Consider the following 120163-nt stretch of genomic DNA (forward strand, 5'->3'; position numbering starts at 1 on the left):
GAACCGCTACATCGATCACTACGGCCGTCTTCTTCTGTTTGTCTACCACCACTATGTCCAGTTGGTTAGCCACCACCATTTTTTCCGTCTGTATCTGGAAGTCCCACAGGATCTTAGCTCGGTCATTCTCCACCACCCTTGGGGGCATCACCCATTTTGACCTCGGGACTTCCAGGTTATACTCGGCACAGATGTTCCTGTACACTATGGCGGCCACCTGGTTATGGCGTTCCATGTATGCCTTGCCTGCTAGCATCTTGCACCCTGCTGTTATGTGCTGGATTGTCTCTGGGGCATCTTTACACAGCCTGCACCTGGGGTCTTGCCTGGTGTGATAGACCCCAGCCTCTATGGATCTTGTACTCAGAGCTTGTTCTTGTGCTGCCATGATTAGTGCCTCTGTGCTGTCTTTCAGTCCAGCTTTGTCCAGCCACTGGTAGGATTTCTGGATATCAGTCACCTCCTCTATCTGCCGGTGGTACATACCGTGCAGGGGCCTGTCCTTCCATGATGGTTCCTCGTCTCCCTCCTCTTTCTTGGGTTTCTGCTGCCTGAGGTATTCACTGAGCACTCGGTCAGTTGGGGCCATCTTCCCAATGTATTCTTGGATGTTCGTTGTCTCATCCTGGACTGTGGTGCTGACACTCACCAGTCCCCGGCCCCCTTCCTTCCGCTTAGCGTACAGCCTCAGGGTGCTGCCTTGGGGTGAAACCCTCCATGCATGGTAAGGAGCTTTCTTGTCTTTATGTCAGTGGCTTCTATTTCCTCCTTTGGCCAGCCTATTACCCCAGCAGGGTACCTGATCACGGGCAGTGTGTACGTGTTGATGGACCGGATCTTGTTCTTACCATTCAGCTGACTCCTCAGGACTTGCCTGACCCTCTGCAGGTACTTGGTGGTTGCAGCCTTTCTAGCGGCCTCTTCATGGTTCCCAGATGCCTGCGGGATCCCCAGGTACTTGTAACTGTCCTCTATGTCTGCAATGTTGCCTTCTGGTAGTTCAATCCCCTCAGTTCTGACTACCTTCCCTCTCTTTGTTACCATCCGACTACACTTCTCCAGTCCGAACGACATTCCAATGTCATTGCTGTATAGCCTGGTAGTGTGGATCAGTGAATCAATGTCTCGTTCACTCTTGGCATACAGCTTGATGTCATCCATGTACAGGAGGTGGCTGACAACTGCTCCGTTCCGTAGTCAGTATCCGTAGCCAGTCTTGTTAATGATCTCACTGAGGGGGTTCAGGCCTATGCAGAACAGCAGTGGGGACAGAGCATCTCCTTGGTAGATCCCGCACTTGATGGTGACTTGTGCTATGGGCTTGGAGTTGGCCTCTAGTGTTGTACGCCACATCCCCATTGAGTTCCTGATGAAGGCTCTTAGGGTCCCATTGATCTTGTACAATTCTAGGCATTCCAGTATCCAGCTGTGGGACATTGAGTCATAGGCCTTCTTGTAATCAATCCAGGCAGTGCACAGGTTGGTCAGTCTGGTCTTGCAGTCTCGGCTGACTGTTCTGTCTACCAGTAACTGGTGTTTTGCGCCTGTGGTATTTTTGCCAATTCCTTTCTGTGTCCCGCTCATGTATTGACCCATGTGCCTGTTCATCTTAGCCGATATGATGCCTGACAGGAGCTTCCATGTAGTACTGAGGCAGGTTATTGGTCGGTAGTTGGAGGGGACCGGTCCCTTCTTGGGGTCCTTGGGGATCAGGACCGTCCGACCTTCGGTTAGCCATTCCGGGTGTCTCTCGTTAACTAGCAGCTGGTTCATTTGTGCTGCCAGACGCTCGTGGAGTGCAGTCAGCTTCTTTAGCCAGTAGGCGTGAACCATGTCGGGCCCTGGTGCTGTCCAACTCTTCATACTGGAGACCCTTTCTTGGATATCTGCCACTGTGATGGTTACTGGACCCTGTTCAGGGAGGTCGCTGTGGTCTGCCCTCAGATCCACTAGCCGCTGATCATTGCCGTTATGGGTTGCGTCCTTCTCCCATATGCTCTTCCAGTATTGCTCCGTCTCCAGCCTTGGTGGTGCTGTTCTCTTATTATTATTGTTCCCTTGCCACTGAGAGTACACCTTTGCTGGTTCTGTGGAGAACAGCTGGTTTATTCCCCTGCCTTCTATCTCCCTGGTGTACCTCCTCAAGCGGCTGGCCAAGGCTGTGAGTCTTTGCTTGGCAGTTTCCAAGGCCTCAGGTATGGACAGCTTGCTGTATTTCTTATGCACCTTCTTTGTCGCACCTCTCTGCAACTCCGTTAGTTGGCTAACCTCCCTCCGTGCTACTTTGATCTTGCCCTCTAGCCTCCTTCTCCATGGAGGGTACTGCCCCTTGTGGCTGTTCAACTTGTACCCAAGCATCTCACTGATCACTGCTGCCGTATTGTAGATCAGCTTGTTAGTGTCGGTAATCGTGGTTGTAGGTATTGTCCGTAGTGCTGCACTAACAGATTGGGTACATAGCCCCAAGTGCGATAGGAGAAAGATCGTTGAGTGCGAGAGGAACTGACCTGAAATAGGATATATATATATATATATATATATATATATATATATTAGGGGTGCAACGATACTCGTATCGATATTGAACCGTTCGATACAGTGCTTTCGGTTCGGTACGCATATGTATCAAACAATACAAAATTTTTAATTTATTTTATCAACTTTTCTTCTGATGATGCTGTCTGTGTTGAGCGCTCAGTGGATCTACGCTCGACAGTGCAGCCTAGGCGGAGTAGTCGAACGCAGATTCACTGAGCGCAGGGCAAGCTAGCGAGACAGAAGTTAAGCTCTCCTTCCAACATGGCAAATTGAACCTCCCCCACCCTCATTCAGATCTGGCGTTTGGAACTATTTTGGTTTTCATGTGACGTATGACCCTGAAGGTAAGCGGGTCATGGACAAAAGTAAAACAGTATGTTGGATGTGCCACGCAATGCTCAATTACATTGGTGGGAACTACTGCGTTAGCGCAGTTAGCTCATTAACGTGTTGACGCCATCCAGCCCCACGCATGGGGCGATCCGCGGTAGCTCGTTAACAGAGATTTGCCGTGTTGTGGCGTTAACGTCATTTCAACGAGATTAACGCTGACAGCACTAGAGGGAACAAAACGAATATGACTGCACATTTACTCCGACATCATCCTAGTGCAAAGACAAGTGGAAGCAGACAAAAACAACAAGCACGCATGCTACAAACTTTACCCGAGTCATTTAGACAGCCGTTAGCACATGATTCTCCTTATGGGGACCTGATATGTTTAATATGCTGCTGAGAATATAGCCCAGAAGAAGCGTATAGTATAGCTTTTATTTTGGAAAGAGCAATTTCTCTGTAATAAACTCTCTTTTCCAAACATGAGTGATTTCTCGATCAGATAGATTTATTTATTTTTTATTACTTTGTTGTGTCAGCAACATTAAATTTAAAAACTGTACCTTTGAGTTAAAATATATATTTATAATTTTAATAAATGACAAATTAAAAAGGCATGAACATTCTTTTTTGTATCGAAAAAATATCGAACCGTGACACCAAAGTATCGAACCGAACCGTGAATTTTGTGTATCGTTGCACCCCTAAAAAAATATATATATATATATATATATATACATATATATGACTTGTACTATGAGTCTGTGGTCTGGGAGAGATTCCTGTAACTCTCTGTCTGCAAAATACAGTATATAATGACCAATGTTGGGCAATTAATTCTATAGTTACTTCTTCAAAAAAGTAACTGAGTTATGCAAACAAAGTGTTTTGCAGCTGTTTACCTGAAAATGCAGCCAAGGCATTTTTTTAAATAAACATTTCAAACTATTTACAGAACAATCAGGTGTTCTGCATCAAATTTGCTGCCACACAAATTATTTGTGCCACTCCAAAAATAATTTCTGTCCACTATGAGATAAAGGAGAACAACAGCCTGATACCTGCAGGCCTGATAACAGGAGATGCATCACTCCTGTAACACCTGTAACATTCAGCAGTCGCCTCATTGTTCTGACACACACAACAAAACTATTGACTACACTACACACTAACTACACAAGATTTGCGCTAAACGTCGCAAATCTCTCACATCTCAAAACACCGCCGTCACTCCTAAAACTTCCCCCTTCCTAAACAACTAAATGCCATGTTGCCATATCATTTTTTGATTGGTCAACATGGTACATTTTTCCACCAATAGGAAAGGGTCGGGTTTTTTCGGTTTTGTTTTTGCTCACGGGTGGAGAGCGCTTTCGAGCATTTTCCTTATAAAACGCCATTTTTACCGTTTCTTCCTGCAGTAAATATAAACAACGATAGTATTCAGGAAGAAAACAAAACATTGCATATTTTTATCATAACTCTGGTTTTACGTGGTCTATCAACACAATTTAAAAACTGGTATAAAGTCCACAATTTTTCCGTCAATTTCCGTCTGTCCTGCTCACATCTCCAATGGTTGTACACATTGTCATTAACGTGGCTTCACTCCACATCAGCTACACCGCTTTGCTAGCTAAAACACCGGTGTCGGCACATAAGGACGCTGTCATAGCCTGCCAACCACTTGATTAACTGCGTATATACGAATGTGGATCGCATTTCAGGTGCAGCACAGTTAAGTACAAACTGAAACATTAAGTGTAAAAAACATGGGGAAACAAATCAAATGCTTTATTACGCCTCAGTATACACAAACCACAGCTGGAGTATGTAATGTGCTCAGTAAAAATACTCAAAAATACTCAAGATATGCCTGGATTTTCTTTGTGTTATGAATGACTGGATTATTGACATCACAGGAAGTCCAGATTGTGGGCAGTCTGCTACCTCTTTGCATCTCGGCTGGACTCTGCTGTTAATCTCACAGGACCGCTGAGAACTGACCCACAACACCTCCATCCATCCCAGTTGAGACTTTGTCAAGTGCTGACTCGCCACTTCTCTCTCTCTCTCTAATATATAGTCAATCAATCAGGTCAACTGATCTTCCGCCACACCGTATCATTCTTCACTTCAAGTTTCATTCATTTTAGATTTCATTAGTAAATTCACTTTTAATCCAAATACTTTTTCTCTTTAAAACTGTGTTTTTCAATCACAATTTACTCAATACAATCCCGGAAAAACCACATGAACCATCAACCTGTGTTTGACACTCGTTCAAAAGTATAATGATGGGTTGGTGACACAGTTCTTATCTTCTCAGTCCAACAGATGAATACAAAAGGTTGATTATGGCTCATGTCTACACACAAAACTCTAAACATTAGAACAGACATTTCCAAAACTCAAACTGCATTTCTCTGCATATTGATCACTTACATTTGTGATTTGTCTTTGATTACGAATGAAGATGATCAAAAAACTGTAGGAAAAAGTTCTGTTTTAGCACTCTGATCTTTTTTAACACACAAGGCTGAATGTCAAGTCCTTTTACCCCCTCAGCTTTGATGGCAGGGGGCGGCCAGGGGGACCTAAATCTCTCTCATTACGCCACGTTACTCGACAGAGCCAATCATGTTTTGCAGTGTGATGGTGATGAACCAATCAGACCTGTCAGATGTGGCAAAATGTAGGACAAGCTGGCGTTTTTAAATCTGAGAAGTATACTGCTGCTTCATTAAGTGTGGACTGCTGTACTGAAGAAGGAGACAAGATGAAGATGTTCTTTGTGAACGTTTTCCTGATCTGCTCATTATGTAAGTAAAAGAAATTTACTTGTGTAAACTTTTGATCTTCATTTGTGTGAAACTGAGTCTGTCTGAATTATTTCAGGTGCAGCACAGTTAAGTGACGTCTCTCAGCCTGAATCTTTGAAAACAGTGAAGATTGGCGACTCAGCTACTATTAAATGCTTCATAAAGAGCGCATCAAAGAAAACCTTGTGGTACAAGGTGACTACAGGGAGGAAACTACAGCTGGTGGTAAAAACTAATTCTCAGTATAATGTGAGAGAGTTCAGTGAAGAATTTGTTAACCGTTCTTCAGTTAAATTTGACATGACTAACAATCATCTGACCATAAATAAAACATCATGGGAAGATGTTGGAACATACTTCTGTGGAGTCTTACACATAAGTGAGGTTGAGTTTGGGTCAGGAACATTTCTGATGTTGACAGGTATGTTTGGACATGTTTGCATTTCAAATAATTTCAATTGAATGTGAACACAGTGCTAACAATCTCACTCCAAATGGTTTGTTTTCCAAGGTGCAAAGACAATCAGCGACTCTGTCGTCCAGCAGCCAGAATCAAAGTCAGTGAGGTCCGGAGACTCTGTGACTCTCAGCTGTTCTGTTCACTCTGCTCAATGCACAGCAGAACTCACTAGTTTCATGTGGCTGAAAAACTCGGATCGTTCTGCTCCAGAGATGATTTATTGCTCTGATAAGAAGAACAACATCTCCCAGAGAACTGACAGAGGACGAACTACCTGCGAGTACAACTTTGTCGTCAGGAGCCGGGATGATGCTGGGGTCTACTACTGTGCTGTCAATGCATGTGGACAAATACTGCTTGGAAATGGGACAACAGTCAATAATGGTAAGACACACAGTGCTTTTTTCAACTTTTTAAGGCTTCCACTTTAAGGTTCAACAGTTTTTAAATGTGTTTCTTTAAAGTGTAGTTTCCAGTAGATTAGATCCAAAGACAACAAGTCTGTGAAACTTTGCCAGATTTGTCCTTTTTATCAGAATGTCAGATCAAATTAAACCCTTTAAAAATACCAATACCCCCAAACCCCACAAACCGCTCAGTCAAGTGGCAGATCCTCCTCTCCGAGATAAGTGTTTGTCAAAGAAATGTGGTAGCTTTGAAGAGATCAGAGATGAGATAAGGTTTTCACTTGCCAACAGGTTATCACAGAGAACGTTATAAAAGGAATTCTAAATATGGTGTTTACTTTATTTATTTATTCATTTTTATCTGTTTCTCTGCTGTTTGAATTTGGCTCATTTGTGTAGAAAAAGAAATGCCTGTGGTCAGAGTAAGTAGCTAAACTTACAAAAATCCAATTTGTCACAATTAGCTTTCTCTAAATCAAATTTTAAATGTTAAATCATGTATCATGTTTACAGCAGATACTGGAAGCATATCACTGAGTCCGACCGTTATTGCACTGATGCTGTCAAACATGGTTCTTGGAACTGTGACGCTCCTCCTTGTAGTGACATTTTGCAAGACAAGAATGAAAAAATCTGCAGGTGTGTAAACAGTTATGCAGGACGATATCCACATTCTGTTATTCTGCAGTAACTACTAACTATTGGTATCTTTTAATGCTTTTGTTTTTCACAGAAGCGGCCGATGAAGGCGATCAGGTGAGAGTTTGTCTTAATCCATCCATCCACCCCATGATGGCCTATCCCAGTCATCAAACAGCAATAGATTATTTTATTGGAATTTCCTTTGTTCACAGACTGGTGATACAGTCGTCTATACATCTGTGGGTTTGGCTCACAGTAGTATCAGGCCCAGACAACCTACAGTAAAAGCCAATAGAGACACTGTAATTTACTCTACACTCAAACCCTGACAACTGAACATCAAAGTTTCATCATGGGAATACGACCAAGCTATGATAAATAATGGCTAAGGGATGTCTTGCAACGCTCATGGTGGTTGCTGGATTTTGTTTTGTTTGTTTCTTGCGCCTTTAAGAGTTTCTGCAGGTTCTTCCTGATTGGAGATCTTTCTCAGTCACTGAAGCTTAGTACATTTCGGCAACTTCACCTAAACTATATTTTTATATACTTAAGATTCAAAAACCAGCATGATTTCCATGGAATGTCATATTTAAAACCCTGCTTACCACTAACAGAATGTATTTCTCTTCAGTTATTTACTGTACATTGCACTGTAGAAACAAAATCTACTGTTTTAAAATAATGCTACTTTTGGATGAAAGTCTTTCCATTTCACAAATTGTCCTGAAGAATGCTGTGCTACCTTTCTTTTTGTGGGTGACTGAGATGTGAACGTGTGGAATTGTTTGCTGTGACTCTACAAACCACTTTGCTCGCTATAAAAAATAACTTTAATACATACGTGGCAATTATTGCCTGTGTTGGGCAAATGCTCTTCTTTGCACTGTTACATTCAAATACCAATATTACTGAGAGACAGAAATAGGTTGTGAAGCTCAGCTCCTGAAAACACATCTGTATAAACTGCACACTCATTACTGACTTTTCAAATAAAAAGCCACTCATAGGCAGTTATCACACTTATTCTCACGTGATTGATACATTGTCCACAAAAACAAACTATTTTCTATTATTCATTTTACATCTCTCCTCCAAAAGTGTGCTTTAAAATGGGCACTCCAAAAGAGGAGGGTCCACACCTTAGTGTAAAAAATTTGTTTGAAAAGTTGCCATCATAGTTTTAAGAACGTACAGGTCAGACAGCACAGGCTATCATTAGTAATACGACAGATTCTTGGTCACATCTCCCACAGAAGGACAAAAACTTTCAAACCCCACTCAGATGGGATGCTAACACAGTAAACTGTCGTCTTTGTGGGAATCATTGACACAAAGTTGATTTGCAGTCTGTCTGAGGGCTCAAACATTCTGTAAATTTTATCCATCTATTTTACATTTTCAAAACGTAATTTTGATTAAGTTTTTGTATTTCAGGAGATGAAGATACGATAGCTATGAAAAGAATTATAACTTAACTATACAAGTCAGATGTCTTGATGCATGCTCAATCATCCAGGTAACAAAATCCCAAAAAGTTATTTCTGTTCATCTGGACGTAGCCATGAGAGAAATGTTTCATCACTCATCCACTTGACCTCTTCAGTCTCAGCTGACTGCAGATTTTCCCAACCGTAAAAACAGTACATTTGCATAATGACTGAAACTGGCACCACTGACTAACAATGACATCAGTTTCATGATCTGTTTATGAAGTTGGGGAAACCTGCAGTCAGCTGAAACTGAAAAGGTCACTTGGCTAGCTGTCAACAGTCTGGTTAACAGGTAGCTGGCCTGGAGTGCACTTGCAACATATGGTAACATGTTATTATAGCAACCTAATTATTTCCATTATTTCCTTCACGCAAGATCTCACCCCATGGGGTCAAAATAATCACAAGAACAGTGAGCAAAAATCTCAGAACCACATGGGGGGACTTTGTGAATGACGCGCTGAGAGCTGAGGCTAAAGTAACAAAAGCTTCTATCAATAACACGCTACGCCACCAGGGACTCAAATCCTGCAGTGCCAGTTGTGTCCCCCAGCGTAAGCCAGTACATGTCCAGGCCTGTGTGAAGTTTGCTGTAGAGCATTTGGATGATCGAGAAAAGGATGGGGAAAATGTCATATGGTCAGATGAAACCAAAATAGAACTTTTTGGTAAAAACTCTACATGTTTGGAGGAGAAAGAATGCTGAGTTGCATCCAAAGAACACCATACCTACTGTGAAGCATGGGGGTGGAAACATCATGCTTTGGGCTGTTTTTCTGTAAAGGGACCAGGATGACTGATCCATGTAAAGGAAAGAATGAAGGGGGCCATGTATCGTCAGATTTTGATTGAAAACCTCCTTCCAACAGCAAGAGCATTGAAGATGAAACATGGCTGGGTCTTTCAGCATGACAGTGATCCCAAACACAACGCACGGGTAACAAAGGAGTCGCTTCATAAGAAGCATTTTAAGGTCCTGGAGTTGCCTAGTCAGTCTCCAGATCTCAACCCCATAAAAAATCTTTGGAGGGAGTTGAAAGTCTGTCTAGCCCAGTGACAGCCCCAAAACATTACTGCTCTAGAGGAGATCTGCATGGACGAATGGGCCAAAATACCAGCAACAATGTGTGAAAACCTTCTGAAGACTTAAAGAAAACGTTTAAACATTTGAATGGTTTGTAATAAAGTACTGACATTAAGTCTTGTTATTGAGCAAATACTTATTTTCCACCCTGATTTGCAAATAAATTCTTTAAAAATTAGACAATGTGATTTTCTGAGGGTTTTTCTTTCTAATTCTGTCTCTCATAGTTGAGGGATATCTATGATGAAAATTACAGGCCTCGCTCATCTTTTTATGTGGGAGAACTCGCACAATTGATGGCTGACTAAGTACTTTTATGCCCCACTGTAGCTGTGTGGAAGATCTAATGCAATTTTACAAAGTTTTGACCATCTTAAAATATGATGTCTCTTATAGATGCATATCTCAAAACTCCAGGAAGCAAAACCAAAACAGCATGAAATGCAGTGGTGAAAGTATTTTTCAACTACACCTTAAATGTAGTTGGTGAAGTGTGAACAGGAATAAATGTGTGAAAACAGTCGCCCACGACCACAGGAGGCTTTACACTTTGCAAAAGTTATGACACAACACAAAGAAATTAGTGTACAGTTTGTTTACTACGGTTAAAAAAAGCAAAACCAAACAAAACCACTGAGTAGAAACAAGGTAATGTAATGGTGAGAAATAGATGCTGACAAAGACGAACACAAAAAACCCATCTGATCTATTAATACTCCCGTGTAACCAGTGACTTGAGTGGAGGGTGCAACCTTTAAAGTAGCCAGCGCATAGCAGTTGACTTTTGTTTTGAGTCCTGTGGTGAATAAGGTGAGAACAGGTTTCCACTGGTGGAAACTTGAGACGTATCTTGTGTACAGGAAGGCTGGCCTGTGGCTTCTAGGCCACAGTGTGCTCAAGTTCAGACAGAAGAGTCAAGAGAAGCCATTTTGTGTATTGCGTGTTACCTCATTAGTGGCAACAACCCTGTTTAGAAAATGTCTGAACGGAGTAGCACGTTCATGTTTAATGCAGTGGGAGATGCAGTATTGAAGCGAATACCATGTTACATTCAGCTTTCCATGAGCTGAAGCGCTCCTTCATTTACTTTGGCAAACACTTTGCAGTGTTTTAATCACTAAATGTACTTGATACTGTTTAACATAATTTATAGTGAAGTGGTTTATAAAGTGATGAAATAAAACCAAGAGTTGGGCATCACAGACATCATACTGTTGATGTCTATCAACCAGTGAACAGTCTTAGGCGTTCCCTTACCAATGCAATCACTGATGGCAGTTAGTTATAAGTTATATGTTGCTTGAATTGTGCACTGGCTTCTTGAGATTATCCAAATGGGTCAGATGTCAGTTGTCTCATTTCAATCATGTGTACACATAACCAACTCAAATGTGTCCATTGAAAAATGAAGGTGACTAATTTTTTGAAAACAGACATTCATGTCCTAAACTACTTCAGAAATTTGCACTTGAATCATGAACATTTCTGATGCTGCTAAGCTAATCAAACCAACAGTAGTTGCATTGACTCCTACTCCCACCCTCGCTATGGGCCACTGTGATATTGTGGTATATTGTGTGGTATGTGGTACCATATGGAAAAGATATATATAAATCTTATAAAGTTTGTATCTGCCTTGTGTGAAACTTGTATGAAAAGCATACGAGAGTGAAAACAGATATAAGATCCCCTGAAAAATTATATAATGAAACTTGTATGTTTTGGATACTTACTAAAACAATATATGAAAGTAATGACAAAGTGGCCACTTTCATGAGTAAATCATGTAAGTTTTTACTATTTCTTTTCCATATGTGATTCTTATTCTAGTGCAGAGCTGTCAAACATATTCCCTGACCTGAAGGTTTAATCTAATCCACCGAATAACTTTACAAAGTGTAAAAATTTAAGTTACACTGCTAACAATGCCAATTCAGTGAAAACACTGCTTGTCCCGCTGCTGGACTGTACTAATATTACCAAGCAGGGAAGTAAATCCTCATTTCTTCTTCATTTGTGGGTTATAACAAAGTTAAACGCTATAGTTTTGTTTAATTACAAAAACTTACCTTTTGAAGCTTTGATGAAGTTGGATATAACTTTATAAAGTTTTATATTTTATACATGTAATCATAGTTAATTGACTTAATATAAATATTGTTGGAATTTCAAATAGATATTGAATTGTATAAATATATAAACCATGCAATCTATTGCTAAGGAGAGAGTTTATTTTGACTGTTTCCAAAATAGGACCTTCAGACTGACTGGCCAATCAGACACAGTCTTCTCTGTGAAGAGTGGAAAACGTATACAGATTGTGTTCATTCCTCACAGCATTTGAAGCAAGATGACACCTCCAACCTGTGCTTTGTATTTCATCTGTCTGTTCGTGGCAAATATGGGTAAGTTGTGCTTTGTACCTTCTTGTTCATTTTAACCTAAAACCAACATGTTTGCTTGTTGCATTCTTATGGTGGAAGATGCATATTTTGGATATATATTACATTTATTTTCACATTTATGTGATTTGTGTCCTCATTTTCTCCTCAGCTCATACAACGCTCTTGAAAAATACAGCATTACATTTTAAACCAGCCCATGTTGGGGAAACTCTGACTTTTGAATGCCAATGTGAAGACAAATCAGCAGTGATGCTTTACTGGTATAAGCAAACTTTAGGAAATAGACCACAGCTGATGTCTACATACTACAAGCACAGTCGTAATGGTACTTTTCAGGATCCGTTCAACGATCCCCGTTTTTCACTGCTTACTGGAAACTTACTGAAGATATCAGATTTGAGAACTTCAGACTCAGCTACTTACTACTGCGTAATGAGCAATTTATATGACTTTAAATTTTGTGAAGGCACAATTGTCAGTGTAAAGGGTTCGGATCAGAACATCCGAGCTTTAGTCTACCAGTTGTCATCTGAAACCCTACAGCCAGTGCACTCTATGGTTCTGAACTGTATAGTACAACCTGGGACCTGTGATGGAGAACACAGTGTTTACTGGTTCAGAAAGTCTGAAGCAAGTCTTCCAGGAATCATTTACACCAATGGAAGCAGGAACGATCCCTGTGAGAGGAAACCCAACACACAAGGTAGCACCTGTGTGTACAACTTGCTGATGAAGAGCCTGAATCTTTCTCAGCACTATTGCGCTGTGGCCTCATGTGGACACATACTGTATGGAAGTGGGACTGCAGTGAAGGGTAAGTAACTTTGTAGGATTAATTCCTTAAAGCATAAAAGTAGATCTAGATATAATACGTACAACCCATCAAGAATAATGATTTTTCATAAACATATTTTCCAACTCAGGCTGCTGTTAGCCTTTCTTATCTGACCATTAAAAATGAATTGTGTGAGGATGCTGGAGAAACCAAAGGAAAACATACAGGTTCAGGAAGAACATATAAACCTTTCTGTTGCAGACAGAAAGGTTCCTGTTTATCAGCAGGTTTACATTTCTTGCTGTGAGGCATAACTGCTGACCACTTCACCGACTTGCTGCATCCATATTAGCTGGAGATAATTGTAAAATGCATTTTCATGGATACCTTGGAATTCTGTCCTATATCAGCCTAAAGTAAATTTCTTTAATTTGGTGTCTTTTTGTGATAATCATGATTAAGACCAGCAATTTGCAACAACCACTATCAACCAGTAGAAACAGGCATTTTAGTACTGTTTGAACGTAGTCAAAGTCTTTTTTTCCTAAACCAGAAAAAAAAAGGCTAAAAGCACTGTCATATTTGTTGCTCTCTGCAGAAAAAGCAGAATCTCTTCTCTTGGTGCATTTCTTCAGTGGAGCCTTAACATTAACTGCCATCCTCACTGGTTTTCTGGCATTCAAGTTGTACAAACTGAGCAAACAGCACAGGCGGTGCGCAGGTAAGTGTTACACCTTTAAGGCAACATTAAGTTTTGATCATCCTGTTCCATTGAAATCTAAATAATGTTTTAATTTCTTTTGTAACACCTTCAGAAACTTCTACAGCTTGCACAGAGGTAGGAATCGTTTTCTACTATAAAAACTAATAATAGCATAGCATCTTTATTCTTTCTCTCCTGTAAGCTGCTGCAGTTTAGCTCTTTATACAATAATTTCTTATAACGTCTTATACAATAATGGTGGACCATTTTTTCTTTTTTTTTTATCACCAGTTACATCAAGACAGCGAATACAAAGAAAACCTTCATTACGCTGCTTTGCGCAACCACAAGACTAACAGATCAAGAAAAAAAACAGATCAAACCCAGAGTGATTGTGTATACTCCAGTGTGAAGGAACAGAGGTGAAGAAATGGACCAAAACTGTCTTTATTTAAGTTGCTCTGGAGGTTTCAGAAGAATGTACTTTAAATTTGTTTGAAATTGTATAAATGACAGGTTTACCCTTTATTAATAAAAGCTCTTTGAAAATGTATTTGGGGGGTTTGCATGAAGTGACCAATGCTGTTTCAACACAGAATGATGATGATGCATGTCAACAACCAAGCTCAACATTTGAAAGAGAAGATTCACATTCACAGCTGTGCATTCTGCCCCCTCAACACACTGCATGCAGAATTAGCCAACCATCTTTCAGTGCTGCTTAACTGGCATAACATCCACTAAATACCAGGTCAAACTCATTATGAGCAACTCTTGGTGGGTTATTTTTCTGTTTGCTACACAGAGAAGCATCTTTCCTCTTGCTGATGTGTACCATCAAAAAGAAGAGATGCTGTTCTATAGTCTCTTTGGAGTTAACAGTAAAATATACTCTGTGGTTTCACCAGGATGTTGTAGCATCAGTATTTCACAGGTTGATTTGTTGTCTCATGTAAAAACAAAAAAAAAGCACTCTGATGTGTGGTTTATGAGAGCCATGCAAGAAAGCACTTCATCATAATGTTATACTGGCCTAACATTGTATTGTAATGACAAATGAACTCCACAAGGCAGGCGGCAAACATGAGACCTGATTTAAAAATGACCTTTTAAGTAAAGTGTACAAACAACCTGGAAGTACTGAGGATAAGTATCTTCTCTAAGGACACTTCAACATGCAAGAGGAGGTGCAAATTAGTGGTCTATATACAACCACACTTAGACAAGCATCTTGAAATGGCTGGTTTCACAGAGTCTTGGGTAGTAGTGGCTAATGGGCCACAGACCTTATCAGCTAATCATAAAAGATTATATTATGGTACAATTTCATTGGTGAGTTTCCTTGGAATTTTAAGTAACCTGTTACAATTATGAAAGCAGATTAGCAAAAGATGCAGTCCATGTTAAACTTTCTTTGTAAAATAGACCTTAAAAGGGAACCCAAAGAACAAAGCCAGGAAGTAAAAACACAAGAAACAAACCCTCAAAAAAGAAAAGAGGAGGGTGTGTAATAGGGAACCACAGAAGAAGATACAAGGATGGTGACAGCTGTTTGCACAATCTCCATGATTTCTACATGTGCAGAAACATGTGTTTCTACATGTTTATCCAGTTATTGTCAGTGCGCCCCAGGGCAGCTGTGGCTACAATGTAGCTTGCTATCACCAGTGTGTGAATGGGTGAATGACTGAATGTAGTGTAAAGCGCTTTGGGGTCCTATGGACTAGAAAAGCGCTATACAAATGCAGGCCATTTATTGTGTTTTGGGTTCACGTTTAATAATAGGTTTCAGGAGGGTTACTTTTGATATGCAATATGTTACAGATTACTATTTATCCTATTCAGAACTTTTAAAAGACAAGGGTTCCTCAGAGTAATGTAACTCATGACATTTGATTCATTGCTTATTGAAAGAGTTTCTAACAAATGCTAGGTGCAGTGAAGCTCAAATTTAAGCACTTACCACAAATGGGTGGACCTTTTCTAAGAAAAAGAAATCACCTAAACCTCTGTGCGCTGGTGAGGTTAGCCAACAGGTTCTGTCCAGGGGCGGAGCGTGGGGGTGGCTTACTGGGCTTAAGCCCGGGTTGTTTTGTCAGAAGCCCGGGGTCTTTTGGAGTGTAATTTTTTCATAGTTAGATGCCTGGCTGACAACTGTATAAAACAAAAAGTACACACAATATTCGAAGCACATAGTGCACACTGTGGGAATTTACGACTGTGCGTGAATCCCCCCTGATATTGGTATGATCCGAGCTCAGGCACTAAGTGACTGAGCGAGGGGGCGGGGCAGCTGCTGCCTGTGTGCGCTGTTGGAGAAACGGAGCCAGGCATACTAAGGAGAGCTTAAGTTTGACCAGTTACCAAAGAAAATCATTCATACCGTACAAATAATGTAAATATGACGGTGCATCACGAAAGATTGATATCAAACTGATCACTTGACCAATATTACGTTACTCGCTCTTCAAGTGAATCAACAAATGGCGAAATGAAAAGCCGAACAAATGCTATTTTTTTAGAGTCTTAGCTTACGTGTGTTTATTTCATATTTTCAGTTCTTACCCTCCCCGACTAAATCGGTTTCAGTTATGTACTGAAGTATAAGAATGGACATTAGAGGGTTCTTTCAAAGAAAAAACTCAGGTAAATGTTATTTTATATATTATGCTTTGTATGTTGTTCAGTATATTTCTATGCAAAACAAGAGGGATTTCAGTACACAGCAGGATATTCACATTTGTAACCAGATATTTACACTTTAGGGAGAAAACATAAAACATTTTTACTGTACAACATCAATTTAGAGTAAACTTTTGTTTTAGATAAATATTGAAATATCTTTTGAATTAGTTAAATGTCAGAATAAAGAGAGACAGAGCTGTCTATTTTTTATCACTTTGATCAAATTTAGGAGTACATATACATTAAGTTTATTGTTAATTAGTAAGAAACTCCAGACGATTCCATTCTGAGCTGAAGAAGCTTCTGATAGGTTAGTAGAGTCCATGTGAGTAAACTGGTGGCACAGCTGTGGATGCATATAAGGCAAAACACAGAGCCTGTTTTTTTGAAATGGGAAAATCAAGAGATGTCAACCAAAACACCAGGAAAAGAACTGTGGAGCTCCATAAGTGTGGCTCAGTTTGAATACAGTTTGGTGCCATTTGCAATTAAGAAATACAGATAGTTTCTCTCTTTACTCTTAAAGTTAACAAATATGTTTTTTATATTTATCAATCTAAAAAAATAAACATTTAGTCCGATTTGATGTTACAATTAAAAAGTGTTTGTGTTTTGATCTGAACAGTACATAAATATGTGGTTTCAACTGTATATTTGATGATTGTCAGCACAAAGAGGGAGAGAGAGGAACAGAGAGAGAGATGGAGAATGAGGACAGAACAGAGATGAACAAGAGCAGGTGAGACACACATGTTAGTCAAATGGTCATTTGCCAAAAGTATCACCGTATCATAGGTCCTCATGTATCTCGTACCTAGTGTTTCTTTTTAGGTTTGCTATTTTTCAAATTCTATATTTATTAAGTTATGCAGGCTTGTTCGCACAACAAGGATAAATAATTATATAAACTTTTCTCAATCTAAATATTGTACTTTGGTAGAATTAAAAAAATAAGTGTAGTGCAGGTCTATGATGATTTTTAGTGCTACTATCATCTAGTTCTGATTCTGGTTCTGTCTTGGTTAAGTCCTCAGTAGTCCTGATTTTGAACTGTTGTAGTCCTGTTTTAATTCAGGATCAGTTCTGCCTGGTTGAATTGGGGTTTAGTCCACGTGTCTTGATACAGCCCCGACTTTGTTCTGCCTTGCTGCTTAATTAAAAAACTAGTTTAAGATGTCCTGCACATGTGATATATATTTTTCCCTATATGAAGTCATTCTTTTTTGAACAAAACTCAAAACAGAGCCTATTAATCTTTCAGTCATTTCTAACCCCCCCCCAAAAAAAAAAAAAAAAAAAAATACCACATGCATACTACCCTTTAGGGCTAAGCCCCGGGTGTTTCAAATGTCTGGCTCCGCCTCTGGTTCTGTCACACAGTAATTACGTGTAAGGTGTGAACATACATTAGGTCAAGTCTTCTAAATATGTCTTGACATGTTATTTCTACTTGTTGACTCTAACTATAGAAGCAGGATACTTTTATAGACTCTTTGCTGTTAACAGTAAAAATGCCTTGTGGTTTAAGCAGGATGTCTCAGCATCTGTGGCTCTCAGTTTGCTGAGGTTGATTTGTTGTCTGTGCTAAAAGTCAGGTGAATGCAGTATATAGTCAGTAGAGTAAAAAAAGCCTTCACAATTCTGGATTATGAGAACCATGCATTTAAACCATTTACCCATAATGTCATTCTGTTTTCTCCTGGCCTGTTCTGCGGTATCCTAAATGACCTTAGATAGCAACATTATGACAACATTATGACAACATTATGATAACATTATGATAACATTATGGTAAATGGACTGATTCTTATATAGCGCTTTTCTACTCTCCTGGAGTACTCAAAACGCTCTACACAACATGCCTCATTCACGCAATCACACTAAACTCAAGTTCACACACATTCACACTCCGATGAACGCATCGGAGGGCAATTTGGGGTTAGTATCTTGCCCAAAGATATTTGGCATGCAGACTGGAGGAGCCAGGAATCAAACCACCAACCTTCCAATCAGTAGCTGATCTGCTCTACCACCTGAGCCACAGCCACCCCAATTATGACAACATTATGATAACATTATGGCGCATGGCAAACCAGCATTTCATGGATGTAACAAACTAGCTTCTATATAATGTGCAAAACACAAAAATGGAAAAATTCAGTAAAAGTATTTAGATCCATTGTAACATGATGTAATTGGTTAGTTATCAGCGTAATCTGACTTTCCAACCTTTAAGTGTTCTTCAGAGTTGGCTTTGAGGTAGTTCTTCTTACAGTTTGTTTTTTCAGCTGCTTCTCCTTGATAGGAGGTGTACGGTGTGTAAGTTTGGAGTGGACGTTTCTATGTGTACCTAATGGTCCTTTAGTAAGTGGCTTGTTCGTGGTACAGCTCTTCCAGAAATCTGTATTATCTGACAATATTCAAAGAACCGTCTCAGCATTTTTTTTTATTAAAATCTAAAAGCTTCAAGAGTCATCTGACCATATCCAAGACTATACGGGACGACACTGGTGCATACTACTGTGGAGTGTTAACACTAAATAAGTGTGAATTTGGACAAGGAACCTTTCTCCTGATTAAAGGTAAAATGTGTTTACATTTCAAAAGTTTTTATTCATTCATTTATCTTTTTTTCTTTCTCTCAAATTGACTACAAAGCTAATAACTGGGTCAACGGTTTCTTTTCCAAGGTACAAACCTGATCAGTGACTCTGTAATCCATCAGTCAGAGTCCCAGAAAGTGCAGTCAGCAGACTTTGTGACTATCAGCTGTTCAGTTACCTCTGCTCAGTGTGCACCAGAACATACTAGTATCACATGGATAAAAAACTCTGAGAATTCTGCTCCAGAGATGATTTATTCATCTGAAAATGAGAACACATGTCAGAGCCCATATGGAAAAGAAATAGTAAAAACTTATATGTGATTACTCATGAAAGTGGCCACTTTCATGAGTAAATCATATAAGGCTTACATGATTTACTCATGAAATTGGCCACTTTCTCATTACTTTCATATATTGTTTTAGTAAGTATCCGAAACATACTAGTTTCATTATATAATTTTTCAAGGGATCTTATATCTGTTTTCACTCTTATATGCTTTTCATACAAGTTTCACACAAGACAGATACAAACTTTATAAGATTTATATGTATCTTTTCCATATGGGAGGACTGAAATCAGCAAGGTGAGGTTCATATGGAACCTCACCTTGGACGATGCTGGGACCTACTATTGTGCTGTGACTTCATGTGGACATACAATGTTTGCAAATGGAACCACAATCAAAATTCGCAGTAAGACGTGCATGTTTTGTATCAGTAAGTCTAACATACCTAAGCTGATGTAATGTAAATGTAATTATTTATTTCTTCTTTATTCTTCTCGTGTCACCAAATTACATGATATCAGCCCTGCTTTTATTGCATTGATGCTTTCAAATATTATCCTTGGGATAACGACTCTTCTACTTGCATGGGCACATTGGAAGAATCACGGAAAAGACCTGAAAAGTATGTAAAATTATACTTTACACTGAACGCTCTCTCTCTTTATCTATCCAGCTGAAAGGCTAAATGTTACTTTATAGTACATAATGCTTTCATTCTATATGTTGACATTTCAAATATATACAGTAACTACCACTGATTGTCTATATCTTTGTTTACAGTAACATCCGAATCTGATGGATCTCCACAAGACAGCCAAGTATTGCATGAATGTTTTTTGTATCTTTTGTCCTTTGTTTATTCTGCAAGTTTTATACCCTAAAGTTTTTTTTAAAAGGCTCATATTATTCTTTCCACACTAGTTAGATACCTTACAACCTAAATGCAAACCGCATATACCAATGATTAGATCCAAAATATACTATACTCAGTATAAATGTGTTAGTTTTAGCCTTTAAATAAGAGGTCCAAGTGCATTTACCAAAACACTTAACTAAAAACTATAGTTAGTCTCCAAAATCCCTGAAATCACTCAAAATCTTTATTTCAGTGATGATGAATAAATCATCAGCAGTAACAAACATGGTTCCTTGACATTATAGAAACTGGAGTCATCAAAGTTTTTAGAAACTTTCTCAGAATAGTGGACTTTTGTGTGTCTGTTAGGCTTTGTTCTAAATGTCTTTGCAGACTCTGTCAATCAAGTTAATCTCTTGAAATTGAGATTTTAAGAGGGTAAAGCTTTAAATTTCTTGTCAGGAAGACAGGGCTTATATTTCCTGCTTTGTTAGGTGAACGATTATTCCTTAGTACACAGTGTATTACAATCATTGTGATGGTTTATTCTCATACAAAGAAAATTGGCATTTTGAAACATGAATTAAAGGTTGTGAGAGAGCTACACCTCTTTGCACATTTGGTTATCTCAAGATCATCCTGGCACTAGGTGTCTCTCTTTTGTTTTCTTTTGTGCTATATTTTGTCATGCAGGAGTTAACTGAAGATTCATTGGCTGCACGAGCTTCGATGGTTTGGTGTGGGCTTGGTGTGCTCAGCTCCCTCCTTCCTGCGCCTTGTCTCTATGACTCTCAAACACACCTACAGCCTGCTCTTTGGCTTTCTTGATTTTGCTTTCTACATATACTGCCACCTATCTATACATGCATATGCATTACACTGCTGACTTAATTTAATAGTATCGCTGTAAAGAAATTCCTGTTTTCTCCTGTTTGCATGCATCAGCTATTTTGAGAAATGCAACCTCAGAGTTAAGAATTTGAAAAATGTTGTGAGCATTGTGCCAGATTTGTGGTCATAGTTTTCAGCCCTTGTACATAATCAAAAACAACGTAAATACTGGCTTTATAGTGCAATATGTTAGCTATTTGGGAATAAATAGACTTACTGCTATGCTATTACAGACAGGGGATTTCAAGCATAAAAGTGTTGACATTTTATTTGAACTATAACTACATGAGGACCAATGGCCCTTTACCTCATAAAATAAAATATGAGCTGTTGTCTCTCTTTGTCCAAGCAGTCAGAACATGTGTGATGTATCTATATATATTTCATGTTTTTTCAGAGTAGATCTGGAGTCATCTATGCTTCAGTGTCTTCTGCTCCCAGAATTTCCGCCTGCAGATCTCCAGTGAAAAATCATCAGTCTTTGGCTCTCGGAGGAGGCGGACGCACTTTTCTCCTCTCCCTTATCTTCCCTGCTAGTTCTTATGTCCTTGTCTAGTCTCGTGTCTTTTTTGTATTACTTTCCCTGCAACACTCTCTCACAGTCTGTGTCTAAAACCTAAAAGAGAATTATGGATTTGATCAACTGGTCTCTGAATGCTATTGACACCCTTTAACGAGAAGTCTGGGCTCGGGAGAACCCGAGTGCCCTGGAGGGACTTTCCCTGCCGGATACACGATGGACGGGTGGCAGAGGATCGTGTGCCTGGCGGGACTGTCGATCGACGACGCTGAAGATATCTACCTGTTCGGAACCATGATAACAGGGTTCTTGCTGATCGGAGCTGGCTTGGCCCTGGCTTATCGGAGAATTAAGAGAGCGGAACCGGCTGTTCAAACCCCCACAAGGCTGCCCGCTGGGATTGGAACGACAGGTGCGACTTCTCAGAAAGGGCTCACTGAAGGCAGCATGGTTAAGAGCTTGGAGGCGCTTACGACCAGTGTTGGGACTAACGCGTTACAGTAACTACGTTATTATTGTGGTAATGAGCACGGTAACTAGTTATTATGCCAAAACCAGGAACGCGTTACTCGTTACTGGGATTTAGGTAGGCTCGTTATTCGTTACTTCGTGTGGTGGCTATCGCGGAGCTTCCACATTTTCAATAACATTAGCAAGTGGTGGAAGCCAGCAGGTGGATGAAGGAAAAGGGAGGCAAGAGGAGAGACCCGAAGCAGCCGCCGGTCCGAGTATCAGGTGAACTGAACTTCAGGTAAGAAGTTATGACCTGCAGTGTATCTGAGTCACATATAAACCAAGTTTAGGTGGAGTTTATTTTCGTTATGCTGACTTTTTCGTACTGCGTGCTAGCTAGCATGACGGAGTTTCTATACAGCTGGGTGGGTGCTATGATACTGATGTTGAACTTTATTTTGTTCATAAGGTTAATTATTAGAGTTGCCAACCATCCCGTAAAAAACGGAACCGTCTCGTATTCAGAGAAAATATCATGCTTTTCGTATTGAGGTGAAAAGGAACACAGTTTGTCCCGGACTTCAGCTGCAATGAAAAAGACACAAAGCTGGATTTATTCTGTGTTTACGCTGCACAGCTGCCTCTTCTTCTCTCATTCTCCCCCCTCCCTCTCCTGTTTCTACTTCAATCATGAACCTGATCAATGATCAGCTGATCGGCTTTTCTCTCTTGTTTGTTTATTGCCCACTTTGCGCCAGAAAGAGGAAACCAGCAGATGTCGCGGTAAACAACAGCAGCACTTTTAAGCTTGATCAGCTGTTGTTAGAATTTATTTAATATTAATTTCTAGTATCAGCTGATGTTGGCTGGAGTCACAGCTGTAAACCTGCTGGTCATGATATCGGTTTGGTTATGTGATGAGAGGGAAACATGAAGATGAAACCAGGAGATGTCCTTACTGAATCATCAGAGTTGTGATGGAGAAACAGGTTTACCTTTTAGGTGACATGAATGAGTTGAAGGGAAGTTATGAACTGTTTCTGAGAGACAAATAACACCAGGATCCTTTTCTAAGTAGCTGACAGCTGGTAACTGTGCAGGGGCGGATCTAGCAAAGTGTTGCCAGGGGGCCATGTAGGGCATTAAAAGGGAAAGGGGGGCACAAAGAAATACTTTCTTATTCTCATTTAAAATGTCTCACTTTTTAAAAAAATAATTATCTGAGTCTTGCAACAAACAATTGATAGATTGATACATATATACCATCAGAACAGTGTACATCACTGTCACAACAGTGTTTGTTTTCATTCAAAGGCTTTATGATTTTTCCTATAATGGTGGGCCGGTCTCTAGTCAAAATGCCCGGGACGATTTTTTTGTCCCAGTCCAGCCCTGTATGCAGCTCATCTGCAGTCTGGTGTTATCTACATCTTCCTATTCAGAAGACAGAATTTCCGAGTTCTGAGTACAATCGAAAGCACCACGACTGCAGTTTTTGTGTGGGATGTAAAAAGCAGGCTAGGATAGAATCAGGTGTGGGATTTCTCTCGTGGAAATGTGCACATTATTTTTTCCTTTCTATTGGTAGGTGGCACAGTGCACTTGTGGCAAGTAAGCAAGCTAGAAGACCGGCAATCTTGCTGGGTATCCAGTTACGGAAGCAACACATTAACAAGAGAATTCTGAGTAAAACCAAAGTTACTTTCCCTAGTAACTAGTTACTCTGAAAGTAACGAGTAACTTGAAGTAACTGAGTTACTTTTGATAGAAGTAACTAGTAATGTTACTAAGTTACTAATTTAAAGTAACTTACCCAACACTGCTTACGACTGCAGTGAATGCTCAGAATAACACCTTTGAGCGTATGTATGTTGGATTACATCAGGAAAGAATCAACTCAGAACAACATCTCTGGGCGGAGCTCGATTACACCTCGGATCAGTTGGCTGCGGTCGTGAGGTCTCAGAATCTGCTATGTGAGTAAAAAGAGTGACAAGACCACAGAATCGACGGCTAATAACAAGCTCGCAGCTATTAACGGGAGACTGAGAGACCAGTGTCGGAGTGTTAAAAAACAGCTTGAAATTCTCAATTACCATCATAATGCGGCTACCCTTTCAGCGCCAGCTCAAGGCTGGAGCCGAACAACAACTCCCTGATAACGACTGTGTTGAGTCTGTTCCTTCCCATTCCCTACAAGGCCACCTGGGTTGGCTGGAAGACTGTTTACTTAGCCTGGCAGGGCAAAGGACACTGTCTCAGCTGAACTATGGACACGCACACACATACATATACTGATACTGATAAGCACTCACTGACGCATCACCCTCCCTACCCCGGATCCAACGCCACCTCCAACGCTTACCTCCCCCATGATGTGGACATCGGGTCAGTTGGAGGCGCAGTCGAAAGATTGCAGCGGTCCCAGATCAGATGTACACACTGGAACTCTTTCCCGTGTTGCTTGTCTGTGTTTATTGTGTTATGGTGTGTTGATACCTGTGCATTCCTGTATTATCCTTTTGTGTTGCACATTTCAATGTTTTTTTTTCCTCGCTACCTGGCCTGACCTGTCTCCCCAATGTGATGTTTGTATTGTATGTACGGTCGGCAAGGTCTGTCATCTCGGTTGTGGGCAAAAGACCTGCAACTGACAAATAAAGGCTATCTCATCTCGTCATCTCTCAAAAACAGTCAGGACACCGTGGTTTATTCTGATGTCATGGTCAGCCAAAGAGACTGAAAGGCCTGAATTGAAATACACCAGGAAAAAAAAAAGGACCATTGTACCACTGTGACTTGGAAAGCTTCTTACAGAAGTATCAGCAAGATCCTATTTAACATTATGATTGTATCTGAAAATATTGTGTGCTACCGTACTTTATGTTTATGCTTTTACATTATAGATGTATAATGAATTTAGGTATCAGTCTCATTTCTATATGTTATGTCGTCATCAGTTTTTTGTGCGCTACATATCAAAAAATAATGGTAGTAGTGATCTTATCATAGTCCTAAACAAAACGTCATGTGCTTGTTTGAAACTCCACATTCACTTTATTCTTACACATCGGTGGTTTTAAGCATGATATGCAATACAATGACATCTCCCCTTCTCAAACAACGAGTAAAGAAAAGTAAGCTATGTTTTTGCTTAGAAACTTGCTGATTACTAATTAACTATTACTGTTTGCAAAGGATTCTCAGTCTTAAAAATTTGGTTCTTTGCATTATTTTGCTGTGTGTGTGTGTGTGTGTGTGTGTGTGTGTGTGTGTGTGTGTGTGTGTGTGTGTGAGCTTATGGTTTGTGAATTAGGAATGAAGGGGTTAAATTCATTTACTAAAAGAAACAAGTCAAACAAGAAATTTCAAGTTTCTTGATACGTCTTTATTTTTAACAATTATTAAGCAACAAACATATTATCACTCCAGTTACAACTATATGTGTATACACGGGGATGGTCAACAAACTAACTACACACGTTAGGGTACTTATACAGTCATGTAAAAAATTAATATAAATGAAACATGAGCAAACTCTAACACAATGTGAAAATGTAATCAATCATTATGACAACGAATGTATGAAATCTATAATACAGATTTTGAAATGCCCTGTGTCTGGGTGGGTGTTACTAATTGCGTCCAATTTTTTAAAAGTCTTTACAGTAATAAACTTATATTCTAAAAATAAAAATGTACAACGGCAAATATTGCGACTGAGTACATGAACATGTTGACACCCGTTCATCTCTTCATCTATTTTCTTCTTGACCAAATAAACTTGTGTTTAAGTTTTGCGTAACACAAGTTTGCTGAATTAACAGCTCTTTCTGACAAATACACAAATACACGAGGGTAGAAAGATCAAGAGAATCCCGGCTCTAATGATAGAGAGCCACATCAAAATCTTTACCTCAGCATCTCGGTCTTTAACATCATCGCTGATGATGAGCTTGCTTCCATTACCAAACAGTATCTCCCCACAGGAGGACACCGCACAGTAATAGGTCCCAGTATCAACGGAGCTAAGGTTCATTTTCTGCAAATGGTACACACAGCTCTGTGAAGGAGACTTCACAGAGACCGGTTTACTTGTATTTATATATGTGTGAACAATTCCTGGGTGAGATCCGCGTCTAAACCAGTAGACGCTATGTTCTTCGTCACAGGTTCCAGTGTGTACTGTACAGTTGAACATCACTGAGTCACCAACTTGGATGGTCATGGATGCTGGTTCTTGGTCAATTGTCTGGTGATTAGCTGCTGAAAAAAAGTAGAAATTTGAGAAAGTAGCTTTATGTGTCATTTTTTGTAGATCTGGAATGTATATGCATGTATTAATGAACATACTGTTGATGATCTTCCCAATCTACACCAACAAAATATTAACAGGTTTTCAAAGAAAAGGACACTGCAAAATAAACAAAAACCAAAAAAATGCACAATAACGGCAGGTAAAAAAATATACTCGCTAACTGGCTAGATGAAAAAAAATATAAGCTAAATGCACAGTAGGCTACACTGAATAGACAAAGGCTGATAAGGCAAAGGTGAACTAAAAATAATAATAAGTGGAGAGGACAAAAAACAAAGGAGGTAAGTAGAAATATAAAAATCCACATCACGTGTGAAATTTTTATTGTTTACTTGGTTTCCATAGGTCTTTTCCTGTGTGTTATGAATAAATATTGGGGGGGGGGGGGGGGGGGTGGTACTGGTACTGGTTTTATTTTGTTGTATTTATCTGCAACACCTTAAAAGCCAGTCTGTGAAAACATTGTCGGACATAAACTGGTCTGTGCACAAAAAAGGTTGGGGACTGCTGGTTTAAAGCGATTTGAGTGCTCAGTTACAGTAGAAAAGCTCCATTACAGAACCAGTTCATACCAGTTATAATATTTAGACAATAAAACACGAATCTTTTTGGATGGTAAGGATTTTAAAAAAAGAAAATAAGTCAGTTGAGGTCATTCAGACAAGGCAGACAACGACTCAATGGAAAGAGTAAATCTTTTGTCTGGTTTGTGAAGGCCCCAGTGTCCCCTTGGAAGAGCTGGAGGGAGTGACTGGGGGGAAATGGCACATCGGCCCTAGAGTCTAAGCACGGGAACGCTAAAGGAACATGGAATAAAAGGTGTTCATGAAAAATAGAAGCAAAATACCTCGAACACTCAGAAAGATCCCTTCTCCAAATTCCACCATGTTGGAATGTGAGCTCCCGCAGTAGTATGTAGCTGAATCTGAGAGAAGGACACCAGAGATTTGTAGATGATTGGTCCCTTCCTTTCTTTCCACAGAGAAACGAGGGTTCTTCTCCAATGTGTGGAGGACTTCAGATGGCTTATCATATTTGTAAATTGTAGAGAGGCGCTTAGGTTGGCTTCCTAAGAATTGTCGGTACCAGGAGAAGTGCATCGCCACTTGGCTTTCATAAAAGCAACGCAAAGTCACGTTGTCCCCAACAGCAGCAAATCTCACCCCAGTCTCCTGCTTGGCTGTAGCTGACTGGATCACAGCTGACAGATGAACTGTGTCAGAAAAATACACATTGTTAAAGAAGCATAATCAGGTATGAAAATATAACCCTACCTGAATATACATGAATCTTCTACTGAGACACTTACATATCCCACAGAGGATGATACAGAGATGCATCTTTTCAGAGGTCTCGTCAACTGAAGATTTGGAGGAAAAGAGCAGCCAACAGCATAAAAACTGGGTTACTCTTGATTGGTTCTTAAAAGGGTCACCCCGTGTGTTGTTTTAAACTTCCGTCTCAGTGTCATAGAAAAATTAATCTGTTTAACAGCAAAGCCACACATGTCAAATAAATATATTCTACATTTCTCCACTTTTTAAATAGTCATGCAGTTATATTATCTATTTTTAAAATTAAAAAATAAATAAATAAAATAAATACGTGGAAGTCTTTTTTGTAATACCTGACTGTAACTATGTATATGAGACTAAACACTTATATTTGAGAAACAAATTTATATTTAAGTCCTCATGAAGTCATTTGTTTACTAAACATTTAATATTGTTTGTCAGTTATATGTAGTTATATGCAGTTTAATTGAACTTGACACAGAGAGCAAATTCAAAGTTCTTTTCAGACCAAAAAGAATGATGTCCTGGTGAAAAGTTGTTCAAACTGTTTAAAACACCAGTAAAACTGACTCAGGCTAAATATTTACTGCAGTGGAATTCAGATCTTCTTAAGTATACAGAGATCTGGAGTGCCTCCTAGAGCTAACAAGCTGAAATGTGTGGTGAGTCAGGTGGTCGTGTTGCTGAGATTGACTCATAGAGCCAGACTATGATCTCAGAGAATCAGCTGATAAAGAAGACTCTTGGAGGTCTTATAGAGTATTAGAAGCTGCATCCACAAACAGAGCTATTTGTGATATAAACTGTCTGATTTTCTAACAAACCTAAATTTGCATATATTCAACTACGCCTATAAACCCTTTTCCCATTTTCTTCCATGTATATAGCATTATATGTTTGATATGAATGCTCATATCAAACAAATCCAAAGTTTCATAAAATGAGATTATTGAATGTAAAAAATGCTCCTTCCACTCCAGTGTTTTCTACCTGTGAGCAAGAACTCATCTCCCTAAAAGAACAGAAGCCCCACATTCAGGTCAGTTTTCTGTTTAGAAAAGGCAGCAACTCCCAAGAAAATCTGCAGACTCATTTCAGATGGCGGATGAACCAAGGGCCTATCAGACCCAGTATAAGATAAATACAGATTATTTGGTATTAAAGAATAAAATACCAGAGCTAGAAGTGAGCATAACAATTTGTTTTTAATATAAATGATAATGTGGCGGACCACCAGGTGGCTCCACTCACACACAAGTTGAAAGGAAGTGTGGGGGTGGAGATTTTGGCGCTGACTATATGTGAAGTTCTGTCAGTTAATAAAGTTGTTGGAGTGAGACACTGAGACCTCTCCTGTCGTTGTTACATACCTCCACATTGGTGACCCCTGTAGTGAACATGCTAAGGCTCGACGACGAAGCCAGCTCTGGCCTGGAAGCATCGGCGGCCGCCGGACCTTCACCTCCGCCGATGGCTGCGTTTGCTGTGGCGCTTAAATTGCCGGATTTTTGGCTTCACGATCCTCCTTCATGGTTCATGCACGTAGAAGCTCAGTTTGCTCTTCGTGGAGTTTCAGCCGACGACACTAAATACCACCATGTGGTGGCCTCACTTGACCCGCTGTCAACCCGCCGTGTGATGACTCTCCTCCGGGATCCCCCAGCCCAGGGCAAGTACGCCGCCCTCAAGGGGCTGCTGCTGCGGCGTTACTCCCTCTCTGATGCTGAGCGGGCCGAGAAACTCCTTTCCATCGCGGGCCTGGGCGACGGCACCGCCCTCGAGCTCATGGAGAGCATGCTGTCCTTGCTGGGCGCGGAGGACAGAGGATTTCTCTTCACCCACCTCTTTCTTCGACAGCTGCCGGCTCCAGTGCGCGCTGGCCTTGCCAACTCCCCGCTATTGGCCACAAAGGATTACCGCTCCCTTGCGGAAGAGGCGGATCGCATCCTCCTGGCTACCAGGACTTTCGGCGTCCAGACGGTTATTCAGGACCCACCAGCGTTTTCCCCCTCCCCCTCACCGATGCTCCACGGGCCCTCCGACTCGTCCACTGTGGCCGGAATCGCTGCACGGCGGCACCGCGGAAAGGGGCTTTGTTTTTATCACCAGCGTTTTGGAGCGAAGGCACGGCGCTGCCTCCCGCCTTGCAGTTTCCAGACCCAGGGAAACGGGCATGTCAGCGCTCTGTAGCAGCCGCGACCGCTGGCAACAAGGAAAGGCTGCTTTTCTTAGAGGACTCACGCTCGGGGAGGCGTTTCCTGGTGGACTCCGGCTCACAGAAGAGCCTTCTTCCCCCGGCTGGCTCGGACAGGCTAGCTGAGGGTTGCGGGCCATTGCTAACAGCGGCTAATGGCTCTCCCATCAAAACCTTCGGTGAAAGGTTGGTGACTGTTTGCTTTCACGACCGTGACTTTCAGTGGAACTTTGTTGTTGCTGCTAGCTCTGTGCCTATAATAGGCGCTGATTTTCTTTGTGCTCACGGACTACTGGTTGATGTGGCTAACAGACGTTTAATTGATGCTGTGTCCTTTTCCTCATTACCCTGTTTGACTCGGGGTGCTCAGCCCGTGGTGCATGCTAACTCAGTAGATTCGGGTGACGTTTTTCAGTGTTTGCTTTCTGAGTTTCCCTCACTCACTGTCCCCACTTTCTCGAGCACGGTGACGAAGCATGGGGTAGAGCATTACATAACTACAGTAGGGAACCGGTGTTCGCGCGCGCGCGCCGCCTCGACCCCGCCAAACTGGCTGTCGCTAGGGAAGAATTTGCCACCATGGAGCGTCTGGGCATCGTGCAGCGTTCGAACAGTGCCTGGGCTTCTCCGTTACACATGGTGCCTAAATCTGATGGTCGGTGGCGACCTTGTGGGGATTTCCGCCGTCTTAATAATGTCACGGAGAACGATCGTTATCCCATTCCCCACATCCAAGATTTTTCCGCCCATCTTGCGGGGACCTCGGTTTTTTCTAAGATCGATTTGGTACGGGGATATCACCAGGTTCCCGTGCGCGCGGAGGATGTCCCCAAAACCGCCGTAATTACACCTTTCGGCCTTTTCGAGTTTCTGCGCATGCCGTTTGGCCTGAAAGGTGCCGCCCAAACCTTCCAGCGGTTGATGGACTCGGTCTTGCGCGGGCTGCCCTTTGTTTTTGTATATCTTGATGATATACTGGTGGCCAGCAGCTCGAAGGAGCAGCACATGTTCCATCTGCGTCAGGTTTTTCAGCGTTTGGCGGAGCATGGACTGATTATTAATCCGTCTAAATGCCAGTTTGGGTTGCCCGTTCTCGATTTCCTTGGGCACCGTGTTTCCGCCGAGGGCGCGGTTCCGTTGCCTGACAAAGTCCGAGCTGTTTCGGAATTTCCGCGTCCCACGACTGTTAAGGCACTGCAGGAATTTTTGGGGATGGTGAATTTTTACAACCGTTTTCTCCCCAGAGCGGCACATCTGCTGAAGCCCCTTTATGGGGCGTTAAAGGGTAAAAAAGCTAATGACCCCGTTGACTGGTTTCCGGACAGCATCCAAGCGTTTTCTGATGCTAAGTCAGCGTTAGCTAATGCTGCCCTTCTGGCCCACCCATCCCCCTCAGCGCCGATTGCGTTGACCACTGATGCGTCGGACATAGCGGTGGGTGCGGTGCTGGAACAGCGAATCTCGGGTGTCTGGCAACCGCTCGCCTTTTTCAGCCGTACGCTACGTGACAGCGAACGCAATTACAGCGTTTTTGACAGGGAGCTACTGGCGCTCCACCTGGCGTCTCGTCATTTCCGGTTTTTTCTCGAGGGTCGTCACTTTACCGCATACGTGGACCACAAACCCTTGACGTTTGCCATGTCCAAGGTTTCCGATCCATGGAGTGCACGCCAGCAGCGCCAGTTGGCAGCCATTTCTGAGTTTACCACGGACATTCGGCACGTGGCTGGTAAATCCAATCATGTGGCTGACTGTTTGTCCCGTGCGCTGGTTTCTCCCGTCTTTCTCGGCATAGACTACTCCGCCATGGCTGCCGATCAGAGCGGTGACCCTGACATCCTCGCGCTTAAATCCACCCAGACGGGCCTCATACTGGAGGACAGACCCGTGCAGGACGGTGGTCCCCTCCTCGTCTGTGACGTTTCCACCGGCCGCCCTCGCCCTGTGGTTCCCGCTTCCTGGCGTCGTCAAGTTTTTGACTCGGTACATGCTCTCTCTCATCCAGGGGTCCGGGCCTCTGTTAAACTGGTCAGCTCTAAATTTGTTTGGCCAGGCCTTCGCAAATCTGTTAAGGAATGGGCGTCGGCGTGCATTCCCTGCCAGCGCGCGAAGGTTCATAAACACACCAAGGCGCCCCTGGAGCCGTTCTTCATACCCGGCAAACATTTCGATCATGTGCATGTCGATCTGGTGGGTCCCTTGCCGCAGTCACAAGGTTTTACGCACCTTTTGACTGTTGTTGACCGGACCACCAGGTGGCCGGAGGCGGTCCCCCTGGCGTCCACTACCGCAGCAGTGGTGGCCAAGGCGTTTTTGTCGACCTGGGTCTCGCGTTTCGGCCCACCCGCGGACATTACGTCAGACAGAGGCCCCCAGTTCATTTCCGAGCTTTGGTCGGCCATGGCTGATGGACTGGGGGCTAAAGTCCACCGCACAACCGCATACAACCCGCAGGCTAATGGGATGTGTGAACGGTTCCACCGGTCGCTGAAGGCTGCCTTTCGCGCCTCCTTAAAGGATGGCAATTGGGTTGACCGCCTCCCGTGGGTTTTGCTTGGGCTGCGTTCTGCGGTTAAGGAGGTTCTCGGCGCTTCCCCAGCTGAGCTAGTGTTTGGTCAGCCCCTCCGCGTGCCTGGAGAATTCTTGCCTGAAAATCCTCCTCCCTGCTTCGATCCATCGGTGCTCTCTCTCACCCCGCTTTTGCACTCGCTTCGGGTTCCTGGTCCGGTGCACCATTGCGTGCCTGACACCTTTGTTCCAAAGACTTTAGAGACTGCTAAGTTTGTTTTTGTCAGGCACGATGCCCACAGGACACCGCTGCGGCCGCTGTATGACGGCCCGTTCAGGGTTATTGAACCGGGCCAGAAACATTTTGTTTTGGATTTTGGGGGTCGAAGGGAGACTGTGTGTGTTGACAGACTTAAACCAGCACATGTTCTTCCGGACAGTGATGTAGTGCCGGCCCAGGCCCCTCGCCGTGGCCGACCTCCTGCGCTGGGGTTGACAGTCTGTGGTTTTCCCCCCAGGACTACCCCCGGACCACCAACGTTTGAGCCTCCTCCTGCCTTTCCTGCTCACCTTCACCAGCCTCGTTCACAGGATGGACCTTCCTCTGCCTGTCGTTGTTACATACCTCCACAATAATACATTTTTCATTTTTTCATGAAAGCACCTAACGTAACTTACTGGCCTCATTGACATGCAATTCCTGGTCAGTCCCCCATTCAAACACACACATCAGCTAGAGGGTTCAGTGTTGTTATACATCCACTGTTTAGTTAAGTGATATAACCTAGACATGACAAGGAAACAGAGGTTGTGATAACTACATTAAAAAAGAGCTGAAAAAAAGAACATGTTGGAACATGTTGTTCATGAAACACGAGATAGAACAGAATGAACTATTAAAAAGCGTTCTTACTAACAAATATTGAATAAACATTAGTGCCTCAGAGTGTTTGTGGCTGTTCACCTTTGACCCCCTCCATACTGGGCACTGGTATCCCAAAAGGCTACATAGCTGACTGAGTACTATTGACACTATGCTGCTTTGGTAAGTTTGATAATGATTAGCAGCAAACAGAAAGAGGAAGTATCATCATCTACTTGTGTAGCAAAGAATGGATAACCTGAATCTTTATGAGGACAAATAAGACGCTCATGGGCTGCAATAAGAAGCAGAAGTGAATATTTGCAGTTGGACATAAGTGGAATAAGCTGGTTTCTTAGCGCGTGGGGGGAGTACCCAAATAAGAGTCTTACATACCTTCAAAACAACTTCTCTTGCCAATAAAGCACAGCACCAGATTCATGTTTATTGTCTCACTTTCTGGTGTGCTGTTACTTCCACACAAGGCGTCGATAACTCTTCTATAAACCTGCACGAGTGTGAATGAATTGCTGCCTGACATTTTAAACGGTACTGATGAAAATAGGCTGTGTAGATTCAAATCTCCTAGCATGATGTATTCAATACCACACCCCTTTCTAATGAAATGAAACCCCCCTACAGAACATAAAGTTTCCTGACTGTAAGACGGTTACACGCAGAATGAGGAGGTTCACTTTAATAACAGCAGTGGCTTTCTGCAGCCGCAGTAAGTACAGCATATCATTATTCTGATTTAATATTAAACAAATGTAATTCTATCTGTCCATTACATAAATCAGTGTTATGTTGTATCTGTTTTTCTGTTTCAGGCTGGATCTCAGCTTCTGAGTTTCAGACTGTGGAGGTCCAGCACGGGGACGAGGTCACACTGCAGTGTTCCAACATTTCTGCCTATCCAACACAGACAGACTGGTTCAGAGTGGTCAATAAAACTAAGCCCAGCTGTGTTTCTTCTATGTATGGATCTGACAGCGAAGCGTCATTCTGTCATGGATTTATAAACAGAAATTTTAATATGAGTTCCAACGTCTCTTCAATCTTCCTTCAAATCAAGCGAGTGGATTTATCTGATGCCGGGCTGTATTTCTGTGGATTGTACATCAGTGGGCACACAGTCATTTCTAATGCAGTTGAGTTAAGAATTGAAGGTAAGCTTTTGTTCATGATTTAGATATTTTTGTTTCGTTTCTTGATCATGTTTAGCATGAAAACATGTCATGCGATCACAAAATGATATTATAACGATGATTCTTTACAGGCAGTGAACCCAGAGAAGAGGAGGATTTTAATAAGACTGATCGTAAGATTGATTTTTTTGTTTCAAAATATGTTTTTCAGTTTCCATGTAGTTATTTCACTATCATCAATAGTATATCTAAAGTAATCATAAAAATTATGTTTTTATCTAATTATTTTTGTAGAAGAGCCCAGTGGAACGACAAACCTCATAATCATCGCCCTTGGAGGTCTGACAGGTCTGCTCACTTTAGTCGTTGTTATTCTGGTTCTAAAAATCTGGAAATCTCAAAAAGGTGAGGTTACTTACAAATTATTTCACTCATCTTCTAAACTGATTAACCTGTCCAAAACAATGTATTTGGTTGTTCATAACAAGCAATAATTTTTGGTATTTCCATTTAGCTGCTGGAGAGCAAGAAGAAAATAACAAGGTAAACTCACTTTTTGAGTTTTTCTTCTTTTTTTACAACTAACAACTGTTTTCTTTGATTTAAAAGCTTCATTGAAATGCCTAATTACTCTGTGAATAGCCTCAACCTGCTGCTTCATAGAGTAAACCCAAGCAAGCAATTGTAATCTTTTATTTTCTTTGACTTTAAGTAATATCAGAAATGTAGAAAAACTTAATAACTTTAAATTATTTAGTAATAGTTCATCTAGACTAAATAAAAAGTTAATTTTTTTTGTTTGTTTTTTTAAAAACAGGCAAAATCTATAGTTTGCAAAACTCCAATTATAACTCTAAAATGTAATGTGGGTAAAATGCTAGCTGAAGCGTTCACTGTGAAGAGTTTGTCCTTATGACATATTTCCTGTCTGGGAAGCTTTTTAAACACGTTCATTTTTCCAAAAGGACTTTTTTTTAACTTTTTCAATCAAAACAGAAAAAAAAAAGAAAGAAAATAATTTGTACTGTATATGTGGTTTCTCATTTTTATTTATATTTACCTCTAAAAATCTCACTCTGAAACTCACATAACCCACAAATCCACCTTGGTTGTCTCATATAGTGTTTAACTAAATATCCTGATTTTCAGAACATGACTTCAGACAATCTGAACTACGCAGCTCTGAATTTCCAGAAAAAGACCAAAAGAAGCTGCAGGCCTGTGGCGCAGAGAGAGCAGGAGCCTCATGTTGTGTATGCTGCTACAAGATAGACTGAGGAAGCGCCTGCAGCTCAAGCTCTGAACAGGATATACCTTATTCCTGTTAATTTTCTGATGATTTTTTTCTTTTTGTTTGTATGTGTCGTGGTTCACATAAATGTCTTACAAAATAACTAAATAAATGTGCATCCAGTCCATATTTGCATCCTCTGCTTTTTTGTTATTTTCAGATGATTTTTTGTGATAAAAAAATACAATTAAAAAAAAAACTTTAAGTGATTATAGTGAGTGAGTCAGAAATGAGAGTGATGTCTGTTGACTTCCTCGTGGGAGAATCTAATGGTCTGCTGTGGGTGGAGTGACATACATATGTCAGTCTGACGTCTGACAGGAAGAAAGAGCAACATGTGGTCTGGGCGCAACTGAGGTGACAATCATGAGGCTTCGATAGTAAAAAATGCTTTAAAAAAGTATAAAATCAACATTAATATGATCTATTAAAACCAGCGGCTATATTTATACATCTGAAATACTATAAAATAATCACAGAATATGCCAGTGCCCAGAAGTGACTATGTGCGAATACTATGTGAGCCAAAAATAACGTATTCACCAGAAACCACAAACACACAGTTCCGTTTAAAGGATATACCAGTCTCACCTGACAATGGTAAATCACTTCACTCACTGTCACATTACTTGTGTGAAGGTAAACATGTAAAGTATTTATGCTTTGGACTTATACAAAGCGAAGACCTTTGTCCATAGTCTGGTCAAGAGCCAAATATTTTCAGGTATTCACTGAAATTGTTTAGCTTGTTGTAGTGAAGTAGATTTTGGATAGGCTTTTACATGACGTCCGCGAATGCAACGCTAACATCCACACCTTCCCAGCAGATAATTAGAGGCCTTATAAGAAACAGCTGCGCTTCACTACCACACGGAGAATTTGGCATACTTTTCACATCCAAGGTGGCCGAGCGTGATAGATGGCTAAGCACTGCAGAGTGGTTTGATTCTTCAGGAAAGCTGCTCATTTTAGTATTGCCCTCTAGAGAGTGGATTGTGCCACTGCTGCTGTCTTTTTTCAGTCTTGTTGTCATTTTATAAACGCTTATGGACTGGCCTTGACTGACTCATGGTTTCATGGTCTTTTAATCATGCTTTTATAAAGAAGTGTATCTTAGGCTGTATTTGTTTTGTTTATCTCTTTTACTGAATTGTTTAATATTGTATATGTTTTGTTGTTTTGTTGCTTTAGTGGAGGTACGGCCTCTTGCTGTGGGGTTAGCCACGTGAGGTGGAATACCCCCCTGATGCATGAGAGTGTACACAGCAGGAATAGGTAGATTGCACCACTTAGATTGCAGTGTGAGTGACAGTGAGGTTTGCAGTGGAACTACACGGGTGAGTAATTGGTGGCACCCTTGGGCACTCCTCTCTGTAGGCTGCCTCCTCAAGTGGCCGGTCTCCACCATTTTGTTTAGTTATTCTATCGAGCTTCTATTTTACTAGGGTAGCACTGTGGCAGCGAGCCTTGTCGTTTTAGTCATTGTTTGTTAATAAAGTGCTTTAATTAACAGTCTTGCATTCTCAGCCTTGCTACCTTAAGAAGTTCTCTGATTTTACAGTTCTATGCTTTTAATAGTTTTTCCTAATAAATTTTGATTTGTAAAATTGATCTGCCTCACCTCTGCTTGCTAATAACGAGCCTGTGGGCTTTGGTAGCTAGTATAACATCCACATTGGCTATAGAAATCTCTCGTGGGGTGTAGCTCCCTCCCCAGGCGGTGTTGTCAACATGCCTTAGTCACCTTCACTGGTTATCCTCCTTCGTGCCACCACATTGTGAACAAAAAAACAACATAGAATAAAGGACTGGTATTCTTATACCTAAGAGCTCAAACAGCAGGTTAAGGACATACGGGAACCACAAAAGTCATATTCATGGTGATACTAGAGTAAAAAGGTCATATCTGTACAAAATGCAAAGCAAAATTTTCAAGAATGCCATTGAACAGAGGTGGTGGCTTACAACACCAGCTGTCAGCCACTTATAATCCAGTCTTATGATCCCTTCCCTTCAAATTCAACCTCTTCTTCATATCTTGCCTCCAGTAACTTTAACAAGTCACATGATGAGGTGGGGCAAGGTCTCACAGACGTTTCACCCTTGACCATGAATGATGATAATTGCCTTTTTTCTCATCTTGGCTTATGTGATGTTTCACATGACCAATATTGGGTCAAAGCTAGGTCAAGGATAACATACAGTATACATAAGAATTTATAGCCTTTGCTCCATTCTTTGTTGAAGGACCTTTGACAGCAATTACAGCCACAAGTCTTTTTGAGAATAATGCTACAAGGATACTATCCCTACAATGAAGCATGGTGGTAGCAACATTATATTGTGGGAACTGGGAGACTTGTCAAGGTCGAGGGAAAGATAAATGCAGCAATGTACAAAGTCATCATTGATATTAACTTGCTCCAGAGCACTGTGGTCCTCGGACTGGAGCAAAGGCTCATCTTCCAACAGGCCAAAAAACTTAAGCAGAAATCCAAGACAAGAAAGCAGTGGCTTCTGGACCACTCTGCGAATGTCTTTGAGGAGCTCAGCCAGAGCCCAGACTTGAACTCGACCGAATGTCTTTGGAGAGATCTGAAAATAGCTGCGCACAATCCTCCCCGTCCAGTCTGATGCAGCTTGAGCTTGCCAAAAGCGCTTCAAGTATTGAGGAAAGGTCGTGAATACTTGTGTACATTTCATATTTTCTATTTTGTGTCCTGTGTCACTAGATCAAAGACAATTTAGAGCTGAAGTTTGGATTATAAGACATTATAATACATGATAAATGGGATCCTTAATAAATGCACCAAGCATAAAACCAATGTACCCCCTTCTTGCTTCCTTTTAGACCTTTAAGGACTAGAAACACATAAATACTTCTAACTGCAGAAGCTGCAGACTGGATTTTTAAGTATTTGTATAATTTTCTGAAAATCGTATCTCAAGCAGACATAATGTAAAATGATAAAGTGGAAATTTTATGTTAATGGATATTCGCTTAAGCTAAAACATGCAAAGCTATTGCATTGTATAGGGCGGCAATGGCAAGATGAAACACAAAATATAAAGCCAACACACACACACACACAAACAAAAGACTCCCCGCCCCTCTTAACCCCCATATAAGAGCTGTGCGATACAAACTATCCATGCAGTTACAGGATTAAACGCATGATGAGGAGCTTCGTCTTGAGCACAGCTTTATTTCTCTCCAGCCTCAGTAAGTACTGGCACCTCAGTACTCTCAAATAATGGAATGAGAAACGCCGGTAAACAAATGTAGTTGATGTTGTTGTCCTGTAACACTGTAGGTTCAGACATAAACATCATGTTCTTTCATTCCAGGCTGGATCTCTGTTTCAGGTTCTGAGTTTCAGACTATGGAGGTCCAACTTGATGAAGAAGTCACGTTGAAGTGCTCCAACATTTCGAGTCATCCAACACAGACAGACTGGTTCAAAGTTATCAACAGAACTAAGCCCAGTTGCATTGCTGCTATGTATGGATCTCAAGGCAAAGCTTCATTCTGTGATGGATTTCGAAATGGAAAATTCAATATGAGTTCCAACAACACCTCTGTGTTTCTTAAAATCACACAAGTGGATTTATCTGATGTCGGGCTGTATTTCTGTGGATTTTATGTGAATAAGCATACTGTCATTTCCAATGCAGTCGAGTTAAGAATTCAAGGTAAGCTTGTAGGGAGGACTTTTGTCCTCCAGGTTAGTTTTATGTTCATACGTAATCCAAAATCAGCTCAGAGACAAAAAGGAAATCACAAAATATTATAATAGCCATGTTTCTTTACAGGCAGTGAAACCAATGAAGGAGAGGATTTTACGACTGAAAGTAAAATTATTTTATGGCTTCTAAAATTTTGCTGTTCAATGTGCTAAAAGTTAATATCAATATTATGTTTCAATCAACCCGACTAAAGTGGACTGATGGGTTTTTGTTTTGATTTGTTCTTTGCAGAAGAGTCTGACAGAATGACACACCTGCTAAGCACCATCCTGGGTAGTCTGGCTGGTTTACTCACTATAGTGGTTATTATTCTGGTTTTTAAAATCTGGAAACTTCAAAAAGGTACACATGGCTTTAATTTGTTTCACTTCTTTTTGGCAGGTAAATCTTGTACCTCCTCTTGTACGCTGGTAATAATGAACTAATGACACTTTTGTATTTGGTATTTAGTGGCAGAACAAGAACCAAAAAGCAACAAGGTAAATGTTTATTTTTTTTTTGTTGTTACTGTTGTTTTCTTTTTCCTTAGAATGTGCAACCAATATGTCATGATATATTAATGTTGGAAAGAGAAGTGTCTAAGAGTTTGTTAAGGTCATTTTAACTGTAGAATTAATAATGTATACCTTATTGATCCCCATGGGGAAATTGCTTGTTTTTCTCTGCATTTGACCCATTCACTCAGTGAAGCAGAGGGCAGCCACTAAGCAGGCGCCCGGGGAGCAGTGTGTAGGGACGGTACCTTGCTCAAGTGTACCTCAGGGTAGCTGTTCAGTGGATTTGAACCCCCAACCTCCCAATTATGGGGCAACCACTCTACCTACTGAGCTATCCCTGCTCAGTAGTTTCCTTCTTCTGAAGATTTTTGTTTTTTTAAAAGACATCTTTACCTACATAGCCGCATTAGTTCCAATTTCTGGCCTATGTTACTGAAGCTAAACTCTTTTTTTACTGTATAATCTAATTGAATTGTGTTTAACACTGGACAGCACAGGTGTTCTTCCAGTATGATGTTTTAGTATTAAACTCTAAAAATCACATTTTATGTAAAATCATTTTTGGTTTAACCAACATATCTTCAAATGCATGATATATATGTAGCAAACTCAGCTGTGTAAATATTCTGGTTTTCAGAATGTGAGCTCAGACGATCTGAACTACACAGCTCTCAACTTCCAGAAAAACGTCCAAAGAAACCGGAGGCCTGTGACACAGAGAGAGCTGGAGCCACATGTTGTGTACGCTGCCACCAGATAGACTCGTGCTTTGTGATAACCTGCAGATAAGGTTTTGTTTTGTGGAGGATATGGCAAAAAAATAAAACAAATAAAATTTGCATTAATGTTGTGTTTGTATCTTTACTTTTGTGTCATTGTCTTTTTTATTTGTCCACCTTTTGTTGGAGAGGAAAAACACTACACTTAAAGTATGTTGATGAAGGAGAAGTCAATGGTCTCACACCGATTGTGAAACTTTCTTTTGGGGAGAGTCCAATGCTCTGTTGTGGGAGAGTAGAAATAAATTTTAACAGGAAGAGACAGCACTGTGTGGTCTGAGCCCAACTGAGGTTAAAATCACAAGGTTTCCAAGCCCTTCAGGAAGTATAAAGGTGACATAGTTCTAATTTAAACCGGTTGTTATGTTTAGACATTTTGATAACATCAGAGTTTCATTCAGTAACATTTGTCGCATGTAATAGTGAATTTCCAGTTGCAGTAAATTTAATCCCCAAAAAGCTGCCTGATGTGGCGGGAATAGCTAATATTAGGAGTTTTAGTGGCTCAAAGCCAGTGTTGGGTAAGTTACTTTAAATTAGTAACTTAGTTACATTACTAGTTACTTCTATCAAAAGTAACTCAGTTACTTCAAGTTACTCGTTACTTTCAGAGTAACTAGTTACTAGGGAAAGTAACTTTGGTTTTACTCAGAATTCTCTTGTTAATGTGTTGCTTCCGTAACTGGATACCCAGCCAGACTGCCAGTTTTCTAGCTTGCTTCCTTGTCACAAGTGCACTGTGCCACCTACCAATAGAAAGGAAAAAATAATGTGCACATTTCCACGAGAGAAATCCCACACCTGATTCTATCCTAGCCTGTTTTTTTACATCCAACACAAAAACTGCAGTCGTGGTGCTTTCGATTGTACTCAGAACTCGGAAATTCTGCCTTCTGAATAGGAAGATGTAGATAACACCAGACTGCAGATGAGCTGCATACATGGCTGGACTGGGACAAAAAAATCCTCCCGGGCATTTTGACTAGAGACCGGCCCACCATTATAGGAAAAATCATAAAGCCTTTGAATGAAAATAAACACTGTTGTGACAGTGATGTTCACTGTTCTGATGGTATATATGTATCAATCTATCAATTGTTTGTTGCAAGACTCAGATAATTATTTTTTTAAAAGTGAGACATTTTAAATGAGAATAAGTATTTCCTTGTGCTCCCCTTTCCCTTTTAATGCCCTACATGGACCCCTGGCAACACTTTGCTAGACCCGCCCCTGCACAGTTACCAGCTGTCAGCTACTTAGAAAAGGATCCTGGTGTTATTTGTCTCTCAGAAACAGTTCATAACTTCCCTTCAACTCATTCATGTTAACTAAAAGGTAAACCTGTTTCTCCATCACCTGTTCAGCTCTGATGATTCAGTAAGGACATCTCCTGGTTTCATCTTCATGTTTCCCTCTCATCACATAACCAAACCGACATCATGACCAGCAGGTTTACAGCTGTGGCTCCAGCAAACATCAGCTGATACTAGAAATTAATATTAAATAAATTCTAACAACAGCTGATCAAGCTTAAAAGTGCTGCTGTTGTTTAGCACGACATCCGCTGGTTTCCTCTTTCTGGCGCAAAGTGGGCGATAAACAAAAAGAGAGGAAAGACGATCAGCTGATCATTGATCAGTTTCATGATTGAAGTAGAAACAGGAGAGAGAGGGGAGAGGATGAGAGAAGAAGAGGCAGCTGTGCAGCGTAAACACAGAATAAATCCAGATTTGTGTCTTTTTCATTGTAGCTGAAGTCCGGGACAAACTGTTCCTTTTCACCTCAATACGAAACGCATGATATTTTCTCTGAATACAAGACGATTCTGTTTTTTACGGGACGGTTGGCAACTCTAATAATTAACCTTATGAACAAAATAAAGTTCAACATCAGTAACATAGCACCCACCCAGCTGTATAGAAACTCCGTCATGCTAGCTAGCACGCAGTACGAAAAAGTCAGCATAACGAAAATAAACTCCACCTAAACTTGGTTCATATCTGACCCAGAGAGACTGCAGGTTATAACTTCTTACCTGAAGTTCAGCTCACCTGACACTCTCGGACCAGCGGCTGCTTCGGGTCTCTCCTCTTGCCTCCCTTTTCCTTCATCCACCTGCTGGCTTCCACCACTTGCTAATGTTATTGAATCTGTGGAAGCTCTGCGATAGCCACCACACGAAGTAACGAATAACGAGCCTATCTAAATCCCAGTAACGAGTAACGCGTTCCTGGTTTTGGCATAATAACTAGTTACCGTGCTCGTTACCACAATAATAACGTAGTTACTGTAACGCGTTACTTAATAACGCGTTAGTCCCAACACTGCTCAAAGCAGAGATCCTATAACTCTTCACTGTCTCTCTCTCGCTGCCATACTTTATCCTAAATGTTTAGGGCAGAGTGCCACATATTTCCTGTGCTCTACTTATATTTTTATTAAAAAGAGGAAGAACACTTCCTTTTTTGCAGGCAGTCAAATTAACAGTCTTTTAGACTTTTAGTTACATTTTTACGCAATAATTGAAAAGTAATGAAAACCTCTCTGCCTGTTTGCTCTGTTCATTTAAAAGACCCAGATTTGACTTTGTTGTTGCTTTTTCTTCTGTTGTTGGTTTTCCTGCTGGTGGTGTAATAGCATTTTTGCTTACCAGGTGTATGATTGTCAGTCTCTACTGCAGATCCAATGTGCAGGAGCTTCAATTGGAGATCAGTGTGTTGAACTGCTCTTTCAGCTCTGTCCTTATATCCCAATGTGTCCGATCCATCTGGCACTACCAGACATTATTGGACCTCTGTCATAGCGTGGGGCTGGCTGAACCCACAAATCAGATTCAATAAACAGCAACTGTTGGACATAGTTGAGGTCTAGTTGAGGACAGTTTTTAGGAGTAGTTGATGGTTTTTGCAACTGCACACATTTACAATTTGCAATTTTCTGGACCAACTGACCTGATTGGTTCTTGCTATAATATGAAGTTGTCAAAATACTGCTGTCAGCTGTGTACCAACCTGACTTTTCCACCACAGAAAAAGAGAAAATTATTTCAGGTGACTACATCATGAAGCTCATTGAGAGAAGGCCAAGGGTTTGCAATATTATCGACAAAGCAAAAGGTGGATACTTTCAGGAATCTAAAATATAAGACATATTTATTTATTCATGAGATATTTATCAATTGTTTCTTTGCTACATAATTCCAAATTTCCTGTTTCATATATTTGATGTCTTCAGTTCGTATCTACAATGTAGAAAACAGGTAAAAATAAAGAAAAACCATTAAATGAGACGGTGTTTCCAAACTTTTGACTGGTAGTGTATATACTGTGTACAGTATCCCATTCAACTGGTCCAAACTTTTTATTTCTGATAGAACTGTTTCTTTTGTTTTTTCAATCTTTCTCACTTTTTACGTTCTTTCTTTGTTATTAAAATCCAGCATGCTAGAGTCAGCATTACTCCTCCTTCCTCGCCTGACAAAGCCTTAACTGGCTGTCTAATGTGATGCCAGCCCACCCTTTGCGCCTTCTGGGAAGGCTTTTACAAGGTTTAGGTGTGTATTTGTGGGAAGTTTTGACCATTCTTCCAGAAGTACATTTGTTAGATTAAGAATTGAACAAAGACAATCTGAAGCACAAGAGTCCAAAAAAAACAAACAAAAAAACCCAAAGGCAGTTCAGGTGGTCTGAAGGCCACAGAGCAGCATTCGGAGGCTGAGGCCTCTGAGGCCTCTGAGGCCTGATCTTCGGGTTTGGCAAGTCGCCATCATCAGAAACACGAAGCCTCGTGTGGCTTGACAGGAGAATGTTGACAACAGAGCTACAGGTGGCTTAGCAGTAGGGGTGGGTTTTGATTATTGATTTATCGATTAAAATCAATTCTAGCTTGGATAACGTGATATCGATTCATTAAAATCCTGAATTGGTTTTTTTAATATAAATTTATTTTGCCCGAAATGCCAGAATTTCAGGTTAAACCTCACAAAATTTCAACAACCACCAAACAGCTAAAACAGTAAATGAGAGCAGGTACACGGATTCTGCACATAGACGTAAACACAAAGTATGGACCCGCTGACGGATCAGAATCAGTGAGATGTCGCCTTTCTCATCCGACGGCATGGACACGGTCGGGGCTGAAAGCCGACAGCTCGCTGATTCTGATGTTTCGGCGAGTCCGCGCGTTGTTTACGCCCTTTTTGCGCTGATTCTGAAGCTGTAGGTTTTATCTCTCTCCAAATAATATTGACTGAACCAGCAGCAAAAGATCCAAACTACGCTTCACATAAACATCATCACGTATTCCCTCTGACTTTTACTGTTTTGCTTCCACCACGATAAAATCATACTTCATGCACAGCTCTCTCTCTCTCTCTCTGTGTATTTCAAGAACAGTTTCCCATCTAAAAATCTGTTTTTTTCCTTTTACTTACTTCCGAAAAGAAAGCCTCATTTCTGCTGTTCAATACTGAACAAATGTAAACTTTTTAAAATTGTGCAAAATTGCAAAACGCTTAGCTGTGTCTCTAATAAAACCTCTTTAACAGCATCAGGTAATGTACATATGTTGATTAATGGTTTTCTTTCATTTTTGATCTACTGCAGAATATTTTTATAAAATCCCAGGCCAGGAAAATCACCTTCATGTTTTTCTGTGTTTTATCCTCAGCTACTTTGACACAAAGGCATCTGCTGTGATGCTCACACCTTTGATAAAGTCTCGCAAGTGTCAGCTTTCTTTTTACAGATATAAAAAATATGGAAATGTACTGATGCATGATCTGAATTATAATATTTGTGACTGTCTAAGGCCAAATTTCCAAGAATCGAATCGAATTGAACCGAATCGTGGAGCAAATCGATTCGGGACCTTGTTATCGAATAGATTATAGAAATCAGTGACGATACCCAGCCCTACTTAGCAGGAGGCCGGTGTCAGTGGCGATGTAGACTTGTTCCTGGACTGCTAGGACTTGTCACTGATTTTTTAAATATTTTTTTTATGGACAGAATTTCTCGCATAGCCAAGTGGCAGAAAGATTCTGCTTCGGTAGTTTCAAAATCTTGTTTCTGCTTTTCGCAGATGATGTGGTTCTGTTGGAGTGTGAAATGGTGGGGATGAGAATCAGCATCTCCAAGTCTGATGCCATGGTCCTCAACTGGAAAAGGGTTGAGTGCCCGCTCCAGATCAGAGATGAGCTTTTGCCTCAAGTGGAGGATGTCTTTTGATCTTGTCCACAAGTGGGGGGAGGGGGAAATCACGGATAGATAGGTGCTACAGCTGCAGTGACACGGATGCTGTACTGGTAAATCGTGGTGATAAGAGAGCTGAGCGCAAGAGTAAAGCTCTCAATTTACTGGTCAATCTACATCCCTACCTTTTTAAGGTTATTAACTAAGTCATGTTTCTTAGAAAATACTTTTTGTTTTAGTTTTTTTCTTGTACTAAATGATGATAGTATTGAGACAAAGTATGGTGTGAATTATTTATCATAACTTTGTTTTTACTTGGCCTTTATTACTTGGTAGTTTGAGTCTGCACTTTCAACACAAGTTGAAACGAAGACTTATCAAGGGTGGATCTTGCTGCTATATCATCTTAAATTGGTCATGTGATTTGCATGCATCGTCTATCAACTTTGCAGGGTTATCTGCATAATTCTGATTGCAAAAGCTCACAGAAAGTATGGGGAAACAACTACAGGGTTAAACAGCTTTAAATAATTTCACAACTTTAGGATATATATAATGAGCTTTAACTTGGGTCTAATGAATGCAAACATCCTATGTGAAAAGTATAATAAATTTTAAAAACACTGTTTATCCCCATTTTTGTTTTCATTTATATGCTGCACCAGATCTTAAGGGACTAAAATAAGATACTTGATCAAAAAACAGATAAAACACTGGATCCTAAGAGTGTGAATATCCTAGCACAAAATAAGAAATAAACAAACAAATAAACAAACTACATTAATGTAGATTGATATTAGCCAGTGCTAAAAGATATGTAAATGCATTGCATTGCCTTTGTAGTTCATTGGCAAGATGACAAACTAAATCACCCCGCCCCTCTAAACCCCTTTATAAAAGCTGTGTGGTTCACTGCTGTCCGAGCAGTGAAGGATTAAACACACGATGAGGAGCTTCGTCTTGATAACAGCTTTGATTTTCTGCAGCCTCAGTAAGTACTGGCACATTACTACTCCCAGCTTAAAATAAGTAATGGAACGAGGAGCCCAACAGATTTTAAATTTGAGTTTAGAAAGCAGTGATTTAATTAAATCAAATGAAAAGTTGTCGCCCTGTTATTGGGTCTGTTGTACCGTACACTTTGAGTTGAATCTCATTTTGTCTTTGTTGTTTGATTCAGGATGGATCTTTATCTCGGGCTCTGGGGTTCACACTGTGACGGTCCAGCCTGGTGAAGACGTCACACTGCAGTGCTCCAACATTTCCACAAGTCCAACCCACACAGAGTGGTTCAGAGTGATCAATGCGACTAAAACAAGCTGCATCTCCTCCATGTTTGGGTCTCATGGCCAAGCCTCTTTCTGTGATGGATTTCAAAATGGAAAATTCAATATGAGTTCCAGTGTCACTTCTGTCTTTCTTAAAATCACACAAGTGGGTTTATCTGATGTTGGGCTGTATTTCTGTGGATTTTACATGGATGTGCATATTATTATTTCCAATGCAGTAGAGTTAAGATTTGAAGGTAAGCTTTCCTTAGTAGCAGAACAACATGATGAGACTTTAAATGAGAACTTGAAGTCACAAAGTATTATAATACCCATGTTTCTTTACAGGTGGTGAAACGAATGATGAACAATTTAAGGCTGAAAGTAAGATTATTTTCCTGTCTCTAAGCATTTTGATTGTTGTTGAGCTCAGACTTCAACCAGACTGAAATATTCCACTCCAATTATGTTTGTAGAAGAGCCTGAAAGATGCATAAACCTGATGAGCATCATGCTGGGTGGTGTGACTGTTTTACTTACTATGGTGGTCATTGTTCTGGTTCTAAAAGTCAGGAACCTACAAACAGGTAGACTTGGCTGTAACTGTTTCACCTGCTATAGTAAACAGAAACAAGAAGATAAAAAATATGTTTGTGAAAATTAACTCATCTCAATTTTGTATTTGCTGTTTAGCTACGGAACCTAAGGGTGACAAACACAAGGTAAATGTGTTTTTACTCATATTGTGTGAAATGTATGTCATGATTTAAAAAGATGCATTTAAACATGTAATTGTTCTATGACTAATATCAACCTATGTCATCCACATGTTGTTCAAGCGAGAAAGCAGTCTTTTCTCCTCATTAACTGCAGTAATCAGTATCTGACAGAAATTGTTAAAAGTAAAAAAAAATAATCCCAGCAGAAAAAAAGCTTAATGATACATCTAAATAAGTAATAGTTTAGTAATTTGAAAATCATACACAAAAATACAAGGAGTACATACATTATTGTGATAAATTGTCTGTGAAATCAGATTTCTAACACCAATTGTAACTTAAAAAGTTAGTGTAAAAAAATTATAAATATATCATAAATATATTATATTATTATTATAAATTATTCTTCTAAAGTGTGTCTCAAAATAAATGTTCCTGGTTGATTAGAAGTTATTTTGTTGAGGAGGATAAATATGTCTGTTCCTGCTCTGCTGTTCTTTACATTAAAGCTAGTTGTGTGTAGTTTGTGAAATCCATATGCAACCAGTAAATCAGTTGCAAAACAGTGTTTTAAAGAAAATTAATGCAACCACTCTAAGACGTTAGAATCATTATTGATTCTTGTTTAATTCAACTAATAAAATCTTACTGAAATATATGTCATGTAACTCACAAATCCACAAGCCTTACATATTTTGTTGAACTCATCTGTTTAAAAAAGTATTTTAATTTTCCAGAACATGAACTCAGATGACCTGAACTACGCAGCTCTGAGTTTTCAGACAAAAGCTAAAAGAAGCCGCAGGCCTGCGACACAGAGAGAGCCGGAGCCTAACGTTGTGTATGCTGCCACACGATAGACTTAGGAAGAAGAATTAGTTCTTATTAATATAACCTGCTGATATATTTCTGTGTGTGTGTTGTGGGTGACATGAATCTCGGAAAAAAATAAAATTATGAATAAAATTTGCATTCAAGGTTGTTTTTTCTTCTAAATCTCTGCTTTGTGCCTCTTTGTTTTTCTTATTTATTCACATGTTGTCTGAGAAGAAAAACGTAGACATGATAAAGAAGATTCAGAAATAACTGATTAATGCAATTTTCTCAGAGTCTAATGGTCTGGAGGAGTCAGATAATAAGAAAAGCACAGTGTGGTGTGAGCAGAGCTGAGGTGAAAACCACAAGGGCTCTAAAATCAGAGCTCGAGGACGATATAAAAGCAACAGAATAATGATCGATCGATTCAAACTAGCTTTCTGTGTTTACATGTCTTAACTTTATCTTCAATGTCTTTTAAATTTCTTAGGCTATCAAACAAACTTATTGGGCAATAATAACAACGTCACTCAACATTTTATTACATGAGTTGCTTCAGTTTTATACAATCATAATGCCTATGGTTAGAGATTAAACACAGAACATATTTTGGCCGTATTATGAACAAGTTTTTAATTTAAAAAATATCTCAGTGTTCTCAGTAATGTTCTTTATCAATGATTAGTGTCATCACATAATCCAAGTGTCAGGGTCATAAAATATCATTGAAATTCATGGAGGAGTTGCTGAGACATCAGATCAACATACACTCAACAATAATATAAACGCAACACCTTTGTTACTGCTCCCATTCCCCATGGGATGGACGTAGAGACCTAAAATTCATTCCAGATACACAATATAACCATCCCTCCCAAACAGTGGTCACAAATCAGTCCAAATGTGTGGTAGTGGGCACATCTGCCATATTGAGATAATCCATCCCACCTCACAGGTGTGCCACATCAGGATGCTGATCTGACATCATGAGTAGTGCACAGGTGTACCTCAGACTGCCCACAACAAAAGGCCACCCTGGAATGTGCAGTTTTGTCTCACAGCAAAATGCCACAGATGCCACAAGCAATGAGGGAGCGTGCAATTGGCATGCTGACAGCAGGAATGTCAACCAGATCTGTCGCCCGTGCATTGAATGTTCATTTCTCAACCATAAGCCGTCTCCACAGGCGTTTCAGAGAATATGGCAGCACATCCAACCGGCCTCACAACCGCAGACCTCGTGTAACCACACCAGCCCAGGACCTCCACATCCAGCAGGTTCACCTCCAAGATCGTCTGAGACCAGCCACCCAGACAGCTGCTGGAACAATTGGTTTGCACAACCAAACAATTTCTGCACAAACTGTCAGAAACCATCTCAGGGACGCCCGTCGTCCTCATCGGGGTCTTGACCTGACTCCAGCTCGTCGCCGTAACAGACTTGTGTGGGCAAATGCTCACATTCGATGGCGTCTGGCACGTTGGAGAGGTGTGCGCTTCATGGATGAATCATGGTTCACATTGTTCAGGGCAGATGGCAGCTGAGAATGTCCCAGTTCTTGCATGGCCAGCATACTCACCGGACATGTCACCCATTGAGCATGTTCGGGATGTGCTGGACCGGCGTATACGACAGCGTGTACCAGTTCCCACGAATATCCAACAACCTCGCACAGCCATTGAAGTGGAGTGGACCAACATTCCACGGGCCACAATTGACAATCTGATAGACTCCATGCGACGATGTGTTGCACTGCATGAGGCAAATGGTGGTCACACCAGATACTGACCGGTTCTGGGTCCCCAGACCCCCAATAGCGCAAAAAACTGCACATTCCAGGGTGGCCTTTTGTTGTGGGCAGTCTGAGGTACACCTGTGCACTACTCATGATGTCAGATCAGCATCCTGATGTGGCACACCTGTGAGGTGGGATGGATTATCTCAATATAGCAGATGTGCCCACTACCACACATTTGGACTGATTTGTGACCACTGTTTGGGAGGGATGATTATATTGTGTATCTGGAATGAATTTTAGGTCTCTACGTCCATCCCATGGGGAATGGGAGCAGTAACAAAGGTGTTGCGTTTATATTTTTGTTGAGTGTAAATGAAAAGCACTGTGAAAATAGATTTAAAGTCAGGGCATCACCAGGTCTGGACTGGTAATGTGGCTTACTGGGCATTTTCTTGGTGGGCCAACACACTTTTGGGACGATTTACTGGCCGTACAAGCACTGACAGCAATCCATTCCTTCTTTTTCATTACTTACACTGGACAATGCCTAATCAAACCTTTTACGCAGCTTCTAGAAGAAGTGATGAAAAGGTGGAGGTCAAAAGCTGACAGAAAACAATAAAAAGAAACTAAACTAAAAATAGATTCAGCAAAATGTACAAAATTAACCTGCATGTTAGCTGTCAGTGCTGCCAGTAGTACCAGCTATAGCTAGTAACCTGGCCTCACAGTGACAGTACGCTGCTGCTGTATTGAGAGAAATATGTCTCAAAAGGGTTGCAAATGTGCAACATATGATCCATAAGTGTAAACTAAGCTTTAAGAATGTGTACAATTATTTGTGTGCAACTTCTGAAGACTCCCAAGCACATGCTTGAATCCACCCACAAATACACAGCAATTTGGTTACACGTAAAACTATTTTACAAATGCCTACATCCAAATGGGAAAATAAATACTGCTAATTTATGCACAATTTATTAAATTCAGCTTCATAAATCCAATAATTTTGACTTTCAGAAACCTTTCTGTGTGTATAAATATCTAGGTTGAGGCGCTGTCACTTGGTGTTCACTCTTTCTGTGGTAGAGTATCACTTCCTGCCTTTTCCATCAAACGGTGATGTGCTGGGTAGCTTATCTGCGTAGCAGTGTAATCTTCACGTGCTTCACCAGTAGCACACTCGCTTCACCCGTAAATGTATAGTTACAGTATTCACTCACTGTGTCTTTAGGGTTTTGCTAGCTTAGCTTAGCTCATAGCCGACTAGCTAGCAGCATGGCCTCTTTATCTGTCCCCCCTGCACTTTCCTGTTCATGTGTCAGATGTTTAGTTACTCCTCAGCCTCTAAACGCTTTTCCCTACTCGGCGACACACTTGACTGAGATCAAACTTTGGTTTTTGACAATTCTGTTCTGAGACATGTGAAGCTAGAGACACCACCAGCCATAGTCAATTTTCTTCCAGGGGCCAGAGCAGGCGACATTGATGGAAATTTTGATGGGAAAACCATTTCAGGTGACCACATCATGAAGCTCACTGAGGGCAGGCCGAGGGTTTGCAATGCTGTCAACAAAGCAAAGGGTGGCTACTTTCAGCAATCTAAAATGTAAGACATACAGTGGGGCAAAAAAGTATTTAGTCAGCCACCGATTGTGCAAGTTCCCCCACTTAAAATGATGACAGAGGTCAGTAATTTGCACCAGAGGTACACTTCAACTGTGAGAGACAGAATGTGAAAAAAAAATCCATGAATTCACATGGTAGGATTTGTAAAGAATTTATTCGTGAATCAGGGTGGAAAATAAGTATTTGGTCAATAACAAAAATACAACTCAATACTTTGTAACATAACCTTTGTTGGCAATAACAGAGGTCAAACGTTTACTATAGGTCTTTACCAGGTTTGCACACACAGTAGCTGGTATTTTGGCCCATTCCTCCATGCAGATCTTCTCGAGTGATGTTTTGGGGCTGTCGCCGAGCAACACGGACTTTCAACTCCCGCCACAGATTTTCTATGGGGTTGAGGTCTGGAGACTGGCTAGGCCACTCCAGGACTTTCAAATGCTTCTTACGGAGCCACTCCTTTGTTGCCCGGGCGGTGTGTTTTGGATCATTGTCATGTTGGAAGACCCAGCCTCGTTTCATCTTCAAAGTTCTCACTGATGGAAGGAGGTTTTGGCTCAAAATCTCACGATACATGGCCCCATTCATTCTGTCCTTAACACGGATCAGTCGTCCTGTCCCCTTGGCAGAAAACAGCCCCATAGCATGATGTTTCCACCCCCATGCTTCACAGTAGGTATGGTGTTCTTGGGATGCAACTCGGTATTCTTCGTCCTCCAAACACGACGAGTTGAGTTTATACCAAAAAGTTCTACTTTGGTTACATCAGACCACATGACATTCTCCCAATCCTCTGCTGTATCATCCATGTGCTCTCTGGCAAACTTCAGACGGGCCTGGACATGCACTGGCTTCAGCAGCGGAACACGTCTGGCACTGCGGGATTTGATTCCCTGCCGTTGTAGTGTGTTACTGATGGTGACCTTTGTTACTTTGGTCCCAGCTCTCTGCAGGTCATTCACCAGGTCCCCCCGTGTGGTTCTGGGATCTTTGCTCACCGTTCTCATGATCATTTTGACCCCACGGGATGAGATCTTGCGTGGAGCCCCAGATCGTGGGAGATTATCAGTGGTCTTGTATGTCTTCCATTTTCTGATGATTGCTCCCACAGTTGATTTTTTCACACCAAGCTGCTTGCCTATTGTAGATTCACTCTTCCCAGTCTGGTGCAGGTCTACAATACTTTTCCTGGTGTCCTTCGAGAGCTCTTTGGTCTTGGCCATGGCGGAGTTTGGAGTCTGACTGTTTGCGGCTGTGGACAGGTGTCTTTTATACAGATGATGGGTTCAAACAGGTGCCATTCATACAGGTAACGAGTGGGGGACAGAAAAGCGTCTTACAGAAGACGTTACAGGTCTGTGAGAGCCAGAGATTTTCCATGTTTGAGGTGACCAAATACTTATTTTCCACCCTAATTTACGAATAAATTCTTTACAAATCCTACCATGTGAATTCATGGATTTTTTTTTCACATTCTGTCTCTCACAGTTGAAGTGTACCTCTGGTGCAAATTACTGACCTCTGTCATCATTTTAAGTGGGGGAACTTGCACAATCGGTGGCTGAGTAAATACTTTTTTGCCCCACTGTATTTAGAGTTATTTATCAATCTTTGCTACATATATTTTGCATCATATATTCGATGTATGAAAGCGAAATCATTAAATGTCCAAACTTTTAGTATACACATAATATGTGTATGCATGACATATACATTCTTTTTTTTCCTTTTTTCTTTTCTTTTTGAGTGACCATGGTGGGCTGCCAGGACCAAAAATGCCAGGGCCGATTTTTTGTCCCAGTCCATCAACTAGTAATCACTCAGGTGATCAGCAAATAAATAACCAACACTCTTAATCTGATGCTGTTTAAAAGCTATCCTTAAATATTTTATTCAACAAAAAAGAAAAAGAAAATGAACTGTAGTGAGTAGCACTCCTCTAAGAGCATGTCTAAGAGACTATGACATCTAACCCAGTGTATCAGGTTTGTGGATGCTTTAACACCTCTATCTGTTGTATGGAAGATGCATTCCCATTCCTGACAAAGGTGGAAAAAACAAAGTATCATCATTCCACAAACCAGAAGTTAAAGTAAGTACAGAGTACAATGAAAGCCATCAAAGCTGAGAGGTTTCAAAAGCATCTGATGAGTTCTCACTTTTTTAGGATTCAGTTGTATTAAATTGGATTAAACCCACACCTTTTGGTTTCTCCACGCTTGGGCTTGAGTTAAAAAATATATAAAAAGGGAAGTGCTGCATTGCTCTAAAAATGACTTTAAACAGGCGCTTATAAATGGGACAAAATAACCAGATAAAATCGGTCCTTTCAATAAGTCTAGACTAAACCTTTGGTATCTAATATAGCACAAGTTCAAACCACAACTGTAGTCATTGCTGCCCTGAGAGAAACACAAAAGTTATTAAGCTTACTCCTCGTCCCCAGCTCAGTTATCCCCACTTAACGTCTGAATATTCCCTCTTCAGACAGTCTTTTCTGTCAGAAAATGGGGTGGCTGTAGCTCAGGAGGTAGAGCAGGTCACCTACTGATCGGAAGGTTGGTGGTTCGATCCTTGGCTCCTCCAGTCTGCATGTATCCAAGTATCCTTGGGCAAGATACTAACCCCAAGTTGCCCTCCGATGCATCCATCGGAGTGTGAATGTAGTTAGATAGCACTAAGTATAGATAAAGTGCTTCTGAGAATGGGTGTGATTGGGTGAATGTGGCATGCTGTATAGAGAGCTTTGAGTATTCCGAGAAAGTAGAAAAGCGCTGTATAAGAATCAGTCCATTTACCAAAATATAAACTGCAAACTCTGTCTCTGCCTCAGTGTTAGACCCTTATTCAATTCAATTTTATTTATATAGCGCCAAATCACAACAAAAGTCGCCTCAAGGCGCTTCATAGATACAGAGAAAAACCCAACAATCATATGACCCCCTATGAGCAAGCACTTTGGCGACAGTGGGAAGGAAAAACTCCCTTTTAACAGGAAGAAACCTCCGGCAGAACCAGGCTCAGGGAGGGGCGGCCATCTGCTGCGACCGGTTGGGGTGAGAGAAGGAAGACAGGATAAAGACATGCTGTGGAAGAGAGACAGAGGTTAATAACAGATATGATTCAATGCAGAGAGGTCTGTTAATACATAGTGAGTGAGAACATGCTTAAAATTGCAGTTTTAAGGATTTGGTCTTTGTGTAACTACAATGCTGTACGAAGAACCATGTGAAAAATACTAAAACAGGTATGTGATTCTGTGGTCACTATGAACTAAAAAGGTTTAGTAGTTGGCAGGTATGACTGTAAATTGTACTTTTGTAATTCTTGTCTGTAACTTTTAAATGCTGCTGAATAATCAAGCCTGCTAATGTTAGCATTCATAACATAGCACTATCCACTCCTGTCTAAATGTTCTCACTTCTGGGACAAAAATACCATCATAATTAAAATGCTAATGTTAATGTACAGAAGTTCTCTGAACTGAGCTACACGCCTGTAAAGTTTCATGACTGTATCGCCCAGAAAACTATGTAAACCTACTTTTGCGTCCATCAGACAAAATCACATTTTACCTTAGATGTAGACACACACACACACACAGTTATATAATGTACCTTGGCTAAACTATGTACTAAGTTGAAACAGGTATGTAACCAGAACACAAGTTTTTACACTTGTTTTTCATGTAAAATTTAAGAAAGACCTGAGTGTGCACCAGAAATGTGAAAATGTTGGTGAGCTTCACCAGGACACATATCAGCCTCAAAAAGAAAACTCCAAATAGAAACCATAGAAAACTGTACCCAATATAACACAATGATACTGCAGGTATTCTTTTCCATGTTATACCAGATGTTTAGGGACTAGAAAAGGATAATAGTTTAAAATAATAAAAATTTCATAGGAGATATTCTTTTTGCATCTGAAAAGCATGGAATCTCCATGTACAAAACCTTTATGTATTCTATTGATAACAGATGAAACTTAAGATAAGATAAGATAAGATAGAACTTTATTAATCCCTCGGGTGGGTTCCTCTGGGAAATTCGACTTCCAAAAAGCACAGCAACGACCGAAGTTACAGTTACAGAATTGTTATAGATATATATATATATATATATATATACACACACACACACACACACACACACACACACACACACACACACACACATATATAAATACAGAGACAAATATAAATAAAATATACAAAGGGGATAAATAGAATAAATAGGATGTTACGGCCGCTGGCCTCAGGTGGCCCCGCCTTCCTCCATGGAAGCTACAGTGCTCCAGGACTCACGGGGGATTGGCTGGCCCGGACATATGCCCGCCCCAACTTCATGCGGATCCGAGCCTGTCAGACTACGCACACCATTGGCTGCCGCAGGAGCCTGGAGTACGACGGACAAGTGACACAGCTGTCTGCAGTTATGACAAGTGACACAGCTGACTGCAGTTAACGGATAGTATAAAAGGCTGAGGAGTCTTCATTCGTCGAGGGACTTGTTGATTTGAACAGACTGTACAGAGAGTCCCTCCCTTTTGCCTGTGTTTTGTGTTGCCTCCTGCGAGACGTTTAGTAGAGCAGTGCTCTACTGGTGTTATTAATCGTGGTGTTTGTTTAAAGTTTCTCTGCTGCCTAGTGAGTTGTTTCACTAACGGATTTCAGTTGTGTTAATAAACCTTATGTTTGTCTTCCTATCTAACTCCTTGGTCTCTGGGCTCGTTTATGTTACGTCCGCTGCCGCCTAGCAGAGCCGGGCCGTAACATAAGTTATAAAAAATAAAAATACAAGTGAATTGCACATTTCAAGTATTGAGTCTATTGCACTGTTGACTATTTACAAAAAGTATTGCACAAGGTATTGTACAGTGAGGTGAAGAGGCACTACAGATTAGTTGTTCCCCCCTCCTTTGTCCTCCTGTTTCCCCTCCCTCTCCCCTCCAGAGAGGAGTTAAACAGTTTGATGGCGTGTGGGACAAAGGAGTTTTTAAGTCTGTTAGTTCTTGTCTTGGGGAGAAGCAACCTGTCACTGAACAGACTCTTCTGGTTGTTAATGGCCGTGTGCAGAGGATGCCCAGCATTGTTCATAATGTCCATGAACTTGTAATGTAATGAACTTGTAATGTAATGAACTTGACTACATGCAGAGGCATTGCACACTACCGATAGGTCATTGGCAAGTTAAAGAAAAACACCCCGCCCCTCTAAACCCCTTATAAGAGCTGCGTGTTACAAAGTATCCGATCAGTGGCAGATTTAATCACACAATGAGGAGCCTCATCTTTATAACAGCTTTGTTTCAATGTGGCATAAGTAAGTAGTGGTACCTTACTACTCTCTACTCCAAATTATGCAACAGCTAACCTTCCAGTATTTCAATTTGATTATTAGGACACTGCAAATTCATTAAAACAGTTTCACTGTTACAATATTCTGGTACTACACTCTCTAGGATGAATCTTGTGTTTGTTTCAGGCTGGCTCTCTGTCTCTGGTTCTGAATTTCAGACTGTGGAGGTCCAGTCTGGTGAAGAAGTCACACTGCAGTGCTCCAACATTTCGAGACGTTCAACGCATACAGAGTGGTTCAGAGTGGTCAACAGAGCTACGTTGAGCTGCATTGCTTCTATGTATGGCTCCAATGGACAAGCTTTATTCTGTGATGGATTTCAAAATGGAAAATTCAATATGACTTCCAACAACGTCGCCGCCTTTCTTCAAATAAAGTCAGTGGATTTGTCTGATGCTGGCCTGTATTTCTGTGGATTTTTCTTGGACTATCATATAATTATTTCCACTAGGGTAGAGTTGAGAATTCAAGGTGAGTTTTGGTTAAAAACCTTTCTTTGCAACTTTAGTGTTTCTCATCATGTCGTGTGGAAACACAGTAACTACAAACAGCAAATTGTAAAATAATTCAACAATCATGGTCACAGGTGGTGAAACCAGTGAAGGAGAGGATTTTAAGACTGAAGGTGAGATTCCGTGATGAGTGGAAAGATTTTAATCTTCACTGTGCAGTACTTTCTGTATCTTGTAAAAATATATCTTAACCACACTTTTTAGAAGAGTGCAACAGAACGACCCAACCATTGAGCATCATCCTGGCTGGTCTGACTGGTTTACTAAGTATAGTGGTCATTATTCTTTTTTTAAAAATCAGGAAACTTCAAACAGGTAAATGTGGCTATAATTAGTTTCACCTTCTCTTGCTGCTGATTAACAAACCCAAAGCAAAGTACTGTGTTGCTAATAAACTAATTACAATTTCATATTTGGCCTTTAGGTCCACAACAGCAACCAGAGCAAAGCAGTGAGGTAAATCCATCTTTTCTCTCTATATAAAATGTTTATGATTTAACAGAACCATTAAACATTTGATGACTATGAAAAACCTCAACCTTCAAGCAAGGAGAAAGAACTCTAAACCGTTTATTTTAATGAACAAAAATGAATTATTATAACAATATAACACTATTAATCCCAGCAGAGATATTGTTTAGTAGTTGTCACTTAAAACTGTCAAAGTTGTAAATTATAAAAGAATAAAGAAATTGTATTTTATTATATATAAGCAATTAGACGAAGATTATAAATGAAATGCAATAACAATAAAATGCTAGTTATAACTCTGTCTGCCGAAGAAATAGTTCTTCTGTTTTTAGAAAGCAGAAGCATTAGCATGAAGTTTGTTAAGTCAAAGAAGAAGAAAGGAAGACTTTCTTCCATGTTGTTACAACACAAAGCAGCCACCATATTTTATTGAAGTATCTATGTGTGCATAAAGCAAACTGCTATGAATTTGCTATTTCAAAACTCAATATAAACTGTACGTCACAGTGATGGCTTGGGTCATTCCATCTCCACTCAATGTTTTTCTGTATATGATAATATGGTGACTCTATTGTCATGGTCCTGGGTCGGTGACCCAGCACTTTTAGTTCGTTATCATTTTCTTGATGATGATTGTTTAAAGTTCTATCTGTTATATTCAGTCTGCGTCTGTATCTGTCTGTCTATGGTGTCACCCCATCTGTTTGTGAATCTGTCTGTTTAGTTCAATGTCTTGTCTGGTTCCATGTGTCTGAGTTTCCTGTTTTATTGTGAAGGCCTGTGTCGTATGTGAGTGTGCTCAGTTTACGTTTCACCTGTCCCGTCAGCTCAGATTCCTCCCAGCTGTGTTGCCCTCCTGTCTCTCATCCCCTGATTACTGGTGTGTGTATTTAAGCCCTGTGTGTTCTCCTGCCTGTTGCCGGTTCATCTGTGTAACTCCGTGTCAGTCTGTTACCCTGTGTTTTATGGTGTCCTGTTCCTCGTCGGCGTCTCTCTGCCTCCCACCCTGTTCGTATGATCTCCGGTTTGTTATTTAGTTTTCCCAGTTTAGGTTTCCGTTAGTATTTCTCATGCTTCGTTGTCTGTTTCTGCCACTGTCACCTGTAAATAAATCCTCACTCATATCATCAGTCGGCTGCCTGCATTTTGGGTCCTTTTTCCTCCTACACCACACGGCTCACCCCACCAGCCGTGACATCTATAGTCATTAATCTGAGTGTTACAGATTTGCATATGTAATTATGTTATGTGTATCCGGTATTATTATTGAGATATTATAACTCCACCAACTTTTCATCTTTTTAACAAACTTTTTTTATATCTTTTTTTTGATATTTCAGAATGTGAGTTCAGGCGATCTGAACTATGCAGCTCTAAGTTTCCAAAAAAAAGCCAAAAGAAGCTGTGGACCTACCGCCATGGTTAGAAAACAGGACAAAGACATGCTGTGGAGTAAAAATGACTAATGACTAAATCCACAGTGATCTATAAGCATATAGAAAGTGAACAAAAACACAAACATGCATCATGGGAAGCCTCCCCAGAAGTCTAGGCCTATTGCAACATAGCTAAATTGGAAATTCAGGGTAATCTGATAAATATATTAGTGGTGCAACGATACTTGTATCGATATTGAACCGTTCGATACAGTGCTTTCGGTTCGGAGTCCCCCCCACCCCTCCGGCGACCCTCACAAGGGTAAGAAGAAGAGGATGTATGAATGAAACTGATAAACCTCTCCATCCATCAGGCATGAGTCTGCCACCCTCACCTAGAGACATAAACTGAATGCCCTTGCAACAGTCTTCATCCACTCCTCAAAGACACATGATGCACCACATACCTGCCCCTGTCGTTCTCTCTGCAGACGACATAATATTGGAATGTTTATAACCAGGTGTAACCACACATATTGTTAAAGTGGCATAATGCACATTCAGGGAAATGATGGAGAGAAAGGAACATAAATAAAAAACAGATGATAAATAAAAACAGATGAAGCAAAATGATCAAGTATCAGTCAAACAAAAACACCCTCAAATATGAAAACAGTGAAACTAGCCTCTACTCATGGTCAAAGTTACTCAGATCACCTTTGTTTATTTATTCTTCTGATGCAGGCAAGAAAAAGGGCTTTCGTTTTAGCTGATAGAACATGCTGTCACCACAGTGGAAAATTACAGGGGGAGGAGCATGAGACTGCACAAGAACATCGTCAGGCAAGAAAGCTGCCCATACACACACCGACTGTGTCAGGATGTAATAGAGGACAATGAAAAATGAAAACACCTGACGAAGTTAAAATAAATTCAAATGAATACACATAAGATATTATTTAATTCAGTACTAAGAAACAGCTCTAGTGCAATCCCTGGCTGCATAATTTTCATTAGCCGTTGTGCTTTATAATAAGTGTCATGACCTACACATAATTTTTCATCAAAGCGTGCCAGATTGTTCTTTTAAAAAGTATATATATATATAGATATATACATATATGTGTGTGTGTGTGTGTGTGTGTGTGTGTGTGTGTGTGTGTGTGTAATTTCTCATTCTCAATGTTTTTTCTAAAATAGGTAAAACAAAAATCTGTAAATGTACAAAGGCTGGATTTATCTGGTCAAAAGCCAGTAGTTCAAGTTTCATTTCTTCTTCTTAAACTTCATATGAACCTCTTCTGACTGTGCTCAGACCACACTGTGTAGTCTCTTCCTGTAAAGCGACGAGTATTTTGCTCACACCTCCCTCCCCCAAAGACCTTTTGACTCCCCCTATGAGTAACTTTGTATGCTCTTGTTTCATTAAGATAGAAACAAACAAACCAGCAGAAAAACGGACACAAAAATGTTATAATGACTTCATTAACATACATGTTTTACCCTCATGCACATAGAGAATCAACTAAATGTACAATCACATACACACTCATGGATGTCTGATCTCATCTGCTCTCAGAAGCTAAGTGGGGTTAGCTTAATGAAGTATATATTTTAGGGGTGCAACGACACACAAAATTCACGGTTCGGTTCGGTTCGATACTTTGGTGTCACAGTTCGATATTTTTTCGATACAAAAAAATGTTCATGCCTTTTTAATTTGTCATTTATTAAAATTATAAATATATATTTTAACTCAAAAGTACAGTTTTTAAATTTAATGTTGCTGAAACAACAAAATTATTAAAAAATAAAATCCGACACACTGTTTTACTTTTGTCCATGACACGCTTACCATCAGGGTCATGCTTCACATGAAAACCAAGGTAGTTCCAAACGCCAGATCTGAATGAGGGTGGGGGAGGTTCAATTTCGGGTAGCGTTGAGGCATTTGCCATGTTGCAACGAGCTTAGCTTCTGTCTTGCTAGCTTGCGCTGCGCTCAGTGGATCTACACTCGACAGTGCCAGACATTTTCCCAGTTAGATTTGGACAGTTATTTTTTGTAAAACCTCCCCCTTTGTCCCATTTCTACCTCAGCCAATCAAAGCATGCCATTATCTGTGTTGCAGATATCAGAGCTCTGCATTTGCATTGTATAGGTAGGTCAATACTAAGATGAAAAAAAAAACACCCCATCCCTTTAACCCCATTATAAGAGCTATGTGAAACAAAGTATCAATGAATAACGGTTGGAAGCGCATCTGTAACCGGAAGGTCGTCTGTTCGATCCCCGGGCTCTCTATCCTGGTCGTTGTGTCCATGGGCAAAACACTTTACCCTACCGCCTACTGGTGTTGGCCAGAGGGGCTGATGGCACAATATTGCAGCCTCGCTTCTGTCAGTCTGCCCCAGGGCAGCTGTGGCTACAACTGTAGCTGCCTCCACCACTGTGTGAATGTGAGAGTGAATGAATAGTGGCATTGTAAAGCGCTTTGGGTGCCTTGAAAAGCACTATATAAATGCAATCCATTATTATTATTATAATCCAACACAGACAGACTGGTTCAAAGTTATCAACAGAACTAAGCCCAGCTGTATTGCTGCTATGTATGGCTCTCAAGACAAAGCTTCATTCTGTGATGATTTCAAAATGGAAAATTCAATATGACTTCCAACATCACCTCTGTGTTTCTTAAAATCACACAAGGGGATTTATCTGAGGTCGGGCTGTATTTCTGTGGATTTTGTGTGAATAAGCATACGTGAATTCTAATCTTCCAGGTTAGTTTTATGTTCATATGAAATCCAAAAACACCTCAGAGACAAACAAGAAATCACAAAATATTATAATAGCCATGGTTCTTTACAGGCGGTGAAACCAATGAAGAAGAGGATTTTAAGACTGCAAGTAAAATTACTTTTCTGTCTCTTAATTCTTTTTTTTCTTTTTCCATTGTGATCATTGTTATTATTATTGTGTGCAATTTAACCAGACTGAATTGGAGTGACGTTTTATTATAATTGCCTTTACAGAAGAGCCTGATAGCGCACACATGATGAAAACCATTCTGGGTTGTCTGACTGGTTTACTCACTATAGTCATCATTATTCTGTTTCTAAAAATCAGTGTTTCATCTATAATAATAATGGATTGGATTTATATAGCACTTTTCAAGGCACCCAAAGCGCTTTACAATGCCACTATTCATTCACACACTGGTGGAGGTAAGCTACGGTTGTAGCCACAGCTGCCCTGGGGCAGACTGACAGAAGCGAGGCTGCCATATCGCGCCATCGGCCCCTCTGGCCAACACCAGTAGGCGGTAGGGTAAAGTGTCTTGCCCAAGGACACAACGACCAGGACAGAGAGCCCGGGGATCGAACCGGCGACCTTCCGGTTACAGATACGCTTCCCAACCCCCTGAGCCACGGTCGCCCCTATAGACACATGAACCAATAGAAACAGTGCTCAATAGTTTGTTGCCTGATGAAGTTCACCTGTCGCTGGCTTTGCTCATTGGACAAGGTGCTGGGTGAGGTTGACATTCACTTGGCTTTAGTGCCACTCTGGGTTCTTGGCTAGCATGCTATCTGTGCAGATGCTTGCAAACAGCAAACCTGTAGACTGCACTGCAATTATCCTCCTCTGACACACAAACTAAAGTACTCTGATGCCTCACCATTGCTAATTCAGCTGCACTGCCTTGAATCCAGAGCACGTTTCAAGATTCTGGTTCCAACTTTTAGAGCCTTCCATGGAGAAGCAGCAGCTATCATACTTATTGTACATCATACAAGACTAGACAAAACTGAAGGACATAAAGCTTTTCCCACAGTGGCCCCCAGACTTGTGAAATCTCTCACCTTGTTTGAGAACTGTGGTTTCTTCAGTTTTTATCTTTTATCTTTATCTGCCAAAAAAGCAGCCTAGTGTGGCAACACTGATAGTTGCTACCAGGGGTTTTGATTGCCCACTGCCTTGCTAGTCCATTTCTCCACGTGAAAGCCTGGACAGGTTGAAAGAGGCTCCTTAAATAAGGGCTGCGTGTTGAACTGAAATAATGATTTTGCAACATACTTTTTCTTTTGGGTTTTTTTGTTCTTTTTGTGTGTTTTTTACAACAGCTAAGCTTTCTTATCATCATCTCATACCTACATGTCTGGATTCTGTAAAGAACAAATGTCACAGTTAAAAATGACACAGACTAATGTGTTTTCAGCATTTTCTTCATTAGGCTGTGACACTGTGTCAAATCTCAACACACTGAGTAACCTCATGTATCATGGTTAAACTTTTCCAGATCAAATGTGCAACTAGTATGTTAAAGTAATTATCATGCCAGAGTGCTACAGTATATCTAGTGGTGCAGTGTTGCTACTGTTGCCTCATAGCAGTGAGGTTTGATTCGCCTGCCTTGACTTGGCTACTTCTACAAATGAAAGCGTGGTCAGAATCTACCTAGCCTCTTGACCACCCTACTTTTTTTGGAGCCAAGCCCAGAATGATCTTTCATATGCTATCAGACTGTCACAGTCAAGAATAATGAAAGTAATGACTGTGGTTGTTTTTGTATGTGACTGTAAATTTTTCACCTACAGAATGTGGGCTCTGTTTACTCTGCAGTGTTGAGACTCCACCCACAAACACCCAGAAGCAGAAGGCCTGCAAAAGAGACACAAGTGGAAACTCATGTTGTTTATGCTGCCAGTGCATAGAGCTGATTCTCTGTGTTCATGATGAGATAGCACGTTTAGTGGTTAAGTTTTTTTTTTTACCCTTGACTAAACATTTTTATGTTTGTTTTTTTCTGCCTTAATTTGTCTTCATATCAAATAAAAGAAGGGCATATAAAGTTTACTAATAGGGAGAGTCAAGTGGTGTTCAGTGGGAAGGAGGCATGAGCGAGATACTGATCACTTGACAGGAAGAGACTTCACAGTGTGGTCTGACTGCTGAACTCACAAGGCCTGTACAGTCAGTAATGGTTCACAGCAAAGTTTAAGAAGAGGCAGCGGATATTAAAGTACTGTCTTTTGACTAGATAACACCAAACTTTGTATTTTCACAGACTTTAGAAAAATATAATGATATGTTTTATAATGAAATGTAATGAAAACATTTTTTTCAATCCTGCAAGCTTTCATGAAAAACAGTGTATGAGTCAGAAATAAAATCTCTGGAACAGTAAGGATTCGCTGATTTCAAGACTACAGATGATTAAGAATCAAAGAAAATCAAAATCCTGCAACAGTTACCTCTTTACTGATGGAAACGATGAAATCACAGATTTAAAAGTACATTAGTGGTACTAAAGTTACATCATCTAAATTTATTTTAACTTTTTTTTTTTTTCATTTTCCTCTATTACATCCTGACACAGTCAGTGTGTATATCAACAGTTTTCTTGCCTGACCATGTTCTTGAGCACATTCTGGCGCGCAACCGGTCTTGTGAACCTCCCCCTGTTATTTTCCACTGTGGTGACAGCACTGTTTATCAGCCGAATTGAAAGCCACAGAAACGCTAGCCTTTAAAACCACACGCAACAAATACTGTGTTGTTTTCACACTTACTTATTTCACTTCATTCTTTCTTTGCATGCATCAGAACAATGAATATAGTTGATCTAAGTGACTTTAACCATGAGCAGAGGTTGGATTCACTGTTTTCACATGCATTTACTGATAGGGTTACTGATAGGGTTAGGGGGGGGAAAAGGGCTCTGAGAGAAAACTTCAGTGAGCAGTGCTTCCCTTTGTCAAAATGCCTCTTTAGTGGCAAAGTGCTAGGCTGACTTGAGGTGACAAAAATTCAACTCAGTTAAGCACTCATGTTCTCTGAATGTATGCTATAACTTTAACTTTCCTAAATGTTCTACTGTGGGAGGTGCCTGTGTGAACGTGTGGCATTCTTATCTTAGGCTCCGCCCTTTATTCTGTGGAGCCACTGACATGCTCACTCCACTCAGCTTCATGCATTGTAGGGCTATAGATGTACCATTAAAAACCACCTATAATACACTAACCATAGCATGTAAAAACAAGGTAATTGTAGATCAGGAGGCAGGTCATCAACTCTTGAGAAGGTTCGTAATTCAATCCCTTGTTGTTCCAGTCTGCATGCCAAAGTATCCTTGGGCAAGATACTGAACCCCACATTGATTCCCAATGTTTTACTGGAGCGTGAATATTGGATGGAAAGCACTTAAGTGTAGAAAAAAGTGCTTGTGTAAATAGATACATGCAGTATAAAGCCCTTTGATTGCTAAAGGAGAGTATAAAAGCCTAGTGTGCTACTGAATCTGAACAAGAGTCTCTATCAGTGTCATGGTCCTGGGTCGGTGACCCAGCGCTTTAAGTTTATTATTAGCATTTTCCAATTTATTATCATTATTATTGTTTGAGTTCTACGTGTTATATTCGGTCTGTATCTGTCTGTCTATGGTGTCACCCCATCTGTTTGTGAATCTGTCTGTTTAGTTCAATGTCTTGTCTGGTTCCATGTGTCTGAGGTTCCTGTTTTATTGTGAAGGTCTGTGTCTTATGTGAGTGTGCTCAGTTTACGTTTCCCCTGTCTCGTCAGCTGCGATTTCTCCCAGGTGTGTTCCCCTCCTGTCTCTCATCCCTTGATTACTGCCATCTGTGTATTTAAGCCCTGTGTTTCTCTGTGTCAGTGTCGCGTTGTACCCTCAACTAGCTGTGTGTTCTGCTGCTATGTTCCTAGTGTTTAGTCTCCTGCTCCAGTTTAGTATTTCTTTTCCAGTGTTCAGTCCTTGGTTCCTCTGTTCTGACTTTTGGTTTTCTTTTGGTGAGTTTAGTTTGTACGAGGTTTTTCCCAGCAATAAAGCTGCGCCTTAAGTTTCACTTCCGTGTCTGAGTTCTGCATTTTGGATCCACCACTCCTGCTTGCCTGCCACACAGCGATTCCTGACAATCAGGAAGGTGCAGAAAGTTTGGCCATCAGCCTTCTGCATGAGAACAATTGCCATAAAAGCCTTGATGTCCCCAGAAAAAAAAGTGTGTGGTTTTAGTGATTGGTTAGTGAAGATGGTTGTGGAAGTAAACTGATCTTCCCTCAAGCTGTATCACCACACAGGTGCTTGAGAGTTTGTTGTGGACATCTTCAATGCACTTCACAAACCAAGATCTCTTTATGAGTTTTATTCATCTTTACAAAGACAACAAACAGCAATACAGACAGCATGACAGCAGTCTGAATGTGTTTTAACCAAGACGGACCACAAGCCTTGAATATTTAGAGGCAAGTTGTGTATCTGCCATGGTCACAGAACACATTCAGTACGTGTGTGTGTGTGCAAAAGATATTCAGTAAGGAGCGGTCTTAAAATCTTCTTCTATTTTGATAATTTATTGATTATATAAATATTTAGAGTTATATAAACATCAGGCTCAAACCCATACACTTGTTTGCCATACACCTGGGGTCATTTTTGACCTGAGGACAACAAAAAAAAATCTGCAGGTTTTGACAAAATCTTAAAGCGCTTAATTTTAGCTACCATCTTTTTCGTTTTTCATTTACGGTGGGTGAAATTTAGTGTGTTTTTGACAACGTCTGAGCTTTAAATGCGAAGGATAGTGGACAGTGATTGTTACTGAAAGAAGATCTATATCTGGATTTATTAGACTTCATCACTTAGAACTGTTTCATCATTGCTTATTCAAATATGAAGGGAGGTTCAAAGAAAACTAACATCTTCTGATCATGTATGCTTATATGCGGAAAGGTCTCTGTAGTGGGGTGTGGCTGGTGGCTCAGCTATAGGGGAGGAATGAAGCAGCAGAGACAGAGCTTAGGGGAGGGTGGAGGCCACAGGGTTAGGGTTCATCATGACCATCAAGACTTTCCCTATTTCAGTAGCATACTGGGCCCAGGATAGGGGTAGGTTTAAAAAATGGATTTCCTGATTCAAATCAATTTGAATGTGAATAATGCAATATCAATTCATTAATTCTTGAAATTGATTTTAAATATAAATGTATTTTGTCATAAATGCCAGAATCTCAGCTTAAAGCTCATAAAAGTATTTCGACAAACGCCAAACAGCTAAAACAACAAAAGATTAAAGAGCAGGTAAACTGATTGCCCAAAATATGTAAACACAAAGCATGACCAGCAGAGTTGGGCAGTAACGCGTTCCGATTACTTTTTTCAAGTAATGAGTAAAGTAAGGGATTACTATTGCAAAAAAAGGTAATTAGATTACTGTGCGTAAGCACGCTGCGTTACTAAAACCGTGATTTTTTTTTTTTGCGAGTGTGTCTCATGACAGTGACGTAAGCGAGTGCGACGTTCGTGGCACCAGCTGTGTGCAGATCAACAATGGATAATATATCGAGTGCGGGAGAGAGTATGAGCGTGCAGTGTTTAAAGCGTGGAAGTACTGACCTTACTTTGAGTTTGATTCCGTGAAAAGTGACAAAAACATTAGCGTCCACTGCTCACTGCGTGGGAAGAAAACTTCTTTTTACAGTGAAAAAAACCCTAAATGTCCGAGCAAGCACCAAGTACGCTACCACGTAATGGGAAATTCACAGAGAAACTGCCGTATCCTTCCACTGACCACTGCGGCACACCTGCACCAGAGCATACCTGCCCCACTCCTGCTATACAAGTGAAAGTAGAGCAACGGGACCGCTGAGTCTTTGATTTTATTTATTTTCTGCTGTGTTTTATGTGCATCTATTGAAAGAGTGAGTGTAAACACAAAAAACGAATTTATTTTATGTGCTGGAATGTGTAGAAAATAGGTTTAAATGTTAAACATATTTCTTCCAGTCAGAGAATGTTGCATATAATTAAATGTTTGCTTGATGCATAAAGTTAAAAGATCAAAACTAATAAAACAAGTTTTAAAAAGAGACTTTTATATGATGGATTATGCAGAAAAAGTAGAATTGGGCTGAAAGATCTATCGCTTCATCACCTATTTAGGGGATAAATCATGTTTTAAAAAGTTACCAAGTAACTAACTGCTTTTGAAAATAAGTAATCAGTGAAGTAACGGGATTACTTTTTTCAGGAAGTAATCATTACTGATTACTTTTTCGAGTAACTTGACCAACACTGATGACCAGGCAGCAGTAGTGTGTACGTATATACTATCGAGTGTTGAAAACTGAAATCTTACAGGTTCCGAAACAGCAGGTTTTGTCACTCTTCAACCAAAATTCACTCAACCAGCGGCTAAAGAAGATCAAAACTATGCTTGAATTCGCTCTTACTTTTGCTGTTTGCTTCCACCATGATAAAATCACACTTCCTTCTCAGTGTACTTCAAGACCAGTTTCCCATTAAAAATGTCTATTTTGTGCATTATTCACTCGCTTACTAAGCACCAGTTTACCGCTGTGTTCAGTGCTGTTGGCCGCTGTTTTTATTTTTTATTTTTTTTTCAAAAATGACCTCCAACAAGAAATCCTTATTTCTGCTGTTCAGTACTGAAGAAATTTAAACTTATACCAAATTGCAAAACACTTGGCTGTGTCTCTAATAAAGCCTCTGTAACTTTACTTCACTTCAGCATCAGGTAATGTTCATATGTCTATTCATGGTTTTCTTCTGTTTTTTGATCTGCTATAAAAAGCCAGGCCAGGAAAAATTCCTTCATATTTTAATTACCATGACACAAAAACATCTGATGAAATCTCACAAGTGTCATTTTTTTTATACCTAAATAGTTTACACTGAGTTTGTGATTGCAGAGAAATAGTCAAATAATTTGGAATTAAATTTTTTAATTTACAAGGTTTAGAGGGTTCTTTTGACAGTACATATCCAATATAAATTATCAGAATTATAATATTTCTGACTTCCTGAGTCAAGATGGAATCGAATTGAATTGAATAGGGATCTTTTGAATCAGAATTGAATCAGTTGTAGAAATCAGTGACGGTACCCAGCCCTAGTCCAGGAGGGACAGAGAGAGTGGATGATTAGAAAAGAGCTCGAGCCAGAGCAAAAGCAAAGAGCAGAGTGGCTTGGAGTAGCTGAAAAGACATTGTGTTATAAAGTGTTTTACAAACCCGAACATTACAGCTAAGTTAGGTTTTTCTGTCTCAGTGCAGCTAGCCAAACAATGAAGAACCTCCTAATAAGACAGAGAGTGAAAGTGGACAGTATATCCTTAATGTATATCCTTAGTTTTAGGGTCGTCGAGTTCTTGGTTCTATTATTAGTTAGCTAACATAAATAAAGTAAGTCTATTGACTGCAACCAACCAACTAAACATGTTTTGAAAACTTTAACTTTAAGCACTTATTTCTTAAATCCAGCTGCGCAGATAGTGTTACATCTATGACAGTTTTTGACAGTAGGGCTCTATGGTGTAAAATAGCCTTAATAAATGTGGTGTTCCATGTCCACTTTAAATACAGCAATCTGTTCTCCACAAACAAAGCACGTGGTTTTGCCTCTGCCTGAGTAAATAAATACTTAGCTCACACTGCAAATAAGAACTTCTGACATGTTTCAGGACATCTCTCACAAATGTCTGTTTCAACGCATTTTGAGTGAAGCTGAAATTCAACAGCAAAATGGGTCCACTATGATGCCAAAGTACCACATTCTTGTTTCTGTCATGGTCCTGGGTCGGTGACCCAGCGCTTTAAGTTTATTATTATCATTTTCCAATTGATTATCATGATGATTATTATTATTGTTTGAGTTCGATGTGTTATATTCGGTCTGCCTCTGAGTCTGCGTCTGTATCTCTGTCTGTCTATGGTGTCACCCCGTCTGTTTGTGAATCTGTCTGTTTAGTTCAATGTCTTGTCTGGTGTTTCCTGTTTTACTTTGTAGGTCTGTCTCGTTATGCCCATTAGTTCCAGCTGTGTCCCCTCCTGTGTGCCATTTCCTGATTACCTGGTGTGTGTATTTATAGTTGGTGTCTGCCTGTGCTTCTCGTGGCGTCGTCTGTGTTTCTCTGTGAACCTCCCGTGTAGTCTGCATTATTCCATGTTCCTTCGTGTCTCTCTGCTCCTCGCTTCATGTCCTCCATTTTGCATTAGTTTTCCCAGTTTAGGTTTATGTTCGGTTCTGCCCACACCTTGGTTTTGTGCACTGTAAATAAAACCCACTTGCACTCCGCCATTGTCTGCTATTGGATCCTCCTTTCTCACCCTCCACACAACTGCCGCCCCAGCCGTGACAGTTTTGTTTTAAATGTAAACCATTTTAGGTCCAAGAAGAGGACTGTGGGAGTTTCTGAGTTACTTTTTATGAATTTCTGCCACACTGTGAAAATATTACAAGTTTTTTGGTAACATTTGGAATGATAACATTTGGAAACTTTGTAACTGGATTTATAAACAGAAATGTATGAAAAGCATTACATTGTATAGGCACATGACTGGCAAGATAAAAAAGAAAAATACACTCCGCCCCTCTGAACCCCTTTATATGAGTTCTGTTGTACAACATATCCATGCAGTTACAGGATTAAACACATGATGAGGAGCTTCGTCTTGAGCACAGCTTTATTTCTCTCCAGCCTCAGTAAGTACTGGCACCTCAGTACTTTCAAATAATGGAATAAGTAAAGTCATTAAACAGATATAATGGATGTTGTTGTCCTGTAACACTGTAGGCTCAGACATAAACATCATGTTCTTTCATTTCAGGCTGGATCTCTGTCTCAGCTTCTGAGTTTCAGACTGTGGAGGTCCAGCACGGGGACGAGGTCACACTGCAGTGTTCCAACATTTCCGCCTATCCAACGCAGACAGACTGGTTCAGAGTGGTCAATAAAACTAAGCCCAGCTGTGTTTCTTCTATGTATGGCTCTGACAGCGAAGCTTCATTCTGTCATGGATTTAGAAACAGAAATTTTAATATGAGTTCCAACGTCTCTTTTGTCTTCCTTCAAATCAAACGAGTGGATTTATCTGATGCCGGGCTGTATTTCTGTGGATTGTACATCAGTGGGCACACAGTCATTTCTAATGCAGTCGAGTTAAGAATTGAAGGTTTGTTCATTTGTTCATGATTTAGATATTTTTGTTTCGTTTCTTGATCATGGTTAGCATGAAAACATGTCATGCGATCACAAAATGATATTATAACGATGATTCTTTACAGGCAGTGAACCCAGAGAAGAGGAGGATTTTAATAAGATTGACTGTAAGATTGATTTTTTGTTTCAAAAGATGTTTTTCAGTTTCCATGTAGTTATTTCACTATCATCAATAAAGTAATCATAAAAATTATGTTTTTTATCTAATTATTTTTGTAGAAGAGCCCAGTGGAACGACAAACCTCATAATCATCGCCCTTGGAGGTCTGACAGGTCTGCTCACTTTAGTGGTCGTTGTTCTGGTTCTAAAAATCTGGAAATCTCAAAAAGGTGAGGTTACTTACAAATTATTTCACTCATCTTCTAAACTGATTAACCTGTCCAAAACAATGTATTTGGTTGTTAATAACAAGCAATAATTTTTGGTATTTCCATTTAGCTGCTGGAGAGCAAGAAGAAAATAACAAGGTAAACTCACTTTTTGAGTTTTTCTTCTTTTTTTACAACTAACAACTGTTTTCTGTGATTCAAAAGCTTCATTGAAATGCCTAATTACTCTGTGAATAGCCTCAACCTGTTGCTTCATAGAGTAAACCCAAGCAAGCAATTGTAATCTTTTATTGTCTTTAACTTTAAGTAATATCAGAAAGGTAGAAAAACTTAATAACTTTAAATTATTTAGTAATAGTTCATCTAGACTAAATAAAAAGTTAATTTTTTTTGTTTGTTTTTTTAAAAACAGGCAAAATCTATAGTTTGCAAAACTCCAATTATAACTCTAAAATGTAATGTGGGTAAAATGCTAGCTGAAGCGTTCACTGTGAAGAGTTTGTCCTTATGACATATTTCCTGTCTGGGAAGCTTTTTAAACACGTTTATTTTTCCAAAAGGACTTTTTTTTTTAACTTTTTCAATACAGTCACACTGAGTAACCTCATGTATCATGGTTAAACTTTTGCAGCTCGAATGTGAGGTTTGATTCCCCTGCCCGGCTGGGCCACTTCTACATAATGAAAGCCTGGTCAGGTTCTACCTAGCCTTTTGACCGCTGACACCTGTGGTAGATTTCAGATGCTTTCTAAATCACAAGCATCTGAAATCTAACATCAACTGGTTCTCACCCTACCTTTTTGAAGCCAAGTCCAGTTATCTTTCATATGCTATCAGACTGACACAGTCAAGAATAGTGAAAGTATTGACTGATTGAGGTTTTTTTTGGTCTGTGACTGTAAATGTTTTCACCTACAGAATGTGGACTCCGTTTACCTGAACTCAGCAGCGTTGAGACTCCACCCACAAACACCAAGAAGCAGAAGGCCTGCAATAGAGATACAAGTGGAAACTCATGTTGTTTATGCTGCCAGTGCATAGAGCTGATTGTCTGTGTTCATGATGGGAAAACGTGTTTAGTGGTTTAGTCTTTATAACCCTTGACTAAACATTTTTATGTCTGTTTTTCTGCCTTAATTTGTCTTCATATCAAATAAAATATGGGCATATAAAGTTACTCATAGGGAGAGTCAGGTCGTCTTCAGGGGGAAGGAGGCATGAGCGAGATACTGATCACTTGACAGGAAGAGACTTCACAGTGTGGTCTGAGCACAGCTGAACTCACAAGGCCTGTACAGTCAGTAATGGTTCACAGCAAAGTTTAAGAAACGGCATTGAAGCTTGAGCTAGATAACGTCAGGCTTTGTACTTTCACAGACTTTAGAAAAATACTCCAAGACAGTAATATGTTTTATAATGAAATGTAATTGAAAATATATTTTTTGATCCTGCAACTTTGATGAAAAGCAGTGTAAGAGTCACGAATAAAATCTGTGGAACAGCAAAAGTTTGCTGATTTCAAGACTACAGATGATCAAGAAACAAAGAAAATCTAGCAACAGTTTTCTCCTTGCTGACGTAAATGATGAAACCGCAGATTTAATACAACATTACTACCACATAAGTGGTACTAAATGGACGCCATCTAAATTTATTTTAACTTTGTAAATGTTAATTGCACCTCTATCACACCCTGACACAGTCAGTGTGTATATGGGCAGCTTTCTTGCTTGACCATGTTCTTGTGCACATTCTGGGGTGCAACAAATCTCATGCATCCCCCCCTGTTATTTTCCACTGCGGTGACAACACTGTGTATCTGATGAACTGAAAACCACACAGACACTAGCCTTTAAAACCACACGCAACAAATGCTTTGCTGTTTTCACAGAAATGCGTTGCTTTGGTTCTCCTTTTTTTGCCTGCAACAGAGGAATGAACAAAGGTGTGACTTTAACCACGAGCTAGTTTCACTGTTTTCAAATGGATTCACTGATAGAGTTTTAGAGATTAAAAACAGCTTCATAACATAAAACGTGAGTGAGCAGCAGTACTCTTTGTCACAGTACATTATTAGTGCCAGACTAGCTTGAGGTGACAGAAACACAACTGAAATAGCAACTCAGGTTCTCCGAACACATGTTGTGACCCTAACTCATAGGTGTCAAACTCTGGCCCGTGGGCCACATTTGGCCCGCGAAGCCATACCAAATTACTACTAGAGCTGGCCTACTGGTATTATACAGCTAATATCTCTATATATATCGTTTAGTATTAAGCTTTGCTTGTTCCATATTCAGTTTTTCAGCAAAACGTGTTTGAGTCAATAAGAAAAGATTGATTCTTATATCTGGAGGAAGATTTTTTTTCAATAAATATTAATGTTAGCCCGCAACATTGTTCCAGTTTTGAATTTTGGCCCACTGTGTATTTGAGTTTGACACCCCTGCCCTAACTGCACTCTCTGGTCTACTGTGGGAGGTGCCTGTGTGGGGGTGTGGCATCCCCATCTTAGGTACCGCCCTTTATTGTGTGGAACCTATGACTCCATTTAGCAGTGAGCTCTGTTAGTTAAGCTATAGATGGACATTATTATTGTATTGTGCAATCCATAGAAAAAGACAGCAATAAATACACAACAAGCTATAAAATCAGTAAAGACAATAAATTAACATATACAACTTCTGCTGTTCACAGTAAGACACAGCTATGAGGCAAACTTAAAAAGCTGATGACTGGTGACTTTTGAATTATTATTCACAAGTAGGAGTTTTTGAAAATAACTTCATAAGGCAGCCAGTGTAACATTGCCAACAATGTTTTTGTCTACCAGTCAGGAGATGGTGCAGCAATCCTGATAATGCCTTGCCCAAGCCAACATATATACAAAAGCAGCAGTTTCCAGTTTGCATGTGATTAAAGCATAGATACCTTTTTTTCAATGTTATTCAATTCAATTTCATTTAGATAATCACGAGAATTGGCATCTAATCTGTGGGACACACTGACAATACTCAACATCAACCCTTTTCAAACTCATGATCCTGTCTGATACTTTCCACAACACTAGTCACATATTCTTCCTTAAACATTACCATTACTCCATTTCTCTTTATATCTAGGCTGTAGAACAGATTGAACCCACCTCCAGTGTTCCTGGCCTTACTTCACACCTGGTCTCATGCACACGCAGCTTACTGATGGGTGCCTGTATCTCAGGAGGCAGAGCAGATCATCTACTGATTTATAGGTTGGTAGTTCAATCCCTGGCTCCCCCTAGTCTTCATGCCAAATATCCTTGGGCAAGAGCGTAACCATAAGTTGCTCTAAGTGTGAATGTTAGTTAGTAAGCACTTAAAAATCATAGAGGGAAGTGGTGTGATGTATTAAGCACTTTGAGTTCTCCAGGAGAGTAGACAAGTTCTACTTAGCCTGTTTCTCTTCCTTCTCACCATTACATCAGCTGGATCTCTCCTTTTACCGGTCATAGGCCCTACATTTAAATCAGAATACTTTCTTGATCCCTAGGGGAAATTATGCTGGTTACGATGCTCCAGTACAAACAGTAATAAAAAAAAGCAATACAAGAAGTAAGAAATAGCACAATATATACAATATATGCATATATATATATAAGTTACTTACTAATAAATATCTGAATAAGAAAGAAGAGCATGTGCAAAAAAGGTGTAGCTATTGAGGTGTACAGTGTGTTAGATGGAGGAGTTGTACATGGAGATGGCCACAGGCAGGAATGATTTCCTGTGTCGTTCAGTGGTGCTTTTTGGTAATCTTAGCCTCTCACTGAACGTGCTCCTGTGGCTAGCCAGCACATCATGGAGTGGGTGGACGGAATTATCCAACATTGTCTTTATCCTGGATAACATTCACCTCGCCATCACCACCCTAAGAGAGTCCAGCTCGTAATCCTGAGCATTGTCTGGCAGATGTTGAAGGACCTCAGAAAATAGAGTCGGCCCTGGCCTTTCCTGTAAAGTGCTGAGGTGTTTTTAGCTCAGTCCAGTTTATTGTCAAAGTCTACTCCGAGGTATTTATAGTCATCTACAATGTCAACATTAACCCCCTGGATTGAAACAGGGGTCAGGCGTTAAACTTCTTACTCTCACCTCCACACTCCTGCCTTTTCTTCTCTCCCACTGCCTCCTAGCAGGACACCCCCCTTTCTTCTTCTTTTGTCTTTGGGCAACTGTAGCACAGTTTCCACTTGCAGCCTGTTGGCCAACAGCACTAGAGGTGGTTATTGTTGTTAACTTAGACCCAAATATCTAATACTGAAATTTCATTCTTGATGGGCTGCAAATATGATTTGGTAAAGCATTCTGACTCAATCCTACCAGTCTGGGCTTGGAAATGCCAGTAGGAGTAGGAGTAGGCTGGTTCTTGCCCTTTGTAAGAGCTGTGAGTGATTTTTTTTTGTTAGTAACTCAATTATTTGAATTTTTTTAGGGCTTTAACTCGAAGTTGTTGTTCTTTTAATTGTCAGTCAGCATATTTACATGTCTACATTCCAACATGTCTTCATGCAGCATGCTTACCGAGCTTCAGAATATTAGCTGATGAACTTAGAACTCCAGCCTCTCTTTTAAATACAGTAACATCCAGCTAGAATTAAAACAACATGACTGTGACCAAAATCTTTTACTGAGTCCAGAACCTAGTGGTCACCATTGGTGACAACACAATGATGACATGTACATGCAGTCAATTTTTAGTAATCATGGGTCTGACCACACACATCTTTAAACTCACGCTTTGATTTTCATCTCAGTTAAACATTTATAGACCATGAAAGCGTGCATAAAATAATTGAGTTTATAAAGAGCATTGTGCCACTTTCAACCAGTAATTCAGAATAAAGACCTTCCTATATATAACATTTATAACCATTAAATAGAAAGATCAAAAACTTATCTTTTGATGTTTGTTGTTACATAAACAAGTAAATGTAACTACACTGTAAACCCGAATAAGTTACCAGAACTCAAAAAAATTGAGGCAATCGATTGCCTCAATTTTTTTGAGTTGATCAACTCAAAAGTCAAATTTTTCCAGAACATAAAAGTTTGGATAACATGGTACTTGTATCTTTTGAGAACGGTCAACTCAAATATTTGCAGTTAATATGACTTAAAGTTTCAAGTTTACAAATTCAAAGAAATAAGTTCACAGAACTTATAAAAAATAAGTACACAACCACAACATTTTTATGTTAACAAAACTCAAATGTTTATTAGTTTGTGTTGTCATTATTTTAAGTACACGTTAGTCAAATATGTTGACTACTTGATACTTAAAAACATGTGACCCAAAACTTAAAATTTTTGAGGCAATTGATTGCCTCAATTACACTGAGTATCGGTAACTTAATATGCAAAAGTCATAAACATCTGCCATTGAACAGTATCTTGCCTGCTCCCTTTTAGCACTATGTTGAAATTAAATACATTTAAAAAAAAAAAAAATTAAATAAATTAAAAATAATTAACAAAAACATTTATAAATTAAAATAAGTAGACCAAAAATTGTTTAGTCAGGAAAACTGTCAGAGTAATGAAAAATAATGCCAAATAATAATTAATAATATCAAAATGTGCTTTTGGCTCTCTGGCTAATATCTGAATAAGGCAACAGGGCAGCTGTTAGATTTGTATTGTTGATTGTCATTTATGCTTAGAAATATTTACTCATATATGCTTAGAAGTGTATATAATCATTGGTGGATTGAAAGGATGTTTCATCCTAAAGTAACAGCTCTGTGTAGCATGAAGGGGGAGTGCGTTCACTCCCTCTACAGAGTGTTCCGGCATAGATTACACACCTCCTAGGAAAGGCCGTATCTTCTCTTGCTGATATATGGTATAGCAAACACACGTATATCTGTTTAAGTATAAGAGCCTTTTGTTCAGATGAACCGCTAGACTCCTGGCACCAGCTTTGGGGAGTCTTCACAGGGTCACATCTGGACCTCACACACACACACACACACACACACACACACACACACACACACACACACAGTATTCTTTGTTCACATGTATACCTATGTAAGATGTCATATGTTAATGACCCTATGCATATTCATGTAACCACAATAAAAGGAGTGCTATGGGGAGCCTGGCTGAGAGTCTGATGGAGGCTAGGTGGTGGGACGACACTTGGCTCCAGCCAGATTTCCCTCATGCATGAGTAAACCAGCCTGCTTGTGTCTTGCTTTGCAGTGTAATTATATTGTCTTCAACGTTCCAGCGGATAGGTACAAGCTACAAACCTATCAGCAGCAATTTGAGTGAATTACAATGCTATTTGTTTTACATTAACCAGTATCAAACAGTGAAATTTAGGTCATCTTGCGCAGCCCACAATGTTTTGGAAATAGTATTACGAAAAACATTAAAACATACAAAACATTAGTGTTGCTTTGCATTATGTTAATGAGAACAAAGGCACGTTGTATAGTTTGGACCTATTGGCTGAACACCTGTAGAGTAATGCAATAACGTTTTGAGGCATTATTTAGATAAAAGGAGAGAACTTTGAACTAGCCTTTTATAATGCTTCACCCTGCATCCTTCTTTCAGATGAGTTCCTACATAACCAAGTCATTCTTGAGGGTCTGTAACCTGGGTGACAGTTTACCACTTTCTAGACCAAGTAAAATCTTTTGAGTAAATTCTAAAGTGTTGGTCAGGGCTTTGGGGTAGCTGAGGTGCATAGATCAGTCCAAACATTACCAGGAAGGCTTCACCAAATCTGGGGAGACTGAACACGGCATCACTTTCAATGACGACAGAGATTTTCACAGGTTGGTAGTGAACTGGACTTGTCGTGTCATGGTCACTGATGACAGTGAAGAGGGCCACTTCAACACCATCAATCTCCAACTCATCAGATTCGTCCTGAATTAATGAAAAAGAGATACTAATCACAATCTAACCCAAGAAATACAACAGACGACACATAATTTCTCATTTTACCAACTCCCATTGAGATCCAATACTTCTTTTACAAGGGAGACCCGAGTCTCACTGTAAGAGGTGAAAAACAGAAGATCCATGTTCTGCACACATAAATCAGCTAATTCACCACAGAATCAAGTGGCGTGAGATAGACTGAAACTAAGCTAAAGGAAATACACAGGAAAATGTTTTACTAAACATCTTATCACTTTCAACAAAACACCAATTCAGTTCATTTGTAGTGAGGAGACAGAAAAGACCATACATGGAAACCGTATGGGTAGACTAAACAAAGGTAGAGTCCAAACAGTGCATCAAAATACATGTTTGTACTTTGATGCACTGTTTATATACACAGTAGTATCTGTTAGATACTTAAGGACACTCTGTCAAGGGTAGTGTCGTGGATGAGAGAAGGAGGACCCAAACGCTGGACTCACAGGCAGGTAGGTGAAGGTGGATGTTTATTGCCGAAGGAGTGAGCAAACAGTACAGAGGGAGGAAATGGCTGGCTGACTGAATGAATGAATGAACTAAGGACTGACTGACTGACTGGACATACAGACGACATCAGACATACATCATTAACATCAATGACACGACAGAACTGGTGAAACCGAGGAACTTAAATACAAGGTTGAATGATGACAATGATTGGAAACAGGTGAGTACAGGGCTGAACATAATCTGACTAATGACACGGGAGACAAGCTGACACGGGAAAAAACAGGAAGTGAGAACATTAATGTGGCGAACCAAACTGAACATGAACAAACTGAAATCACTGGGTCAACGACCCAGGAACCCTGACAGTACCCCCCCCCGTCAAAGGCCGGCACCCGACGGCCAAAAGAGAAAGAAAAAAAACCAGAACAGGGTGGGCGGAGGGGGCCCAGGACGGAGGGACGGAGTCCACACCAAGACAGTTCAGGTGGGCGCCCCCGTGGCCCGTGGCCGAGACGAGACAGTTCAGGTGGGCGCCCCCGTGGCCCGTGGCCGAGACGAGACAGTTCAGGGGGCCGACCGTGCGGACGGCAACGGCGACAGCACTGGTCCGGGGGCCGACCGCGTGGAAAGCAACGGCGGCGACGTGGGCACAGTTCGGGGGGCCGGCCGTGCGGAAGGCGACGGCGGCCACTCAGGCGAAGGCGGTCCGGGGGCCGGCCGTGCGGAAGGCGACGGCGGCCACTCAGGCGAAGGCGGTCCGGGGGCCGGCCGTGCGGAAGGCGACGGCGGCCACTCAGGCGAAGCGGGTCTGTGGGCCGCCCACGACGGCGATGGCGCCCGGCCAGTGGCCTAGCCAGCGGTCTAGAAAATGGCCGTTTAGCTCCAGACCCAAACGAGGCTGGGCCAGGCGAGGCTGAAGGCTCTGAGGCTGCAGCGGACGAAGGCTCTGAGGCTGCAGCGGACGAAGGCTCTGAGGCTGCAGCGGACGACGGCTCTGAGGCTGCAGCGGACGACGGCTCTGAGGCTGCAGCGGACGAAGGCTCTGAGGCTGCAGCGGACGAAGGCTCTGAGGCGGCAGAGGCCGGGCCGGGCGTGGGTGCAGCTGAGGCAGAGGCCGGGCCGGGCGTGGGTGCAGCTGAGGCAGAGGCCGGGCCGGGCGTGGGTGCAGCTGAGGCAGAGGCCTGACCAGGCGATGCAGGCGCGGAGGCCTCTGGCCGGAGACAGGCAGGGCCAGTAGGCGCGGAGGCCTCTGGCCGGAGACAGGCAGGGCCAGTAGGCGCGGAGGCCCCTGGCTGAGGAGCGGCCGGGCCAGCGGGTGCGGAGGCCCCTGGCTGAGGAGCGGCCGGGCCAGCGGGTGCGGAAACCCCTGGCTGAGGAGCGGCCGGGCCAGCGGGTGCGGAAACCCCTGGCTGAGAAGCAGGAAGGCTCACAGCTGGCTCTGGGTGCTGTGGCTGCAGGTCCGGGAACTGGACGGGATGGTGGACAGGTGACTGGGAAACAGGAGGCGACTGGACTACAGGGCACTGGGCGGCAGACTGGGCTACAGGTGACTGGAGGACAGGTGGAGACTGGGCTACAGGTGACTGGAGGACAGGTGGAGACTGAGCTACAGGTGGCTGAACTGACTGGAGGGCAGCAGGAGACTGGACAGCAGGTGAGGGAACTGATTGGACTAAGGAGACTGACGGATAAACAGAGGCCAGTGAGGCTAATGGCTGAGCTAAAGAGTGAGCTAGTGACGGAGATAAAATTACGGCTTGGGCTCGTAAGGCTGGTGCCTGGGCAGGGGACAGTTCAGCTAGTCTAACCAGTGATACTGCGAGGGCGTGAAAAGCTGGATCAGGAGGTGGATGAAAGGGTGAAGTAGTAGGTGGACCGGTTAGCTCTTCCAAGCCTCCAGGGAGGTCAGGCTGGGTTCTGGCTGCCCTCAGCCTGGGCGCTGGGACAGGCACAGAAGGTGGCTGGACACCAGTCACCCCCACCCGAGAAACAGGAGCGGGTGTGGAGGTAGACTGGGCCGCAGCTGCCCTCCTCCTGGGAGCTGGCACTGGAGTGGGTGTAGGCTGACTGATAGGAGTGGAAATAACGACTGGGTGAGTGACACTGACAGGTCTATCGGGTTGTATTCTGGTCTTTCTGCCACCACTATTTACAGTTTTTGACTGAACAGTCTTTGGGGAGCCAGAGCAGAAAAAATCTTCCCAGTCCACACCATCCTCAAGGAGGGAAACTCCCCATGAATCAGAAAAGAGTCTGTTGTGTGTTTTAAGTGGATAATCAGATGAGGGGTGTGGAAAACAGTCACTGGAACTCACCACCGGGAGTTGCTGAACAGAGTCCGTTTTATGGCGGCGTGTGCGCCGCTTTCCCCGGGAAGAGGAAGCGGGCCGGGTAAACGGCTGAGCCTCTGGCGCGGTAGCCTCCGCTGAGCCGAGATGGGAGGTGTAGCCGCTGTGCCGTGGCGAGGCGGAAAGGCTGGAGAGTGAAAAGGCTGGCGGGCGAGCGAGGAGCGAAGTGGCGGGAGAGCGAGCGGCCGAAGCTTGGGCTGTGACGCCCACTCTCCGCGGCGAATGCTCCGGTGCAGCTGAGGCAGCAGGTGGGGGAACGTGGCGTCTCCGAGGCCCGCCCAGAGCCAGGCGAGTCCCCTCGAAGACGTGCTCTCTCTCCGCGAAGAGCCGCTGTTTTCCCCGAAGCCCCTCCATCCAGCGAAGGAGCGCTGCCTCCTGCCGCTCGAAAAGTTCAGGGTCCGCTGGGTCCACAACGCGGGGTCGTGTCATTCTGTCAAGGGTAGTGTCGTGGATGAGAGAAGGAGGACCCAAACGCTGGACTCACAGGCAGGTAGGTGAAGGTGGATGTTTATTGCCGAAGGAGTGAGCAAACAGTACAGAGGGAGGAAATGGCTGGCTGACTGAATGAATGAATGAACTAAGGACTGACTGACTGACTGGACATACAGACGACATCAGACATACATCATTAACACCAATGACACGACAGAACTGGTGAAACCGAGGAACTTAAATACAAGGTTGAATGATGACAATGATTGGAAACAGGTGAGTACAGGGCTGAACATAATCTGACTAATGACACGGGAGACAAGCTGACACGGGAAAAAACAGGAAGTGAGAACATTAATGTGGCGAACCAAACTGAACATGAACAAACTGAAATCACTGGGTCAACGACCCAGGAACCCTGACACACTCACAGTGCAGGTTCTGAAAAATCCAGAGACATCCTCACGCAGATAGACAGGAAGGGCGTGGAGAACGGTAGTGCGCTTGGTGTGGATATCATGGATTTCCTATTTCCAGATAAAAACAGAATTGTATATACTGGTGAGTTCACTGAACAACAACAACAACAACAGTCAAATCAGAACATATGTCCACAAATAACCTGTTCACATCTTTAATACAGTCAGACAAATAGCAAACACAAAGTGGAGTAATAGCAAAATTCAAAAAGCTCATTTAAATCATTGAACCTGTCCAATGTTCCACTGGTTCAACCTATGAAATGTGTAACAATCTATTATTACCTGTTCATTGTGAATTCTTAGAATTTCAGCCAGGGCATCTGCTGTCTTCCCAGTTTTTGATGCCTTCTGTCTGAATAAGGTCATCAGTCGAGGAAGATGGCGGTCAAGTTCAGCGTAGAATGTATTGGGCAGGTTCTTATTTGTAATCCGCTGAAACTCTGCATACAACTACAGCAGAAGGACAATACAGTTCAATTTGAAGAATCTCGCACATCTTTATAAAGCAGCAAAAAGCTGCCACATGAGTAAGAATTACAATTTTCATTTTAAAGAGAGCTGATCCATATTACCTCAGACTCCATTTTTAGAGCAGGCCAGAGGTCCAAGAGCTCCTTCACTCCTTCACAACCCTAACCCTGCACATATAGTTTAAAATATAGCGTTTCTAACAAGAAAACGGCTTGAAAGCACTCTCACTGCAGACAGGCATCTCCGCTGTGTAACTGCAGGGACAACGGGCTTGTTTGGACCCAACTATTCTGAGTCATGAGAGGGGGTTTAAAAATTTAGAGAGATTAAAACACTTTGTTTCATACTAGGCGACCGGGCGCCACCTCTAGAACAAGTAGTATCTAACTTTTTAAACAGCCTGCGACCCTCATTACAACAACTTAATGCTAGCTCTGCAAGCGCAAAGTTTCCTTCGGGGAGAGCAGCAAAGCACATAAAAAACACGGACCCGACATTTCTGCTATTCTTTTCGACACGCACCCAAAATACAACTAAATATTCGTATTTTAACAATAAACTAATATCAACATTGAAAACTTACTGTAAGTCCAGTGATGCTAGTTGCTGCCATTAGGTCCAACTTTCTCCAGTCGTCCATGTTGCCTCTTTGGTGCTGTTCCCGCCCATATACCTTTACTTCTTCTGTGTTTCGTATTAATGCTCATTAGCGCCGCATTCCGCTTCGGAGGGTGAATTAGAAATTAACTCAGAATAAAAATTGATTCCTGCAGCTGCTCAACACTTACGGAAAAAATTAAAAATATATATGTAGGATACATTGATAAAACAATGAATATTAAAATAAATACATTTTGTCTTCCACTAATGCATTTAAGACAATTTGATTTTACTTATTTGGTGAAACACTTTGAGATTTTATTGTATTTTAGCATGTGCAACATAAATTAAGTTTATTATTAAATCCTACCTACTTGAAACAACAAAAATAACAGGACTTTACCATTCTTATATGTCCTAACTTAACTGTGTTACGTTGTGCTTAAGTTATGATTTTAAGTGATGCTTACTTAATATAGAAATAGTTCAATTCAATCAAATATTATTAGTTTCATTTACTCAAAAAGAAGAACATGTTACACGAACTTGGCATATTTAAGTTAACAGAACTTTTTAAAGACTTTGAGTATACACTACTTAATCTATTTAATTACTTTGAACATTCGGGTTTACAGTGTATAACTCAAGTTTCCACACCAGCGTTACATGCAATCAGAAAAGCAGTTTAAAAAGTCTGAAAAAGAAGCTGAATTTCATACAGAAATCTAAAAATTTTAGATGGTGTCATGTCAGGAATGAGCACAAGAATCAACAAGAAAACAGTAAGACTTTAAACAATTTTACAACTTTAGGATATAAAGTTACTTCCTTATATCATCTCTATGATCAAATCTAAATGGCATCCTTGGATAACTGCCAAAAAAGTGGCAGACCTCTGTAACCCCCCCCCCCCCCCCTTTCCTTTCTTTTGTGTTTCACACCAGATTTTTAGGGACTAAAATAGAATATTTGCTCAAAAGTCCAAGCGTTTTTGAGGAAGCTCATTGATAACTGACTCATTGTTTGACTCTGTTTAATATGTTCTGAAATGGATGTAACATGGTATTATTATTAAGTCTGTGAGTCTCAAAGCTCAGAAATCATAAGTGAAAATCTTTCAGTTATCTCATAGTGAATAAAGCTAAAATATCTACAAATGCATTGCATTGCTTTGGCAGGTCATTGGCAAGATGGAAAAAAAAATCACCCCGCCCCTCTAAACCCCTTTATAAAAGCTGTGTGGTTCACTAACTGTCCGAGCAGTGAAGGATTATACACACGATGAGGAGCTTCATCTTGATAACAGCTTTGATTTTCTGCAGCCTCAGTAAGTACTGGCACCTCACTACTCTCACCTTAAAATAAGTAATGGAACGAGGAGCCCAACAGAATTTAAATGTGATTGTTAGAAAGCAGTGATGTAATTAAATTGAATAAAAAGTTGTCGCCCTGTTATTGGGTCTGTTGTACCGTACACTTTGAGTTGAATCTCATTTTGTCTTTGTTGTTTGATTCAGGATGGATTCAATGTGGATTCTTAATTTAATGTTGTTTAATACTGTGCTGCCCAGGTGGTATAGATAAGGTATTATTAGGGAATTAAAATCAAAAAATCCCATTTAATGCAAAATATTTTTTTGGTACAAACCACAAGTCAATAAACATTTCACATATGTGTTGTAAACACAGCTGTGTAACTTTTTGATTTTCAGAAAGTGAGCTCAGAAAATCTGAAGTACACGGGGATGAATATACAGATGAAGGTCGAAAGCAGCTGCAGGTCTGTGGCACAGACAGAGCTGGAGACACATGTTGTGTATGCTGCCGCCAGATAGACTCAATAAGTGGAGCTCATGCTTTATGATAGTAACCTGCTGATGTAGTTTTGTGGATGTTTTGTGGGTGACATGGCAAAAACTGGCTGGCAAAAAATAAAAATGATAAAATTTGCACTAAAGTCTTTGTATCTTTACTTTTGTGTTTCTGTCTGCAAAAATATGCATCATTTATTTTTTTTAAGTAGATTATGTAATTTGAGTATTTCAGGCTTTTAGTCTCATTTCTGCTCAATAATTGACACATAATGAAAATGTCTCAATGTCTTTCCTCAGGAGCAAGCTCACATTTTGCAATATCACAAAATGTGAACCAAAGGCAAACAAAAGACAATTTTGTAACCTAGCTAATAAACAGAAGAAATGAGTCTTCAACAAAAAGGGCTTCTTGATGCAACTAACTTGTGTCAAAGTGTTCAATATTTTTTGTGTATAATAAGTATTTAAAGCCGTACATGACATTTACGTCTCTATCCTAAATCACCCTAACCTGCTGAACGTCTCTAGCCAACATTTACATGTGGGGCCCATATGGTTTAGAAATGGGCTGAAAACTGGACCCATACAGGAAGGACCACGGATCTGTAATGGCCCCATGTTAAATGTCCATATAAGTGTCATGTTGAGAAAATTTGGTCACTAAATGAGCCCCAACTGGGCAAAGTACACAAAAACCCATCCGGGCCGCATCTTTCAAATTTGTGTGGGTACCATTTAGGTACCACAACAGCTAAAAATTGGGTTTTAACTGGGATTGTACACGGGTTCCATAATGGCCCCAATTTTAAAAGCTCATATTGGTGTTATGTTGGGAAAATCTGAAACTGAATGGGCCCCAACTGACCCAAGTGAGTCCGTGAATGTGTCTTTCCCATTTCCAACCAAGTTAAGTATTTCCCATCTTTGACCCAGCAAGGACCTACTATATGTGCCCACTTTGGATTGTCCATATTGGTTTAATGTGAGGAACCCAAGTGGAACCCATACAAAAAACCCATTTTGAGCCAGTGCCCACATGGTACCCATCCACCCCGAGCAAATCCCAGGTGTGCATGTTGGCTGGGTCCTTTCCACCTCAAGATCTTTGCCTTGGCAGCCAATACAAGCCTTTGTGGTTTCCTTAGTGTACAGCCTCACATACAAATCATCATTTGCCTTTTCCTTTGCAACTTCTCTCTTTACCAGTCTAGATGTGTGCACATTGTTCCAAACTTATGCATCATCTTATGTTCCTCCCTCTTTGTGTATGTCATCACCACAGCTTTTTTTTATCCCTTTGAAAAATCCACTGCTCTCTGGCAGTCTGCATTTCTTTCCTTAACACTATACCTACCCAACACCTTAGAACTCCGTTCTGCTCACCTGTCCATGTAACTCCATAATTCCTCTCTCTCTTCCTATTGACATCCATCTTTTGGGCCATGCACACTGAAAGCACCCCTTCAACTTCCAGCTTCAAACTCATATACCTGTCTGACACTTTTGTCACCTCCACAACACTATTAACATATTCTTCTTCCTTAAAGATTACCATTAAATGATATCTCTTCCTATCTAGGCTATGGTAGAGCAGGTTGAACTCAGTGCTCCTGGCATTGCTTACCTTCCACCTGGTCTCTTTGACAGACTACCTACCTTCCATCTCTCCATCATATCACCCAGCTATCTCATTTACCAGTCTAAGTCCCTATATTTAAAGTTCCTTTTTTCTTGCTGACTCCTAGCATGCCTTCCTCCTTTCTTCTTCTGTCTTCAGCCAACTGTACCCTGTTGGCCAACAGCACAAGAGGTAGTCTTATTAACAAGTCTAAGCTACGAGTTCTATTCTGTAAAATGAAAAAAACAAACGCAGACCCCCTTCTTCTAGCTCTTAGTGGTTTTCTTGTATATACCACGCCAGGCATTAAAACTCCAAGGGCTTCTGAGGAGTTGGTCTTTTTCTGTATATGTGACTCATTGTTAAGCTATGTTCGAAATAAATAACCTCTACATTTGAATTTGACAAGAGCTAAAATATATGCAAATATACTGTATTGTATTGGCAGGTCATTGGACAGATAAAAAAAAAATACCCTGCCCCTCTAAACCCCTTTTTAAGAGGTGTGTGGTTTACTAACAGTCCAAGCAGTGACAAGATTTAACACATGATGACGAGCTTCATCTTTATAACAGCTTTATTTTTCTGTAAATTCAGTAAGTATCTACAGACTGACTGGCAGTTTATTACTCTCAGCTCCAAGTAATGCCATGAGGACCCATTCGATTTAAAATTTGATTGTTACAAAATAGTTAAGTAAATATATATATATCTGTTGTACCGTACACTTTGAGTTGGATCTTAATTTTGTCTTTGCTGTTTGTTTCAGGCTGGATCTCTGTCTCTGGTTCTGAATTTCAGACCGTGGAGGTTCAGTCTGGTGAAGAAGTCACACTGCAGTGCTCCAACATTTCCAGAAGTTCAACACATACAGAGTGGTTCAGAGTGGTCAACCGAGCTACGTTGAGCTGCATTGCCTCTATGTATGGCTCCAATGGACAAGCTTTATTCTGTGATGGATTTCAAAATGGAAAATTCAATATGACTTCCAACAACGTCGCCGTCTTTCTTCAAATAAAGCCAGTGGATCTGTCTGATGCTGGCCTGTATTTCTGTGGATTTTTCTTGGACTATCATATAATTATTTCCACTAGGGTAGAGTTGAGAATTCAAGGTGAGTTTAGGTTAAAAACCTTTCTTTGCAACTTTAATGTTTCTCATCATGTCATGTGGAAACACAGTAACTACAAACAGCAAATTGTAAAATAATACAACAATCATGGTCACAGGTGGTGAAACCAGTGAAGGAGAGGATTTTAAGACTGAAGGTGAGATTCCATGATGAGTGGAAAGATTTTAATCTTCACTGTGCAGTACTATCTTGTATAATATGTCTTAACCACACTAATCACACAGTTAATCTAATTCATTTTTTAGAAGAGTTCAACAGAACGACCCAACCATTGAGCATCATCCTGGCTGGTCTGATTGGTTTACTAAGTATAGTGGTCATTGTTCTGGTTTTAAAAGTCAGGAAACCTCAAACAGGTAAATGTGGCTATAATTTGTTTCACCTACTCTTACAAGCTGATTAACAAGTCCTAATAAAAGTACTGTGTTGGTAATAAACTAATCACACTTTTATATTTGGCATTTAGCTCCAAGACAGCAGCCAGAGCAAAGCGGTGAGGTAAATCATTCTTTATTGCAATTTTAAAAGGTTTACGATTTAACAGGAGAATTAAATGTGTGATTAATCTAAGAAAAACCTCGGCCTTCAAGCAAGGAAGAAAATCTCTCCCCTTATTGAGGAAAAATATAAAAGCAGAGTTTCTGTCAAAGGTTACAAGCACCACATTGTCACTGAATCTTTTTCAGACATCATTCATTGCAACATATTTTCATGTTACACATGCAGCAGTTTCTTGCTAACATCACAGAAACAAATGATATTCATTGAATTTATGCATCAATCGAGTGATTACATGATGATGTAATGCATATAGTCCGTTTTACACTGCTGGTATCGCAATGACACCAATCAGACTGATTAATCTATTTATCACAGAGAATATTGAATTAATGAAATTAATTTGACTTTGATCTGGGCACATGACTAATATATGTTTCTGCATTGTCTTCATTAGACTGCAATACAGTCACACTGAGTAACCTCATGTACCATGGTTAAACTTTTGCAGCTCGAATGTGAGGTTTGATTCCCCTGCCTGGCTGGGCCACTTCTACATAATGAAAGCCTGGTCAGGTTCTACCTAACCTTTTGACCGCTGACACCTGTGGTAGATTTCAGATGCTTTCTAAATCACAAGCATCTGAAATCTAACATCAACTGGTTCTCACCCTACTTTTTTGAAGCCAAGTCCAATTATCTCTCATATGCTATCAGACTGACACAGTCAAGAATAGTGAAAGTATTGACTGATTGAGGTTTTTTTTGGTCTGTGACTGTAAATGTTTTCACCTACAGAATGTGGACTCCGTTTACCTGAACTCAGCAGCGTTGAGACTCCACCCACAAACACCAAGAAGCAGAAGGCCTGCAATAGAGACACAAGTGGAAACTCATGTTGTTTATGCTGCCAGTGCATAGAGCTGATTGTCTGTGTTCATGATGGGAAAACGTGTTTAGTGGTTTAGTCTTTATAACCCTTGACTAAACATTTTTATGTCTGTTTTTCTGCCTTAATTTGTCTTCATATCAAATAAAAGAAGGGCATATAAAGTTACTCATAGGGAGAGTCAGGTCATCTTCAGGGGGAAGGAGGCATGAGCGAGATACTGATCACTTGACAGGAAGAGACTTCACAGTGTGGTCTGAGTGCTGAACTCACAAGGCCTGTACACTCAGTAATGGTTCACAGCAAAGTTTAAGAAACGGCATTGAAGCTTGAGCTAGATAACGTCAGGCTTTGTACTTTCACAGACTTTAGAAAAATACTCCAAGACAGTAATATGTTTTATAATGAAATGTAATTGAAAATATATTTTTTGATCCTGCAAACTTTGATGAAAAGCAGTGTATGAGTCACGAATAAAATCTCTGGAACAGTAAGAATTTGCTGATTTTAAGACTACAGATGATCAAGAAACACAGAAAATCTAGCAACAGTTTTCTCTTTGCTGACGTAAATGATGAAACCACAGATTTAATACAACATTACTACCACATAAGTGGTACTAAATGGACGCCATCTAAATTTATTTTAACTTTGTAAATGTTAATTGCACCTCTATCACACCCTGACACAGTCAGTGTGTATATGGGCAGCTTTCTTGCTTGACCACGTTCTTGTGCACATTCTGGGGTGCAACAAATCTCATGCATCCCCCCCTGTTATTTTCCACTGCGGTGACAACACTGTGTATCAGATGAACTGAAAACCACACAGACACTAGCCTTTAAAACCACACGCAACAAATGCTTTGCTGTTTTCACAGAAATGCGTTGCTTCCGTTCTCCTTTTTTTGCCTGCAACAGAGGAATGAACAAAGGTGTGACTTTAACCACGAGCTGGTTTCACTGTTTTCAAATGGATTCACTGATAGAGTTTTAGAGACTAAAAACAACTTCATAACATAAAACGTGAGTGAGCGGCAGTACTCTTCGTCACAGTACATTATTAGTGCCAGACTAGCTTGAGGTGACAGACACACAACTGAAATAACAACTCAGGTTCTCCGAACACATGTTGTGACCCTAACTGCACTATCTGGTGTACTGTGGGAGGTGCCTGTGTGGGGGTGTGGCATCCCGATCTTAGGTACCGCCCTTTATTGTGTGGAACCTATGACTCCATTTAGCAGTGAGCTCTGTTAGTTAAGCTATAGATGGACATTATTATTGTAATGTACAATCCATAGAAAAAGACAGCAATAACTACACAACAAGCTATAAAATCAATAAAGACAATAAATTAACATATACAACTTCTGCTGTTCACAGTAAGACACAGCTATGAGGCAAAATTAAAAAGCTGATGAACTGACTTTTGAATTATTATTCACAAGTAGGAGTTTTTGAAAATAACTTCATAAGGCAGCCAGTGTAACATTGCCAACAATGTTTTTGTCTACCAGTCAGGAGATGGTGCAGCAACATCAGCTCCAATCCTGATAATGCCTTGCCCAAGCCAACATATATACAAAAGCAGCAGTTTCCAGTTTGCATGTTATTAAAGCATAGATACCTTTTTTTTAATGTTATTCAATTCAATTCAATTTCTTTTAGATGATCACGAGAATTGGCATCTAACCTGTGGGACACACTGACAATATTCAACATCAACCCTTTTCAAACTCATGATCCTGTCTGATACTCTCCACAACACTAGTCACATATTCTTCCTTAAACATTACTATTAATCCATTTCTCTTTATATCTAGGCTGTAGAACAGATTGAACCCACCTCCAGTGTTCCTGGCCTTACTTCACACCTGGTCTCATGCACACGCGGCTTACTGATGGGTGGCTGTAGCTCAGGAGGCAGAGCAGATCATCTACTGATTGGTAGGTTGGTAGTTCAATCCCTGGCTCCCCCTAGTCTTCATGCCAAATATCCTTGGGCAAGAGCGTAACCATAAGTTGCTCTAAGTGTGAATGTTAGTTAATAAGAACTTAAAAATCATAGAGGGAAGTGGTGTGGTGTATTAAGTACTCCAGGAGAGTAGACAAGTTCTACTTAGCCTGTTTCTCTTCCTTCTCACCATTACATCAGCTGGATCTCTCCTTTTACCGGTCATAGCCCTACATTTAAATCAGAATCAGAATACTTTATTGATCCCTAGTGGAAATTATGCTGGTTACGATGCTCCAGTACAAACAGTAACAAAAACAGACAATACAAGAAATAAGAAATAGCACAATATATACAATATATGCATATATATAAGTCACTTACTAATAAATATCTGAATAAGAAAGAAGAGCATGTGCAAAAAAGGTGTAGCTATTGCAGTACATGTTAGATGGATGAGTTGTACATGGAGATGGCCACAGGCAGGAATGATTTCCTGTGTCGTTCAGTGGTGCCTTTTGGTAATCTTAGTCTCTCACTGAACGTGCTCCTGTGGCTAGCCAACATGTCATGCAGTGGGTGGAAGGAATTATCCAACATTGTCTTTATCCTGGATAACATTCGCCTCTCCATCACCACCCTAAGAGAGTCCAGCTCGTAATCCTGAGCATTGTCTGGCAGATGTTGAAGGACCTCAGAAAATAGAGTCGGCCCTGGCCTTTCCTGTAAAGTGCTGAGGTGTTTTTAGCCCAGTCCAGTTTATTGTCAATGTATACTCCGAGGTATTTATAGTCATCTACAATGTCAACATTGACCCCCTGGATTGAAACAGGGATCAGGCGTTAAACTTCTTACTCTCACCTCCACACTCCTGCCTTTTCTTCTCTCCCACTGCCTCCTAGCAGGACACCCCCCTTTCTTCTTCTTTTGTCTTTGGGCAACTGTAGCACAGTTTCCACTTGCAGCCTGTTGGCCAACAGCACTAGAGGTGGTTATTGTTGTCAACTTAGACCCAAATATCTAATATTGAAATTTCATTCTTGATGAGCTGCAAGTTTGATTTGGTAAAGCATTCTGACTCAATCCTACCAGTCTGGGCTTGGAAATGCCAGTAGGAGTAGGAGTAGGCTGGTTATTGCCCTTTGTAAGAGCTGTGAGTGATTTTTTTTGTTAGTAACTCAATTATTTGAATTATTTTAGGGCTTTAACTCGAAGTTGGTGTTCTTTTAATTGTCAGTCAGCATATTTACATGTCTACATTCCAACATGTCTTCATGCAGCATGCTTACCGAGCTTCAGAATATTAGCTGATGAACTTAGAACTCCAGCCTCTCTTTTAAATACAGTAACATCCAGCTAGAATTAAAACAACATGACTGTGACCAAAATCTTTTATGGGGTCCAGAAACTAGTGGTCACCATTGGCGACAACACAATGGTGACATGTACATGCAGTCAATTTTTAGTAATCATGGGTCTGACCACACACATCTTTAAACTCACACTTTGATTTTCATCTCAGTTAAACATTTATAGACCATGAAAGTGTGCATAAAATAATTAAGTTTATAAAGAGCATTGTGCCACTTTCAACCAGTAATTCAGAATAAAGACCTTCCTATATATAACATTTTAACCATTAAATAGAAAGATCAAAAACGTATCTTTTGCTGTTTGTTGTTACATAAACAAGTAAATATAACTATAACTCAAGTTTCCACACCAGCTTTACATGCAATCAGAAAAGCAGTTTAAAAAGTCTGAAAAAGAAGCTGAATTTCATACAGAAATCTAAAAATTTTAGATGGTGTCATGTCAGGCATGAGCACAAGAATCAACAAGAAAACAGTAAGACTTTAAACAATTTTACAACTTTAGGATACAAAGTTACTTCCTTATATCATCTCTATGATCAAATCTAAATGGCATCCTTGGATAACTGCCAAAAAAGCGGCAGACCTCTGTAACCCCCCCCCCCCCCCCCCCCTTTCCTTTCTTTTTATGTTTCAAACCAGACTTTTAGGGAGTAAAATAGAATATTTGCTCAAAAGTCCAAGCATTTTTGAGGAAGCTCATTGATAAGTGACTCATTATTTGACTCTATTTAATATGTTCTGAAATGGATGTTACATGGTATTATTAAGTCTGTGAGTCTCAAAGCTCAGAAATCATAAGTGAAAAATTTTCAGTTATCTCATAGTGAATAAAGCTAAAATATCTACAAATGCATTGCATTGCTTTGGCAGGTCATTGGCAAGATGGAAAAAAAAAATCACCCCGCCCCTCTAAACCCCTTTATAAGAGCTGCGTGGTTCACTAACTGTCCGAGCAGTGAAGGATTATACACACGATGAGGAGCTTCGTCTTGATAAAAGCTTTGATTTTCTGCAGCCTCAGTAAGTACTGGCACATTACTACTCTCACCTTAAAATAAGTAATGGAACGAGGAGCCCAACAGATTTTAAATTTGAGTTTAGAAAGCAGTGACGTAATTAAATCAAATGAAAAGTTGTTGCCCTGTTACAGCGTCTGTTGTACCGTACACTTTGAGTTGAATCTCATTTTGTCTTTGTTGTTTGATTCAGGATGGATCTTTATCTCTGGCTCTGAGGTTCACACTGTGACGGTCCAGCGTGGCGAAGACGTCACACTGCAGTGCTCCAACATTTCCACAAGTCCAACACATACAGAGTGGTTCAGAGTGATCAACACGACTAAAACGAGCTGCATCTCATCTATGTTTGGATCTCATGGCCAAGCTTCTTTCTGTAACGGATTTCAAAATGGAAAATTCAATATGAGTTCGAATGTCACTTCTGTCTTTCTTAAAATGACAGAAGTGGGTTTATCTGATGTTGGGCTGTATTTCTGTGGATTTTACATGGATGTGCATATTATTATTTCCAATGCAGTAGAGTTAAGATTTGAAGGTAAGCTTTCCTTAGTAGCAGAACAACATGATGAGACTTTCAATAAGAACTGGAAGTCACAAAGTATTATAATACCCATGTTTCTTTACAGGTGGTGAAACGAATGATGAAGAATTCAAGACTGAAGGTAAGATTATTTTCCTGTCTCTAAAAAATGTGATTTTTATTGGGATCATAGTTATTTCACTATTGTCAGTATTATACCTGAAGTACACAGCCTGAAATGTTTCAGTGTAATTTTTTTGCAGAGTCTGAGAGAATGATACACCCAATGAACATCATCCCAGGTGGTCTGACTGGTTTACTCATTATACTGGTCATCATTCTGGTTTTAAAAATCAAAACACCTCAGACAGGTAAAGTTGCTTTTAAAAGACAATTTCTATGGTTGGTAAAAATAAACTAAACACACTTTTATATTTTCAATTTAACTCCAGATCCCCAACCAGGAAACATCAAGGTAAATGTGTTTTTACTCACACTGTGTAAATTGCATGTCATGACTGAAAAGATTAATTTAACTTTGTATGTCTGTGAAGGTTCTCAGTCATCCAGGTCATCGTAGTCTAAGGAGCTTGGAAAGAAAAGCGTCTGGACTTGTTTAAGTTGCTTGAAGACTAACCTCTATTTGTCCCCCCAAAAAGGGACAAATAGAGGATCGTCTCCAAGCAAGTAATTGGCTCAAGTAATTAGAGTAACATCAGGGGGTCCTTTGTCCCTCTTTGGGGGGACAAATAGAGGTTCGTTTAAATCTGGGACTCTCCACCATTTGACCTTAGAACTGAAGAAGCTTCTCGGATAAGAGGTGAAACGTCTTCAGGCAACTTAAACAAGTCCAGATGCTTTTCTTTCCAAGCTCCTTAGACCATTTAACCTTTTAATTATTCTGTGAATTATATCAGCCTGAACATGTTTTTCAGGCAAGCAATCAATGTTGTCCTATCATTTCATTCATTTAGCTCAGCTGAAAAGTACGTGGATAATCAAAACATGCATGCACGGAAAAGACTCAGTGATAACATAAAAATAATAGCTGAATTTGAAAAAGTATAATTTAGGGTGGCCGTAGCTCAAGAGAAGGCCATCTACTAGCAAGAATGTTGGTAGTTTGATGCCCGGCTTTCCCAGTGTGCATGCCAAGTATCGCAAGTTGCACTCTAGTGTGTTCAATGGAGTGTTACATAGAAAGGCAGAAAAAAAGTGCTAGTGTGAATGACGCAAATTGTTTAAAATGCTCAGTAGAGTAGAAAAGTGCTGTACATAAAGCCTTCAAATTAAATGGTAAATGGCCTGTATTTGTATAGCGCTTTACTAGTCCCTAAGGACCCCAAAGCGCTTTACACATCCAGTCATCCACCCATTCACACACACATTCACACACTGGTGATGGCAAGCTACATTGTAGCCACAGCCGCCCTGGGGCGCACTGACAAATTAAAACAGTATTTAAACCCATTATTTGGAATCCAAGTGTCATTATTCATCTTGTTTTCATATTTTACTTTAAAAATCTTAAAATGTTACTTTAAATGAAATCTTTCGTCATGTAACCCACAAATCCACTACTACAATATTTTGATTTTCAGAATAAGAGCTCAGATGACCTGAACTACGCAGCTATGAGTTTCCAGACAAAACTCAAAAGAAGTCGCAGGCCTGCGACACACAGAGAGCTGGAGTCTCATGTTGTGTATGCTGCCACACGGTAGACAAGGAAGTGGAGCTCATATTTTAGGATAATAACCCACTGATGTAGTTTGTGTATGTGTTGTGGATGATGTGGCAAAACATACTAACAAAAATAAAAATAACAAAATTTGCATTGAAGTTGTCTTTGTATCTTTACTTTTGTGCCTCTGTCTTTTTTATTGTGCATCTTTTCTTTTAAGTGTGTTGATGATGGAAAAGTTATTGATCTGACGCTGAATATGAACTTTTCTTATGAGGAAAGTCTCATGGTCTGTTCTGGGAGGAGAGGAATAGACATGCTGATATATTTTTTGACACGAGTCCTTGGAAAATAAAATTTTTTTTTCCAACTTTTCATCCATTGCTTTATTTCTGTTTGTCTACCTTTTGTGTGAGAAAAAAACATGTATTAAAGTGTAAATATAGAGGAGAAGTCAGAAATGACACTGATGACTGTGAAAACGTCTCATAGGGAGAGTCTAAATGTCTGCTGTGGAAGGAGTCAGGTAGTAAGGAAGAGACAGCACAGTGTGATCTGAGCAGAACTGTGTTGAAAATCTAAAGTTGGAGTTTCTTAAACAGCATAAAAGCAACAGAATTATGATCTATTTAAACCAACTGCTGTGTTTCCACATCTTAATTGTGTAACAATACAATAGGTCAGTGCCTTGAGGTATGAGCAAAGAATACATTTCCCTCCATCGGTCGCATCTGGCATTGTCAATCACTTCACAGACCATTATATTGCACAAGCTTTTTAAAATTCACACAAACATGATGTCTTTTTTGTTAAAAAATAAACAGCAAGAACAGATTTTGCTAAAGCATGAACACGTTCCTACTTTTAAGAATAATTTACTGAGTTTTTTTCTCTGACATCATGAACCTGAGTCTTGTCTCGTTGTCAGTAGTAGATTATTTGACATGTTGGTTATTTATTTGTGAGCAAAATAAGCAACTGGGTGGTCTACTTTTTGAGCATGCTCAAGAGCACCGTACGTGTCCCTACAACACTGACATCAACTGTCAATGGAACCGAGCATTGGGAGCAAAATACGGAAGCGTAGAGCTGCCACCCAGGCAAACGTGAAAGTTTTTATAACGTGAAAAGTTTATTGTTCTAACAACATACTATTCCTGTTTGTACAATATACTATCATGTTCGTACAATATAATTATCACGTTCGTACAATATAAATATTATATTGTACGAACGTGATCATATAGTCATTTCTAATGCAGTCGAGTTAAGAATTCAAGGTAAGATTGGAGTTAATGATCTATTTATATGTTTCTATGCGTTTGTGTAATGTTTAGCTTTTCTCATCAATTTTAGTTTTACAGTACCATGAAATGAGCTGAAAGAGTAACAGAACATTTTTATGCATAAAAATAAATTAATGGCCATGGTTCTTCACAGGTACGGATGAAACAAATGATGGAGTGGAATTTAATGATCAAGTGAATGGAGTGGAAAGTAAGCATCTTTTCCTTTCTCTTAAAAGTTAGTTTTATATATTATAGTAACATTTGAAATGAGTTCCAGTGTAGCTTTGTTTCTTTTTTCTTTCTTTCATTTCATGTACATGGATTGCCTGTGTTTCTTTGAACTTTACATAAATAAGCATATTATCATTGCTAATTATATTATTGAGCAACATTATAAGATAATACACAATAACAAAGCTATAATAAACTTCAGTGTGCTTTTCAACTTTTCAATGTGCTTTAAAATTATTGGTAACAACTCCACAGGGAGCCAACAGAGCTCACTTAAAGCATATGCTGAGAGCACAAGAGGCCCAAGAGAGTGGTCTTAAATTTCAGTTTATATTCATTTTAATTCACTATATTTGTAATAGTCAAAATACAAAGTACAATTACATTTGTGGTTGCTTCACAGTGAGGATGACTTTGATTTTGGTCATTATTTACAGTTTTACAAAAAAGAATTAAGATCTAAACAAAAATAATGCAAATTAATGGAAGTGTTTATTGTTTTTACATATAGCATTCAGTGTACTCTTAGTATGAACATTCATAACCATAACCATTACTAATAATAATAAATCATGAACTAAACAAATAAACCCAAGTGTATAAATTATGTAATAACGTTTGTTTTACCTGTTTCATTTTTGACTAATAAATAACCACATCAGTTTTGATATTTTGATTATATTAAAACTATCTAATGTATTTTTTAAAGGCATTTCCTGTTCTTTTATTTTTCAGTGTATGGATTTAAGTTAGTAAATGTGGCTTGAATGCATGAAAGCACATTAAAAAGTATTTTGCAAATACACGTTATTGCATTTTAGCAACATATTTTATCAGTCAGTGCTGTTTGCTGTTGCAGAGTCCAGCCTTGTGCCTGTGGTGTTTGCTACACTGGCTGCTTTCTTTGTGATGGCTGTCGTTGGTTTGGCTGTTAAGATTGTGCCGCTTTTTTCAGGTACAGCACGTGATTTATTAAGAGTTATTACATGTGATACAATGAGATTTAACACTCAAAATGTAACTTTTTATATTATCTTTCAGCAGTGGGCAAAGAACAGCATACTCCCAGGAACAAGGTGACGCTTTAAAAAAAATGCAAATTAAATTTACTAAAAAAGCTTAGAATAGATCATTTGTGATTATGATGCTGTGTAAGAAATAATCATAATCACTTCAAAGTCTTCAAATATCCCAGGGAAGATACTAAGGTCAGTGCAGAGCAGCATTGACGATGTTAGAGGTGATCCAAACAGCATATTGAGTGTGAATGGGCTGGAAATTATCATTATCATGGCTCTTTGTACCATGCTGGAGCACTATGGTGCTTGGAAACCTTTTGCCTGAAATCTCTTACATGTTTTATTTTGTTCAGTTTTAGTTATATAGCAGCAAATCAAAACAATGGTCACCTCAAATTAGGTTGCAAATTAGGTGCAACTTTTTCACTAAATGAAAAAGTTGCACTTTGGAGATACATTTATTTCACATGTCCAGCTTATTGCATTGCTCCTTGTTGACCACGAAAGGACGCTCTGTTGTAAAGTTACAGCAGCATGAATTGTATATATCATATAGTCATAAATTCACTTAATGAAGTGTTTGAATCCAGTGGCTGGGCTCTTTCTATGTATGAAAGGAAAGCCTAGCCAGATCTTGTCCAGTGATAACTGGGATAGATTCCAGGTGCTCTACAACCCTGAATAGGATAAGGGCTGGAAAAGAATTGAAGAAAAGATCTCTTATCTTATTTTTATGTTAAATTTCTTCTGTTCTGAAGATATCTACCAACCACTAAGAAGCAGGTAGCCCTGGGTCCATTTTGTGAAGAAAATATTGTACCTCAAACATCACATTTAGTGTGAGTGGACACAAAGTCTGAAGTAGAAACCTGGAGTTATTGTAAAACAAAGTTGATAGTCCCAATCCCTATTATCTCTATCTGAAGGTTTCAAATGAATGTAATGGATGAATGCCACACTTATTTGGTAGAGTATCACTCAGAGGTACATTTAAAACAAAAATCATTTGGCTCTCTTTCTGTCTTTTTTGGAGTCTAGCCTAGAATAATCTAGCATATGCTAAGACTGTCACAGTCAAAGATAGTGAAAGTACTGAGTCTGTGGTTGTTTTGCTATGTGACTGTAAATTTTTCACCTACAGAATGTGGACTCTGTTGACCTGAACTCTGCAGTGTTGAGACTCCACCCACAAACACCTAGAAGCAGAAGGCCTGCAAAAGAGACACGAGTGGAAACTCATGTTGTTTATGCTGCCAGTGCATAGAGCTGATTCTCTGTGTTCATGATGAGAAAGCATGCTTAGTGGTTACGTTTTTTTTTTTTTTAACCCTGTACTAAACATTTATGTGTCTTTTTTTTCTGCCTTAATTTGTCTTCATCTCAATAAAATGAGGGTACACAAAGTTACTCATAGGGGGAGTCAGGCGGTCTTTGGGTGGAGGCATGAGTGAGATACTGATCACTTCACAGGAAGAGACTTCACACTGTGGTCTGAGCACAGCTGAACTCACAAGGCCTCTACAGCTGGTGAAATTTGACTTTCTGCTTTTTACTAGTTCGCATCGGCCTTTGTACGTGTAGACAGTTAAGGAAAAAGACTTTTCACTCATCACAAATATCAAATAACTGTTGATTTCAACACCAAGAATAATGCTACATTAAAAAGAACGCTGTTGTTTCATTCTTGATGTAAATGATAAAACAATAAATTCTGTGGCAACATCAGTGTTTTTGCTAGAATTATTTTGTGTGGGTATATCCCGTCATATGTTTTTAGATGTGTTCTCTAACTAGATATGTTGAAATTGTTTTGGTTTTTTTTTGTATACTGACAAAAGGGGCAAATAAAGACACAGCCAGTGTTTATATGGGCAGCTTTCTTCCCTGACCATGGTCTATGTGCAAAGCTTGGCAAGTTTTATGCACCTCCCCCTGTCTTTTTCCACTGCAGTGGCTCTGTGTATAAGCCAAATAAAAAGCCACAGAAGGACTAGCCTTTAAAACCACAAACAACACATCCTGTACTATTTGCACACAATTGTTTTTTTCTACATTTTTTAACAGCCTGTTTTTTAACTGGTAGGTTCCTTTGTCAAAAACTACAAAGTACCAAAGTAGCAGAAAGGCAACTCAATTTACCACTCGTGTTGTCTGAATGCATGTTGTAAAACTAACTATCCTACTATATAGCAATGTGTCATTTGTGAATGATCAGCTCTAAGAGCCCATCTGGATAATCACGTGCAAAGACATACTAGCATCGTACCATAAAGTGGAAGAAGGAAGTGGGGCTGGGGCTGGAGTGGAGCTCATTTCCCTTTCATATTAGATATTCTGTTAGATCTGAAGAGTCAGCATGTCTACCCCTTACATGTATGGGTGCCCAAATCTTGGACTGATGATGGTGAAATCGATCATTATTTGCTGGTTGTTCACCATAACTCCAGTTGCAAGACTCTCTTTGGGTTCAAAACACAGATGACTGGCAAAGGAGTGAACTCTTGGTTGTTGGTCATACTGGGCTGACAGATACTTGGTTCTTTGCAAGCTTTTGCTGTTGCCTCGATGGCAGTGGCTGCCCAATTGTGGAGTCTGCAGATCATTATTGAGTACTGATTGTTGCCACACATACTCTTGAACTTGTTCTGTTGGGTTGATTTGCTGCATGTTGCCCAGCTGGGGCTGTTTTGGATGTTCACTTTCTTGTGCAGAAATTTCCCAAGCTTGAGCCTCAGCTAATGCAGCTGCAGCTGCTTTCTGTGATTTGAGTATGTGTAGATTTGCATCCAGATCTGTTTTCCTTTTAAGCTGTTCATCCTGTTTCAGGATGTTATCTTTCTGCTTGTGTAGCAGATTTCAAATGGTAGACTGCCTTGTGATGAAAAACAGGGACTGGTTGTAAAATATGGCTTATTTTACAAAAGACAAAATGCAGCAGTAAAATCAGTGGACACACACAGCAGCAGGCGCCTCTTCATCCCACTGTGGGCCACCGTATATAAAAACATACAAATATCAAACAATGGTGTGGTTTCTCTCAACAGCAAAATCAAAATCAAATGTAATAGTGGGTTAAGTTGAGACAAATATGAAGCAAAGGATACTCAAAAATAAACTACTGATAATCACTTTTAATATTTAAACCCCCATTAAAACACATAAATGGGTGGTATAATAGATATAAGGCTGTTGGTTACTATTTTCGTCGTTCAAAGAAATCAAAAGCACTTTGGGGATATTTAGCCCTCAGAACTAATGCTTAATAAAACAAAATACACCAAATTTAAACTTATAATTTAGTACAGGGAGAAGTCCATATGACTCCGGCTGGGAGCCCCCACAAATGCAACATCATTAATGCCCTACTACAACAGTGGCATGTGGAACCTTAGTATTACAAACAAATTACATTTAAATAATACACACACACATATCTATCTATCTATCTATCTATCTATCTATCTATATATATATATATATATATATATATATATATATATATATATATATATATGCAGTTTTAAGAAAGTTCACTGTGACCTTGTCAGTATGTTATTGCTCAGCTACAAAGGAGAGCTCGAGACGTGCACCTTCTGTTTGTGCCCGTACTCTGTCGGCAGCAGTAGATGAAGACGTAAGCTAGGTGGACCAAAAGGAATTGGACACTCTTGGTCTCGTTTCCAGCATTTTGTCCATCCTTTCTTTTACAGAAATATGACTGATGTGGATGCAGGAGTGGCAGGACAGGAAGAATAAAAGCTAGATCAAGTGATGCGTTAGGTAATGATTTATTTACAGCTACCTTGAGGGCTAGTAGTATTTGGCTTTTAAGCTTCATGGTAAATTAGTACTTGGTTCAACAGATCTCTGACTCTGAGTCTTCACACAGTGCTGAAATGAAACCTGGAGTTCTTACTTTCTTCACTAAATGTTATTTTATTCAACATTAAGCTTTCCTGGCTTTATGGGCTTCTTAGCTTTAGGGATTCTTTATAATAATTTGTACAGAGCAACAAAACCCTCTTCTTTTTTTTAGCAAAAAATGAATGAAATAATGCTATTTTCCTTCAGTTTCTCTTCTTCAGTCATACCATCCTTAACACTGGCACCCTTCAGGGCTGTGGTCTCAGTCGACTCTTATATTCAGTTTTCACACATGACTACAATCCCATTCATAGCACAAATTTCATATCGTTAGCTTCATAGCATAATTGCCTAAGTCATTTGACTAAGTCAATGACTTAGGCACTTATGCTATGAAGCTAACGATATATAAGTTTGCAGATAACATATCCATGGCACAGATGATAATCAACAACAATTCAGCAACATACAGAGAGAAGGTCCAGGCCCACACATAATCTGGTGGAGAATACCTAACAGTGGCTTAGCTTCCTTCACCTGCACATATCACAGGGGCCTGGCTGGTTACAGGGTTGTCAAGGGTGCAGATCTGGGTCTTCAGTTAACTGAGTGTGATCTCCAAAGGTACAACCAAGCTAAATTTATTATAGGTATCTTTATTAATAAAGGAGGCCAAGGAGTAAATAAACATTGTTACTAAATTGTTATGTAAAGGTTTGTAACTAAATGCGCTATACAGATTAGAAAAAACACCACTAGCAAAGGAAGTGATGTGACAACGCTGTGATCCAATAGCACGTCACCACCAAGAGGAAGTGGCTTGACGATTTTTAAGCCAAGGTACTGCAATGTGTTAACAGGTCACTGACAGGATGAAAAACTAGAAACACCTCGCCCTCTAAAAGCCTTTGTAATAGCTGTGTGGTTTACTAAATGTCCGAGTAGCAACTGGATTAAGCACACAATGGGGAGCTTCACCGTTATAACAGCGTTGTTTTTCTGTATTCACTGTAAGTACTGGCATCTAATGATTCTCAGTCCAAGATTTGGATCCTACCAGAATTTAAATATTTTTGGAACCCTGTGAAAATGATTACAGTTAATTTAATACTAATTTGTCTGTGGTGTTTGTTTCAGGCTGGATCTCTGTCTCAGGTTCTGGGTTTCAGACTGTGGAGGTCCAGCCCGGTGAAGAAGTGACACTGCAGTGCACCAACATCTCCAAGCATCAAACACAGGCAGACTGGTTTAAAGTGGTCAACCAAACTAAGCCCACTTGTGTCTCTTCTATGTTTGAATCTCGTGGCTCAGCATCGTTCTGCGATGGATTTCAAAATGGAAAATTTATTATGAGTTCCAACATCACCTTTGTCTTTCTTCAAATCAAGCAAGTGAATTTATCTGATGTTGGGCTGTATTTCTGTGGATTTTACACAAATAAACACACAGTTATTTCGGATGCAGTAGAGTTAAGAATTCAAGGTAAGCTTGTGGGGTAAAGGCTTATTTCTTGCACATGATTTATCATCAAATTGTTATGTATAAAGTTATACCATGCCTACAGGAAATGGTGAACCCAATGATGAAGTGAAACTCAGTAGTCAAGGTATGGTTAATTTTATCTCTCTAAAATGTTTTTCTTTTGTCACTTTACTCTAGTAAACTGTGACCTGTTTTGTAGCATAATTTTCATTCCTAAAGTAATACAAGTGGATTAATATGCCTTTGCACTTTATTTCCTCAAATTTCAAAGAAGTAAAAATTAGAAACACATTCATAGTAACACATACATGGATGAGTAAAAAAAGGATCTAGTAAAATGTATTTATATATCACCTTTGAAAATAAAACATAAAATATTTAATGAATATTGAACAAGACAACTGAAACAAGAAAACTGATGTAGGAGCCACTTTGGTGTTGTTACCTTATATGCGCTGCTAGGTGTTAATGTGTTTTACAGTATGGTGTGTTTATGGGAATATATTTAAGGTACACATACGTAATTGGCGCCAGGTGTTATTGGTCGGAAGAAGAACCAGTTTGTGACTGTCGTTCTGTTGTGATAAATGTTTTTGGATAAAGAGAACTGTGTTCAAAAACAAATGCAACTGATGGAATACCATACAGATGTTAAATGGACAAGATAAGTATGGCTGGAGTTATTGGACTTGGTTACAAGTTTCATTCATAACAGTGGCATTGCGTCAACCCCACCAATGAACACCACCGTGGCTTCAACTGTGGTCTTAGCCTCTATAACAGAGAATAAAATAGTATAACAGATATAAGATAAGATAAGATAAGATAGAACTTTATTAATCCCTCGGGTGGGTTCCTCTGGGAAATTCGATTTCCAAAAAAGCACAGCACCGACAGAAGTTACAGTTACAGAATATTATATATATATATACACACACACACACACATATATATAAATACAGAGACAATATAAATAAAATATACGAAGGGGATAAATAGAATAAATAGGAATTAAAAATAAATAAATAAAAATAAAAATAAAAATACAAGTGAATTGCACATTTCAAGTATTGAGGTCTATTGCACTGTTGACTATTTACAAAAGTATTGCACAAAAGGTATTGCACAGTGAGGTGAAGAGGCACTACAGCTTAGTTGTTCCCCCCTCCTTTGTCCTCCTGTTTCCCCTCCCTCTCCCCTCCAGAGAGGAGTTAAACAGTCTGATGGCGTGTGGGACAAAGGAGTTTTTAAGTCTGTTAGTTCTTGTCTTTGGGAGAAGCAACCTGTCACTGAACAGACTCTTCTGGTTGTTAATGGCCGTGTGCAGAGGATGCCTGGCATTGTCCATAATGTCCATCAGTTTCTTTAATGTCCTTTTCTCTGCCACTGTCACCAGAGTGTCCAGCTTCATGCCGACCACAGAGCTAGCCCTCCTGATCAGTTTCTCCAGCCTGGATGAGTCCTTCTTTGCTGTGCTGCTCCCCCAGCACACAACAGCATAGAAAAGTACTCCAGCAACCACCGACTGGTAAAACATCCTCAGGAGCTTCCTGCAGATGTTAAAAGACCTCAGCCTCCTGAGGAAGTACAGTCGGCTTTGGGCTTTTTTATACAGGTGCTCTGTGTTGCATGACCAGTCCAGTTTATTGTCCACCCACAGCCCGAGGTACTTGTACTTGTTGACCACCTCCACCTCCTCCCCCTCTATCTGAACCGGCAGTGGACCTGCTCTAGACCTTCCGAAGTCCACAACCAGTTCCTTAGTCTTTGAGGTGTTGAGTTGCAGGTGGTTTGTGTGACTCCATGCGACAAAGTTCCTCACCAGACTTCTGTACTCCTCTTCCTGATCATCCCAGATACACCCCATGATGGCTGTGTCGTCTGCAAACTTCTGAATGTGGCATAATTCAGAGTTGTAGCAGAAGTCAGAGGTGTACAGGGTGAAGAGAAGAGGGGACAGCACAGTTCCCTGTGGTGCTCCTGTGCTGCTGACCACTGTGTCAGACGTGATGTCCTTCAGCCTGGCGTACTGTGGTCTGTCGGTGAGGTAGTCGGAGATCCAAGCGACCAGGCAGGGGTCCACCTCCATCCTGTTCAGTTTTTCTTGAAGCATACAGGGCCGGATGGTATTAAAGGCACTGGAAAAGTCAAGAAACAGGATCCTGACCGTGCCTTTTCCCCCATCCAGGTGTGAGTGGGCTCTGTGTAGGAGGTACAGGATGGCATCCTCCACTCCGACACCCGCCTTGTATGCAAACTGTAGTGGGTCCTGGGCATGTTGTACCTGTGGTCGGAGGAGGTTGAGGAAGAGCCGCTCTAGAGTCTTCATAAGATGTGACGTCAGTGCCACCGGTCGGAAGTCATTCAGCTCATTGGGCCGTTTCTTTTTGGGGACCGGGACGATGCAGGATGTCTTCCATAGGGCGGGCACTCTCCCCAGTCGCAGACTGAGGTTGAAGACTCGTTGTAGCGGCTCCCCAAGTTCAGCAGCACACGCCTTTAGCATCCTAGGACACACCTTGTCTGGGCCTGCTGCCTTTCTGGGGCGAAGCTTCCTCAGTTGTCTCCTGACCTGATCCACTGTGACACTGGGAGATGTTTGGGAGGAGGGGAGGGGGGGAGATGTCTTGCTGCTGAGAGAGGGATTGGAGGAGGGGGGTGTCATGGTGTCAGGAAGGGGGGGAAGCGAGGGAGGTAGGAGAGTGGGGATTGGACTCTGTAGTGAAGGTGAGGGTGAGGGTGGGGGGGTTGTGGGCTGGTCAAACCTGTTGAAGAAGTTGTTGAGTTCGTTTGCCTTCTCCACAGTCCCCCCCACTGTGCTTTTCTTGGTGTTGTGGCCTGTGATGGTTTTCACACCATTCCAGACCTCCCTCATATTGTTCCTCTCCAACTTCTGTTCCACCTTCCTCCTGTAGGTGTCCTTTGCTTCCCTCAGGCAGCGTTTCACCTCCCGCTGTGCTGCTTTCATCTCCTCCTTCACTCCTTCACTATATGTCATGTAATGACAAGTATTTAGAAAATGCACAGATGACTCTGTGAGCTGGGCAGCACAGTGGCACGGTGGTTAGCACTGTTGCCGCAGAGCAAGAAGGTCCTGAGTTCTATTCAGGACGTATCTATTGGGGCGATCGTGGCTCAAGAGTTGGGAGTTCGCCTTGTAATCGGAAGGTTGCCGGTTCGAGCCCCGGCTCGGACAGTCTCGGTCGTTGTGTCCTTGGGCAAGACACTTCACCCGTTGCCTACTGGTGGTGGTCAGAGGGCCCGGTGGCGCCAGTGTCCGGCAGCCTCGCCTCTGTCAGTGCGCCCCAGGGTGGCTGTGGCTACAATGTACCTTGCCATCACCAGTGTGTGAATGTGTGTGTGAATGGGTGGATGACTGGATATGTAAAGCGCTTTGGGGTCCTTAGGGACTAGTAAAGCGCTATATAAATACAGGCCATTTACAGGCCATATTCCTCCATCAGGCCGGGGTCTTTCTTGGCCCTGCGACAGACTGACGACCTGTCCAGGGTGTACCCCGCCTCTCACCATATAACAGCTGGGATAGGCTCCAGTGCCCCCCGCGACCCTAAAAAGGATAAGCGGAAGCGAATGAATGGACTCTGTGAGCTGTATGTCAGACAGGTCATTCCAGAGTCCTGGGCAAAAGATCTGTTAAGAGCGAGTACGCTTAAAATAAGTTTTAAGCATGCAGAACTGGGGTGATGTAATTCCATGTCTTTCAGTGTATTTATTTATAATCTTCTTTCCATATAAGTAAATATTATTATGGATCTGATGGCCTGTCTCGATGTAGCTTAAAGCTAATTAAGTTACTCTTATAATCAGGCTCGGTTAGTCAAGATCTTATATCTGTTATTGCCTGTGTAGTGACTTTCTTTAATTAATTAATCCCATGTCAATATTATTTCAAGGAGACCGATACATTAAACAGTAGTTCACTAGATTTAGTTCAGCACTATTTAAGTTTTGTTACTTATTAAGTTATATTTTATTATCAACAGTTATTGTACAGGTCAGCGTATCTAAAATCTTATATTAGACTATCAAATTTGGATTATATGATTTTAACATAAAGAGTGTAACAGTGTAACAGTGTAACTCAATGTGTTGTATATTTGCCATTTAAAGATAAAGTAAGCATCTGTTTTTTATGTTTTAAAACACAGCAATAATCTAGCAAATAAACCCACATATTTTGTTTTAAATACATTTGCTGTGTAAAAATATTTAACATCAATTTAGGTTACTTCATTTTTAATTTTTGATTGACCAAGTGTATTACATCTTTTTTTTAACTATCAAATCCAAATGTATGAAACTTTTATGTGCAACTGAAATACATAATCGTAACTACTCAAATCAATTACATTTTTCAAATCAATTTTATTTATATAGCCAAATCACAACAACAGTCACCTCAAGGCGCTTTATATTGTAAGGTAGACCCTATAATAAAACATACAGAGAAAATCCCAACAATCAAATGACTCCCTATGAGCAAGCACTTTGGCAACAGTAGGAAGGAAAAACTCCCTTTTAACAGGAAGAAACCTCCTGCAGAACCAGGCTCAGGGAGGGGCGGGGCCATCTGCTGCGATTGGTTGGGGATGAGAGAAGGAAGACAGTACAGAGGACATGCTGTGGAAGAGAGATAGAGATTAATATCAAGCATGATTCAATGCAGAGAGGTCTATCCGGTCTTTAAGTGATGACGTGATGAATCCTGCTTCCGGGCCCAAACGACTCCACGTTTAATAAGGCTTTTGTGTTCTTTGCATGTTTTAATGCTTTATTTGTTGTTCTACTTAATCTCAACAAGCCCCTGAAAGCAGTCAGTGATCACTGGCAGGCCCTCTCGTTTTTTATTATCGCTAATCATTTTAAAGCTCATTTTTTAAAACCTTACAATATAACTACAGCTTAGCCCATGCAGCAGTGTATTGATAACTAAGCTCATATTGTTCATGGATTATCTCAGTTGTTCTTCCAATTGAAGTTCAGTCCGTTTACAGCATCCTGACATGCGATTACATTTGTCCTGAACCTTTGGGAATCCTCACCTTAACTTTTATTGAGTGGAAAAAAGTTAGCGTTCATCCTCCAGCTTCACTGTTTATATTATGCTAACATAGCTGTGTCGCTAGCAATCACGTAGATGCAAAGTAGCAAGTTAACTTCCTGCTAACTTCTAACTCTGCTAAATTTCTTAAACTCCGTTTTCGTGGATGCCTGGATGTTAAACTTAGAGCAGCAATGGTGATCATTTTATTACAGATGAAAGGATTTAGACAGTTTTTAACTCTCAGTGATGCCACAGTTAGGGACCTGCAGCAGAGTTTGAGCCCAGGCACGGCTAATGTCATCGGACTTAAAGACCGGATTGACACACAGTGAGTGAGAAATTTGACTGAAAAGGAAAATCTCAATGCATCATGGGAATCCCCCAGCAGCCTATGCCTATTGCAGCATAACTAAAGGAGGATTCAGGGTCACCTGGTCCAGCCCTAAGTATATGCTTTAGCAAAAAGGAAAGAATGCGCTATTAGGGTGATGTGGTACATAAGGTCATTAAGATATTTATGAGTATGTTATTATGTGAGGAGCAGGATTTTGAATTCAATTCTGGATTTACCAGTGAGCAATGAAGGGAGGCCAATACAGGAGAAATCTGCTCTCTCTTTCTAGTCCCTGTCAGTACTCTTACTGCAGCATTTTGGATTAATTGAAGGCTTTACAGCAAGTTTTTGGAACATCCTGATAATAATAAATTACAGTAGTCCAGCCTAGAAATAACAAATCTATGAACTAGTTTTTCCGCATCACTCTGAGACAGAATATTTCTAATTTTAGAGATGTTGTGCAAATGGAGAAGGCAGTCCTACATATTTGTTTAATATGTGCATTGAAGGACATGTCCTGGTCAAAAATTACTCCAAGTTTCCTCACAGTGTTACTGGAGGCCAAGGTAATGCCATCCAGAGTAAGAATCTGGTTAGATACCATATTTCTAAGATTTTCAAGGCCGAGTAAAATAACCTCAGTTTTATCTGAATTAAAGAACATGTTATCTAGCTTCATAGATAGATAGAGTTGGGTGCCATCTGCATAGCAGTGAAAATATTTGCTATGTTTTCTAATGATAATGCCTAGGGAAAGCATGTATAATGTAAGCAGAATTGGTCCTAGCACCGAACCCTGTGGAACACCATAATTGACCTTAGTGTGTGAAGAGGACTCTCCATTTACATGTACAAATTGGAGTCTATTAGATAGATATGATACAAACCACTGCAGCGCAGTACCTGTAATACCTACATCATGTTCTAATCGCTCTAATAGGATATTATGGTCAACAGTATCGAACGCTGCACTGAGGTCTAGCAGAACAAGCACAGAGATGAGTCCACTGTCAGAGGCCATAAGAAGATCATTTGTAACCTTCACTAAAGCTGTTTCTGTGCTGTGATGAGCTCTGAAACCTGACTGAAACTCTTCAAATAAACCATTCCTCTGCAGATGATCTGTTAGCTGTTTGACAACTACTCTTTCAAGGATTTTTGATATGAAAGGAAGGTTCTTCTTTCTTCTTCTTTGAGCAGTTTTGTAGGAATGCGGTCTAAAAGAAGTTAACTCAGAAAGATCAATTGGAGAAAAAGAGTCTAACTTAACATCAATGGTACCAAGAGTAGCTGTAGATAATGTTACATCTGTGAGATGATTATGGGTAATTTTTTCTCTAATGATTAAAATTTTATTTGTGAAGAAGTTCATGAAGTCATTACTAGTTAACGTTAAAGGGATGGTTGGCTCAAAAGAGCTCTGACTTTTTGTCAGCCTGGCTACAGTGCTGAAGAGAAACCTGGGGTTGTTCTTATTTTCTTCAATCAGTGACGAATAGTAACATGTTCTGGCTTTGCGGGGGGCTTTCTTATAAAGCAGCAAACTATTTCTCCAGGCTAAATGATGATCCTCTAAATGTGTGACACGCCATTTCCTCTCCAGCTTACCAGTCATCTGCTTTAGGGTACGTGTTTGAGAATTACACCACGGAGTCAGGTACTTCTGATTTGAGGCCTTAGTTTTCACAGGAGCTACAGTATCCAGAGTTGTACGTAGTAGGGAGGTAACATTATTAACAAGATAATCGACCTCGTTTGGAGCAGGGTTTTAATAGTTTTGCAATTTTCATTAGTTTTTATTTTTATTTAGTTTTGACTTCAGATTTTCAATTTTATATCAGTTTTAATTAGTTTTTACCAATTGTTTGCTAGTTTAGTTTTTATTTTTTTGAAAATCCTTATTTTCAGTTTAGTTTTAAATAGTTTCAGTTATAGTTTTAGTTGTGTTTGCAATAATTATGTGTAACAAAATCCCAGTTTCATCATATCAGTCATGCTCTTCTGCTTATCCTTGGGTATGTTGCTATTCCAGCTACCATACCCTGCACCCTGGACAGGTCGCCTGTTTGTCGCAGGGCTAACACGCAGAGACAGACAACTCACATTTCCACCTATGGGTTCTTTAATTAAATAAATAAATAAGGCAGATGAACAACCATTGATACCAGGCAACTATAAAATGTATATCTTGGCCCCAATGAGACTATTAACTCTTGCAGCACCGGGTGTTCGTAATTTTGGTTTAAGTGAATTGATAAACTTTTTGAAGGCAATTGACTCCCACAGTTGTGTAGATATCCCAGTCCTGTTGTCTCGGGATGCATCACGCTGCCTTGCCTGGGGTTAGCTTCTGTTTTCTGGGGATGAGGGTTGAGTGTGCTCCCTTCTCAAGGTAGGCTAGGTTAGCCTTCTTGTGTGAGCTTTTCAAGTGCACTTTAAGGTTTGTGGGATTTTTTTCCCTTTAGAAATGTCCCTCATAATTTGTCTCTTTCCACTACAAGACACTTGCTTTATCCAAAACACAGTCATATTCAAAGTAATCCCAAACTGGACTCTGGCGCTTTCTCCCGACTTTTCCTGACATGATTCTGCGCGTGGACGCAGCAACACAGACGACTCGACTAACGTACTGGCCACCTGCTGCCATAATGAGACACAGCAAGAAAAAAATCTGGAAACTAAACTTCATTTTCAGCCTTGGCTATTGTATGACACGCACATCTACGAAAGCTAAACACATTTTTGCTATAAATTCAGTTAATTTTAGTTAGTTTTGTGAACACTCATTACAGTTTTAGTTAGTTTTCCTTTTTTTGTTTTTATTTTTATTTCCGTTAACGAAAATGTTTTTTCACTTCTAGTTTTCGTTATTTCGTTAGTTTCCGTTAACGATAATAACCTTTGTTTTGGAGTAGCGTTCAGGTAGCTGCTCTGCTCTGTGTTGGTACAGGGCATTGAGGATGATAACAGTGGGTGGATTATATTTTTAAACTGAGTTAAGATGTCTTTGCTTTCAGAAAGACATCTACTTTGATAAAGTCTACTCTCCACTGCTGTGTAATCCATTATTGTAAATGTAAATGTTATCAGGAAATGATCAGACAGGAGAGGGTTTTCAGGAAACACCACTTTGGACACCACTTAGACTGCCAGCAATTTAAGGAGAACATGCGGCTAAATATGTCACTCCTGGTCTGATTGGTCTTGTATTTGCATTTGATAAACATCCACTTAAACAGTTTGGCGTGCTAGGGTAACTTTCTAACACCATTTAAATACCTTTTCAATCTTTACTGCAGAAGAGTGTAATGGAAATACAAAAGCTGGCACTGTGATGTTTATCAGCATGGCTGTTTTCTTCATGATGACTTCTGCTGCTTTGGCTATAAAAGTCAGGCAGCTTCATGCAGGTACAGAAACAAGTGATTTATTAAACATCCTCATATATCTGTAACAATCATGTACAAACTTCTAACTTTTTACTTTGTGTTTTAGCCTCAAAGAACGAGCTGCATCTTGAAAGAACCAAGATGGAGCACATTTTTTGTTACTCAAAAGCTGTGTTACAGGTAAATTATAACTGTGATAGCCTTTATGATAGAAAAAAGGAGTAATTTCAAAAAAAAAGAAATATATATATATATAAAGTATGATTTTGCAACATTAACCGTGTATTGCCAGCAAAGCTGTCTTATCCTATTTGATGTTAGATTTCTTCTACTCTTTTTAGAGCTTCATCAGATTTTTCTCTGATATCTCTGATTTAAGTAGATGACACTCAAGGAAAGCAATTTTGTACTTGTTCAGCAGTATCACTCAGATGTGCACTCAGTCATGGCTTTTTAAAAGTCCAAAATTATCTGTTTACAAGGCACCAGACTGTCAGGAATAAGATGGGTGCAATGACAGTCTCTTTTTTTGCTTTTGTTTTTGTATGTGACTCTAAACTGTTCATTTGCAGGATGAGGGCTCTCTTCACCTGGACTCTGCAGCATTGTGGCTTCTTGCCAAAACAAGAAGCAGAAGGCCTGCAATAGAGAGAAAAGTGGAAACTCACGTTGTTTATTATGTTGGCAGATAAAGTGCGTTCTCTGTGTGTACAATGATGTTTTTGTTATGATTATTATTTTGTCCTGATATGTCAGCTCTCTCCTGAAAAGAAAAAGACAAAGGTATTGTGATTTGTCACACACAACTGAAACAAGGTCTCTACAGATATAAATGACGAAACAATGGCATCCTGAATGTTTCATTTAAAGCAGGGGTCTCAAACTCGTGACCCGGGGGCCACTTCCATGTCACCCCTACCTTGACGTGAAGAAATCTAATGCAATTTGGTCCTTGAACTTACTTTTTTTTTTTTGGATTTGTTTGTTTTTGAGTGCAATGTTAAGTTAAGGTCTTAAAAAAGTAAAAACATCATTGACTATGAAGTCAATATGAGCCAAGAGAACAAACATGTTGAGTGATTGGCTGTGTTAGTTTAGTGAGAGTTATTTGTAAAGAAAATAATTTTCACTTATTCTGTTGTAGTCTTTGTAGTTTACATGTATGATGGGTCTGTCTAGCACAACCCCACCGCTGGAACGAGAAAATTTTACTACACAGCAAAGCAAGACACAAGTAGGCAAAGTTCATTGTGTTACTCATGCATGAAGGAGAGAACAGGACGAGCGCTGTTCCTTCGCTTGACCTTAGTTGCTCTCGTCTGCTCCCTCGTAACACTGCTCTTTATTGAGGTTACATGAATATGCATAGGTTTATTAACATATGACGTCTTACATAGGTATACATGTGAATAAAGAGTATCAGTCTGTGCATTGTGTAGGTAAGTGTGTGTGTGTGTGTGTGTGTGTGTGTGTGTGTGTGTGTGTGTGTGTGTGTGTGTGTGTGTGTGTGTGTGTGTGTGTGTGCGTGCGTGCGTGTCTGTGTTCAACAATATGAACCTGACAATGTAGTTTTTGACTAGAAAGAAATAGGATAAGATGGACAAGGGACCCAAAAATGAACAAAGTGGTAAATAGACTGATTCTCATATAGCACTTTTTTCTACTCTGCCAGAGTACTCAAAGTGCTGTATCCAACATGCTTCATTCACCCAATCACTTCCTTCTATAATCAAGTGCAATCTAACCAATATTCACACTCTGATGGCCACATCGGAGAGCAGTATTTAGTTAAGATTTTGCCCAAGGATATTTGGCATGCAGACTGGGGAAGCCAAGTGTTTAACTACCAAACTTCCACTCAATAGCTGATCTGCTCTACCACCTGAGCCACAGCCACCCCAAAGGGAGGCAGAAGACATAAATACACAGAAGAGTAACGAGGGAAGTGGAAACACATAGCAAACACAGCTGACACAAATAAACATGATGCCACAAGGGAAGCAAAACTAATCCCACTGAGAATGGAAAACGAGACTGTGAAAATAAAACAGGAAACATAATGAGATGTAGAAATGACAACACGAGCTTGACGATAGGATGTGGAACACGCAGACATGAAATACATAGCAGACTGGGAACACAAGGAGAGGAACATGGGATCAGATAAGAGGGACAAAGGACGGACATAACTAAAAGTATAGCGGAAAAGAGAGAATTAGACAGGAAACGGGAAAATGACACAAGCGAGGGAGCATGGAAGATAATATTAACTAAAACCCAAGACACACTAAGGAATAACACGAGAACTTAATATCCTAGTACATCATACGAACTGAAAAAAACAAAATAAAATCACATTGCCCAGCGCCCTGATAAGTGCGCTTAATCAGCATGAAGTCATACTCTGCCTCTTGTTTTCCCTGGGTTTTTTTGTGAGTTTTGCTTGTTGAATGTTTATTTTGTCTGCCCCTTTTAGCTTTGCCTGTTACAAAGACTGTCTTCCCGTATGACTGTATGAAGGAAGCTGCCATATACTGGCCTTTAACAGACTGGATTAGCCACTTTTTAAAAAACTTATGGCTCCAAATTATTCATTGAGAGAGCTATAGCTCTGTTCAAATCACACAAAAACAACAAGAGTCAGACGACATGAGGGAGGCTGAAATTCATGTTGATTAAATTGCCAACAGATATTAGCTCTGTAGTGTTATTTACTAAAACAAACAAAAAATGTTTTACTAAAATCCATATATCTATCAAAAGTTACATTCTTATGGTTGTTTCTTCAGTTGTTTTTCCTCTGATTTTCATCCGAAAGGAACCTATTATTTACCTATTTTTATTAAATGTGTGGTAAACAGAAAGTATGGAACCTGATGGCTGTCATACTTAGAGTGAGAGTCAAATGGTCTGAAGGGGGAGGAAGAGAGGCCTGAGTGAAATTACTTATCACTTCACAGGAAGAAACAGCACAGTGTGGTCTGAGAGCAGCTGAAATCACAAGGCCTCTGCAGCCAGTAATGCTATAGTGAAACCTGGCCTACCTATTGTTTGGTTTTATAGGAACAAGACAGATGTTGCAGGTAATGAACAAAGTCTATGCAACAGTAAGACTTCACCAATAATAAGAAATATCAGATGTTCTTATTGATTTCAATGGGAGTGCTCCTTGAAAAAGCTTTCCACTTGCTGATCTACTTATGAATGTTACTTAATATTGTATCCAGTATCGAGTAAATGTATGTATGTATGTATGTATGTATGTATGTATGTATGTATGTATGTATGACAAAAAGAATAGCTTTCTCCCTTGATATCTGAACATGTGTAGCGGCCCACCCCGTTTACTGCTGTGTTGACAACACTATAAAATGAAACCCACATACAGAAATAGCATTAACTGCTTTCATATTAAAGTTTCACATTTTTCTTTTGGTTGTTTAAATCAACTTTTTTAATGCATGTAGACAAGATCAAAACAGTCAGTTGAGGTTTAAGTATCACAATGGGGAGGAAAGGTGTGGCATCCTTCTGGTGAATAAAAAATGGTTCCAGTAAGAGGCTGTACCCTTACTCTTAAAAAATACTTGTTGATAGTAGAGTTTTGCTTCCCTTGTTGCTATCAGTGTGTGAAGAGTGGGAGAAGAGGGTTGCATTGACAATCCAACACAATTGGCAGGACATTGAACACATGTTATGAGTGGTCTGAAACTTGTAAATAACTCATGAAAGAATAAAGCTATGTCGAAACCAAGCACATCATTGTTTTTCTTGTGACATTACCAATAAGTTTGATGTGTCACATGGCCCTCTTCCTATTGAAAAAAGTTGTATCCAAGATGGCCGACTTCTAAATGGCCACCATGGTCATCACCCATCTTGAGGAGTTTGCCCCCTCACATATACTAATGTGCCACAAACAGGACTTTAATATCACCAAACTTCCCATTTTATTACGATGTATCCATATAAATGGCTCACCCTGTAGATTACTCTAAAGAAATTAACATTCCCACGGCTGATTTGCATTGTTACGCCAATGTCCAAATCGCTCTCATTTTTTCTTAATTGTTAAATTGCTTTTATTTTTCATATTTGTATTTTAATGTTTTTAATGTTTGTCAATGGCTTAAATGATTTCAGTTGTCCGTTATACAGCAGGCCTGTTTTATTTAAATGTGCTATATAAATAAAGTGTTTTCACTTCCTGCAATTGTCAGTGTGAATGTTCATATGCAGTTAAAATAAGAAGTGCAAGCACTCTGCTTTAGAGACAGTGAATGTGTTGTCAAGACATTTTGTTCATCAGAGGTGTAAAGTTGCAATAATGTTTTATTGTCATGTACAACAGCATAACATCCTCACAGAGTGATGCTGAGAAACTAGTTCATGCATGGATTACTTCTAGGCCAGAGAAGGTTGGATCAGGATGACCTAAAAGTTTCCTGAAAAGCCCTTCAGTTGATCCAAAATGTTGTAGTGAGGGTTCTGACAGGCACTAGAAAGAGAGCATATTTCTCCCATACTGGCTTCTCTTCATTGGCTCCCTGTTAAACCCTGAAGTTAATTTAAAATCCTTCTACTCATTTTCAAGGTCCTAAATAATCAGGCCCCATCTTATATTAAAGACCTCGTAGTGCAATATCCTCATATAGAGCATGTCGCTCTCACACTGCAGGCTTACTTGGAACCAGCTCCCAGTTTGAATTCGGGAGACAGACTCTGTCTCTACTTTTAAGATTAGGCTGAAAACTTTCTGTTTTTACAGAGTTAATAATAAAATAATAATAGTAATACATTTTATTTCAAAACCCTCAAGGACGCTGTACACAAGCAACAACAACGACAACAAACATAACAATAAAACATTGAGCAAATAAATAAAATAAATTAAACTAGCAGGATGGAAAAATTTATGCGGAATAGGTTAATGTGAACAGGTGAGTTTTTAGTGTGGACTTAAAAGGAGGGAGGGAAGTGATGTTTCTTATCTCAGAAGGAAGGGAGTTCCAAAGATGGTGGGCAGAAAACTCTAAAGTAAGAGGGATGTGGGTGCACAAAACTGGAGGGTTAGTTATACTGCAATAGGTCTAGGCTGCTGGGAGCTTCCCATGATGCACAGAGCTTTTCTTCTTCACTCACCTTTTTCACTTACTATGTGTTTTGTTAAATTCTCAATTCTTTGATCTTTGGGCTGAAGGAAGAACAACACAGAAAACAAGGAGCATGAGTCCAGAGCAGTTCATAAACAAGAAAACAGTTCAACACAGAACCAGATCCAACACGATTCCACGGGAAAGTTCCGGGGGCCGACCGTGCGGATGGCAACGGCGGCGGCGGGCAAACAGTTCTGGCGGCCGACCGCGCGAAAAGCAGCAGTAGCAGCACCGGTGGAACAAATCCGGGGAGCGGCCACGCAGAAGGCAGTGGCGGCAGTGAAAGAACAGGTCCGGATGCCGACCACACTGAAGGCAGTGGCGGCAGTGAAAGAACAGGTCCGGAGGCCGACCACGCCAAAGGCTGTGGCGGTGACGGCCTCGTTCAGGGGGCCACCCTCGACGGCGATGACGTCCGACCAAAGGCCTGGAAAGTGGCCGGCGACGCTGAGGTGGCAGTTGGGGACCTGAAGACGGCGTGGCCCCTGCAGCACAAGGAGAGGCAGAGGCTGGGCCAGACGAGGCAGAGGCAGAAGTTGAAGCAGAGGCTGCACCAGGCAAAGCTGGTGCTTCAGTGCGTTACTTCTGTTTTGTTTTTGTGCATAACTTCTGTGTCTGGGCACACCTCTGGATATTCTTACACCAGAATCAGAATCAGAATCAGAAACTTTATTGTCATTGTCATGAGAACAACGAAATTAAGAATGGTCCCCGATCATTGCATCATCCCTAGCAATATCAAAATATAAATAAAACAATAAAATTCAATAAATAAAATAGATAGAATACTTAAAATACTAATAAGATATAACAGTAAAACATTCACATACATTCCCACACACATGCTTCAGACCGTGCATAGATTAACACAAGAGTGGCGTGATGGACATTTTTTTGTAGTATTCAGATGTGTTATTGCAGTTGGATAACAGCTGTGTTTGAGTCTATTAGTCCTTGCTCTGATTGCCCTGTACCGTCTGCCTGAGGGCAACAGTTCGAACAGGGAGTGGCCAGGATGTGAGGTGTCTTTTATGATGTTTTGGGCCTTTTTAAAACAGAGAACCAGAGAAGAGCTTCTTAACTACAGGACTACAACACCTGTGGATTTACTTCCAATATTTGTCGCATCTGCGGCAGATTTACTGCAGACTCTGATCAGGAAAGTGAGACGCCGAAAGAGAGGTAAGCGAGCCGGCGCACTCGTGCGTCTGAGGAGACGTGGACTGCGAACTGCTCTTCCTGGGATCTTCCTTTCCAATGTACGCTCACTCAGGAATAAAATAGACGAGCTGGCCCTGATGAGAAGCATGAACAGAGACTTTGCCTCCTCCTGTGTCTTATGTTTTACGGAGTCGTGGCTCTGTGAGGACATCCCGGACAGCGCGCTCAAGCTGGAGGGCTTTCATCTGCTGCGCGCGGACCGGCAGGCCTCTCTCTCTGGTAAGACCAAAGGTGGAGGTGTCTGCTTCTACATTAATAGTGGCTGGTGCACAGATGTAACAGTGATTGCTCAGCACTGCTCTACCTCTCTGGAATACCTTTTTATTCACTGCAAACTGTTTTATTCTCCGCGGGAGTTTGCTTCATTCATCCTGGCCGCTGTTTACATCCCGCCAGATGCGGATGCGCAGGCAGCTCAGTGCGCACTCGCGGAGCAGATACTGCACATGGAGCGGACATTCCCGGACTCTCTCATTATTGCTCTTGGGGACTTTAACAAAGCCAATCTGAGCCATGAGCTTCCCAAATCCAAGCAGTATATTAAATGCCCGACCAGAGAGGAGAGGACATTAGACCACTGTTACTTCACGATCAGCGGTGCCTATCGACTTTCTGACCACGTCATGATCCACCTAAGCCCCGCGTACAGACAGAAGCTGAAGCTCTCCAAACCTGTCGTGAGGACCAAAAAACTGTGGAGCAACGAGGCTGTGGAGGAGCTTCGCACGTGTTTGGAGTCTACAGACTGGGACACAATGAAGGCTGCTTCTAACAGCTTGGACGAGTTTACGGACACTGTCA

At 40.4% G+C, this 120163-nt stretch overlaps 10 protein-coding genes across 10 annotated transcripts; 9 read left to right on the forward strand and 1 right to left on the reverse strand.

Moving 5' to 3' along the window:
• Positions 1–5634: 5634 nt before the first annotated feature.
• On the forward strand, positions 5635–7534 carry LOC146580603 (uncharacterized). Its single transcript, XM_085268074.1, has 6 exons — positions 5635–5696; positions 5773–6117; positions 6208–6540; positions 7077–7202; positions 7297–7319; positions 7418–7534. Exons 1-6 carry the CDS (start codon positions 5654–5656, stop codon positions 7532–7534), a joined length of 987 nt encoding a protein of 328 aa, XP_085124200.1. The 5' UTR covers positions 5635–5653.
• Positions 7535–12113: 4579 nt separating this feature from the next.
• On the forward strand, positions 12114–14195 carry LOC146580604 (uncharacterized). The gene is made up of 5 exons (XM_085267373.1): positions 12114–12184; positions 12333–12998; positions 13558–13680; positions 13775–13797; positions 13954–14195. The coding sequence occupies exons 1-5, from the start codon at positions 12130–12132 to the stop codon at positions 14086–14088; spliced, it is 1002 nt and encodes a 333-aa protein (XP_085123499.1). The 5' UTR covers positions 12114–12129; the 3' UTR covers positions 14089–14195.
• An 11153-nt stretch (positions 14196–25348) lies between these two features.
• LOC146580605 (uncharacterized) lies at positions 25349–27617 on the reverse strand. Its single transcript, XM_085269635.1, has 3 exons — positions 27587–27617; positions 27125–27490; positions 25349–26225 (listed from the first exon to the last, which is right to left on the reverse strand). The coding sequence occupies exons 1-3, from the start codon at positions 27615–27617 to the stop codon at positions 25780–25782; spliced, it is 843 nt and encodes a 280-aa protein (XP_085125761.1). The 3' UTR covers positions 25349–25779.
• Positions 27618–33811: 6194 nt separating this feature from the next.
• On the forward strand, positions 33812–35665 carry LOC146580606 (uncharacterized). Its single transcript, XM_085269637.1, has 6 exons — positions 33812–33863; positions 33967–34305; positions 34416–34457; positions 34579–34689; positions 34799–34827; positions 35434–35665. Exons 1-6 carry the CDS (start codon positions 33818–33820, stop codon positions 35554–35556), a joined length of 690 nt encoding a protein of 229 aa, XP_085125763.1. The 5' UTR covers positions 33812–33817; the 3' UTR covers positions 35557–35665.
• Positions 35666–38744: 3079 nt separating this feature from the next.
• LOC146580607 (uncharacterized) lies at positions 38745–40585 on the forward strand. The gene is made up of 6 exons (XM_085269636.1): positions 38745–38798; positions 38924–39268; positions 39389–39427; positions 39554–39664; positions 39773–39801; positions 40457–40585. Exons 1-6 carry the CDS (start codon positions 38750–38752, stop codon positions 40577–40579), a joined length of 696 nt encoding a protein of 231 aa, XP_085125762.1. The 5' UTR covers positions 38745–38749; the 3' UTR covers positions 40580–40585.
• Positions 40586–46727: 6142 nt separating this feature from the next.
• LOC146580608 (uncharacterized) lies at positions 46728–48637 on the forward strand. The gene is made up of 6 exons (XM_085269638.1): positions 46728–46781; positions 46971–47315; positions 47407–47442; positions 47535–47645; positions 47752–47780; positions 48515–48637. The coding sequence occupies exons 1-6, from the start codon at positions 46736–46738 to the stop codon at positions 48635–48637; spliced, it is 690 nt and encodes a 229-aa protein (XP_085125764.1). The 5' UTR covers positions 46728–46735.
• A 22516-nt stretch (positions 48638–71153) lies between these two features.
• LOC146580609 (uncharacterized) lies at positions 71154–73087 on the forward strand. The gene is made up of 6 exons (XM_085268075.1): positions 71154–71199; positions 71325–71669; positions 71800–71828; positions 71932–72046; positions 72156–72184; positions 72965–73087. The coding sequence occupies exons 1-6, from the start codon at positions 71154–71156 to the stop codon at positions 73085–73087; spliced, it is 687 nt and encodes a 228-aa protein (XP_085124201.1).
• Positions 73088–85073: 11986 nt separating this feature from the next.
• LOC146580610 (uncharacterized) lies at positions 85074–90262 on the forward strand. Its single transcript, XM_085269640.1, has 6 exons — positions 85074–85130; positions 88005–88349; positions 88465–88503; positions 88613–88723; positions 88834–88865; positions 89664–90262. Exons 1-6 carry the CDS (start codon positions 85085–85087, stop codon positions 89784–89786), a joined length of 696 nt encoding a protein of 231 aa, XP_085125766.1. The 5' UTR covers positions 85074–85084; the 3' UTR covers positions 89787–90262.
• Positions 90263–91390: 1128 nt separating this feature from the next.
• Positions 91391–96380, forward strand: LOC146580611 (uncharacterized). Its single transcript, XM_085269641.1, has 7 exons — positions 91391–91703; positions 93957–94106; positions 94296–94640; positions 94732–94767; positions 94889–94996; positions 95078–95100; positions 96227–96380. The coding sequence occupies exons 2-7, from the start codon at positions 94061–94063 to the stop codon at positions 96347–96349; spliced, it is 681 nt and encodes a 226-aa protein (XP_085125767.1). The 5' UTR covers positions 91391–91703; positions 93957–94060; the 3' UTR covers positions 96350–96380.
• Positions 96381–103592: 7212 nt separating this feature from the next.
• Positions 103593–114383, forward strand: LOC146580612 (uncharacterized). The gene is made up of 6 exons (XM_085267374.1): positions 103593–103722; positions 103850–104194; positions 104277–104318; positions 112896–113006; positions 113092–113165; positions 113558–114383. Exons 1-6 carry the CDS (start codon positions 103677–103679, stop codon positions 113675–113677), a joined length of 738 nt encoding a protein of 245 aa, XP_085123500.1. The 5' UTR covers positions 103593–103676; the 3' UTR covers positions 113678–114383.
• Positions 114384–120163: the final 5780 nt, after the last annotated feature.

This window comes from Mchenga conophoros, linkage group LG3 (genome assembly GCF_057382185.1).
Source record: "Mchenga conophoros isolate Kocher_MC1m ecotype Shallow Benthic linkage group LG3, M_conophoros_male_GT1.1, whole genome shotgun sequence".
NCBI lineage: Eukaryota > Metazoa > Chordata > Actinopteri > Cichliformes > Cichlidae > Mchenga > Mchenga conophoros.

Bases quoted from the DNA above. Each gene is read 5' to 3' on its own strand.
- LOC146580609 (XM_085268075.1), top strand. From the start codon at position 71,154: ATGAGGAGCTTCGTCTTGAGCACAGCTTTATTTCTCTCCAGCCTCA. The intron at 71,670-71,799 runs GTTTGTTCATTT...AACCCAGAGAAG, and splicing joins AGTCGAGTTAAGAATTGAAG to AGGAGGATTTTAATAAGATT. The intron at 71,829-71,931 runs ATTGATTTTTTG...CTAATTATTTTT, and splicing joins TTAATAAGATTGACTGTAAG to GTAGAAGAGCCCAGTGGAAC.
- LOC146580612 (XM_085267374.1), top strand. From the start codon at position 103,677: ATGGGGAGCTTCACCGTTATAACAGCGTTGTTTTTCTGTATTCACT. The intron at 104,195-104,276 runs GTAAGCTTGTGG...CCATGCCTACAG, and splicing joins AGTAGAGTTAAGAATTCAAG to GAAATGGTGAACCCAATGAT. The intron at 113,166-113,557 runs GTAAATTATAAC...GTTCATTTGCAG, and splicing joins ACTCAAAAGCTGTGTTACAG to GATGAGGGCTCTCTTCACCT.
- LOC146580606 (XM_085269637.1), top strand. From the start codon at position 33,818: ATGAGGAGGTTCACTTTAATAACAGCAGTGGCTTTCTGCAGCCGCA. The intron at 33,864-33,966 runs GTAAGTACAGCA...TTTCTGTTTCAG, and splicing joins AGTGGCTTTCTGCAGCCGCA to GCTGGATCTCAGCTTCTGAG. The intron at 34,306-34,415 runs GTAAGCTTTTGT...GATTCTTTACAG, and splicing joins AGTTGAGTTAAGAATTGAAG to GCAGTGAACCCAGAGAAGAG.
- LOC146580605 (XM_085269635.1), bottom strand. From the start codon at position 27,617: ATGCATCTCTGTATCATCCTCTGTGGGATAT. The intron at 27,491-27,586 runs GTAAGTGTCTCA...TTTCTGACACAG, and splicing joins TATCATCCTCTGTGGGATAT to TTCATCTGTCAGCTGTGATC. The intron at 26,226-27,124 runs GTATTTTGCTTC...ACTTTTTTTCAG, and splicing joins GATCTTTCTGAGTGTTCGAG to CAGCTAATCACCAGACAATT.
- LOC146580604 (XM_085267373.1), top strand. From the start codon at position 12,130: ATGACACCTCCAACCTGTGCTTTGTATTTCATCTGTCTGTTCGTGGCA. The intron at 12,185-12,332 runs GTAAGTTGTGCT...TTTTCTCCTCAG, and splicing joins TCTGTTCGTGGCAAATATGG to CTCATACAACGCTCTTGAAA. The intron at 13,681-13,774 runs GTAAGTGTTACA...TAACACCTTCAG, and splicing joins ACAGCACAGGCGGTGCGCAG to AAACTTCTACAGCTTGCACA.
- LOC146580608 (XM_085269638.1), top strand. From the start codon at position 46,736: ATGAGGAGCTTCGTCTTGATAACAGCTTTGATTTTCTGCAGCCTCA. The intron at 46,782-46,970 runs GTAAGTACTGGC...TGTTTGATTCAG, and splicing joins TTTGATTTTCTGCAGCCTCA to GATGGATCTTTATCTCGGGC. The intron at 47,646-47,751 runs GTAGACTTGGCT...TTTGCTGTTTAG, and splicing joins AGTCAGGAACCTACAAACAG to CTACGGAACCTAAGGGTGAC.
- LOC146580611 (XM_085269641.1), top strand. From the start codon at position 94,061: ATGAGGAGCTTCGTCTTGATAAAAGCTTTGATTTTCTGCAGCCTCA. The intron at 94,107-94,295 runs GTAAGTACTGGC...TGTTTGATTCAG, and splicing joins TTTGATTTTCTGCAGCCTCA to GATGGATCTTTATCTCTGGC. The intron at 95,101-96,226 runs GTAAATGTGTTT...TTTGATTTTCAG, and splicing joins CCCAACCAGGAAACATCAAG to AATAAGAGCTCAGATGACCT.
- LOC146580603 (XM_085268074.1), top strand. From the start codon at position 5,654: ATGAAGATGTTCTTTGTGAACGTTTTCCTGATCTGCTCATTAT. The intron at 5,697-5,772 runs GTAAGTAAAAGA...GAATTATTTCAG, and splicing joins TTTCCTGATCTGCTCATTAT to GTGCAGCACAGTTAAGTGAC. The intron at 6,541-7,076 runs GTAAGACACACA...TCATGTTTACAG, and splicing joins TGGGACAACAGTCAATAATG to CAGATACTGGAAGCATATCA.
- LOC146580607 (XM_085269636.1), top strand. From the start codon at position 38,750: ATGATGAGGAGCTTCGTCTTGAGCACAGCTTTATTTCTCTCCAGCCTC. The intron at 39,269-39,388 runs GTAAGCTTGTAG...GTTTCTTTACAG, and splicing joins AGTCGAGTTAAGAATTCAAG to GCAGTGAAACCAATGAAGGA. The intron at 39,802-40,456 runs GTAAATGTTTAT...TCTGGTTTTCAG, and splicing joins AAGAACCAAAAAGCAACAAG to AATGTGAGCTCAGACGATCT.
- LOC146580610 (XM_085269640.1), top strand. From the start codon at position 85,085: ATGAGGAGCTTCATCTTGATAACAGCTTTGATTTTCTGCAGCCTCA. The intron at 88,724-88,833 runs GTAAATGTGGCT...TTTGGCATTTAG, and splicing joins AGTCAGGAAACCTCAAACAG to CTCCAAGACAGCAGCCAGAG. The intron at 88,866-89,663 runs GTAAATCATTCT...TTTCACCTACAG, and splicing joins AGCCAGAGCAAAGCGGTGAG to AATGTGGACTCCGTTTACCT.